Here is a 109,610-nt window from a genome sequence, read left to right as displayed (position 1 = left end):
TTCGTAATCACATATATGATCACATCATATATCTCAACCATTCAACCACATCAACAATTCAATGCCTATCTTAGGGCCTCTAGCCTAAGTATTTCCTACCACATTACATATTAGATACGGGAAACCGAAACCATACCTTAGCCGATTTCCCACGCTCAACCGGAGCACTTCCAAACCACTTGTCCACAAGCACTCAAGGTATCAACACTTCCAAGAACAGATTTTATCACACAAAACCCTCTTCCAAGCTTTTCAAAATCACCAATCAAGCTCCAATATTCACATATACACAACCTAAGCCACAATCATCATATCCATACACAACATCTCAATACCCAAACATCATAGAACAACAATTTACACTAGGGTTGAGAATCTTACCACACCCAAGGTCCAAGGAGACAAGATTAACCTTCTCCTTCAAGAGAGTTGGGTCCTATAACATCAAATAGCCCAAAATCTCAACATTTTTGCTCATGAAACTCGAAATCAAGGCTGGAAATTCGAAGAGCAAAACGTGGCTTACCTCAAGATTGATTGTATGGGTTTTGTAGAGCTCTCCGCGGTGAACGCGTGGCCGCAAACGGTATGGCAATCGGAGCTCTAGATCAAAAGTTATGGTGGTTTGAAGATCAAGTGAGAGATAGAACTTGAGAGAGTGTTCTTCCCTCCATGGCCTCCATTTCAGCGTGTTTAGTGTCTCAAATGAGGAGAGAGAGTGCTGAAATGAGGATTTTAGGGTTTAGTTATGTTGGGCCAAGGGCCCACTTTGGGTCCGGTTGGCCCAGTTTGGCCCGTTCGGTCCAATCTTGGTCCGATTTCTATAAAATTGGTACCGAAATTCTCGTCTCAATCTCCTCTATCATATTAAGCTATAAATATAACATTTTTGGCTTTCTAGAATAAATTCTTATTTATGGGTTAATTAGCCGTTAATTAACCGGGTCTTACAGGTGTTGACCCGTATACGAATGGTGTTGCTGAATGAAATGATGTCAAACCAACAATTAATCATACTTCAAGTAATAACAACAAGGTTTAGAAGTTAGAACTAACAATTATTATTACAACAAATTAGATTTATACCTAGTGTTAGTGGAAGACAGAGAAGAATGCAGAGCTGGCGGTGACAGGAACAGTGGCTGGGGTGGAAGGGTCGAACAGAGCTGGCGCCAGCAGGAAGACACTCGCGACAGCAGGAAGACACTCGCGACAGTAACTAGCGCTGGCGGTGGCTGCGATTTCGACGGCTGAAAGGAAAGCTGGTTGTGCAAACGGAAAGCTGGCGCCACAGGTCTATGCAGGTGAGTGACTTCCACGGACCTTGCGACAGCGGCGGTGGCTGAACGGAGGTTGCGCTAGAAGATCGCGATGGAGACTGAACGTGGTGAGAGCGAGAGGTGAGAATGGAGGGCTGGAGGGGAGGCTCGAGAGTGGGTGTGTGCAGTGTGGGTGTCTGGGTGAAAGAGTACTAGGGTTCCTTTTGGGGGCCAAGTCAAAACGTATTTTTTGGCAAAATTCAAAAACTGGCCGGGTCACGGTTCGATTCGACCGACCGGTTTCTGGCCGGTTTGGCAGTCTAATTTCGGTTTTTGAATTTGACGGTTTTGCCTTTTGTTCGAACCGTGTTTACTAACGGTTCTCGGTTCGATCGACCGGTTAGAACCGATTTTCAAAACATTGGTTTTTATACCGAAATTTTGCTATAAAAGCACAAAAAATCTTTTTTAATGCTGTATTATTTTCTTCTTTCTTTCTTTCTTTCTTCTTTTCTGTTGCTCTTATTTCTTTTTTTAGGAGTATTACTTCTCATATTAGACTTGAATAAACATGTTTATAATGTATTACAATTTTATTTAGTTGAATGAATGTAGGTTCATCATTTTTCTAGTAATTTTACAATATTATATGTTTTTTTCTTTGTTTGATTTTTTTATTTTTTATTCTTGTTAACAGAGCATAACAAAAAGAAACATGAGAATGTAAAACAAAAAATAAAAGATAAATAAGAAAAAAAGAAGGTGATGATGATGAAAAAGATGAAAAAAAGAAGCATCAGAAGATGAGGAGGAGGAAGAGGAAGAGTTTTAAATTATACAGAATTTGTCAGAATAAATAACACCATAATTTTTTAACAATAACACATAAATTTTCTTAGTTTTTATACCGAAATTTTGCTACAAAAATACAAAAATATCTTCTTCTTCTTCTTCTTCTTTCCTTTTCTGTTGCTTTTATTTCTTCTTTTACAATTGTTACTTCTCACATTAGATTTGAATGAACATGTTTGTAATGTATTGAAATCTTATTTAGTTGAATGAATATAAGTTCATCCTCTTCTTTGTAATTTTACAGTATTATGTACTTTTTTTTTCTTCTTTGTTTGATTTTTTCTTGTTTTTATATATTCTTGCTAAGAGGGTAAAACAAGAAGAAATATGAGAAGGTAAAACAAGAAGGGAAAAATGAATAAGAAAAAAAATAAGATGTTGATGTTGAAAAAGATGAAAAAAAGAAGAAGAAGTAGCAGAAGATGAAGAGAAAGAAGAGGAAGGATTTTGAATTATGTAGAATTTATCAGAATAAATAACACCAAAATTTCTTAATAATAACACATAAATTTCTTAGTTTTTATACCGAAATTATTCAACTACAGAATCATAAACTACTAACGAACTACATTAACTAGATTTGAACCACATCTCAACCACTTGATTTGATTCAAATAAAATAATAATCCAATTCACCCTGGTTTAATTGATAGTCTGAACTTAAATTATTCATTGACTTTGAAAACAAAATACCTGTTCAAAACTGATTTCACTGCTTAATTTAAAAAAATTTGTTCCAAATCTTCAAATCAGATAAAGGAGCATTGATCTTAAACGAAGAGAACGAAGAGAACACAGAGGAAGAAGAGAATGCAAAAAACGCAGAGAAGGAAGAAAATGTAGAGAACGCAAAAAATGCAGAAAAAATTCAAAAAAGAAAACGAAATCCTGATGAAAAATAGTTATATATATTCGCGCATTAAATTAAAAGTTTGTTAGAAATAATAGCGCGTGGAAGTAAATTAGATTAAAGTTACTTGATTGGACTTAGTTGGTTAAATGACTTAGATGTAGAGATTAATTATTTATTTATTTATTTAATTTTCATCAAAACTAGTAAAAAAAAGCGTTAGTTACAATTTTTAAATAACATTTTATCTTATTTGAAATCGTTATTTACGAATTTTTTTTACTTTAAATACTTTATATCAATGTATTACATAAAAATATCATCAATGTTCTGAAAATCGGTTCGAACCGGTCAAACCGTGAACCGGACGCTGAAGCGGTTCGGATAATAAGAAAAACCGCAGAATTTGAAAATCGGCGTTGAACCGACGAACCGGTCGGTCGAACCGAACCGGGACCCAGCCGGTTTTTTAACCTTGCAGCAAAACGCCGCCGTTTTGTGTTTTGGGAACCCTAATTCTCTTTTCCCCTTCGCAGCTCCCACTTTCGTCCAGCACTCCAGCTGCTCTGCACTCCATCGTCCCACAGAAGAGTGAAGACAGAGCAACACCCATGACTCCACGAGGCCGCCACGACCCACCACAGTTCAGCATTGGTCAGACTTCAGAGAGAGTGAGACTGTGAGAGACATAGAGAACGCCTGAAGCCCTCAACGCACTCACCTCCGTCGCGCCTTCAGCACCGTCACGCTGTCAGCAGCGTCGCGCCGTCAGCTCCGTGGCGCCGTTGGGTCCGTCGCGCCTTCAGATACCTCACGCAGTCAGCACCGTCCGCCGTCAGCTCCATCGCGCACTCAGCTCCGTCGCGCCCTCAGCCACTTCGCATGTCACCTCCGTCGAGCTCTGCCTCTGAGAAAGCAATAGAGAAGTGTTGAAGCGTTGAAAAAATTAAAGCCTGAAGTCCTTCGAGCTCTGAGAGAAAGCAATAGATTTCCTCATTTCCAGGTAAATTTTAATTTAGTGATTCTGATTCTGATGAACTGAACTCTGATGAACTGAATTCTGATTCTGATACTGATTCTGATGAATTGAACTCTGATGAACTGAACTCTGAGTCTCTGAAACTGTTATGAACTGATATAGTGATATGTGAACTCTGTGAACTCTGATGAAACTGTGATGAAATATGAACTGATTTTGTGACATGATTGTGTGAATTCTGATTTTGTGAAATCTGATTGTGTTAACTTTGATTTTGTGACATGATTTTGTGAAATCTCATTGTGTTAATTCTGATTTTTTGAACCTGAGATGTTGTTTGTATACTCTGATTTTGGAATTTGGATATTGTTTGTTCATTTGTTGTGAACGAGAGTTGAGATTATTAGGTTGGATTGCTGGTAATATTTAGGTATGGAAGAAAGTATCAACCAAGACCTACCTAGGAATAATAATGCTGAAAATAATTCTGCTTCGAATGAACGTTCTCTTCCTCCGCGAGTAACGAAAATCAATCACAAACTTGTAGTGTTCGGGGGAAAACTGATCCTGCTTGGAGATACGTTGCTTTATAGAATATAAATGAAACACCGCATTACCAATGCTTATTTTGTCTGAGTACTTTTGGGAGCGGGGAAATTAATAGAATGAAAAAGCATTTGGCGAACTTGGATTTTGATGATTGATGACAAACTTGGATCATTTTGATACTGCTATGTTATGTTTGATTGGTTGTTTGTTGACTTTTGAACTTTGAATTTGTATTTGAATGAGATTATAACATTTGGTTTATGTTGTACTTTTAATTTGAATGATATTTTAAAGTTTAGATTAGACTATAATTATATTTTCATGTGCTTATTTATATTTTATTTATTATTTTATTATAAAACGATTTTTACGGTTCAACCACGATCAAATCGATTGAACTTATAAACCAATAAACCAATACCTAGAGCGGTTCGATGACCGGTTCGATTTTCAGAACCTTGAATATCATAATATTAACATAAATCGCATTTAACAGTACAATATAAAAAAAAACCGTAAAAAATAGAAATAAAAAAATTAACACATGTGTGCAGCGAATTAAACATAACATATCAAAAGTATTAATAATGAGACTAACGATTACAAAAGAAAATTAGATGAGGCAATCGTTACACTCGTTTTTAATTTTTAAATTTACAAAAAATTAAATAATTTAAAACGTTGCTTTTTATTTTTAGAGTAAACTATTAAAAGGTACTTAAAATTTTGCATTGTTGACAAAACAAATCTCAAAAGATGCTAATGATAAATAAATTCTTGAAAAAATTAAAAGGGCAACAAAAAGAACTAGATATTATATATATATATATATATATATATATATATATATATATATATATATATATATTCTAAAAAATAATTTTAGAGATCAAATTTTGATGCAAATTTTTGTAATCATGATTAAAATATAAGATTTTTTATTTTTAAAATTTATTAATTTTTTGTCAAGTGAATTTTTTCAAAAAAAAAATTATTGTGAATGACCACATTTTTTTGAAAAAAAAAATTAGAGTTCAAATTTTTTTGTGCATCTTCTAAATATTTATTCAAATATTGCTACAAAATTTATATCTAATGAATAAGTCGTTTACTAAATATAAAATTTTATTTGTTACTTACAAAAAATATAATATTTATTGGTTCTTTTTATGGTATTTTCAAATTATTCAGGAGTTATTTTATTGATAACATTTTTCTGGACCATTTTGTCAGATACTAAATCTTTCAAGTACCGAATTAGTAGTTAACATTTATTTTTAATATGACGATAAGATAGGTGTAATACACCAAAATGATAATTTGAGCGTGTAATGCACATGTATGAGATTAATAATGGTTTTACATAAATCATTATACACGATTTAAATCAAATCGTGATTCACGATCTAAGTGAAGAGAGAGAGGAGGGAGAAGACAGAAATTGTCGGCTTATTGATCAATGGTTGAAAGTTATTGAAGAAAATGAGAGTACCGATTTTTTCATGTCAGTAATTTCAAAATAAATCGTTACTCCCATTTTTATTGAGCAAAAAACTTTGTCCTCCATCAAATCGTTACTCACGTATTAAGTGTATTTTTTGTCACTAACTCAAATTGTTAGTATAAATCTAACAGAAAATAAAAAATGCACGCATACGTCATCACTTCTCCTTTTCTGCACTTCTGCAGCACAGACAATCAGACATATTTGTTAGAGAGCACAAAAATTTTGTACATAACACAAAAGTTTTTGTACATAACACGAACTTATTATATAATATAAAAAATTTTGATGCAAATATATTTTATTAGTTAAGTGAATCAATGTTTTAGGTATGTGGTCCTCCAAAAAATTTTATGATGCATACCAAAACTTTCTATGCTATGCATCAAGATTTATGTATTTTTACACCAAAATTTATGTGTTATGCGTATTTTGTTGGTTTGGTTTTCGGCATGTGGTTCTTCAAAATTTTCTGAGTTGGACACCAAAATTTTTATGCTTACACTGAAATATTTGTACTGTACATATTTTGTTGGTCGGACATCAATATTCTGAATATGTGGTCTTTGAAAAACTTGTGCCATATACTAAAATTTATATACTATGCATCAAAATTTATGTGTTATGCAAATTATTTATAAATCTTGATTCGTTCGATATCTATGATTTGGAAGTGAAACCTACTCTTTTTTTGCGAATACCAGTTTTTTATATCCACCAAAAATTTTACTTTTGAACAATTTAAAGGAAAGAAAAAATAAAATATAAATTGAAATAAAGATCATTTAATTAAGAAAGAAAGAAAATATAAAAAAAGTAAATGCTTGAAATAAAGGAAAGTAAACAATTGCCTTGAACTAAGTTGAAAGGCTTTGGAATTAAACTGAGTTAAAAGAAGAAAAAAAAGAACTTTACAAAGAAAAGGTAAACTGCAGGAAGAATTTTAAAAGAGAAAAATATAAAAACATAAATGAAAAGACATGGAAGAAATTTTATAAAAAAATGAACTCGTGGCAGATTTAGAAATTCGTTGGAATGTGAATGTGTAAAAGTACTTTCTGAAGACAAATTTCAATTTCTTGCTTGTTCTGAGCCTCGTTAATTTATAAACCAATTCAACCAATATTGTGCTACCAAATGTCACTCCTAAAGTGTATGAAAAATAATTATTCCGCCAAAGGCAAAACTAAATAACCGTCCCTGTGCATTGCGTTATCAATCTTAACATGTTGTTTATCAACTTCGTTCTTCGACAAGCTACGACAGATCGGAATCCCTTCTATCGACATCTTTTCGAGTTTACATCTTTTAAACTTCGACCAACAACACTTCGATTTATAAACTTTTCGACTATTACATTTTTCGACTAACAACATCAAAATATTCATATTCTAGTTTTCTAAATATATAAAGAGAAGAAGAAGATGAAGACAACGAGAATAATGATGATAATATCGGAGGATGAGAAAAAAAAGAAATTAAACAACAATAACAAAAAAAAAAAGAAGACAACGATAACAATAGTGACGACAACAATAATAGCAACAGTGATGATGATAATAACATTGAAAAAAGAAACAGCACACACAAGAAGAAGAAGAAGAGGAGGATGAAATAACTAGAAAAAGAAGTGTTCTTGTATGGATACCTGGAGGGAGAGCTCAGCCTCTAGGAATCGACGCCGAGTTATTATCTTCGGTGCCGACCTTTGAGCTTTGTGGCAATCCGAGCTTTACTCCAAGAGGATGTCCAATCGCGTAGAGTTTTGAGCAAGAAACAGGGGGGAGTGTACCTGCAAAGGCACTCCGAAACTTAACTCAGTATTGAGAATTCAATGTGTCTTTAGGATAAGAGGTCATACCTTTTGTAGGCGAAGATGTATTAGTCCGTTATGATTCTGCTTTATTATATGTATTAAAGAGCAATAATAACGTGGAACGTTAGGTTGGATGTTTCATTTTTATAAATCAGCCCATTAGGCTGGGTTGTAACGGAAGTGGCCGATTAATGACGTTGAATGCCGATTAATGACTGCGATGCCGAACTGTAACGCCAATTTTCTGGGTAATAATGTGGATAATGCCGAGTTATGAATGATAAAGCCGATTTATGATATTGAATTTGTAATGGCCGGACCACAGCCCCCAAGCTTAGCCTGGGAAAATGTTTAATGAAGCAGGTTGAGCTTTTAATGATGTATGAGTCGGCTGCTTGAACAGTTCGGTGTGTGGTTCTGCCTTGTAGCCCCCAGGTCAAGGTGCTTTATTGAACAGTTACTGAGACTATAGGCATTCATAATTAGGATAGAGAAATAATTAAATGAAGGTATTATTGAGTTTGCGTGTTTCCAAGGTGGGTTTATTGGGTTTGACGTGACTGACTTGATGGGAAGTGGAATCGAGATTTTGGGTTAAAGTGTGTGAATTAAAGTTTAGGAATTCTGAAGGTTTGCATGCTTGCTGTTTTATTTTTTCTCAAGTGTTTTCAACCAAAACATGAGTAAAAGAGGTGAGCCTCTCTTAGTTCTTTTTGGTTTTTCTGCTTAATCATGTTCTCTTCTTCTCCTTCTCTGCTTTTGATTTTTCAATGGGTTATGAGAAAGAAACAAAAGGGGAGGTAGACTGGTCTTATGACTGGGTGAATGATGATGTAAGGGATCGTGTTTCTCTGTTTTTGGATGTTGGTGCTGTGAATGAGATAGATAAGTCTAAGGTTGTTAGGGATAATTCTGGGGTTCGATTGGAGCTGCTCCCCTGTACTGTTGATGATAGGGTTTTTCATAGAGGGGAGGGTTTTGAGCATTTTTTTATGTATAGCTATGTTTTGGAGGAACTAAGGGTGAGAATCCCTTTCAGTGATTTTGAGTGTAAAGTTCTGAAGCAGTTGAACTGTGCGCCCTCACAACTTCACCCCAATGGTTGGGCTTTCCTTCGGGCGTTTGAGATTCTTATAGAATTTTTGGAAGAAAATTCATCAGTGGAGCTATCTTTCTCATTGTTTCAGGCGTAGGGTGTTTGGAAGGGTGGTTGGGTAAATTTGAACAGCTCTCCGGGGTTTGGTGTGTTCAAGTTATACAAATCGTCTTTTAAGAACTTTAAGGAAATGTACCTTAAGGTAAGTAGCTGCGAGGATGACTTTTCGTTCTATGTGGACGAGCATTTGGGGAAAAAATTTCCTCTCTGGTGGTGTTCAGAGCCTCAAAATATTTTAGGACCTGAAGCTATAAGTCCAAAAGATGAGTGCATAATTGAGTTTTTGACTAAGGTTGTTGATCGGAAGGAGTTGATTTCTATTTATGCTCTGCTGCAGTGGGAGGAAAATAAGGCTGCTGTTATAGATTATTTGGGTAAGATTTTGAATTGTGGATATTGTATCATATCTGAGGTTTTTTGAACAGATTTTTGTTTTTCTTGTTTTTCAGGTGGTAAGTACCCAGGTGTATCTGCAGCAAGTTTGAGGTCTCGGGTGAAGAGTAAAGGTTTGAGGAGGTATCCTCGTCGAAGGCGGATAAGGTCGGTGTTGGCGAGGTTGATCAGCCAAGGCCGGGGAGGAGGAAAGTTATTGCTAAGAAGAGAAAGGGTGATGTGGTGGATTTGTTCGACGTTTCTGATGATGAGAAGGATGATGTTCCGATGGAGGAGGTTCATAGGTTTTGTGATAACTAGAAGAAGTTGCATGGTTTTGTTGAGCGGAGTGAGGGATCGTCGCTCTGGGGGAAAGATCATCCTTTCATGATCACTGCTGATGAGGTATGCCAGACCCCGTCCGATGTTAGTTTGGCGGAAGAGGTGGGGGATGTGGCGATTGATCAATATATGCAGGTGATTTCTGTTTTTTGAGGTAAAAAGTTTGTATTTGTGTTTTTGTTTTGTGGAAAAGTAATGTGTTAATGTGTTTTTGAGTACCCGTATGATCGAGGTTACTGCTCAGTTGAAGGGGGTGGAGAAGAACAAGCAAGGAGAAATTCTTGATTCCTTCCTTGAAGGATTTGAGAGGGCTGTTCTTCAGGCGAGATTTCTGGCTCCCGAGGTGGATTTCTCGACAATGGATTCGGGCAAAATAGTGCAGGATGGCGTTATGGTTGAAGATGATGGTACTGCTGAGCAAGGAGATGAAAATGTTTAGTTTGTGTGTTGTTTTTTGCTGATGTTTGTAGACTTATTTTGCTCATGAGTTGAGCTTAATTTTGTGATATTATGTATGCTGCTGTTTTGTGAACAACAAACTCTTGGTATTTCAGGTTGCATGCTGTCTTCTGCATGTTATGGTTATAATATGATATTGTTGTTTGTATGATATGTGGGTGATTTTCTGGTTTGTGAATGTGGCATTAATGCCAAATATAGTAGTGGTACTAATAGTGTAATGCTATTAATTAGATGGAGAAGTATCATGCAGAGGTCTGATTAGGCCGAATTTGTGATGCCGAATCATATAATAAAAATTGTATTGTGTTTTAGTGAGCGGCTATGATTTTGATTTAAAATCGGCTAACATGTATTCGGTTGCGAAAGGTTTGTTCGGCAGTTTGTTAGTCCATTGGAAAGCTTTTTTGTTTTTTAAAGTCTGGAAAAAACATGAGGATTTAGAAGTTAGGTAAGGTAAAAATCTAGAAAGTGCAGCAAGTCTCCCTGTTAACCGTTGGACTTCCTTGATGGTGTGTGGACTTGTCATGTCTAAAATAGCTCGACATTTTTCTGGATTTGCCTCAATACCTTGACTAGTGAGCATGAAGCCGAGGAATTTACCGCTTTGAACACCAAATGCACACTTTTTGGGATTTAATCGCATGTTGTATTTTCTTAGCTGTTCGAAGATTTCTGTGAGGTCATCAAGGTGATTTTTTCCGATCTTTGTTTTGGCGACCATATCGTCGACGTAGACCTCAATGTTTCTGCCGATTTGTTTTGCGAAGATTTTGTCCATTAGACGTTGATATGTTGCACCTGCATTCTTAAGGCCAAATGGCATGACTTTATAACAATAGTTTCCATATTCAGTAATAAAGGCTGTCTTATTTTGATCGGATAGATGCATTTAGATCTGTTTATAACCAGAATATGCATCCATAAAGCTGAGTTTTTCAAAACCAGAGGCATTATCAACTAAACAATCAATAGAGGGCAAATGGTAGGAATTTTTAGGCCATGCTTTGTTGAGATCGGTGAAATCAACACACATGCGCCATTTACCGTTATGTTTTTTAACCATGACGACGTTCGCCAGCCATGTTGTGAATCTGATTTCTCGGATGAAGCCTGCGTTGACGAGCTTCTTGGTTTCTTCTAGGGAAGCCTGTTTTCGGTCGTGGCCGAGATTTCTCTTTTTCTGAGCAATAGGTCAGACAGATGGATCTAATGCTAACTTGTGTGATATGATGGATAGATCGATGCCAGGCATATCAGCTGGGGTCCAAGCAAACAGGTCGGAATTTTGCTGTAAGAATGCTCGGAATGATGATTTTTCTTCTGAGGATAATGTTGAGCCGACGTATGTGAATTTGTCCGTGTTTTCTGTGAAATAGATTTTATCTAGGTCTTCTGTTGGGGTTGGCCTTTCTAGTGTTCCCGCTTTGGGATCAAGGTCGGCTAGCATGTGTTGGTCGTTCATGTTGCCAATATTGTGAACCTGGGCTTTTGTGTTATGGTTAGGTCTTTTGAGACTATTGTTTAGCACTCCCTGGCTTCTCGGACATCGCTGTGAATGGTTGCAATTGTGTTGTCCTGCAAAGGAAACTTAACACAAAGATGAATTGTAGATACTATAGCGCCGAACCTATTTAAGAAAGGTCGGCCAAGTATTAAATTATAGGGACTTGAGCAATCAACAACTAAGTATTGAATGTCTGAAGTTTTTGATGAGGAAAACTTACCGAGTGTGGTTTGTAACCACACAGAGCCCATAACCGGGACTCGCTCACCTGAGAATCCTACCAAGTCACCAGTGGAAGGTTGGATGACGTTATTGCTCAGTTTCATTTTCTGGACTGTTGAGTAAAAGAGAACGTCGGCGCTGCTGCCTGGGTCGAGCAACACCTTTTTAACTAGGAGATCTCCGAGCTGTAGGGAGATTACGACGGGATCATCCAGATTTGCTACACTGTTGTCATGATCGGCTGTCTGGAATGTTATCTGTGGAGATGGCGGCGGCGGCTGCTATTGACTTTGATCGACATTGATGGAAAGTATAGCTCGGTAAGATCTCTTTCTTGCCGAGTTTGTGGCTCCTCCACCTGCAAAACCTCCGGAAATACAGTTAATTGTACGTGTTGGTAGTTCAAGATGGCTATTGTTTGGTCGGTCTCTATCTCGGCCATGTTGTGTAACCGAACTTTGGTCTCCTGAAGGAGGTGCTCGCCACTGCATGTGGCCGCTGATGTATTTGTCTAGGTGACCCTGCCGAGCTAGTCGCTCCAGTAGGTCTTTGGCGATGACGCAGTCGTCGGTATTGTGTCCGTGCTTCTGGTGGAAGGAGCAGTGTTTTGATCGGTCAGTGTCTTTTGAATCTGGGTAACTGCCAGCTTTTCTTGGTGGCTTGATTAATTTCGAATTCAAGATCTCCTTGATGATATCATCGCGTTTGGTGTTGAATTTGGTGTAGGTCTCGTATCATGGAATTAGTTTGAAATTCCTCTTGCTGTCCCGTGTTTTGTCGTCGTCTCTATAGTGAGGCTTTTCTACTTTCCGAGCTTGTTGGAGTTCTTCAATGTTGATCTGTCCTTTAGCTTTTTCACGGAACTCGGCCATAGTTTTTGGTTTGGCCACAACAATAGTTTCCTGGAATTTTTCTGGTCGTAATCCGCTTTTTATGGCATGTAGTTCCACTTCGGGGTGGAGGTCGGGTATACTTATGGCTATCTTTGTGAAAGCGCGTCATGTAATCCTTGAGGCTTTCGTGCTGGCCTTGCTTGACTGTGTTCAGGTAATCAGAGTCATGTAGGTAGATGGCTAATCCAGCGAAGTGTTCCTCAAAGGGCTTTGATATCTCTCGAAATCGAGAAATAGAACCTGCAGGCAAAGAACAAAACCAATCAAGTCCAGGACCGTCTAAGTAAGATGGAAAACAGCGACATAAAACTTTATCAGATGCACCGTTTACTATCATTATGGAGGTGAATTTCTTGATGTATTTCTTCGGATCACCTAACCCATCGTAGGGAGTTAGGGTGGTCGGCAGAGTAAACCTTCGGGGTAGAACGAAGTTCATCACCTCCGCCGTGAATGGTCCAGGGGAGCTTTCCTGATCGTCATTCTCTATGTCTTTCTGAGCTTCCTCGTTATGTTCGGGTTGCTCCTCTTCCTGTCGAGCAGTGTTTGAGACATGTGTTGGCCCTGACTGCTGCTCGGCTTCTTCTGTCCGTTCTTGTTGGTCATTATTGTTTTCGGTTCGAGTGTTATTCAAGTTGGCAATTTGATTTGTCATTCTTTGGTTCTCCTCGGCCACGGCTTGCCGCAACTCGGTCACCATCCGGAGCAATTCGGATGGTGTGGGTGGAGGTTGTTCAGCCATGGCTTCAAACGGGAACCTCGAGGCCGATGATATATGGAGAGGTTTATATTTTCGGCCCACGGTGGGCGCCAATTGTTCTTGTATGGATACCTGGAGGGAGAGCTCAGCCTCTAGGAATCGACGCCGAGTTATTATCTTCGGTGCCGACCTTTGAGCTTTGTGGCAATCCGAGCTTTACTCCAAGAGGATGTCCAATCGCGTAAAGCTTTGAGTAAGAAACAGGGGGGAGTGTACCTGTAAAGGCACTCCGAAGCTTAAGTCAGTATTGAGAATTCAATGTGTCTTTAGGATAAGAGGTCATACCTTTTGTAGGCGAAGATGTATTAGTCCGTTATGATTCTGCTTTATTGTATGTATTAAAGAGCAATAATAACGTGGAACGTTAGGTTGGACGTTTCATTTTTATAAATCAGCCCGTTAGGCTGAGTTGTAACGGAAGTGGCCGATTAATGACTGCGATGCCGAACTGTAACGCCAATTTTCTAGGTAATAATGTAGATAATGCCGAGTTATAAATGATAAAGTCAATTTATGATATTGAATTTGTAATGGCCGAACCAAGAAGTAATAGCATATACATACTTACAAAATTTTTTTTTTCAATAATTTAATTAAAAACTTGATTTAAAAATTATTTAGACGTCCGATTTTATTATTTTGATGAATTTTTCGTATTATTTAAATATTCAAAAAATTTCGCCACTAAAAGATGGTAAGGAAACAACGACTACGAGTCAAAGAACTTTATATCCAAAAAGAAACTTAGTGGACCAAAAGATGCCGAAGATTGTGATTACCACCATCATTTTCTTATGAGTTGAGCATGATTAATCATCATTCTTCAAACAAAACAATGAAAGTCATCGGAGTGTGTGCTCGGCTATTGTAAAAGTTATGTAAGTTAAACAATAAAAAATGTTATCTGAATAACTTTGTTTTTATTTTTTCTCATTTCTCTATTGTATTGCCGTAATTGGCTTTAACTTGCGTAACCTTACTTTTCTTTCATTGTGAATAAGTATCTGAAGAGAGAAACGAGGCAACCATTTATTTTTAAGAAAAATATTATCCCAACAAATTACTTTTGTAATCGAGCTTAAATGAATATATATTTTCTTTCTTCTTTAATTAAAATTTTTAGTTATCAATACTTAAATTATTATATCAATTTGATTATATTTTGAAATAATTTAGTAATATAATATCATCGTATTTTAATGTATAAAAAAATTACATTTCGCAATTTTATTTGTTGAATTATTTAAACAAACCAAATCACTGTACAAATAATTATTAGAGAAAAATCTTATAAGCAGCATTTTGTCAATCATGCTAATATGGAATTGTCTACCATGGGAAAACTTAGAACTGGTTCTTAAAGGGCTTGGAAAGTACATTCCAATTTAGTGACCCTCATTGCACCGTATAAAAAGGTGTAAATTTGTAAAGTTTGGCCTCCAAATTGTTCTAATCACAAAAGGACTGGTTGGGCAGTGTTAGTAATATCGTTTTGATTAAGTTTTTTAAAATAAAGATTAAAGAATTTTTTTTAATATTATGAAAAAATAGTATCTTGGTATTAGTATTAAACGACAAAAACATCCTTTTATCTTTAATTTGTTTAATTGTATTATAAATTAAAATTATTTTTTATAAATTAAAATTGAATTTTTATAAAATATTAAAACTCTATGAAGTTCATTTAAAAAAATTAAAATATTTTTTAACATTAAATTTAAAAATATCAAAATATCCTTTATGTAATAATTTTAAAATTACTAAATATCCTTATATATAGGAATAGTTAATATTATTTGATTTATTAGCAATTATGAATTTTAATTCAATATTAAAAAGGTTAAAACATTTTATAGTTAATTTTTAAAATACCAAAACAACCTTTTAATATTAATTTAAAAAAATAAAATATTCTTTTAGAATAAAGGTTAGTTAATTGTATTAGAAATTATAGATTTAAACTTTTGAAACAACTAATATATATATATATAATTAATTTTTAAATAATATAACAACATTTTAAGGTTAATTTTAAAAAGATTAAAATACCATTAAAGAATTAAGGTTAAATTCTTAACATATCCCATGATAAATAATTTTAAAAGAGTAAATTATTTTTATAGGATTAATTAAGATTGTATGATTGTATTAGAAATTAAAATTTTACATATAAGAAGGACTAAAATATTTTTATACGTGGCTTTTAAAAGACTAAAATAACTTTTTGAATAATTCACATTAATAAACTGGATTTTTTTTTATTGAAAATATGGAGACTCGAACCCGCAACCTCTTAATTGAGTATGGAGAGACTATGCCATTTGAGCTATTGCTTCTTGGCACATTAATAACTGCCATTTGAGCTATTGCTTCTTGGCACGTTAATAAATTGGTTGAGAGTTAAAATTAGGGCAAAATACTATAATAAGCCAACGTCAATCCAAATTTACCTATATGAACCAAAATGAAAATCGATACAGCAATGAGCCAGATCATATTTTTATGTAATTCGAACCAGGCTAGTTCGAACTCTATCTTCAAGTAATTCGAACCAGAGCAGTTCGAATTTCAAAGAAAAATTGAACGTAAATCGAACAAGACTGGTTCGAACTACCTATGCAAGTAATTCGAACCACTCCAGTTCGAATTATGGGGAAATCAGTTCTGCATGTAATTCGAACCACCCTGGTTCAAATTACGCTTAAGCAAGGTTGTTAGTAATTCGAACCACCCTGGTTCGAATTACTAGTGATTCGGCTATATAAGGAGTTCGAATCAGCCTCATTCGAACCATTCTCATCTTCCCCTGCCCCACCAAATCTCAGAGAAAACGACCCAGATTCTCTCCAAGAAAGACCTGAACGGAATACTCTGCTCATGGAGGACGATCCGGCACGGTTATATCGCTTGGACGGAGTCGCCCATATAGCTGGGGTCATCAACGAAGAGGTTAGTACGGAAATAACTTTATTTTACCGGTACATGTGAGTTAGTGGTTTGGCATGCGGGTTAGATGTTGGTTTAGTTGGTGGTTTATTTTAGCGGTTTATGTTAGTGATTTCTGTTAATGGTTTAGGTTAGTGGTTTTTGTTAGTGGTTTATGTTGGTGGTTTATCTCAGTGGTTTATCTTAGTGGTTTATGTTAGTGGTTTATCTTAGTGGTTTATGTATGTGGTTTATGTAAGCGGTTTACGTTAACGGTTTACGTTAGTGGTTTATGTTAGTGGTTTACGTAAGCGGTTTAGTTGTGGTTTTATAATGTTAGATCTTTGATGTCAGTAGGCTATGGTGGTTTCTAATTTAAGTTTCTTATGCAAATGGTTCTCGTTCTTGGATTTTTAAGCGGCTATGCATAGTAAGATTTTTTGGTTTAGGGATTATCGTGTTGATTATGTTTGTCACCGGTAATTAAGTTGGTTCTAATAATGCGGTTCATTTCTTCCGCAGCCTCAGCGATGCATCAGGAGCATGCGGCGGCAACAGGGCATGGTCCTGGATGACAGATACGTTCCGTACCTGCAGATGGCTGGTCTTTACCATCTTGCAAGGCTGAACGATAGATGGTTCCGGTTGGACGAGGCCCTTGTGAGTGCGTTTGTTGAGCGATGGCGTCCGGAGACGCACACTTTTCATATGCCGTTCGGAGAGTGCACTATCACACTGCAGGACGTGGCATACCAGCTGGGTTTGCCAGTGGACGGGCGTTACGTCAGCGGCTGCCTATCAGAGTTCCATGTATACATCGATGGTGGCCGTCCAGCCTGGGTTTGGTTCGAGGAGTTGCTTGGAGTGGTACCTCCTCCTAGCCAGGTTCAGAAGTACGCGGTCAACTGCAGCTGGTTTCAGGAGACGTTTGGTGAGTGCCTGGAGGGAGCTGATGAGGATACTGTGCGTCGTTATGCCCGTGCGTACATCATGATGTTGTTGGGCACGCAGCTTTTTGCGGACAAGTCGGGCAACCGCGTTCACATCAGATGGCTTCCGTTTGTAGCTAGGCTGGAGGAGATGGGGACCTACAGCTGGGGTTCTGCAGCACTGGCATGGTTGTACCGGTGCATGTGCCGTGTGACGAACAGAAATGTTATCAAGCTAGCGAGCCCACTTCAGCTACTTCAGTCATGGATTTTCTGGCGATTTCCTCGGTTTAGGCCTGCAGGATTTGAGACGTTCAGCTGGCCACTGGCCTCGAGGTACTTCCCTAATCTTTGTCTATTTCAATTTACTACACATAACCGCGTGTTCATTCATAATGTATTGGATACCCTAAGTACACATACAAGTAGCGGTAACACATGTGCATGTTGCAGGTGGTCAGGTTACATCCCTTCCAGTAGCGAGAAGGGTCCTAGAGTTCAGACGTGGAGGCTATGGATAGACCGGTTGCAGGATAGAGAGGTCAGTATGTTACTTAATAAGTTTTTTTATTTAACCACAATTTACGAGTTGGCATCACGAGTTGCCCTGACATTGTATCGTTCTGCGTGCAGTTTATCTGGATGCCGTACAGTAGCCCTGACGTACTTCAGGTCGTGCATCCCGAGGTTTTGGAGCCTCGGCATATGGTGCTGTGGCGGTCTGTTACATCGCTTATCTACTTTGCCGTCATAGAGTGGCATCAGGTAGACAGAGTTCTTCCGCAGTTCGGAGGGGTGCAGCCCCGTCCACAGGCCGCCCTGAACATCGACTTTCTGATGTCGAAGGACGGCAGAGGCGGCGATCGATGGTTCCCGTCCCATTTGCAGAAGTGGCATCAGTATTGGGAGGACCGTACGGAGAGCGTGCTGAGATTCGATGTTGTTGCTGACCCTGGTCCGTCGCATCAGTTCTTGGATTGGTGGACTCAGCACGGGAAGAGGTTTTTGTCTTCAGATCCACAGTTGGGCGATCCGAGAGCCGTTGCTATTCCTGTTGAGGCCTCACAGCGGGGAGCTGGGCAAGTACCTGAGATGGATCGGCCTGACGACGTGCCAGATAGGAGGTGGGTTGATAGGAGAGCTCGCGTGGGCACACGTCGTAGCCAGCGTGACTGGGGTTGGCTTGAGCGTGCTATGGAGGCTGGCGACGAGGCCGGCCCCGCTAGGGGTCGACGACGACATCATCCTGGCAGAGGTAGAGGGCGTGCTGCGGTTCATGCCGCTGCACCTGACCCTCAGGACGATGACGATGATCAGCATGGGCCTGAGGGCGGGGATGGTGCAGGGGCGGCCTCAGTTGCTGGTGGTAGTACCCAGGATGGGGTTCACGGAGGTGAGTGGTATGGCTCCGGGATGGGTGACGGGGCTGAGCCTAGTGACGCTGGACTTGGGTCCGGTCCTTTTGGACATTACTTTGTTGGAGTACCCACCGACGACCAGCCTCAGCAGGACGGTACTCCATGGGTTATTCCCGGATCACAGTGGCAGGACTTCCTTGGGGCAGATACGCTCGATCCTGACTTCGGCAGTCCACGGTTTCTGGCGGAGATTTCGGCTATAATGCAGGAGGACGAGCCGGGCAGGAGGCGTCCTCAGACCCCTGCCACGCAGGCACCCTTAGATGTTGATCTGAACGAGCCTGCTACGACTCCTGTTGGTGACCAGTTTGCTTTGGGAGGTACCCCACATTCCGCTTACACCGCTGCATCACAGTTTGTCGCCGGGCCATCTGCCGCACCACTCCATTTTACGCCACCCGCACAGCCTGCCCCGCATGAGGACGCAGATGAGATAGAGGATGAGGAGCCGTTTATCCGCAGAGGTCAGAGGCCACGGGTTTCCCGTCATTGTGGGACAGGCTCCCACTTGTTTAGATGATTTACATTTCATGTATTTTGGACGTTAGGGTTCACTCATGTATTTTAGATGATTTACTTTAGAGCTATTTTTCCTTGTTGTTTGCTCATCTTATTGTACTTAAAAATCTGTTATTTACCTAGTGGATTAGTGACTATGTATTATCATTGAATCATATAACACTGTAGTTATCAACTTTTGCAGTCATGGGATTCCTAACCATATTCAAATTCAGATGCAACTTTTTCATTACTAGAAGGTAAAAGGATAAACAGATAACACAAATCATCTTAAATAACAAGTAACATGAAAAATAAAATCAATGAACACTAACAATAACAAGATCGCTACTACTGCCCCCCGTGTGAGACGGTCCTCCAAGCTGTGGGCAACTCCTGCGGGTGTGTCCGGGTTGGCGACAAAGGCCACACCTCTTTGGCCGATTCGGATCTGCCTCGTCCATGTTCGTCCGTATCCTAGTGGATCTCGGACGACCCTCTCTTGCCCGCCTCTTGGCAGGGTCCGGGATCACGGTTGGCCCGTCGTAAGGTGGCCAGAATCCCTCCGGTATCGGCGGTGTGAATCCCATCTGGTACACACGGAACACTGAACTAATCTGATACACGCTGTGAACATAAGAGGACCAGGTAACCCGTGAGTAGGCGCAGCATGCAAGTGCATGCTGGCACGGGAAATGAAGTGCCTGGAAGTACACGCAGTCACAGGTCCTGGACGCAAGCGATACTCTGTAGGTACCTAATGAGAAAGAGCCCGTCGGAGTGGTCTCGGCTACGGTGAACTCGGAGTTATCCCGGTCATACAAAGTCACCGTGAAGCACCTCGAATTCTTCAAGTTGGCCTCTATACACTTCACCAAGTACTGACTGAATTGCTGTCCGGTTCCCATCTGGGCCTCAGCCTCTCTACCCTTGCGAACAAAGAGTTCCGCAAGCCTTCCATATGTTGCCTTCACCAAAGAGCAAACAGGGAGGTTTCTGACACCCTTTAGGATTGAGTTCACACACTCCGAGATATTCGTCGTCATGTGACCGAATCTCCGTCCCTCGTCACGATGCTGAGTCCATAAGGAATAATCAATCCGGTTCGCCCACTCACACATCGCCGGGTCTTCAGACCGAAGAATATCAAACCAGTAATCAAACTCAACATCGGTCTTGGCATATGCGGCATTCAATAGAAGCCTACGTGCATTCACTAGAAGCCTACGTGCATCCTTGCCCTTGAAGGTAAGGGCAAAATTAGCCGCTACGTGTCGAATGCAGAATGCACGGTATGCAGATGGAGGTAACCAACCCCCGTCCGGAGCCTCAAGCGCAGCCTTTATGCCGTTATGCCTGTCCGATATAACCAGAAGACCGGGCTGCGGTGTCACGTGCTGTCTAAGGTGGGAGAGAAAGAATGACCAAGACTCTGCATTCTCACCTTCTACTAGTGCGAATGCAACGGGTAGAATGTTGGAGTTCCCGTCCTGTGCAATCGCGATGAGCAAAGTAACCCCGTACTTCCCATACAGATGGGTCCCATCAATGCTAACTAAAGGCTTGCAATGGCGAAATGCCTGGATGAGCGGTGGAAACGTCCAGAAAAGTCTGTGAAAAAAAGCTTGAGACTCGTCTACTTGTCCACTAACTCGAACGGGGCTCGTCCGTAGGATTGCAACAGTATCGGGCATCGTCAACTGGACTCCCAAAACCCACCTGGGGAGCTCGTTGTATGACTCATCCCAGTCACCATATACGAGGGCAATTGCCTTCTGCTTCACCATCCAGACCCTCCTATAAGTCGGCCTAAACCCGAAGTGTGCTGCCGTGGCATTTAGGAGCACCTTGATGCTGACGGATGCATCAGCCCTAACCATTGGCATAACGAACGCGGAAATCACATGATAATCCAAGCTCCTGTGGTCACTCGAGATGGAGGTCGCAAGACAAGTGTGAGGTCCATTGTACCGCTTGACCTCCCAAATGCCCTTGCGCTTCCGCAGACTCAGTCGAATCAACCATGTGCACCCATTCCCAAACTCAGAACACTTGCCCACATAACGGCGATGATCAGACTCCACAACCTTGTACTGTACCCCTCGCCGGATGCTGTAAGTCTTCACACTTAACAGGGCCTCGTCTTTATCCTGAAATTGCTGACCAACCTGGAACTCTGTCAAACCAGCAGTCCCTTCAGCATCTCTAGCTCCGAATCCAACAGAGTGCCCTGAAACACCCTCTTGCCTCATGGCATCTAGGTCCAAAGAGGAAAAATGTGGTGGATACTGCTGTGTGCCAGAACTAGAACCACCGACTACCAATGCAGGCTCAGTCGCTCCAACCTCGTCGCCGCTGTCATCCTCAATCATATCCGGCTCGACGTCGTCCTCCTCTACATCACCCAACACTCCGTCACCGACGCCAACCGGTGGAACTCCCTGTAAAGCGTTCGGCAGAATATCAACTGATCCTACCACGTCGCCTACTCCATCATTCAGATCAACAGCAAAAGACGGGGAGGCGACTGGTTCGACCGCTGGCTCGTACACAGGGACGGACGAAGAAGCAACGGCAGGCCTTGAACTCGAACCGGCTGCCGCTGCTTCAGTGGTGGCATTCTGGTTCGAACCCCCTGAGCTGGATACCACATCAACCAACTTTGCCAACAACTCTGGTGTCCTAACCTCGGGAAACTGCCTCCGACATAGAAACATGACTTGCAGGTCCTCATCACTACCAATCGTGAAGCAATCATACTTCACCGTATCCTGCAAGACAGTGATTGGAATGCGATAGAAAAACTTCTTCACTCGCTTCGCACCTTCCAGACCGAGTTTCATCAGCACAGATCTAACAAGATCATCATAGCTCGTCGTTGGTTTCACGACGATACAGAGAGGATCCTTATCTGTGAACTTCACACCGGAGCGAGTTTTTCTCTTAATGGATCCTCTATGGTGAACCAAAACCCCAAAACTCTCCTCACTAGCCATATTACACCCTCTATGAGAGCAACTCACGTTTAGAACCATATATATACTGCACTGTCTACCACTAATTCGAACCGAACTGGTTCGAATTCAATTTGTGTAATTCGAACCAGCCTGGTTCGAATTACTTGATGCAGCTTCTCCCTATATAATTCGAACCAGTGTGGTTCGAATTATGTGATACGTTTTCCTCCCAAGTAATTCGAACCACCCTGGTTCGATTTAGGTGAATGAATTTTCCTCTTCATAATTCGAACCACTCTGGTTCGAATTACTAATGAATTGAGTTCGAACCACACTGGTTCGAATTATATAAATATAAGGTTTGGCTCATTGCAGAAACGAATTTCAGTTTGGCTTATTTAAGTAATTTTCAACTTCCCTTGGTTTATTCTGGTTTTTTGCCCTTAAAATTATGCAGATGTCATCAACACAATTCAGTTACGCGCTTGTCTATATATATATATATATATATCGAATTAATTTGATTTGATTTACGCTATTTACATGTAAACTAAATCAACTTGATTATTTAATTTACTACTAGCACACTAAATATATATAAATCCAATTTAATTGATTTGATTTACTACTATATATATATATATATATATATATATATATATATTAAATTGAATCAGTTTGATTCGATTTATTACCTATACAAATTATTGATATTTATTACTTTTATATCAACTTTAAAACATAAATGTTAATAGAAAAATTTTTCATTTAAATTCAAATAAAATATAAAAAAATCAAAACGAATAAGAATAGAAATTCAATTTTTATGTTTTAGTTCAAATTTTAGAAAATTTATATTTTTATAAACATAAGAATTTAAAAAGGAATAATAAACAATTTTGTAAAATTTTGTTAAAAATCATCTTTTGATTCATTAACATTTAAAAAATTATTACCGGAACTTTTGATGTTAAAAAAGTTAATATAAAGTATAGCCCTCTAAAGTAATATAGGAGTTAAAATTTAAATTTTTTCAGAGTCAGAAATAATAAATAGTTATATATTATAAAATGACCAACTATATTTATACAATATATAATTTAAGAAATAATTAAAATACTATATCAACTAAATTATCATTTAATTTATAAAATTAAATATAAAACTTATCATTTGATGACGTTATGCTCTGAAAATTTTAAATTTGAGTTAGAAGTAATGTGACTAAAGCAATATATTCTATTCTTAATTTCACAAATTAAATGATAATTTAATTGATATAATATTTTAATTATTTCTCAAGTTATATATTATATAAATATAGTTGGTCATTTTATAATGTATAACTATCTGTTTCTTTTGATTCTGAAAAAATTAAGTTTTAACTTCTATGCCACCTTAGAGGGTTATACTTTATAGTAATTTTTCAATATCAAAAGTCTCGGTAATGATTCTTTAGATGCTAATAAGTCAAATGATCATTTTTAGTAAATTTTTAGAAATCGTTTATTGTTCCGTTTTAAAATCATAAGTTTATAAAAATGTAAATTTTCTGAAATTTGAACTAAAACACAAAAGTTGATTTTCTATTTTTATTTGTTTTGATTTTTTAATATTTTATTTAAATTCAAATAATGGTATTTTCTTATTGACATTTATGTTTTAAAGTTAATATAAAAGTAGTAAATATCAATAATCTGTACAGTACAGTTAGTAAATCGAATCAAATTGATTCAATTTATTATATATGTGCTATACAGTAGTGAATCGAATTAACTAGATTTGATTTACATATATTTAGTATACTAGTAATAAATCGAATCAAGTTGATTCGATTTACATGTAAATAGCGTAAATCGAATCAACATAAAATCATTTAGCACATGGATGTAACGAAAATTAAAATAAGACATTAGTGTAATTTTAAGGTTGAAATTATTTATTATTGTAATTCATATTTAGAATATTAAAATATCCTTTAATCATGAGTATGAAAAAGACAAAATTATTCTTATAGGATTAATTAAAATTATTTGATTATATTAAAAATTAAAAGATTTAATCTAATATTAAAAAGATTAAAATATTCTTATACTTGATTTTTGAAAGACTAAAATAATTTTTTAAAATTAATCTTAAGAGACTAAAATACTTTGTTATATATATATTAAAAATTATAAAATTTATGTTTTAAAAAGACTGAAATACATCTATAATTAAATTGTGGACTCATTTTTTTATTGAGTTATTAAAAAATATTAGATCATAATAAATTTTTTTTATATAAGAAAGATAAAGGTTACTAAGGTTCAATGATTCACATGTCCATAAAAGGAAAAATCATCAATGCTTTGAGCACACAAAACTTGTGTAAAGCTTTAATATGTTGTCTACGTTACCAAAAGTTGGGTTCTTAGGATAAAAGCTGGGTTTATTTGATAAAATTGCTAAAATTTTATATTTTTAAGGAGAGCTCTAATTTTATTGCCAATTCCATCACCTATCATAGTCCTATAAGCACCCAAATATACTTTCACTATCTAAGAAAGCTCCATCTACGATTGGTTCAGCTAGGCCCTCAAATTGAACTCTAAACCTTGCTTGTCCTTTGATCCAGTTTCCCTTCAACATCAAATTAGTATCATAATATCAGGAGGAAAACATATTTATCAATATAGTAATAATAAAAAATGAAATCGAAATTCACATGAAGCCTCCTTTGGGTGACCCATCTTATCATTACCATTAATTGTTTTTCCAAGACTAGAATAAATTAGATGGGGGAGGTTCCATCCAGTTCCCCGAACCAGAAGCATTCAATCAGTCATTTTCTTATTGCGGGGTTTCATGTGTGTGAGTTACACACATCCTTCTTTTGTTCAATCTACTCAACACTTCAGATTGTACTTGTTTGCTTTCATATAGGAAATTAGATTATATTTCAAAGCAAGTTTAGTTACAACTTTCTATCAAGCTCGGCTACTTTGAGCTTTCTTCGATATTACTCTTTACCTTTTATTGATAATTTTTTTTTTATAGTAATTCTCTGCAAGGAGCCTTCTATTTTAGAAGGTAATTTTGTTCTTCTCATTACATAATTTTTTTTTTACATAATCACACTTTTATTTAGATACATACTTAAGACCTAGGAGTCTAGTTATTGTAATCCTTGTAATTGATATTTATAATGAGTTACAAAATTGAGTTAATTATTAATTTGGTATTCGAAAGATTTAAGTACGAGCAAAAAGATCTTTACAAGATATTATCGACAAAATATTCCCTGAATAATTTAAAAATGCGATAAAAATAACCAATAAATATTATTTTTTATAAATGATAAAAAAAACTTTTGGATTTAGCAAACAACTTATCCATTTAATCTAAATTTTTGTGCCAATGTTTGAATAAATATTTAGAAGGTACACACAAAAATTTAGAGCAAAATTTAATCTCTAATTTTTTTTATTTTCCAAAAAAAAGTAGTCATTCACAATAAAAATTAAAAAAATTTAGTTGGCATAAAATTACAAAATTGAGAATAAAAATATTTTAGTTTTCTAGTGATATTTGTAAAAAATTAGATCAAAATATGATCTAAAGTCTTTTTCTAAAATATATATTTAATATTTAATTTTTTTATAATATTTTTAAATTTTTGAAAGACTTATTTATCGTTAATATTTTTGGAATTATTTTTGTCAATAATATGAATTTTGAGGTATTATTTTAATAGTTTAGTCGTTCATTAAAATAAATGTTTAAAACTAATAGCGTTTTTATGATAAAATTTTCTATACGCTATAGAGAAAGAGTGGTTATTCATTAATTTATCACTATAAAATAGTTTATTAAAAGAAAAAAATATAATCATAATTATCAGGCAATGTAAAATAAAATTTTATACTTCTCCTTCCCTAAGTCCTTTATTTTTATTTTGGTCATTTTGATTTCTATAAAATTTTCTAAAGCATTCTTAAACCTGAACTTTAAATCATTAGAAGAACAATAAGCTTATTTACCATTTAATTAATTGAATATTGATACTAGATTACTAGCTAACTCCTTAAATTTGTAGTATAAATATACTTCGATTTAAGATCTAATTCAACAGATATTAGACACTTTAGCTATATTATTCAAAGAAAACAATCACTTTGTTTAATTAGTGTTTTGTGGGCCACAATGTCATTGAGAAGAAGGGCAAAAAATAACAAATATTAAAAAAAAAAAATTGAAAGCAATCTGGGGCTGAAGGCTGAACTCTCAGGTTCGGGGCCAACTCCTCACCCTCACCTCATCGGTGTCCACGGCACATGACTACTTGAGTTACTATCATTCAGGTTTTTATTTTTAAAATTATTATTTAAATATTAAAATTAATCAATAAATTAATTACCATACAAATATATATAATTTAATTTATTTTTAATATATATTTTATATTATAATATACATTCTATTTTAGACTTTGAGTGATATATATCTAGTATAGTTGTATTATTTTTTTCTCTTTGTTAACAGAGGTAGAATAATTTTTGTTTGACAAAAAGATAAATAGGTCCTGACCTTAGGGGTGGCAACGGGGCGAGTAGGGGCGGGTTTTTGCTCTACCCGACCCGCCCCGCCCTACAGAAAACCCGCATCAAACCCGCCCCGCCCTACCCGCGGGTTGTAAAATGTTAAACCCTAACCCGCCCCTGCGGGTACCCGCCCCGCTCCTGCGGGTACCCGCCCCGCCCCTATAATTATTAAATCCAACAAATAAAATTAAATTTTAAAATTTATATAACCACCATTTATATACATAGTATAAATTAAAGTAAAAATTTATATATGATATAATATTATTAATCATTTTACTAATTATTTTATATATGTTACGTATATTATATATTAAAAATATATATATTTACATATATATTATATATACCAGGGCGGGTTTAACCTAAACCCGAACCCGCCCCCGCCCCGCCCAAGAACCCGCCCTGTTAAAACCCGCCCCGGTGCGGGGGCGGGTAATTACCCGCCCCGAGCGGGTAGGGGCGGGGTGGGTACCCGCGGGTTCGGGTAGTGTTGCCACCCCTACCTGACCTTTTGCTCCGTGAATATTTTCGTCTCTGACCATTGAAAAATACTTTTAAATTTCTGACATTCACAAAACTTGGACAGATCAGTCTCTGACAGAGGCATTTGGACGGATCAGTCCTTGACGGAGGTATTTAGACGGAAGGACTGATCTGTCCAAATTTTGCGAAGGTCAGAGACTTAAAAATATTTTTCAATGGTCAAAGACAAAAATACCCACAAAACAAAAGGTAAATAATCTATTTATCCTTTTTTCTTGTTCTTTTTCTCGAAGAGTTATAGTTTTACACTTTTACTTTAGCAATCAAATTTGACAATTTACATTGGGTGGAAAGGAGGCCCATATTTGGTGGGTCACCGGTGAACCCGATCCACACCATCATATATATAGTCAATACCTGGAACTAAAGTCTAAGGTTTATTACTTCATTATGTGCATTCTAAACTAGTTGGTTTATTAACTTGAGATTGGTCTAGTAATGTTTGATCTTTTAATCAAAATTCTGGAATTTATGTTGCAAGAATAAACAATTTTCGTTGAAGTTATTATGAGTAGTTTAATAAAGAGACTTATTGTAGTGATAATGTGCCTAAAAGAGGAAAACTCCCTGAATAGACTAACTATTGTAACTCTCTGTAAGACTTGAATTTATGAATTGAACCAATCCTTCAAGTTGCTCACTTGCTCGTAATAGACCGAAAGGACAAAAAAAAAAGGGAGACTGGTTTAAGTTGTTGATTGATTGAGGGTTGGGGTGCATAGTGCATCTTTGGCCTAGGGAATGGAGAAATATCAATTCCCCCTCCTTTCGGTTACTGGATTAGATAGACATAAAATGGTGCTAATGACTTCTCAAAATTCGCTTTTCTTTGTCCTCTTTGGTCTTAGTTTGGATATAACAACTTTTTGCCAATTCTCTTTTCATTTTGCAATTTCAAACAAGATGATAGATGAATGAAACTCTGTAAAAACAAGATCAGATGGTAAAAAGCAGGCAAGTATAAATAAATGTGATCTTTGTGGAAAAGGAGGCGACAATCGTATAGTACAATCTGAGAGGAGGATGGGTCCCATTCAGTAGCATACACATACAGGTAGGTCTACCTCTCTGCACCATAAATCAAAAGAAATATTCAATTGACGCAATGTTTAAAGACTAATGCCAATTTAACGAGTATTTAACTATTTATAATGAATGACAGAGACTACTCATTGAAAGGGGATGTACGGGTAGAGATACAGAAATGAATTGAATAATGAATAGAGTACGTACGTAGGTGAGGTGAGTGAGTCTGAAATAAAAACTAAAAAGGTACAAGTATGTATTATTGCAAGGTTTTACTCTCTTTTTTTTTTTTCCCCCACTTATTCATCTGATCGGTTTCACATGACTGTACCCGCAACCAAGCAAACTGACAAAAACCAATTTAATAAATAAACCAAACCAAACCAAACGAAACAAACTCAGCTATCTCTCCTCACTCTCTTAACTGCAACCTCCATTAACCAAAAGCAAAAACCAAACCATCCTTTGGAAAGATTTTGCTCTCTTATTTTTCGCACCCGTAACACACCCAACCATTCCATTCTCTTCTTTTCTTTTCTTTTTTTCTGAGTCTAAAAAAGCAAGCCCAGACACAGAGAGATAGTGTAGGACTGGCTCTCCCAACCATGGAAGCTTTTAGTTTGCTCAAGTACTGGCGAGGTGGTGGCGCACCCCTTCCACCTCCCTCTTCCGCCACCGCCGCCGCCGCCACTACCACCATTCTCCGTCAGCACCATAATGCAACTGACAGCGACGACGATGACGACGACGACGACGCGGACGGTCCATTCTTTGACTTAGAGTTCGCTGTTCCCGACGAAGTTGATGACCCCGAACATTCTCATGAAGACCCCAACGCCACCATTAATAAGCACTCTGACCAAGAAGAGGAAGATGAAGAAGACGACGACGACGACAACATTGAAGAATGCGAGAGAGAGTTCAAGTTTACGCTGTCTCCTTCAAGCAACGATCGAGGCGATGATCCCAACCTTTCTCTCTCTCCTTCCGACGATCTCTTCTTCAAAGGAAAGCTGGTGCAGGTGGACCCTTCCTCCTCCGAACCAAACTCCAAGCCTGCTCCTCCTCAGTTCACGGCCTCCTTGTTCAAATCCGCCACCAAATTCCGCGTCTTCAGGTTGGGAGGCCTCAACAAGAAACCCAAGGACTCCAACAATGGCGCCTCCTCCGACTCCGTTCCCAGAGAGACAGAGTCACAGCAGCAGAAGAAGCAGCAACCGTCGGAGAGAAAGCACTTCACGGTGAAGTTCAAAGTTGAAGAGGTGAAAATCATGTCTCTTTTCAGCAGAGATAACAGTTCCAGAGGTAACAACAAGAAGCACTCGAACTCGCACTCGCACAACCCGGAGGAGTCACCTTCTTCCTCTTCGGAAGAGAAGCGTTCTTCAAAGGAAGTCATGAACAAGTATCTCAAGATGGTGAAGCCACTCTACATTAGAGTCTCTCGTAGATACGGTGATAAACTTGGCTTCTCCGGCCACCTCAGCTTGAGTTCTGCTGCTGATAAACCTGCTCCGCCGCCGAGAGACACGCCGGAGAAGAAAGGATCTCCGTCTAAGGCGGCAGCGGAATCCGATGCCGGCGAGAACAGAGAAACCAACACGAAAACCGAGAAGCAGGGGAATAATGTGCATGGAGGAGGGCTTAGAGTAGTGTGCAAGCGTTTGGGAAAGAGTCGTTCGGCGTCGTCGGCGGCCGTAGCCGCTGCTCCGGCGGCTTCGGTGTCTTCGAAACGGCGTGATGATTCTCTTTTGCAGCAACAGGACGGGATTCAAGGCGCCATTATGCACTGCAAGAGATCCTTCAACGCTTCAAGAACAGGTGTTTTTCTTTAACAGTGGACCCTTATTTTGTCTCTTTCATACTCTTAAGTCTTAATTAATTAATGCTTGTTGTTAACTTTGAAACAGAAAGCGAGTGTTGTGGTGTGAGGGAGGAAGTGGCAATGGCAATGGCCTCCGCCTTGGAAGCTTCAAGGAAGTCTACAAATGAAGGCAAGGACAAAAGAAGTTGAAAATTACTGTAACCCTCTCATGTCTGTAAAAAAGTTAAAACGTTGCTGTATGCTCAATTACTTTCTTATCTCTATGTTAATTAATTAATTAATTTATTATTAATTACTATTAACTAGTGTAGTTAAGAGAGAAGGATGAGAATGAATGAATGAGGCTCTTTTGCCAATAGTTCAGTGGCTCTCTGTCTTTTTTGTTCCCTTGTTAGTGTAAACTGTAAAGCTCTTCTTTCTGAGAAAGTGAAAGAAGAATCAGATCTTTTCTCTGTGTACCTATGTTTTTCTTTTTTTTATCTTCTTATTGGCCATTTATGTATCATATTCTCTCTAATCTAACATGTCAAGTGGCTTTCTCTTCCCACTAACACCCTAGTGAGTCCGTGGGTACAAAAATTAAATTCCCTTACTTTATTTTAGTATTAGTGCCATGTTACATACTTGTCTACTTGTCTTAATTATCGCAATTTTAAAACCCGATGAATCTAATTATTAATTCTTTTAATCCGGGTGAATCAGAAGAATAAAAAATAAGCAATGCAGTTGAATTCATAAAGTCCTCAACTTTTAATATTATGGGGTATGGAGCAGCATCATAGTCATTAGAGATGATGGAAAATGCGGTCAGAGAAGTGGGAAAGACGGGGACATGAGCAGTGAAAGTAAGATTTTCTTTTCGGCTTAGTGTAAAGATATTTTGACTAAGTACCTAGCAGGGAGTGAGGGGTAAAAATGGAGTTTCGCACGGTGGGATGAAAAACAAAATAGTAAAAAGAAGTGGGGCTTCCAATTCATGTGTTTCTGAAGGGTCGCAGAAGAGAAGCAGGCATGGGAATTGGAGCTGTGTCCATTTAATGAAATTTGGTGCATCAAGTTAGTGTGTGGGCACATATGTACAATATTAATAATAATGATAATATAACATAATAAAATAAAATTGGTATAAATAATGAAATAATATAACGTTGGATGTCTAATTTGTCTCTTTGTGGTAACCATACGAATAGGTAGGAGCTCAAGATACCTCAACTAAGCTAAGCACCTGCCACGTCCTACATAAGAGGGATTTGTAAACCCCATCCTAATGCCCAGTGGGAAATGGCCCTACAACAATTACATTTTTGAGTTCATAAGCTTGTTGGGTTGGTAATTGAGGTCCCTAATTTGGACCCACTTGGGAACCATATCTTTCCCACCGCTTGCACGACATGAAATTCAGCTTTAGGAGGGGACAACACCGTAATCCAATTGGGACATATATTATAATAAATCCACAACTGGTTACTTCATTGAGTTTAATCAAAGTTAACGTTTGAGATTAATTATCTTAGAATAACTGGATAATAAGTGATCTGTATGCCGCCTAAGAGGACAAACGTGCAAGCGTAATTTGACTTTTGAGTTGTTTTGACATTTGACTTTTGAGTTGTTCACAAGTTTGTGATTCTTATTATAATATTAAATAACTAAAAAGAATATAGCTATTTGTTAAAATTATCTATGATGAAAGATTTTGAAATTATTTATAGTAAGAATAAGTTTTTCAATAATATTGTTTAACAATAAATAAAAATACTTGTTAGCCATACCCATAAATAAGCAACATGCAGTAATAAAATAAAAAATATATGTAACTTTTTCTTTTCTTGGTCTAAAACATGTAAGCTTTCGGCCGTACTATTGTTGCAGCTTCACTTTCAGGCCTAATAGCGGAATCAGACCCGGGAACCCGCGATATGTGTTACAGGCCCAGCCCATGCAATCCATCACTGTTAGTTATAGCAAAAAAAAAAAAAAAAGTCCTAACAATTTAATTAACATGATTGGTCTAACTAGCTAGCATTAACCTTAACTAACACTGAAGATGTTGAATCGAATGAGATGTGAAGTTGAGAGTCATAATGCAAGCCATCACTATGTTCTTCCTCTTGTTTACAATCTTCAATACTTGCACACAACCACTCAATTCCGCATAGCTTCTTAGTTTCGTTACACCTGAATAATTGATATTATTACTGGACCTTGCATTCACCATCACATTGAATTCTTGGATATCTCTACCCTTCACTCTCGAACCCACAATTCCCCTTTCACCAACACTTACAACCCCGTAAAGAAATTTCACTGAACTGTTATGGTAACTGAAGTGGCCATAGTTTGGGTTGATGATCATCATAGAAAAAATCATGGTCACGTTAAAGGAAGCATATGATGGTGATGATGATGAAGTGATGCTATAACCAACGTGCATCATCTTAGCTGATTTGATTTCTATCTTGGGTTCTCTAACTCTCAAAACGACGGATGCAAAACATAAACACACGCCAAAGAGGGTCACAAAGCAAGCCAAAGTGTACACCAAACATTTGCTACTTTGTTTCTTTTCTTTATGAAGTGCGAATTTGGTGATTATTTCCTCTGACTGAAACTTACTAGGCAAAACCTGTGCCATCATTTAGAAATTTCTATAAACAAAGGCAAATTATGAGAATGAGGCTGAAAAGTAGTTGGCAGAGTTCTCCGTTCTTATTAGAATTGAAGGGTTTCCTCATGTGTATATATATATATATGAAAAAAAATATATACTATACTACACTTTCACTAACTCCAGCACTTGAATTCCTTCATACATAAGCAAGAAAACATTTCACAATATTCGGGTTTTTCGTCTTCTGTTACATAGATTCTCCACTAATGAATTGCATGACGACGCACAAAGCAAAATTAAAGATCCTTCAATATAATTAACCACGTTGGATTGACGTCATTATTGTGTAAAGCCTCCATTAACTTGAAGAGGCTAAGACTGTGTTTAGAAAGCATTAGAATGAGAAAAGAATTCTATTTCTTTACTTACCAAAAAAAAAAAAGAAAAAGGATTCTATTTCTTTTATGAAATGAATTCTAATTCTATTTCAGATTTAAATTTATAATTTAGAACAAATAATTATATGAAGGAAAGGAATTGTGTGTTCTTTACTATTTTGTCTCTGTGTTTCTTTATTTGTCTTTATTTATTCATTAGGGATAATTTTAACATTTTAATCTATAATAATTATGAAATTGTAAATCAATTTTTTTTTATTTGATTTTAGTTTGAACACTAATGTGAGAATTGAAATTCTCTTAAGAATTGAAAATAACACTTTTATTATATTTCAAACGAAAGAAAAAAAATTCTTTTTTTGTGAGAATTCTATTCTCAAAGTGTTTCAAACACACACTAATAATGCTAAGTAAGCAGCCAACTTTTATGAACCTTCTTATGCTGACAATCGTTTGTTTCGGTATATATTGTTATAACAGGACAACAAATATTGATATTCTTTTAGAACAAAAAGATAATATGTGAAATTATTCGCAGCATATGTTAAATAGTCTTAAACGCTGTTTAATTAACTCTAACACGAAAGTTATATAAATTTGGTTAGTTTATCACCATAGTGTTCTAGATTAAGCAAGCAATCAAAATCAATCATCTGGCTAGTTCTTATCGTTTCGTCGTTTACTACTGTGTTACTCGTCTTTCATTAACTTCGACAAATAATGTCAAAACAAGTTTGTGTCACAATCTCATTCTAGCACATTTTTTCCAGCCTTCGAATAAATTGACCTTTCACCTTCAAATATGTAATCTCGACTTGACAATTTTCATCGATTATATCGACATCAGCCATATTTATCGAACAAGTCGTTTCTTCGATTTCAACAAAGTTTGAAGGTACTTAGTAAGAATCTATATTTACCTTTATTTTTGGTTTCTCAACAAACTTAGGTCGACCATCCTTAATTGCCTTCTGAATCAAATCCCTGAAACGTACACAATTATTAGTATGATGTCTAGGAATTTGATGAAATTTATAGAACTTTTGATTCTTGATTTTTGTTATAGAAGGCATTCGTTTAGGGAGAATGAATTGCTTGTCTTTTAATAACATGTTGAATATTTGATATGCTTTAGTCAAGTCAAAAGAATAACTTCTTTCTCCCAATAAAGAAGATTTGTCTTTTGCTAGATTAAGAGATCGACACACATAGAGAGGTTCATCTTTTAATTCAGCTGCATAAGCAGTTTTATTATTTGACTCCTCTTCACTTATGCATTTTAAAAAAGCAACTTCTTTATTAAGAAAGGATGTTTTCTCGCTTGATTCAAATTCGTCTTTTTTTTATTCAGTTTCTCAATTTGCTAAACCTTGTCAGCTAATTGAGCTAATTCGAGGAACTGCTGATTCACCAGTTTCTTTGGAATAGAAAAGTCGAGACTATTGATAGCCATTTTGACTACTTCCAGTTCCAGAATAGGAGTAAAATATTTGTTCCTCATATTCTTAAAATATATTAAATAGTCGTTGATTGACTCAGACTTTTCTCCCTTGATTGTGAACAGATCAGTCAAAATTACCTTCATTCCTCCTTTAAAGAATTGATCATGAAAGCCTCTTTCTAATTATACCCAAGTATTGAGTTGGGCTGCAAGTTTGAAAATCAAATAAAAGAATCTTTTGTTAAAGAAGAGGGGAAGTATTTCATTTTCAAATATTCATTGCTTGTCAATTCCCCTATTTCTACCATATAACGAATAATATGCTCGACTGTCAACTCTTCACTTTCTCCTGAAAAATTAGTGAGAGATTTTGGAGCTTTTATGCCCTTTGGGCTTTGGCAATTCAGTTTGCAAGACATAGTTAGGAAAAGGAGAAATAAAATAGGGTTGTTTAGTTATTCTTATATTGAGGTCAGCTCGATTCAATCAACAGCTTAAGTAATATTTTGTCCATAAGTCTGGGTATCATTGTTAGCTCTAGCTCCATAACTGCTTTTCAACTTATTTTCTACGTGCTGAAATTCTCAACTTCGACTTCGACTCTACTTATGCTGAACTCTTCTACTTTGACTCTCCTGCTAGCTTTGACAATTTTCGACTTTAACGCTCTTGTACCATCTTTCTTCGACTTCGACTTGCTCGCATCTGCATCTGTTACTAGTTCCGACTCTTCAGATCGATACAATATGTATTCGAAATTCTATAGTCGAAACTCATCTAAGTCGAGGAAACTATCTAGCACCAACAAATTTCGGCAATCGTCGACGTCGGCTCTTCTTTCTTAAGTCTGCACCTTCGAAATACCCTTCAACTTAATTTTCAACTTAATATAATCTATTATCGAGATTTATTTCAGTATCAAAAACTCATTCCAAAAGTCAAACTACTTCTCTTATTAGTTTCACCTAGTTATTTAAACAGACACAATTCTTATATCGACTTTCAAAAGGTCGATATTTACGTGAGTCAAAATATCAATTTTAAGTGCCAACAACTACAATTTAGAAAAGGGGCACTCTATTAAACAGATTGAAATTTGTATAGAAAGATAATATAAATTTTTTTTATAATTATTTTTTATTATTTTATTAATGTTCAAAATGTGAATCCTAGTTTTTTCCATCTCTCTTTCATCCCATAAAAAAAAATCTATAAACTTATATTTTTGCATGCAGAGGAAGAGTTTAGGTTTGAGAGGTGACAGACTTTCCATAAATAATTGATTTTATTTTATTGGTTTAATTATTCTTTTAGTCCCTATAGTTTCACAAAATTTTTAATTAGGTTCCTATATTTTTTTTCCTTTTAATTGAGTCCTTGCACCAATTTTTTTTTTAATTGACTCCCGATACTTTTTTTCCTTTCATTTAAGTCTCTGCACCAATTTTTTTTTAGTTAGGTCCTTATACAATTAAGCAAATTATTACCAAGAGAGACCTAATTGAAAAAAAATTTGATACAAAAATTTAATTAAAAAAAATATAAGAATCTAATTAAAAATTTTGTAAAATTATAAGGACCAACAAAGTAATTAAACCTATCTTATTTTATTTTATTTTATTTTATTTTTACCAAAAATAGAAAAACTCGAACCCGCAACTTTTTAGATGAATATGAAAAAATTATGCCATTTGAGTTATAATTTATTGGCAACTTATTTTATTTTTAACAAAAAGAAGTTGCGCAACGTATCTAGCAAGTTTCTGAGATAATTAGATATTACGTTATTACATTAATTTCAAAGTAATTAACTAGCTCATAAAGAAAATCGACAAAACAAGGCATCACATCACATCATCAACGTCGACTTCAGTTTTATCAAATTTATGTGCATGTACAATTATTTAACTTTCTTCTAAATAAATAAAGGATAAATTATCTATGATATATTTAATAATTATCAAATAAAATATATTATGTCATTATAATTAGTATTAATTTTTAATTTAATTTGAGCTTTAACAATTAATCTAATTAATTATGATAAAATCATTTTAGTTTCATATTTATAAAATCACACAAGTTTTATATTAATCCCATTAACTACAATAGAATTCAGTTAATTCATCCTTATTCAATTAATATCTTATCTATTTTTTTTATTTTAAATTTGTGTTCTACTGTTGATCCTTATATATATATATATATAATGATGAGTTTCAGACAATAGTAATAATGTGAGTGTAGAATATATATAATTTCTTCTACCATTTTTCTTCTTTATTTCTAAACGGTGGTGTTTGGTTATTATATTTTCTTGTTCGTGATTCTATTCTCGGAGTAACTAACTTCATATCTACAAGTACTGAAATTAAAATGAACATAACATCTAATAATTTTAAATTTATCTCTTTCTTAATAATTTTAAATTCCAATGATGATACAAAAGAGTACATATAAATAAAAGCAACCAAAACTACACTTCTTTTTTGACTTAAAATTTTTCTAGTGAAACAAAAAGGTAGAAGTAACAAAAGTCTCTAAATAAGAAAGCTTAGTTATTGTTGAGTTTAATTTGATTTTAGTCAAACAAATGATGATAAACATTGTTGGGTTAAAAGCTCAATATTATTTAATGTGTGTTTTATTATTGTAGGCCCATTACTCATTTCACAGTTAAATAATGTAGCTGATTTATTCCAATTCTCTTGGTGCTTCAAGTTAATGCACAAGTCCAAAGCATTTTAATATAGCACAGTTCAGCAAAATAAAAGGATATGCATTTGATAAAAGAAAAAGGATAGCTAGCAGGACAGCGGGAAGAAAAAAGAAATAAACAACACAAAAAGGACAGCCCCACTACTCCAAGGACATCAGTAAAGCAACATTCAGATCATGGGTGAGCAAAACACAAACTTACAAAAAGTAAAAGCAGCAATGCAACTCCTCGGACAGCAGGGGTAATGGAGCAAAAGAAAAAGGTAGTGCATGCCAAGAAAGAAAGCAAAACCAAGGACAGAAGAGGTGGTGGATGGGTTCCTCAACCAGCAAAATTAGTGGAGCAAAATGAAAAAGAACTGTATGCTAGCAGAGATAGCTCCAACGGGTAGCTGGTACAAGAAATGGAAGAGGAAAAATTGAAGGGCAAGCTGAAGACATATAAGAAGCCTCACTCCAACATTTGAGAGCAAGAAAAAGAGAGAAAATTCAGAGCATCATCTATTCACACTTGAGCTGAATTCTTTTTCTTCTACCAGTGCTTAATTTCTGATTTTCTTTGTTATGGTTATCTTGTGTCATCTTGTGTATTGAGAAAATGCTGAATATATGAGTGAAAAAGCCAAGAGAGAAAAGGCAAGAGTGATGCATGTAAAAGCCACTGAAGTTCTGTGTATTTGAGTTGTTGAACTAGGATTAGTTTCGCTTGCCAAGTTGGGTTATCACTTGGTGAGTTTGAATCTGTGTAGATTCTCCTTCCAAGTTGGGACAACACTTTGGGTTGCTAAGCTTTGGTGAAGAAAGCTTAGAGGTAGATACTAGTTGAATTAGGGAGTAATTCAATAGTATTAGTGAATGTAATCAGTGGATTATAGTGAAAATTCTACCATGGTTTGTGGTGGAGACTGGACGTAGGATTCATTGCACTTAAAATCCGAACCATGATACATGCTGGTCTCTGTCTCTTCTTCCCTTCTCTTTTTTTGTTTCTACACATGAGACAAAACGAAAAAATCTCCTGAAAATTCTGCTTTCGCGAAAATAGAGCTTGAAAAGTTAATTTTAAGCAAACTTGATTCAACCCCCCATTCTCAAGTTTAATCAGAACCATCAATTGGTATCAGGAGCAAGGTCTCAAGGAGTCAAGTTTCACAGCTTGGAGTAAAGATCCATGGCCAACAATATGAGTCCTAACATCATGGCGTTCACTCTCACTGAAGGGCAGTCGAATAATAGACCACCTATTTCAATGGCAGCAACTATTCCTACTGGAAAGAGAGAATGAGAATTTTCGTGCAGTCAATCGACTACAACATTTGGAAGATTATTCTCAACGGACCAGACGTTCCAAATAAACAAAATGCTGATGGAGAAGTTGTGGCGAAGGAAGACAATGAGTGGACAGAGGAAGAAAAGAAGAAGGTTGAACTCAATGCAAAGGTAATCAACCTGATACACCGTGCAATCAGTTTTGAAAAATACAGAAAAGTGTGAAGGTGCAAGACGACCAAAGAGATATGGGACAAGCTCAGACTCACCTATGAAGGCACTAAACAAGTAAGGGAGACTAGAATTGATATGCTGATGAAGGAGTATGAAATGTTCAGCATGAAGGAGGAAGAGAGCATCGATCAAATGTTCGAAAGGTTCTCAATAATCATCAACAATCTGGATGCCATGGGGAAGAGCTATTCCAAAGAAACTTTAGTAAGGAAGATTCTGAGGAGTCTTACTAAAAAATGGGAAGTAGAAAGCGCAGCCATCTCTGAAAGGAATGATTTGATCAAAATCACCTATGATGAGCTAAGAGGCAAGCTGCTGGCCTACAAAACTACTCACATGTCTCAAGACAAAGATACAAAAAGAAAAGTGTAGCATTGAAATCAAGAATGACAGCCAAAGAAGAAGAATCTGATGACAGTTTCTCAGATGAAGAAATGGTGCTCTTTGCAAGAAAAATGAGAAGACTACTAAGATTCAAAAACAAAAACAAAGGAAGTTCTTCATCCAAAGACTTCAAGAAAGATCAAGCCAAGTTCATATGTCACCACTACAAGGAACCAGGTTACTTCAAGTCAGATTGCCCTCAACAAAAGAAAGGCGAAAAATCAAAGAAAGAAAAAAAAAGTGATGATGGCAACATGGAAAGACTTGGAGAACGACACCAGCTCTGAAGACTCAGATCAAGAGGCTCAACTATGCTTGATGGCAGATCACGATGATGAAGATGAGGTAGATCTCTCTGACCTATCTATTGATGAATTACACTACATTATCAAAGACATTACTGTGAACTCTAAGAAACTCTTAGATAAATATGCTAAATGCACGAAAGATAATGAAGCATTGAGAGTTGAAAATGATCTTTTAGTAGAAAAGATAAAGGCAATCGAAGTTTGTGATGAATTTTCTTTAAAAGAAGAAAACAATGCTTTAAGAGGTGAATTAAATAAATTCAAACTCAAGCATACGGTTACCGCCTCCATTGATTTGATTGCTGAAAATAAAAGGCTAAATGAACAAATTAAGAACCTGAATGAAGACTTAGCAAAATTTGCTCAAGGTTTCCAAAACCTTGATAAATTACTTGCTTGTCAAAGATTTGGCAGTGAAAAATCTAGACTTGGATTCAAAGAGGAAAGCAAGGCTATTTTCAAACAAAAAGTTAAAAAATCTGAAACTTCCTCTTCCAAAATTTTCAAACAAAAAATTTTCAGCAAGCCTAAAAAATCAGTAAGCAAGAACCATTGCTACAAGTCCAATAGAACAGGTCATGATCCTTAACAGTGCTTCATCTTTCTAAGGTCTTTCGGTAATGATAGTAAATTATATAAAGTTGTTCATGATTTTAATGCTCTTGGGCAGCCAAGAAGATTTCACATCAAAGGATCCAAATGGATTTGGATACCTAAGGTTAGTTGAAGAACATGCAGGTTTGTCTTACATCCAGAAGAAATTGGACATGTGGTATCTTGATAGTGGATGTTCAAGGCATATGACTGGAAATGATACTTTCTCATTAAACTCAACAAGTATGATGGAGGATTTGTCACTTTCGGAGATAATGGTAAAGGTAAAATAATTGCCATTGGTAAGGTTGGCAAAGATTTTTCTACTTTCATTGATAGTGTCTTTTTAGTAGATGGGTTAAAGCATAATCTATTGAGCATAAGTAAATTGTGTGACCTTGGATATGCTGTAACCTTTAGAAAATCTGATTGTAGGGTCATTAATGAGAAAACATGGGCTGTTTTATTTGTTCCCAAAAGAAGTGAAAATGTTTATGGTCTCACACTAGATGATCTTAAAGTTCAAAATGTGACTTGTTTCTCTTCAATGGAATCTGAAAAATGGATATGGCTTAAGAGATTAGGACATGCTAGCATGTTCTAAATCTCTAAGCTTGTTAAAAGAGGCTTAGTAAGAGGTCTTCCTAATATTAAATTTGATAAGGACATCACTTGTGATGCTTGTCAAATGGGTAAACAAGCAAAAACCTCTTTTAAACCCAAGGAAGATGTCTAAACTAAGAAATCATTGGAGTTCTTGGAGAAAAAAGTTATGGCATGGTTATTGTGGATGACTACACTAGGTTTGGTTGGGTGTTCTTTCTAGCTCATAAATATGAAACATTTTCTGTTTTTGAAAAATTCAGCAAGAAGATTCAAAATGAAAAGAGTTTAAAAATTATTTCAATTAGAAGTGATCATGGCAAAGAATTTAAAAATCAATACTTTGAATCTTTTTGTGATGAAATAGGCATATCACACAACTTCTCATGTCCTAGAACACCACAACAAAATGGTGTTGTGGAAAGAAGAAATAGAAGTTTACAAGAAATGGCTTGGGCTATGTCGTGTGAATATGAAGTTCCCAAATTCTTATAGGCTGAAGCTGTAAATACAACTTGTTATGTTTTAAATCGAACCCTCGTAAGAAAATTTTTGAAGAAAACTCCATATGAACTTTGGAAAGGACATCCTCCCAATCTTAGTTACTTTCATGTGTTTGGCTGCAAGTGTTTCATACTGAATATCAAAGAAAATTTAAGAAAATTTGATCCTAAAATATATAAAGGCATTTTTCTTAGTTATTCCACTAATAGCAAAGCATATAGAGTATATAACAAGAACTCAAAACTGTTGAGGAAACCATGCATGTCACATTCTGTGAGTCTAATTCTGTTCCTAATGTTTGCATTGATGATAGTCTAGGTTTTAAAGCTGAATTGCCTAAGAATACTGAGTCAGTGCCTCAAAATTCAAGTTCTCAAGAAACTGCACCTGCTAGCAGTGAAAATCTAAACTCTGCAGGAGACAATTTGGAATTATCTTCTGTTGCAGCAGAAAATACTGATGCAGAGGCCATTGTTGATCAGGAGTAACCTGAATCCTCAACTCAAACCAGAAGGCCTAGGGAATGGAAAATTCTGAGAAATTATCCTGAAGAATTTATTATAGGTGACCCCTCCAAAAGAATATCAACTAGATCATCTTTGAAAAGAGTTGAATCTAACTCCTTTGCTCTTATATCAAAGATTGAACCTCAAAATATCCAAGAAGCATTTGCTGATCCATCTTAGGTATTAGCCATGGAGGAGGAATTACAGCAGTTTGAGAAGAATCACGTTTGGACCTTAGTGCCTCACTCAAATGAAAACAAAGTCACTGCACCAAATGGATTTTCAGAAACAAATTCGGTGAAGATGGAACCATTGTTCGAAACAAAGCAAGATTGGTTGCTCAAGGATATGATCAAGAGGAAGGGATTGATTTCGATGAATCATTTGCACCTGTAGCTCGAATGGAAGCCATCAGATTGCTCCTTGCATATGCAGCTCATTGTGGCTTCAAGCTATTCCAAATGGACGTGAAGTGTGCATTCCTCAATGGTATAATAGATAGAGAGGTCTATGTGGCTCAACCTCCTGGATTTGAAAACAAAACTTTTCCTAATTATGTTTTCAAACTGGCTAAAGCCTTATATGGTTTAAGACAAGCTCCTAGAGCTTGGTATGAGAGGCTTAGCTCTTTTTTTATTGAAAAATAATTTTCAAAGAGGAGCCACTGACACCACTCTATTTATTAAGAATTATAATGATCATTTTATTCTTGTGCAAGTGTATGTTGATGATATCATTTTTAGTTCAGCTGATAAGGCTTTGTGTGCAGATTTTGCTAAACTAATGACAAGTGAATTTGATATGAGTATGATGGGAGAATTAACCTTCTTCATAGGCTTGCAAATTAAGCAAACTGCAGAAGGCATATTTGTGCATCAAGAAAAATATGCAAAGAAACTTGTCAAGAAATTTGGGCTGGAGTGTGCCAAGCCAATGGGAACCCCTATGCATCCTAACATCAAGCTTGACAAAGATGAACATGTTAGAGACGTTGATGAGACATGTTACAGAGGAATGATTGGTTCTTTGATGTATCTAACCTCCTCAAAGCCTGACATCATACAAAGCGTTGGTGTATGCTCAAGATTCCAATCAAAGCCTAAGGAATCTCATCTCTCAGCTGTCAAGAGGATCATCCGATATGTGCTTGGTACCACTAATTATAGTTTATGGTATCCCAAAACTGATTCTTTTCAATTAGTGGGTTATTGTGATGCAGATTTTTTTAGGGAAAAAATTGATAGAAGAAGTACTAGTGGCATGTGTTGCTTCCTTGGCAAGTCTATCAATGTATGGTCAAGCAAGAAGTAAGCAACAGTGGCACTCTCCACTGCCGAAGCTGAGTATATTGCAGCCTCTTCTTGTTGCTCTCAATTATTATGGTTGATAGTTAGCTGATTATAAGCTGAAAGTATCTAATATTCCATTGTTTTGTGACAACATGAGTGCTATAAATATTTCAAAAAATTCTGTTTTGCACTCAAGAACAAAGCACATTAAAGTTAGATTTCATTCTATAAGAGAACATGTGCAAAATAGAAATTTAGATATTCAGTTTGTAAAATCTGAAGATCAATTGGCTGATATTTTCACTAAACCATTGATAGAAGAGAGGTTCTGCAAATTACGAACTACTCTGGGCATTCTTGATTCATTAAACTTCTCTTAATTTTTCTGCTGTTCTGGTTTAAGCTTTTTGTCTCATAGATCGAGATGAAATTTTTCTGGGCAGATGATGAGTAGAGTTCATTAACTCACTGTGGAGACACCTGGACTTGCAGATGGCTCGTTAGACTTACTGGGCTTGGTGTGTATAGTTGTTCAAAATCATATGGGCCACCATTGATGAAGCGACTTGGGCCCTATGTGAACTTGGATATCTGAAAGTTACCTCTGGTCGCAAAACCTAACATTATACAACATTTCATTTTTTGGGCCTTCTCTGAACTTACAATCTAAATTTTTGTTTGGGCTTTCTTTTTAAATTGGTTTCCATTTATTTTCCCTTTTAATTTATTTTGAACTAAAATCTCTGAAATAAATGTTGCCTCGATTACAGCTGTAACATCAAAAGGTTTTCAAAGTTTTGTTTTTATCTTTTCAAGATGCAACCTTTACACTTCTCCAAGCTTATAAACTCTCCACTACATGCACCCTTTCACACACCTCTCTCTCCACTCCTTCAATCCTTTCTTCACCTTCTGAAGCAAACATGTGTCCTATAAGTATGGCTTGCAAGAAAAGAGAAGTTTGCAGAGGCTCTTATAGTGGTGCTCACTCTTCACGTTCTCATTCCTCTTCTCCTACCTCACTTCACTCACAATCATCTCCTTCTCCAACTAACTCTCCTCCTCCCTCTCCCCCCATCACTACTCTTGAAATGGCTTGCACTAAGACCACTGCTCGCAGTCCTAGCGTGGCTCCTCGCCCTACTCCCACTCCTCCTAATGTCTCTCAGCCCAGGTCATCCCAACCCATTTCTTCCCGGGGTAAGAGACCCCTTCGTGAAGAAGACGAAGCTCATCCCTCCTCCCAGGCTCGCTATACTCGCAGTACAGTCATTGACTTTCCTCTTTGTCCTGTTTCTGAACCTAAACTATCCAATCCTATTGCTTACAAATCCTTCTATGTTGAGTTTCCCAAAGAGCCCTTTGATCGTCGTCATTTTCAATCTCTCATGAACTACCTGTTTTTCTACAAGAGTATTTACAAGCGTACTCTCTGTCCCTTTAAGCTTGTCAATCTAGATAAACATCATAGGAAAGGTCTCAACTTTGCACCTCTATTTGCATGTCAAGGATGGATTCCCATTCTGTCCATTCGTGAGAAAATCTATGCTGATCTGGTGAAACAGTTCTACAGCAACTTGTCCTACAAAAAAGGGAGAATCGCCTCATTTGTTAAAGATCAGGTGATCATTCTTGATAAGTATCACATAAGCAAAGCCCTAGATTATCAGGACAGGGGGATTGATATGTATGCGTCGGGTAAGTGGGATGAAACTCTCAATGTGTCTTACTTTGAAGCCCTGAGTACTGTGTGCATCAATATTCCTCTCCTAGAAGGTACCACTCCTACTAACAAGTCTCTTGGCCCAATCCATGCCCAGATGCATAGAATTGTAAACCATATAATTCTTCCTCAGAGCGGCTCTTTTCAACGAGTCTCATTTTGTGACACACTGGTTCTGTTTGCTCTTCTCTCTAAAATTTCAATTTCTTTTGCTTACTTGCTAGTGCGGCACATGCATGCTTGTGTCAGTACTAAAAACGCTTTACCTTATGCAATGCTTCTTACAAAAATTTTTCAATATTATAATGTTGATTTTGGGGCTGAGATTTCTAAAGAATGTAACTCATATATCAAAGGGGGTGGTGCAGTAAAGAAAACAGCACCCAGGTGCCGCAACACTCATGAAGGCACTGATGTCCCATCTCATGATGAGGATCCACTGATTCCCCCTTCAACCTCCACCACAGTCAAAGTTATGACACGGATCATGAAAAATGTGCTCGAGGAGTTCATCAATCTCACAGACCTTCTCCTCACCCATGGAGCCGAGCGCAAAAGGAATCAAGTCATGGAATAAAATGCACTCAGGAAAACCAAGGGGAGGATTCGGATTCTGAGAGACTTTGTGGAGGACATAGAAGCTGGCATCACAACCACTGACAATGAGGAGGATGATGATGAAGCCTTCACGGATTTAGACTCTGATGCCAAGAACATCCTATCTCATCTATGCCTTTAATTGTTCTTTTTTTTTTACAAACTACTGTTATTTTGTTGGATGACTGTAACACCCTTAAATTTTTTGATACTTATATACTGTCTGCATTAGCTACTGACAAATTTTGTGCAGGTTTTTTTCTTTTCCTCCTTGATGACAAAAGGGGGAGAAAAGAAAAGAAATGTTAGCATTGGCTTAGGTTAAGGACAATGATGCTTGATGCTTATTACTATGATTAACTTTAATTTGCCATGTACTGTGTGTTATAGTTGGTGTTAATTGCTTTGTGTTTAGAGTCACTATTACTGTGATATATTGCTTGAAAAAATTGGTCTTGGCTGTTTTAAGTTTTATCCAGTTGAAGATGTAAGCCATGATTAAGGGGGGAGAGAACTGCTAACATTGAGGGGGAGTACTACACATTTCGGATGGTCATCAAAGGGAAGTGCTCTCAACTCATTTAAATTTTTGTTTAATTTCAATTATCCTCTCTTATCATGTTTGTCATCAAGGGGGAGATTGTTGAGTTTAGTTTGATTTTGGGCAAACAAATGATGACAAATATTGGTTAGGTTAAAAGTCCAATATTGTTTAATGTGTGTTTTATTGTTGCAGGCCCATTACTCATTTCACAGCCAAACAATGTAGCTGGTTTATTCCAATTCCCTTGGTGCTTCAAGCTAATGCACAAGCCCAAAGCATTTTAACATAGCACAGTTCAGCAAAATAAAAGGCTATGCATTTGATAAAAGAAAAAGGGCAGCTGTCTACAACATGAACAAAGCAGGACAGCTGGAAGAAAAAAAAGAAATAAACAACACAACAAGGACAGTCTCACTACTCCAAGAACATCAGTAAAGTAACATTCAGATCATAGGTGAGCAAAACACAAACTTGCAAAGAGTAGAAGCAGCAGTGCAGCTCCTCGGATAACAGGGGTAATGGAGCAAAACAAAAAGGTAGTGCATGCCAAGGAAGAAAGCAAAACCAAGGACAGAAGAAGTGGTGGACGGGTTCCTCAACCAGCAGAGTTAGTGGAGCAAAATGAAAAAGGACTGCATGCCAGCAGAGATAGCTCTAACGGGTAGCTAGTACAAAAAATGGAAGAGGCAAAATTGAAGGACAAGCTGAAGACATATAAGAAGTCTCACTCCAGCATTTGAGAGAAAGAAAAAGAGAGAAAATTCAGAGTATCATCTATTCACACTTGAGCTGAATTCTTTTTCTTCTACCAGTGCTTAATTTCTGATTTTCTTTGTTTTGGCTATCTTGTGTCATCTTGTGTATTGAGAAAAGGCTGAATATGTGAGTGAAAAAGCCAAGAGAGAAAAGGCAAAAGTGATGCATGTAAAAGCCACTGAAGTTCTGTGTATTTGAGTTGTTGAACTAGGATTAGTTCTCCTTGCAAAGTTGGGTTAGTACTTGGTGAGTTTGAATCTGTGTAGATTCCCCTTCCAAGTTGGGACAGCACTTTGGGTTGCTAAGCTTTGGTGAAGAAAGTTTAGAGGTAGATACTAGTTGAATTAAGGAGTAATTCAATAGTATTGATGAATGTAATCAGTGGATTATAGTAAAAATTCTACCATAGTTTGTGGTAGAAACTGGACGTAGGATTCATTGCACTTAGAATCTGAACCAAGATACATGCTGGTCTCTTTCTCTTCTTCTCTTCTCTTTTTTTATTCTGCACATGAGACAAAACAAAAAAATATTCTGTAATTTCTACTTCTTCAAAAATAAAACTTAAAAAGTTAATTTTAAACAAACTTGATTTAACCCCTTCTCTAATTCAATCAGAACCATCAGTTATGATCAAAATCAAAGTGTCTCTAAGATAGAATTTTGGAGCAATTATTACGAGATGGTTTGACAGTCTCTAAAAAGCTGAATTAGTTTTGCCTGAAAAAACAAATTCAGATTTTTGGTTTTTTTTCCCTTAGTTCTTTTTAGTTTTTCAATTTTCTTGTTTTCCCTTTGTACATATTGTTAGATCTCATCAATACATGTGTGGTTTTAAAAAAAATTAGAATTATAAAATAAGAGCTCTCATGTAACTCTTATAATTTAAAAAAAAAATATTATACTTAATTAATTTGATTGTCAAAACTCAAATTAAATTAAGAGTTAATATTAATTATGATGATATAATTAATTTTATCTAATAGCTATTAGATATGAGTAATATTACATATCTAAATTTTTTTATGAATTAAGTTTAACAAAGTTAAATAATAAAATTTAAAATATTGCTATTCATAGCTAATTTTTGTTGATATGAGACCAATTTAATTGTATTTCATTAACAAAAAAAAGACTTAAATATGTAGCATTACTTTATATATGATAAAGGATAATTTATTCCTTATTTGAGAGATGGATATAATTCACTTTAAAATAATAATAAATAAAAAAAGAACGCAATTAGATCAGAGAAACAAAGATTATTATTAATTAATTAACAATGGATCGCCTTAATTTGGTGAGAGGTGAAGTTGAGATTGATAACGCAAGCCATTTCTATGGTGTTTCTTTTCTTGATGATCTTAAGCAATCGAACAGTGCCATTGAATCTTGCATAACTTGTGAGATTCAACGTCCCTGAATGATTCCCAGAAAGCAGTGTTACATTATTAGGAGACCTCACTTGCATGGTAACATTCATTTCTTTGCTTTTTCTTGCCTTCACTGTGTCGCTGTGTACGCGTGCTATGTCACCGATTCTTAAGCCGCCGTAGACCACACTCACCTCGCCATTCTCGTAACTGAAGCCACCGTAGTTGGGATTCGTGATGGTGAGATGGGTGAGGAGGGTGGCGTTGAACAAGGAAGGCAATGAAGAAGTAGGGTTAATTAAACGGATTTGAGTCAACGTAACTGACGTGAGTTTGACCCGTGGGTTTCTGAAACGGACTATGGATGCGAAAACCAACAGAACTGCACAGAGGAACACAAAGGCAGCCAAAACGAACACGAAGCATTTGCTGCTGCTTCTTTGTTGGTGTGTGGCCTTGTAGTACAATGCTGTCTCTTGATCTATTCTTGAATGCTTATTTTTCTGTTGATGATGATGATGAACATCTTGTTGAGCCATTCTATGATTAAAAACAGAGTTGTTGTCGATAGAGTTGTAATGTTGTTTGGGTTCGTTGTTACTTGTCAGTTACAGAAGCTGATCAAGTTGTTGTTTAGGAGTTTCAGGTATTTAGTAATTGAAAGGTGAATAGACTATAAGTCTATAACTATGAAAAAGGCTCTTGCATTGGCTTCTCCCATGTTACGTTATAATTTATAATAAATGAAAGGGTAGTGGAATCACTATATATTTATCACATCGCATTCGTGTATTAATTCATGAGTGCATTCTTTTACCATCTCTTTCAGCTTGAATTTGAATAGCATCGTGGGAAATGCAATTAATAAGGTTGAGTTTCTTTTTATGAGATGATAGTTAAAATGTGGATATATGTTACGCTAAAATATTTAGTATGTCAAATCATCAAATAATTTTTAATTATTATTTTCACATAAATACATTTTCGTATGAGTAGTCTAACTTTAAATTATAGCTGAATTCAAAAATTGAAATTATCTTACAACGATCACAAATATTACTTGTCACTTCTCATCAGTTGTAAGCTGTAAGTTTCATCATCTTAGCTGCATGCTTTTTGTTTCCATTTTATTCTTTCCAGCGAATAGATTAGCTAACTTTTGGAGGCAGCATAACACAAGCTGTTCAACCAAATTGACCGAAGCTCCATATGGCAAGCCTTAGCTTCATGGCGTTATGCTGGGAAGGAATCGTGTTCCTTCACTGCGCCGGCTTCGCTGTCAATTTTATAGTAACCCTGTTTTAAGAAACAAAAAACTAATGAATTTAGTTTTTTGCATTGTAACTTTTTCAGTATAAAACTATTTTATGGGCACGACAACTCGATCTCACAAAAATTGCAATTGCTGTCATCCTAAGAATATATGAAGTAAAAAGATGGCCACAAACTACAACAGCAAATATTCTGCTATCTAAATGTCAATCTTCTGAAAATTATTAATTATTAAACCAGTAATTAAGAATTTTGTATCATGTAGTATCCATAACAGAAAGCACAGACCATTACTCTGGTTGGAGCGTTAGGCGAAGTTGGAGAAAGCTTGAGACTTGACAGGGTCTTTCGCCATCTAAATCAGAGAATTCTTTTTCCAAAATGTTTGAGAGTTTACTTGATTATTTTTCCATATACCTATTTCAATATTTCACCTTTTTTCCAAAACAAAATGGAATTTATGTAGTTCTATCTTGGGTTCTTTAACATATCTTTGATCACGCCTAACATGAACCGATATTTAATCCCCTGACATGAAATTTTAGCTTTGTCCCTATGTTTTTGTAATGCACGGTTCAGCGGAGGTGATACATACATGACGTGTTAAATAGGTGCAAGTAACCAATGAAAATTACTGTAAAAACAATAGTCTACTTATTTCTTTTTTTTTTAATGATTGGTAGGGTATAGGCAATGACCAGATGGAAATACATGCATCAGCTAATTTGTTTCGTTTAATTTATGTTCACCACTGGCGCCACTTTGGCAAAGGAAAAAGCAAACACTATACTAGTCTCATTTACAGTATATTTGTATAACAAAGACGTGAAAGAAATCAAATTTCAACATCAATATTCTAGAAAGATTCTGGAACCCACTCTTAGGAAGATGAGGAGTTTAGTCTCCCCCTTTCGCAGTCCTAACTACATCCACTACGTACTATCATTTTCAAAACTGTCTATATACTATATACTATATTGAATGTATCAGCCAACAATATACCCTCCAAGAAGTGAGAACTTAGATCAGGTAAACCAACCTATTCAGCTTAGCTGTAACACACCGTTGCCAGTGCCCGCGCACAAATCCCATTGGGCAGCCGCCACATGCATCATGCAATGCCGCTATGTACAATGCTAGATGCTTCACAACATGATCTATCTATACACGTGTATATCTTATCGAACCTAATTTTAAAATTGGTGACGAGAAGTTGCTAAAGTGTTGACTCTTGGTAGAGATAGGAAAGGTCCTTCCAAATTCCTTAGAAATGCTCCTTGTGGAATTCAAATTTCGTTGTGCCTTTCTGGTTGAACTCAAAGCAGAGTTTGCTTAGTTCTTTTGCCAACACAGGTGCACCACAATAAAATACCCCTGATATTAACGTGGACACACACGATGTCAGCACACCATGAAAGCAAAATCTAAAAACGTATGCTCGGTGGAGATTGACTGACCTATTCGTCCATTACTGTGCTTTGAACATATTTTAGAGAAGACTTTCTTCCAGTTTGGCCTGGCAAAATGAGTTCGCACCTGATAGTAATTCAAAGAACCAATAAATTGTCAATATTATAATTCTTAAGAAGACAAAATGCATAACAGGGTAAATAAATTGCAGAATTCGAGAGCTCACCCTTGTCCCTGAAACAATATCGACTCCATTTTTTGCATGGTTGAGGGCCTGCACCATGGTGATGAGGGCGGATCTGGCATCGCCTTCCTCGTATACGCTGGTCAAGTAGTTGTGCATCTCGATGACACCCTGAAGTCCATAATTAGATACTTGCACTTTTTGATTTAGCATCAGGGCAAAGGAATACTAAGAACTAATATTTTGAGAAGTAAACAATTAGTACCCTACCCTTTGGTCTAGATCGGCAACTTCATTCATGACCCCTTTAAACCAATCGAAAGAGCCTTGCTCTCTTGTTACCCAGTAGAAATAAGCGTTGGTAGTCTTGAGTGTTTTCTTCCGCTTTGGAGAAATCTTATTTAGAGATGCCGGGTCTGTATTCACAGCACTATGTTCTGAACCTCTACTTGAATCAGACACTGAATCCTGTATGTAGTTGCAATCATCATGGCTATTATTTCCATCATATTACACGTCCATGAAGCCCTTTTTGGTAAGGGTCAGATTGTCAAACTGTTATATATATCTAAGAAGAGGATCTATAATTCTAAAAGAATACTCTATAATGAATATTTTTGAAACTCTGTTCCACAAAGACTCACCGCCAGCTCCTCCATTTTGACAATGCTGTTGAGCAGATCTTTCAAAATGCTGATAAAAGGAGTTGCTCCTATTCCAAGACCGACAAGTAATAGGACATCATATTTTCTATAGTCTTGTGCTGGCGCACCGTAAGGTCCGTCTATCTTCAGCTTGGGTAGACTGTATCAAATATTAAGAACAAGAAACATGGAAGAAATCGAGCATAAATGTTTGTTCTATATAAGTAAGAAGATAAACAAACAGAGTAGGTCAATCATGTTGTCAGGTACCTTTTCTTGGTTGTTTCATCTGCCCTGAGAAGTCCACTTTTCCCTGCTACGGGAGGCTCACAGGCCTCAGAGAATACCCTTTTAAGCTCCTGTGTCCAATCACCCAGTTGCCGAATGTGAACACTCAGATAGTCATCGTCAGGGGCGGAGGTAATAGAAAAGGGATGCCTGTCACACATACATTGTTCAATTCGATGGTCAGAAATTTCATGACGCTTATGGAGTTTACTAGAACTAATGTGGAACAAATGAACAACTAAAATAGCATCTTACCACTCAAAAGGAGAGACAGCGGGACATTGCACAAACATGTACTGTCCGCTCTTGTAACGAAATTGAGGTGGCTTTGACATTTGTAATGTGAGAACATTTCCAGGATAAATGGCAACCTAATATTATCCAAAGTACCAAGAGAAGACCCGTAAGTTGGATTTTTTTTTAATTCAACTGTAGGTTCTAATCTATGATTTTGTCATTTTGGATGCACGCAAGGGCTTGTAAGCAAAACTGGTAAGAAAGTGAAAAAAAAAAAACTAAATTTGTATAAATAAACTCTTATCTGCTCACCTTTTTTAGATGGACTGTGTAGAGGCCAGAACGGAAGAATCTGAGTGTTCTTTCTCCAGCATAAAGTAAAACCGGAACTGCAAGATACATCCATGTCTGAAACAGAAGAATTCATCGAGTAACTAAACAGAAACTAGCAATGCATGGTCCCAAATAATTGAAATCAGATAGGAGAAGTTATATACCGTTTGATGGTACCATTTGGTCACGAGGTAAAGCTTTACACCATGGATGATGAGCAGAACATAGACAATGACAAAGAGGTGGTGTGAATACCAGAAAGCATTGAAGCCAGTGAGTCTATTAAATGGTTTAGGTAGCTTAATAAGATTTCTCCTAAACAGTTTTGTTGCAAGTGTAAACGCTATTGCCATAAAAATCACCATCAGAATTCCAGTCACACCCTCGGGCCCTTTAACAAGGTCTCCGTAACTTGGTTTATGTTTGCCAAATACGCCATGCAAATACTTGTCATAAAGAGCATCTGTCGTATTTACGAGTCTTGGAAAATCACAAGCAAGGTGATCACCAGCATGAAGTATAATACCAATCACTATGCCCGCAGCAATAGTCTGTAAGCATCCATAACCATACATTATATATATATGTACGTACTTCCGATTTTCATTTTCCTAATATGTTATGATGTCTCATGCTAATGTACACATAGTGTATAGTAATGTCATGTTTAAATGAACATAATTCAGAGATGTTGATGTTAATTTGGTGTGTACCTTATGAAAGTTGATGTTATCATCAAAAGGTACAACGTAAGCCAGCTTAGTGGACCTGAGCCAGGTTATAGTGTTTCTGCATACGGGCAAGAGTATCAGTGCCATGTTTAACTTTAGAGTCTCAGCCGCGCCTTTGGCCGTGAGTAGACAGTAACCCATGATATGAAAAGCATCTTTCTGCTTGTACTGAATGAACTTCCACGTGAAGAGCCCAGTCATTGTGGCAATCCACAATGTTAAAACCCAAAGTCTCTTCCAATTTTCTTGCAAATAGTAGAGCAACCTGCGGCTCATCCTACGTATCGGACTTCTCATCCTTAGCCCGTGGAGGTTCTGACTCAAAGCTTGACTTGTGTAGCTTAAGGCTTGGCTGTAGCTTAGGTACGTGTCTTTTTGTAAAAGAAGGGTCTCCAATTGCCATAGCTGTGAATGCCAAGTAGTTTGGGCATGAGGCATTATTATCATTAAAAGGACAATAATTTCCTAATTAGAGGAAGAGAATAATGCAGCATTATTTCCGCATGTGATGATTAATGTTGGTATGGGCTTCCGTAATTCATATAAAATATCATTTAGCAAGAATATAAATACACGAAATCGATGTTCTATATATGACCACAGGGAAAAAATCTTATGTCATCTTGGTTAGCATTAATTTTTAATTTAACTTAAATTTTGACAATTAATTAAATTAATTAAATATAATATATTTTTTTTGTAAATTATAAAAATTACAAAAGAGATTTTATTTTATAATTTTTCTTAAAACTATATATATTAATTAGATCTAACAATACAAAAAAAAAAAAAAAAAACTAAAATGCTAAAAAGAATAAAAAAAAATCAAAAGGTAAAATTTTAAATTTAAAATAAAAAAGTAAATAAAATGTTTATTGAATAAGAGTGAATTCTATAATTATTAATGGAGTTGATATAAGAATGGTATGATTTTATAAGTATGAAGTTCAAGTCATTTTATTATAATTAATTAGTTTGATTGTCAAAATTTAAGTTAAATTTAGAGTTAATATTAATTATTTTGATGACATAATTAATTTCATCCAATAACTATTAAATTTATTATAAAAGATAACTTACTCTTTATTTGAAAAAGAGTTATATATATACACGCATGTGTAATAAACTCATATCGTTATGAAGAGTATATTATCACCTCGATGTAGCCAAGTCTTTCAGGGTCTAACTCTTCCATTATAAGAGCTGCATATTCTTCGGCCTGCTCCTTCAGTCTGGATAACTTATTTGCTGAAGCGCTTAACTCGATTATCTGGAAGGAAATGAGACATAAAAACCGTGTAACATAAGTTTAGTAGTTATTAATAAAAAAACTCACAATGGTGTTACCTATATACGTAGTTTAACCCCTTTTTTTCAGGGTAACTTGGTTTTTTTCATATCTGTACAAATGAAGATAATGGTAGACTTAAGTTTTTCTTTTTCAGGAAAGGTTCACTTATGTTTACTTCATTTAAAAAAAATAATATATTATCATCCAATCAAATTTATTCTTTCGAAACATTGACCAGTAATAAGTATATAAATGTAAAAGATATAAAGCCAAGACTCCTTTAAAATTATCTATTCAAAGCATAGATAAATAAATAAATAGTGATGCATCAATCATTAAAATATTTTGTAAGTCAAGAGATTTGAAATTTAGATAAATTTAATATATTTATTCGTATTAATTTATTCATAAGTTCGCTTTCAGAAAAAAATCAATAAGAAAAATAAGAAATAAGTGCAAAATTTATGGACAGAAATAAATATTATTTTCTTCCACAAGCATTTGAATTATTGGGTTGAGAAAAAAAAATTTTGACGGTACGAGTATGACTCTCAACATTATGTCATTACGTAGATGTTATATCAGGACAATATGTATATCCCTAAAATGACGACTTTGCCCCCACCAACCCCACTGAAAGACGTCCCCATGATAAATTTCAAGAATTTGGTAAAATAAGATAATAATGAAAGTGCAATCTGTATGACCAAAGCTGGAAAAGTAAGACCTAGTTCATTGATTCTGGAATGTGTACCAACTAATAATAGCTAATATTATGCTTTAGAACATGGGAATTGGATAACGTCCCGAGTGGGAATACTCAATATTAGTAATTACTAATTAGTTTTAGAACCTGTATAAATTAAGGTTCACTCAATCCTGTCTACTGACTACCGTTGATTTTTTGAACTAAAGTGGACACCCTTGGAACACGAAGGAAAGCTTATGAAGTAAGCGAAAACAAGCGCTTTTATGCCCAATACCCTGCTCCGATTTTAATTAAATTAGTTAAAGTAAAAAACTTAAATTTTTATAAAAGAATTGGTCCTCAGCAAATATCAATATTTACTGTTCTAGAAGATTTCGAAATACATTGATTTTTTCAGGAGATTAATTTATTTTGTAATGATGTTTTTATGAAATTAACTATCTTATAATAAAATTTATTAAGAATTTATTTATCTAATATGTATATTAAAAATCTTATTCAAAATAAATAAAAAAGTTAATTTATTTGATAGAAATAATTTTTAAAGACTTTAAAAGTAATAAACATTTATTTGAGACTAAAATATCTTATTTAAAATTTGTTAGACTAATTTAAGTGTTTGTTTGTTAAATTATTATCTAATATGAAACTTCATATTTATTCTAATTAGGCATGTTAGATTAAAAAGGGGTCAATAAAAAATTGTAGAAAAGGGGATGAATAAATTTTTTATAAAACACTTCCAATTGATAAAATTTATTCATAAATCTTCATAACAAACTTCTATGTATCTATCTTAGTGGCTGACTATGGCAAACTTGAACTATCTTTATCCTCATTAAAAATATATATATATTATTCTTATTTATTTGACAAAATTATTATTTTTTAATCATATACATTTGCTACTCTTATATTTAATAAATCAATTTTTGTAACGTACAAATTAAACAATTTTATGCTCGAATAAAATACGAGAGAAAATTGATCGACGACCATACCTCCTTCACTTCTTCTTCTGCGATTCTACCGTCTTCATTCTTGTCCACACTGAAAATGAATAAATTTAAATTAGACAATGAATACAGTTATACAGAATGAATGGGAAAAATAAATATAGAGGTAGGCAAGGACAATGATAATAATAAGAAATACATAGTGGCTAGCTGGCTTACATATCTTATATACTACACTAGATAAGAAAGGAATGGAAGAATTTAAATAACTAATTAAACTAACTTTAAGATAATAATAATAAATAATAATTAATCAATCAATGATTACATGTCGAAGAAGAGCTGGAGCCGCGAATCAAAACTTTGATCAGTAATTTGGGACCAGAACTCGAATAGGTCGTCTCTGCTAATCTTTTCAACCTTCAGTCTTCGTCTACGACTCAGAGCATCGAACAGTTCTAGCGCGAACTCCTTGGAATCTTTCATCCCTTCACAAGAGAAGAAGGAAATTGGCATGTCAAGTAGTTACAAGTTCTAACTAACATATAAGCGCGATAAAAATGGACAAATAGCAAGTGGATTAGACGAATAGAAACTACAAAATGCACATGCAAAATGCAATAATGTAAAATTGAGGTTTGAAAAACAGAAACGGACCTATGCATTGCGCAAAATCGGTGCGGTGGAGAAAACCGTCCTTGGCGAGCTTATCAAAATTGCTCCTCACCTCGTTCCAGGCATCCACGCCATTGGATTTACTGCTGATGAATCTGAGTCCACGGAGCGCTCTGCCAGCGCCGGAGCGAGTTCGATCAAGCTGAGCGCGTTGCTTCCTGAGATCTCGAGCGGCCAACGCTGCCTCGCACCCGCCGCCGTGGCTCCATGAAAACCGCCGCAGCTCTTGCGAGAACTGCCTCGCTCTAGCAAACGCCTCGGCCTTCAGCTCCTGAGAGAACTGCCGCAGCCTATTGGAAGGACTCCTCCTTCCCGTCGGCGATCTGACGGAGGATGCCGGAGTCGCGTATCCACTACTTGTGGCTGCGGCGTCGTCGATGTTGAGGACTGTGACCGGCTCGACGCCGCGGAGAACGATGGTGTTATCGTCTTGAAGATCGAGAGTAACCTCAACATACTCATCATCGGCGAAGGAACTGTATTCTGTTCCCGGCGAGGTCCCGCTGCTAACTGTTACTTTCTCTGGAACTGTGTCTGACGCCCATCGGCGTTCGTGCTTCGGAAGGCCACTCATTGATCAGCGCAACAACTAGTAAGTTTTTTAATAATCTTTTTACTCCTTTATACTACTAGCATTTATTTTCTTTTTTATTTTAATACAGAACCAAAAACAAAAAAACAAAAAAAGAAAAAAAGGAATGTAGCTTATGTATGTGAGTTTGCTATATAACGCGATTCGGCGCGCGTTGCTAACGTGCGCGGTTGGTTGAAGGAGTATATACCTATATATATTTGAGGGGGTCAGGGGGATGATGGAGTTTAATTAGGGCCTTAGGTGGAAATTACAGAGGTGAAGGGTATTGAGAATCTATGGGAAAGAGACACGAACGCGTAATGAGTTCGATGTAGATAGAAATTAGCTAGAAAGAGTTATAGATGCATTGTTCATCCAGAAAAGGACAAGCTCAATAAGAATTGCTTTGGTTTAGCAGCTGAATGAATGAAAGGCAATGAGTATAATTAATGAGGAGCTAGTTATATATGTATAGGTTAGGAGGACGTGATGATAATTAATTGGAGTTGGGATGGAGAGCAAAGATTCGTGGTGGGGAACAGCGTTCTTCTTTCTTCTTTTCTTTTTTTTGTGAGAAAAAGGAAAAGGAAATGAGAATAGCGTTAGTTATTAATTAATAAATTATAATCTTATACTATATTAATAGTATATCATTAAACGGGTGCGTGGCTTTATATATATATACGTACTAATTAATGTACATGTACATATAGGAGAAATAGGAATGAAGTGAAACTGGAATGGTAGTGATAGTATGAACGGGAAGACAGAAAGAAAGGAAGGGTTGTGTGGTGGTGGTGGTGTGGTGTGGCGTGGCGTGGCGTAGATAGGTGGCAGATGAGAGAGTGGCGGGGTCAGAAAAGAAATTTGCATGTATATGATGAGTATATGTATATGTTAAATTGTTAATGACTGTGTGGGGGTGGTGGGGCCCACAATTCGAGAGTCACCGATGTCGACGGCAGGGATCACCGAGTAAACTCCACTCACGCCTGTCTCCTTCACTTGTTTTAACTTTTCTTCTCTTCTGCTTGTCCTTTTAAATATTCATATATTATTAAAATTATTATTTTTTATTTTTTCGAATTTAATTTTGTGTACAATATTAGCTCAATCACCTCTATTTTTAATGACAATTTATGCTGCTGATATAAAAGATCATTACTTTTTACAAATGTAATGTTATATAATTAGTTGTATGTTTAAAATCATTTTACTGTATTAAATTAAATTTTATTTTTTATAATATAAAAAAGTATATAAAAATAAAAATAATATATACCACAATATTATTCCTATTATGTAACATTCTTATCTTAACACACACGTCATTCATATTTAACCATTTTCTATTTACACGTGAAATTTGAAAAAGTATATATCGAGCTCATCATGTCCTATATATTTATTAAACCATATCATCCATTTTTTACCAACAACTGCTACATAAAACTTCTTGAAATGATGAAAAATATCCATATTTTTTTATTGTTAAGTATAACCAAAAGCAAATAATTTTGTCAATATACGTAGTTACAGTCACAAAAATGAATAATCGAAAATCAACTTGCACTAAATGATTGGGTTCCCCATTTACCACTGATAGAACGTCATAATATTAAAAGAAGACTAACCAACTTATTAAATAGAGATTAACATAATTCAACTAGCCTAAGTGGTTACATTTCTGATTATATTAGGTTTTCTGTTTCCTAGTTCATCATGCAAAACAATCAAATAAAACTCTTTAATTTCAAGAATAAATATCATGATCTGAGAAGTAATGCTTATTTCATGTTAACAATATTTCGTGGTGTATATTCTCATTGTATAATAATATATAAAAAGACTTTCGTATGAATAATAATACCCTAAACGACTAATATTTGTTTAAAAATTAAGTGCTCTATTAACACAAGATTACGTAATAATTACATTGACTTGGATGTACCTATATAGAGGCCGGTAGTTACCTAATCAAAATCAAATGAAAGGATATTATAATTAAATATATGATATTATTGAAACCAAAACTTCAGCTATAGCGGGCAAGAAAATTCTATTATACTCCACACGTAACACGAAGCATTTCAAGTCTCACATTTTATGTTATATAAGAAAATAGATTAAAGTATATGGAGAAAAATAAACAAAGGGTGGTAAGAATTATATATTGTGTAGAATAAAATATTTATATTTATTTCATGAAGGAAAAAAATAGATAGTGCGGTCAAAGTAGCAATAGCATAAATTTCATGACTACCGATCGATTATATTTAGTGGTTGATACTTCATTTCAAATGAATCATCCATGCTTAACACATGTGAATGGTAACATCATTTTAGTATGAAAATACGAATATGAATGATATATCCGATCCATGTTCATAGCTTGCATTAGCAGCATTTTGTAAGATTAAAGTAGAAAAAAATTAAATAAATAAATAAACGCCTGAGATAAAAAGTCTTGCCTGCGCCCTGCCTTAGTTTATGAGTAATTGCCAATATTTTAGACATGTGGAAAAGGATGGTCCTCACAGAGACTAGAGAGCGCGATGAAAATAAATATACATGTTGTGCTAAAAATATTTCACGCAATATTTAAAAAAGTAATTAGCTGTCTACCTATATATATGCTCGCATAGAATTTAACATGCATTTTATTCTAAGCATATAGTAGTATCCAAATATTAAATTATTTTTATTATTGAATGGATATGTGTGTATATATTAGATGTTGGTAGAACTATAGAAGTCACTCCGATTCGCACGTCATCATAGGAGGAGTGGATAAAGAGGTGGCTCTTCAATAGTAATATGATTATTATCTCAAATATCTACCAACTACAATAAGAAAAATGTGTATAGAATTTGAACCCTGTATCTGTATGCAGTCAAATTCGATTAGTTTGGTCAGTTTATATTAAATAAATTAATAACAAAAGATATAATTAATAAATGAGATATTATTCCACTGTTGATCTTGAATTAAATATGAAACATTCTCCAACCATATAAATTAAATAACATAACTTGTACCATAAGGCATCGCCTCTGTTTCTCTATGGGGAAAAACAAATCAATTCGGGGGCACAAAACCCGTCCCTTCAGATTGAAACAGAAAGGAAAAGTAAAAGTAAACAAGGAAAAAACGAGTAGAAGAAAAAAAACATCACCCACCAACTACTCCATACGCCATAAAATAGTAAAATACAACTAATAATAAACAGAGATAAGAAAGTCCAACCAATATTTTGAGTAGTTTGACACCGTATCCTAGAAACATGAGATTAATTTCCACCACTAGCTAGTTAACGACTTTCACACTGTAACTAATTAAGAGATTTAGATACAAGTGAAAACTTAGTGAAGTTCGAAAGAGAAAAAAAAAAGGTGTTTTGGTATTGTTAGAATGTTGAATAAATCATAGGAATGAATTTGATTCAACGCTTGTTTGGGGGAAGAGCACCATGACTAAGCTAAGGAACTACCAACCTGCTGAATGTTGATTCACATTATTATATTATTGATTTTCTATAGAGATATATAAGTAGATAACATTTTGAATGGTATACTTTTATGATACCACTCATCTTATAAATACTAGTCTTTTTTCTTTAGAATTGTTTTATTTTTTATAAATTTTTTTTATTTATTTTTTGTTTTTTTATTTTATTTTTGGAGTTTATTCAAATATATTTTTTATAATTATTGCTATAAATAATTATATTTTTAATACGGTTAAACAAACTAGAAAAGCACGTGGCCAACAATTCTTATTTGAAATGCCATGAGTTTGATCCTAAGCCAGTAATTTTGTGGTATGCATTTGTGAGTCGAAGATCTGATATTAAGCGAGGATGATATCACTTCCAATCTAATAGCTTAGTTCTCATTGAATATAATTAATGTGACAATTCAAGGAAACAAAAAAGTACCCTAAATTGCATACTCTTCCTGACATGTAAAAGAGGGTCTTTGGTCAATTTATTTGACCGAACTGAGCAAAAGAGTGAATAATAAAAGGAAGTAAATATTTTGGCCGCAAGTCATCAGCTACTCAAAACCTAGAACATGGGCTTTGGTTCCTTGAAGGAGCTCATCAAACCCTATAACATAGGCCACTTATTAGTAAAAATCCATGGCCACATATGATTATGAAACAACGAATTACCAGTATTTATGGTGCGATTTGAATTGATTTAATATATATATATATATTCGATTTGAATAGTAGTTTTATTTGCAATATAATTTAAATTTGATGAAGTTTTTAAATAATTTGATCTAATCCTATCTAATTTCAAGTAATTTGTATTAGATTAGATTTGCAATTTTGTACATAAACAAATAAATATAGGGTTTTTTACTTAAATAAATTGTATGGGAGTCAAAATTACCTGATTCTCCTGAAACAGATTTTGCAACGTGATTACCCTTTTTGTATTATTATATAAATCGTCCTAGGTTGCAAAAGGTTATATAAAACATGAATCATCTCACCCTAGGACGATTAATGCATGGACTTGTGAGGCAAATTAAGAGTAAATCGTGGTAGGGCTTCTTGGGTTAAAAGTAGAGTATAAATCGTCTCAGGGTAGTAGGTTTCACGTGTTCATGGGCTAAATCAAACTGGGCTGCCACGATTTATGTGTTATTGGGACCCTCTTCAGCTTGGGATGATTTATGTGTTAGTTTGTAACACTAACTGGGCTGGGACGATTTATGTCCAAGTTAGTAACCTTGAGGACTCAAGCACGAGTCATCTTTGTTGTTGCTGCGGCGTAAAGGGTTTAGGGAGGTTTGGGAGCCACCATTTTTGACCGGAGAGAAAGTTTGCGGGGAGAAGTGTTTTCGGGTGTGGGACCAGCCGGTGGCGGAGGTGCAACTGGTGGTGAGCAGAGGCGTCTGACCGAGGGTGGTGGCAGTGGGCCGCCGATGGCCAGCTGGTAGAGTTGGGGAATCTCTCCGGCGATGATAATGGCCGCGAACCAAGGAGATATGTACCGCCTGAACGGCATTGCGCATGTTGCCGGATTTATCGATCAAGAGGTAAGTTTTTAAATTTTGTAATGTTTTTAAATTTTGGATGATATAGTATGTTGGATGATATTGTATAGGGTGAATATGCATCTTAGAATATTTTTTTATTAAGACGTTGCCGGATACCATGTATAGTGATTTAGTTAGTTTTTGATTTAGTATCAGACGTTATAAATCAGTGTTCTTAATAAATTATGGAATTCGCTCATGATAGGGTGATGGTTCTGACGGTAGAATCCCATGAAATTTGCTGATTTTACTATTGAGTTCGGACCGGACCGGACTGAACTGGACCAGACCGAACTGGATCGAACCGGACCGGTTCGAGGGAAAAACCAGGCAATCGGATCCTGAGTCGGTCCAATCTGATGATCTGACCGGATGAGGCAACGAACCGGTTGGGTGTGGTCAAACCCGGAGTAAAATGGTTTAAACTGATATCACTCGGTAAGACCGGTTCGATCGAACCGCTTGAGTTTCAAATTTTTTTAAAAATGTTGAAGTTGGATTATTAGTGAAAATATGTATTTAAATTTTAAATTTTAAAATTTTTAATATATTTTATTTTTTAATTATATAGGACTGGGTCAATCGGTTCAACCGGTAAATTTCCGGTTGAACCATTAACCCGGTGACTTGATCGGTTCGATTGTGACTTTTATGGTTCTTACATTATATTGGTAATGTCGATTTGAACATGAATGTTATTATGAACATATCAATTTTGATGGCATCTGTGAGTTGGATATTTGTCTTGGACTAAGTTATTTTCTATGTGTGTGTGTATAAGGACCCGAAATAATGATGTGCTTATGCTTGCGTATTTTCAGCCAACCCGGTGCGTTAGGAGCGTGCATCGGCAACAGAAGATGATACTGCATGATCGTATACTCCCGTACTTAGATCGTGCGAACCTATTACATGTTGCTCGGTTGAATGATTATTGGTTCAAGCTTGATGAGCCGCTGATCAGTGCTTTTGTGGAGAGATGGCGTCCCGAGACACATACATTCCACATGCCATTTGGGGAGTGTACCATAACACTACAAGATGTGGCATACTAGTTTGGCCTTCCAATTGACGGTCATGCAGTGAGTGGGTGCCTCAGCGACTTCGAGCAATTGATGGAGGGTGGCAAGCCTGCATGGGTGTGGTTTGGAGAGTTATTTGGTGAACTCCCACTGGAGGACTGCATCGATGACTTCACAGTTTCTTTTTCTTGGTTCCAGAACAAGTTTAGAGTATTGCCCGCTCATGCGTCAGAGGAGACGGTACAGATCTATGCACGGGGTTACATTATGATGTTGTTGTCCACTGCGCTGTTCACGGATAAGTCTGGTGCCAGGGTACACTTACGGTGGCTCCCGTATGTTGCAGACCTTGATGGAATCGGCAAGTACAGCTGGGCTTCGGCCACCTTGTCTTGGTTGTACAGGTGTCTCTGTAGGGTTGCGAATCGGAATGTAAAGAACCTTGCTGGACCGCTGTCGCTACTACAGTCTTGGATATTTTGGCGTTTCCCGGCATTCAGGCCTAGAGGGTTTGATGCTATTCTCTGGCCGCTTGCTGCGAGGTATATCATTTTGATGCATAATCATTGTCATGCACATGTTTGTATCATATTTTATAAGCTCACTTCTGGTCGCTTTGTATTGGATCAGGTGGGGTCGGTTTCTTCCGTCGTCGGATGAGAAGGGACCATATGTGATTGCTACCCGACACAGATTAGTGAGGAAAAACTTCCACAAATCCGTGTTTTCGCCTTCGACTAAACCGAAAGCCACTGGAAGAATGTTCGAGTTTCCATCTTGGGCAATAGCCATTAGCAGAGTGCCGCCATACTTTCCATACAAATGGGTCCCATCAATGGATATCAGTGGCTTGCAATACTTAAATGCCTCAATGCATGGAGGAAACGTCCAAAATAGTCGATGAAAGAAAATCGTTGACGCATCTACGGTATTACCTATCCTCACTGGCGAAGTACGCAAAAGCGCAATAGTACCCGGCATATACAACTGAACCCCGATGATCCACCGTGGTATGTGGTTGTAAGACTCCTCCCAATCTCCATATATCTGAGCAATTGCCTTCTGCTTGCCCATCCAAACCTTCCTGTAGCTGGGCTTGAACCCAAACTTTGAAGACACCGCATTCTGTAACACCTTAACCGAGACTGATGCATCAGCCATCACCAATGATAAAATCGAGGCACATATGACATGTAATCGAGCTGCCTGTGATCCATTGATATCTCCGTTGCTAGACACGTGTGTGGTCCATTGTACTTTCTAACTTCCCAGTAGCCTTTCCTCTGTCTCATAGTGACACGGATCAGCCAATTACAACCATTCCCGAACTGGACACACTTCCCATGATACTTCAACTGGTCGGACTCAAACACTTTATACTCTACACCCCGCCGAATATTATAACTCTTGATTGTCAGTACAGCTTCCTCTTTTGTTTCAAACCGTTGCCCGACCTCAAATTCGTCCGTGCCAATCACACTAGGCCTTTCTCCGTGAATCACCGGGTGATGCTGATCTACATTTGCGGCCTCGTTCATTGCTTCAAGGTCCAATGTGGTAAAGTGTCGAGGATACTGCTGCGTACCACTGCTACCATGGGTTTGAGCTCCCACGGCAACTGCGGTGTCCTCTTCGCCATCGCTCTCGTCACCAATAATTGGTGGCTCCGAATATGACCCATCATCACCTATAGCCTCCGCAAACGGATCTCTCTCTCTTACATCCATGAATGCGGGTGCACCGTCCACTACAGATTCAGAACCCATTGCAGCTGCAAGCTGGCCGAAGCTACGCCCATCACCCAAGTCATCACCCGAGACAGGCAAATCAGCAGCAAAAGAGGGGGACAAAACAAGTGGAGTCGCCGGTTGCCCTGTTGGAACGGCAGTGGAAGTTTCTTCTATGACGCCAGTGGGTAGATTCGGAGCAGTTCCCCCACTGCTGCCCTCCACGTCAACCATTCTGACAAACAACTCCAGCGCGCCTAAGTCGGGAAATCTTGATTGACTGTGAAATATAACTCGCATGTCGTCATCACCCAACATCGCGTACTTCCCAAACTTAACATAACCTGGCTTCAATGATATCGGAATACGAAAAAATAATTGCTTCACACATTTTTTACCACACTTTCCAGCCTTCTCTAATATACTACTGTGCAAATCCATCAACGTCGTTGACGGAGTTATAAACACACCTATCTGCTTTTTGCTAGAAAAAGTTACACCCTCACTTGTGCTTTCATCTATTTTTCTCCGGTGATGCACTAACAAGAAAATACTCTCCGCCATCTCTCACACCCTCAACATATGTCATGTGTGGCTCGTCTGTTTGAAACTCGTTTATTTATAGAGTTTCTGCCTGCATAAATCGTGCTTGAGTCCTTAGGGTTACTAACTTGGGCATAAATCGTCCCATCCCAGTTAGTGTTACAAACTAACACATAAATCGTCCCAGGCTCAAGAGGGTCCCAATAACACATAAATCGTGGCAGCCCAGTTTGATTTAGCCCATGAACACGTGAAACCTACTACCCTGGGACGATTTATACTCTACTTCTAACCCAAGAAGCCCTGCCACAATTTACTCTTAATTTGCCTCACAAGTTCATGCATTAATCGTCCTAGGGTGAGATGATTCATGTTTTATATAACCCTTTGCAGCCTAGGACGATTTATATAATAATACAAAAAGGGTAATCACGTTGCAGAATCTGTTTCAGGGGAATCAGGTAATTTTGACTCCCATACAATTTATTTAAGTAAAAAACCTATAAATATATATAAGAAACTTTAATATCAAATTTTAAATAATCAATAATGACATAACAATTTAATAAATTTTAATATAATATTTTTAAAAACTAACGATAATATAACAATAAAAATAAAATTATAATTTTATTAAAATAAATAAATATTATTTTTTAAATTTATAAAATATTCACTAAATAATAATAATACATGAATAACATAAAAATGTATAATAAAGTATATATATCATATAAGTAAAATATTAGATATACAAACAAAATAATAATATTATATTATATTATGCGATTTGGATTAAATTTGATCAACTTTGAGAAATAGATTCGAAATTCTATTTAATTTATGTAGTTTATTAAAATTATAATCCAATCAAATTTAAATTAATACAATTTTAATTTATTTTCGATTTAAATTAAATTGGTTAAACACTTTAATTTGGATCAATTTAAATTTAATTTAAACATCTCTGTACGAATTGAATGATACAAAGGATACGATACACGGGACAACTAATTATGGAAACATGAGATTACTAAAGAATTTTTATTTAAATAAATTAAAAAAATATTTTATTTACTGAAATAAATAATTTTAAAAATTATTACAAAAATACATAGGATTATTTATCTCGTTTACAGTGTAAACGAAATAAGTTTGCACGTATCTCGTTTATATTGTAAACGAGATAAGATAGTGCGCGTAAGACGTGTATATCTCGTTTACATTGTATTCTAGTTCTTAACAAGTATCCTAACTATGACTATACATATATGGGATAAGGGTTAAGTACGATTTTGGTCCCTAACGTAGAGGCCAAAAATTTATTTCGTCCCCGACGTTTTTTCGCTACAAAATGGTCTCGAAAGTTTCAGTTTGTTTTAAAATCGTCATTCGAACGAAAATACCCTTCTCCCTTCTTCCCTAAAATCAACCAAATGCAGAACAGAAGCAACACCAATGACCAGAAGCAAAGAACAACAATGGAATCAAAAGAACAACAACAACAAAAGCAGCTACAAGCACAAGAACAACAAAAACCCATAAAATCATCATTATCATCAAAACTCAGAACCTCAGAACCCAGAACTCAGAAAAATAACCAGAACTCAGAACTCAGAAAAACAATGGATAATGGAATCAAAAGAACAATAATAAAAGAATAGAAACTAGAAGAATTGATAATCAGAAGCAGAAGCAGAAAAATCAGAAGAAACCAGAAACCGGCGAGGAGCAGCGACGACCGTCGACAGAGCGAGGAGGAGGAGCAGAAACGACGAGCGGCGCGCGATGTCCACCCTCGCGGATCTGCTGTCGTCGACATCGAGCCAGGAAGAGGAGCAACGGCGAGATCTGGCGGTGAGATCCAGCGAAGACGACGAGGACAGAACGATGAAGAGCAGCAGCGGCGGCGACGAAGAGTAGCGGCGGTGGCGACGAAGAGCAGCGGCGGCAGCGACGAAGAGCAGCGGCGGTGGCGGCAAGGACCCATCCCCTTCCCTTCCCCCTCTTCTTCCCGAACCCCCCCTCACCCACCCTTCTCCCTTCACGTTTTCCCTTTACACGTTTTCTTTCTTTTTTATTTTTTTTAAAATTTTTTTATTAAGGATAATTTGGTAATAAAAATAAAAAATTTGGTAAAAAAGACGATTTTAAAATGAACTGAAACCTTCGAAACCATTTTTTTGTGAAAAAAATGCTGGGGACGAAATAAATTTTCGGCCTCTACATTAGGGACCAAAATCGTACTTAACCTTATGGGATAACATAAACGTGAAGATAACAAAATTAACCGCGAAGTCGGCTGCCCCGGCGTAATGACATATCGCGTTTAGTCTATTGATGTCCGGATCACGTGCATCTGAGCACGCCATCTTCGTCTTATTCAATAATATGGTCAGAAAGGGATAGAAAAGGGGAAAAAGTGGTAGAAAGGTTAGAAATTGGGTCCAGAACCTCGCTGTACACAGCATCTATATATAGGCATTACCGAGTCTTATCTCGTTTACAGTATAAATGTGATAAACTTGCACGTAAACGAGATATGCACGTGTCACACGTACTGTTTTATCTCGTTTATAGTGTAAAACGAGATAAATAATTCTACGTATTTTCGTAATAATTTTTAAAATTATTTATTTCAATAAATAAAATATTTTTTAATTTATTTAAATAAAAATTCCTATTACTAAAGCACCTGATTTTTCATTTGATAAAATTAATAATCTATAAGTGAATACATTTATAGTTGTTTCCAAGTTCCAACAGTAGTTCTTTGTCTTTTTTTTTTAATCTCTAAAAACAAGAGAGGGACGATATATAGTAGTAGTATTTAATTTAATTTGGCTAAAGAAACATATAGCGAGATATTTATTATTATTATTAACCACAATTAAGCTTTGAATTATATAATTTACCTTGTTAATAAATTATAAAAGAAGTTGGACAAAGTCACATTCACGACATTTTCTTCTTACTATTTGAAATTGTGTTTTGTTTTCTTCCTCTCCGAACGAGTTTTTTAAGAACTTAAATTCAACAATATGGGCGTTGCCGGCTGGAAACTACGTTTAAATAAACTTTGATATTGCTTATTGTAACTGTTAGGAGTATTCTGTCCACAAAATTAAAGTAGAAAAAACTAATAACATAGACCTGCAATTAGTTATGGAAGCTTCATTTGATTGAGATCAGGTATAATATCTAAGATGTGGTAACGATGTTATGTTACACTAGGCTTGATTTAGTTTTGAAAATAGAATAAGATGATATATTGAGACCTTAATAAAAGAATTATTTTTTTATTTTATTTAGTGATAAATTAATTAAATATAAAATAAAATAAATTATAAAAAATTTAATTTTTTTTCACACATTAAAAAAATAAAAAATATAATTATAAAAAATTAATAAAAAACGATGTGTTTCATCTTTGTGTTTTTTATAAAAAAATTTAAAATATACTAATTAAATATCTAATAATACAAAAATAATATTTATCTATATCTCACTTGTTAATTAAAATATACTTTTGTATTTTAATATTTTTATTTTAGTATCTTGTACTTGTAAATATAATTAGTGTTAACTCTCAGTTCTGATTATATCAGCTATCATGAAAAAGAGAACTTATTATTAAGTGGGTTTACTTCTAGAAGATCATTACACATAATTATAAGGTTTACAGATGCCAAACGTGTAGCACTAACAAACAACTCTCAAGTCAAATGGCTACCAACTATATAAGATAAATACAATATATGATTTTTTTTTTCTTCTATATATTCATGGATTCCAAAAGTAAATAATCATTGAAACAAAATTAATACATAAAACTTCAAAAAAAAAAAAAAAACATGTTAAGCATCTTAAATAATACCTGCATCGGGTTATTTATATATCTATATAATCTAATAATACAAACTTAAATGCTATATCAAAATATTTACTATACATAAAATTTGAATAATTGAATTACCTTAATATATGTATGATGTATGTACTAAAGTAAAACTTAATTAATGCATCATAGAATTATTGCTCGATCGCTTCTCCGATCAATAATGAACCTTCCTTTTTATTATACGATATAGATGAAACATGATTAATTCATTTTTTGTTAAGGTACGATTGCATTATTTATATATATATTTTTTAATAATAGTTACAACTTAATTTTCTAAACATGTCTCTATCTCTTTTACAAGTGAAAACTACTTTTAGACCCATACATACATTCATGCATCATGCATGGGAGCTTGGCGACTACGAATTCGGTAAAGAAGAATGAAGCATAGGGGACTTTACGGAATCATCATATAAAATATTATTTGGATTCAACGAATTTATATGTTAATATTTATCACGCTGAGAAATAATTGAAATCTGACATATTTAATCCAGCACAATTGACTTGAAATTTTAGGACCCATCATACACATCATCATCACCACAATATAAACAGTTATTACAGTCACCGTCTTACCGGTTATATGGTAATTGCATAATGCCTCTGGTCGCTGCAACTTGCGCATACATAAATTAAAATTAAACAATTCTACTAAGTAGACAATAAAAATTATAAACAATGTGAACAATAGACTGAATTTCAACTTATTAAAGATAAAAAAAAAATACTTCATTCAAATTATTCTACAAAAAATCTTATTCTTATTTCAGAAATTTTAACCATGCATCCATTACATATCTTAATTTATCGCCACACTAACTTCTTCACCAAATTCTCTCAGCGTTGTCGCTGTTTCCCTCACCAGCCACGCTCATCGACGTCGCTCCCTCCTTCATCAGCCAGCCCCAGCGCCATTGCTGCCTCTCTCACAAGTCAGTCTCAGCGACGTTGCTGCGTTACTCACCAGCCACTGTCACCGGCATCGCTCTCTCCCTCACCCGACACTCTCGTCACCGCTGAACTTCTTTTCCCTCTTCTACAAACTCCCGCGCACGTTGCTGCACTCCTGTCCAAGTTGCGCTGCCTTCTTCCACGGGTGCCACAGACAAAGTAAAAGCAGCAGCACCAAGCAAGCCGGAGGTCAACTGCGCCAGTACATTGCCGTCATCACCAACTACAGCAACATCGTTAAGACGGTATATGGATGTTTAGTTTGCCATGTATATGGATGATTGGTTTTCTTTTGTCACGTGTTTTGGAGTTGAATTAGGTTAATTTTTCTTAAATTAATGTTTAGTTGTGCTAAAATCAACCTAATTCTATACGTTTTTTACTTTGACTTGGGATTTAAAAAAAATCGTATAGCTTAGTGTTGAATTAAGTATACAACTAATTTTAAATTGATGATAACAAATATTATTTTATTAAGTTAAATACCCAATTAGTTTTAATCATTTTTTATTAAGTGGTGCAGGCCAAAATTACAATAGCAACAGCCCAATGAGATAGAGCAAATAAAACAAAGATTGTTGGTGGGTTCTCTAACCAACAAAGCCCAAAGTAATAAAGCAAAGAAATCAATTGGGCCAGATGGAAACTCTATTCAACCCAAGTCCAAGTTGATTCCACCAAGTTGAAGCATTCCAAGGCCAATGTTCACAAGTTAACAGAGAGAGAGAGAGCTTCAACCTCCTTGTTCATTTCACCAGAGAAGAAAGAAAGAGAAAGGTAAACCTCAAAAGTTAGTATCTAATCACCCAAATCAAAGCAAGCTAAGCTAAGTCAGAGGATAAGGGTGATTTATTTCCGTTTGCATACAATTTACTTTCTTTACTCTTTCTCCAAACTTCTGTAACTCCAATTTGGAATAAATGGAGAAAGTGTTTTATGATAATCACTGCTGTGAATCAAAAGCTAAAATTATTTCTTGGGGACAAAGCACTATCTCAAGGTTTTGGATTTAGGTTTACCACTGAACAATTTTTTTCCTACTGATCTGAGGTCTTCGGTCAAGAAAAAGAACCTGTTTTGAAATCCCTAATTTGGGGGTTAATTGAAGAAAGTGAGTTGACAAGCATCAGAGGCTCAAGGATCGACGAATTGACTAAGAAGAAATCCAAACAGCAACTTAGCAAGAGGTACAAAAAGAAAATATTTTCATTTTGGAAGATAAAGAGAGAGAACATGGATCTGCGTTTGCACGAAGAGCTTATCTGAGAAGAGTTCAACATTTTTGGACAGTGTTTTCTAAGTTAAAGAAGCATTCCGCCAAGATGAAGAACTTAATCTGAGTTAGCTGAATCTGGTTCAACTTATAGCAACAGAGGCTGTTAATGCATCTATCTCCTTTATATTTTACAGTTTGTATTTTATTTTCAATGTATATCTTTCTGTAATTTATTGAAAGGTAAAAGGCTGAAAGAGAGAATTCAAGAAAAAGCCTATGAGTGAAAAAGGTTGAGTGAAACACTTGAAAGAAAAGTCTAGAGTTATTTCAGATTTCTTTAGGTTGTTTCATATGTCTTGTGTCTTGTGACTGTGAGGTGCCCCTTTCTAAGTTGGGTAATGAAGAGTTAGGTATTAGTATAATCAAGTCAAGTTAGATAAGAACTTGAGAGAGAAAGGATTGAGAGAATCCTAAAAAATTGGTGTATGTAATACTTTAACTATAGTGAAAATTCTACCACTGTTGTGGTGGAGACTGGATGTAGGTTGCAACCAGGATACATGCCTGTGTCATTTCTGTACTCTTTCTCTAAGTTTTGTTTTCTGATATTTATGAGACAAAATGAAATTGTCTCATAAAATTTTTGCTGCACAGTTCAAACAGATTTTAAGTGAAAGTTTGATATTAAAGGCTTAATCCATCAAAGGAAAAGAAGGCCATAGATTCAACCCCCTTCTCTAAGCCTTTTGTAACCTTCACTTAGCTTGACATTTGTTGAATTAATATTTTTTGTGAATCTAGAACTCAGTAATGTGCACGAAAGTTCGATTGAAAGGTTTTTTGGATTTGTTGAATTCATGTTGTTCCCCTATACTTAAATTTTGTTGAACTAGTGGATGCTTGTTCATCTTTTAAACCACTTTATATGACGAATGCTATATTACTTCACTTGCGAAAATAAGATGAATATTTAGTTTACTAAGTATACGTATGGTTGATTTTCTTCAATAAATGAATGTTTGTTTTGGTTACGTACATGGTCTTTTGCTTGATTTACTATGTAGATTGTGAGTTAATTAAATAATTAATTAAAACTTATTTTTAGTTGTGCAAGAATCAACCTAATTCTATATGTTTCTCATGACTTAGGATTTTTTAAAAGAAAAATGTACAACTTAGCTGGGCATTTGTTGAATTGACCTTTTTTGTGAATCTAGAACTCAGGTAGTGTGCAGGGAAGTTCGATTAAGAGATTGTTTGGATTTGTTGAATTTATGTTGTTCCCCTATACTTAAATTTTGTTGAACTAGTGGATTCTTATTCATCTTATAAACCACTTTATATAACGAATGCTATATTACTTTACTTGCTAGAATAAGACGAATGTTTAGTTTACTATGTATAGAGATGGTTGGTTACCTTTTGTCATGTGTTTTGGGAGTTAATACTCAAAATGGCCCCTGAAATTTGACCTCCTATTCAATTCAACCCTCGAATTTTCAATTGACCCAAATTGTACCCTAAAATTTTAACGTGTGCCTCAAGTTAACCATTCCGTCCATTTCCATCACCGGAAAGCTGACCTGGCAGAATTAAACGACTTCGTTTTGTTATTTGTTCCAAAATGACGTCGTTTTACTCTCCCTATTCTTATTCTTTTTCCTCTTCAAGCAACCATGGCTTGGGTACTGCTTTGAACTTCAGAAATCTCAGGTATGGTCTCATTCTTAACTTTAGACTCATCTCTTCTTTTTTTTATTCTCCTTCTGTATAGCTGTTAAATCCATCACTCGCACTCTCTCCTTTTCTCCATGGCTTCTCTCCAACCCATTTTCAGTGATCAAGTAATTATCGTCACCTTCATCTACACACATGAAGAGAAAGAGAAAATACAACCTGAATAATAATAATAATAATAATAATAATAATAATAATTATTATTATTATTATTATTATTATTATTATTATTATTATTATTATTATTATTATTGAAAAGGAAAATACAGAATGAGGGATAAGGTTCCAATGCAACACTACAACCTCAACTCACTCTCTTCCTTCATCGAGAGTCCCCTCCACGTTCTCAAAGCCGTCGACCCCAAAACCACTGTCCCCTCCACCATTGACCACATCGCCGCCCCCACCTCGGACCCCGACGCCCCCACCTTGGACCCCGGCACATACGATTTTGCCGCTACCGTCGTGAGTGCTGCTCCACTTTTTTTCACTTTTTCTCCATTGCATTCACAAATAGAAAATAAGAAAGCTTTTCATGCGATTGAAGTAACTGGTTCAGAGGCTGATTATTCTGACAAAAACAAAATGGATAAGAGAAAGAACAGGAAGATATAGTATAAGGAAGAGGAGGAGAAGAAGGGGGCGATGAACGGTGTACGTCGGTGTAGTGGCCAATGTTGCACGACCAAGGAAGAGGTGGCAACGATTACGAATACGGCGGTGGTGGAAGGATGTTGCAAGAGCTTCTTGTTGGTTTGTTTGGATTTGGCACCATAGAAATTTGACCTCCCTTTCAGTAATGAAGGAACAGGGAATTGGTTTTTTGAAAAACGGCGTTGTTTTTCTTGTGTCACTGCCAGGTGTCAACTAAATTTGTCACGTCATTTTTTCGATGACGAAAATGGATAGAAGGGCCAAATTGAAGCACACATTAAAATTTCATAGTACAATTTGGGTCAATTGAAAATTTGAAGGTTAAATTGAATCAGGGGTCAAATTTCAGGGGCCATTTTGAGTATTAACTCTATGTTAAATTGAAAATTCTAGTCACATACATATAGATGCTCCTTTATTTTTTGAACTTGTGTGATTCTGTTGTTGCAAAATCAGAAAAATTTGAGATAGATCCAATCCAATCAAATAACCATCCACTTAAGAGTAAAAAATAACCATCCGCATATCTAGTGAATTGAACACCCAGCATATTTTAATTGTATCTACTTAAATCTAATCCAATTAAATAACCATCCACGTAAGAATTAAAATAACAATTCGCATACCTAGCGAATTAAACATTCGGCATATTTCAATTGTTAAATACTTAAATCCAACTCTAATCAACTAAACATCCACTTAGGAATAAAAATAACCATTCGAATATCTAGTAAAATGAACATTCGGCATATTATGGGTTGACCATAACTTCTAACAAGCGCATTAAATTTCTCATTCATTAGATACTTAGAATAATAGTGGCATAATATTGATAAATTTATATTTTACGTAAATGACCTAATTAAGTAGGATTTAGCAAGTTAGTAACATGTTTGTGATAATAGGTCCCATGCCCTCAAAGTTTTTTAACAAAGTATTCAATCTTAATCACTTATATTTAAATGCCATAACTCGAACCCAACTTGAATTCAGTCAATGTTAAATTAAATCTAATCCAAACCAAATAACAAGAGAAACATGCGAAGTATGTGCATGTAGCACGAAGCAAACCAAATAAATACCAATAGTATACCAAATAAACATCCACATCAGAAAGAAAATAACCATCCATATATATAGTAAATTGAACATCCGACATACTTGATAAGAAACAATTTAATAAATTGACCAAAAATAATATAGTGGAATCCGTATTCAACACAGACTAGCTATTCCCAAATGCGTTTAACAAAGAGATGAACCCGCCAAATCCTTGCAGTTCATTGTGTCCAACAAATGCATCCGACTCTATATTTCCAGAGGATTCTAAACGATTATCCTGAAAAATCCCTACATAGATAAAAACAAGTCACTATCTTCACAAGAATATCTCAACAAAAGGTCTAAATTTAATTAATGGAAACACATACGGGGCTGAATTCCTCTTCTTCCTCCACACAGATTTTTTGATTGACTAGTTCATGTTAGCTCCAAGCCTTTTACTTTTTGGCCGATCCTTTGTGGTGATCCTTGATGGGCCTTGAATGTCCTCTACGCCCACCATGCATGAACTCTGTGTGGCCATGCTAACGTGGGTATCGTCAATACTTTTGGACCGTACCTTGGCACGGTAATTGATGAGCGAATATTTTATACACTTTTTGGCATAGTTTTCATATAGTTTTTAATATGTTTTGTTTAGTTTTTATTAAGTTTTTATATGTTTTAGTGTTAAATTCACAATTTTGGATTTTGTGTATTTTTGTACAATTTTAGGTAATTTCTGGCTGAAACAGAAGAGTTGGAGCAAAAGTCTGATTCAAAGACAGAAAAAGCACTGCAGATGCTGTCCAAATATGACCTCCTTGCACTCGGAAGAGCTTTTTTGGAGCTACATAAGTCTAAATAGAGCATTCGTAACGGCTATGGAAAGATGACTTTCAAAGCTTTCCAGCAATATATAATAGTTCATACTTTACTTTAGGTTAGAAGGCCCAAAACTGGCGTCCAACGCCAGCCTCCTGCCCCCTTCCAGGCGTCCAGCGCCCAAGGAGCAGATCCTAGCATCCAAATGCCTAGAGAGGATCCCCTAGCCAATGTTTCAAGCCCTAAAGGCCTCCTAGCACGTGGATCTCATCAAAGTTCAGCCCAAACACTCACCAAGTAGGCCCCAAAAGTGGGTTTTAGCATTAAAATGACTATCTTGCCCTTACTAGTCATTGTTTAGTATTTAAGGGATTAGATTTATGTTATTCAAACACTTTTACCATATTTTCGAATTCACCATTGTATTTTCTTTCAGTATGAGTTTCTAAACCTCCTAGGTTGAGGAGAGGAGCCCTGCTGAGTCCTATGAATTAATAAAAGTATTACTGTTTCTTCTTCGATATGTGTGTGATTAATTCTAAGATGTATATTCGTACTTTAACATGGTGAATAGGATGATCAGTGACAATCAGCTCTGTTCATCATACTAAGATGAACGTGCCTGACAAACACCCGCGTCTACTTGGGTTCGTGTGAATACTTCAGTGGAAAGCATGAACCACCAGTTTGATTATACATCTCTCAGACGGCTAATCCACGACTTCGTTGGGGACTCCTTGAGACACCAGTTCAGTCGATTTACGGGGAGATTAAGGTCTCTGTGGTAGAGGCTAGACCCCAAGGATGCAACATTCTCTGATTCGGAAGATCTGACCTTGTTTGTGGCATTTTGAGTATGATCATTAAGGAGAATGGACTGTACGAGCTTCACCCTCAAGTAGAGATGGATCCACACTAATCCTGGGATTCAGATTCGGAGGAGTATTGACGACCTCTCAATAAAAGCGTTAATAACTTACAGCCTGCCATTGAAGAGATCACTCACAAGCAAAGAAGACAGTAATACCAGAGTTAATTCAGAAAGACAAAGTAACTCCAATCCTTTACCTTATTCCTATTACTGATTTTAATTTATACAATATTCCTATTATTCATTGCCCTTGCATCAATCCAACTGAATTCTGAATCTGCCTGACTAAGACCTGCAGGATAACCATAGCTTGCTTCAAACCACAATCCTCGTGGGATCGACCCTGACTCGCTCAGGTATTACTTGGACAACCCAGTGCACTTGCTGGTACAACTGTACGGAGTGTGGGGACTCGTGGACCAGTAATCAGTCAGCTTGGTCCTTGCATCGTCCAGAGCATCATGCAACATGGCTGCTTCCTTGTCACAATTCACAAATTCCTGAGTGACGTTAAAAAAGTGTGCACATATCCCTCTGAATAAGGTATGACACTTATCCGAACGACTCATGTCATGACTATTCTTGATGTAGGTGTGCTTGCGCTTTATGTTCTTGCTCCAACGAGGGAGAACATAGCAGGCAGATACTCTATTCACTTTGTAAGACAAAAACACAACAAAGTAGTGACAATACAGTATATATGAACTCTCGAATATGTTGCACTCATATCGAACCTCATGAGTCAAACGGTCAAAATGAACGTCGTACGTAATATACCGAGTCTTTTCATTAGCTAGTTTTTCCTCTTCCACCTTTACACAAACCAAGTCACCCTCATGTGCAACGGCATGGATGGTGCAATCACCTTTTTTACCGAACTCCATTTGGACATCCCTAAATATGTTGCTGGTGTACTCCTGATGAAATTATCTTTCAATGGCAGAGCTAGATGCACACGGGATAACTCTTCTAGAGTTTATAGTATCATCCTCCAATTTCTTTTGCTCTTTGTTCTCAAGCACATTGTCATACTCGTGGACGAATTGAACCAAGCTAGTCTTCCTATGTAAGAATCTCATGTAGAATGCGTGTATACTCTCACTCCTTTACATACTTTTCATAGCATCCCATAATTCACCATTGAAAAGGATCAGAACCCAAATCTATCAATCGTCGTAAAGGTCTACACAAAACAAATCATCCGTAGCAAAAAAAATGCGAAAAGAACAAATTTTTAGAAAATAATACAAGCACATCACAAACGTAAGCAATAACGAAGCATGATATAATTTTAACTAAGAATCTGATAGCCATGTGTTGTGATGTAGGTTATACTCATCTATGAATTCAGCCCAATCTTCCTCGAATGACTCAACCGAATAAGAATTCCATACAATGTCATTCAATTTAGCATTCAAGTCTCTAAGTGAGCATAACCTCTAAGTTTTGCGGTATCTTCTTCAATATGTGCCAGATGCACAATTAGCGACGTGTATGGTGTAGGGTTTTCCTAATTACACCAAACATGGACTTGCACTGGTCGGTGATGATTTTCTGTGGTGCAGTTTCTATGCACTTCACCTATTGCGTGAACACCCACTCAAAACTTGAAATTTTCTCATTCCCTAATACAGCACAGCCAAGAAGAGTAGACTTACCATCGTGATTGACACTGACAAAGGACGCGAACGGTAATTCATGCATATACAAACAACAACCATAGGTAAGTACATCCAACTATTACAAAACAAAAAAGTCTTTAACAATTCCAACATAAATACTAAATATATATTACCTATTTGTACTGTATATGGTATCAAAAGACACCACATCTCCATAATATTCATACGACGCGCTAAACCTTGCATCTACCCAAAGTACAATCCTAAACTTGTAATCCTCGTCAAAATTATTGTATAAAAAAAGTTTGGATTGATCTCTTTCATTCGCATGAAATAATTCAACATCTCTTTAACATCCGCATTGACATCAGTAGACCAAAGTTTGGATGTAATGTAATTCCGCACATCTTTTTCTGAGAAGTCAAGGTTCGACCACCCACTAACCTTGCTAGCCAATACTTGGTATGTTTTGTTGGATCGTATGCCAACCTCATTGCTATCCTCAATCACACACTTAGCATGCATAGTGAGCTTTCTATACTCGTGGTAGTGCACCGCCTTTTTAGGGAAACATGGATGCGAATTCCTCAATTCTATCTTCAACAACACCCAATCTTGCTTCTCCCTATCGAACTTCACATATATCTTGCTCTGCATCCCATGACTGCAATCATGTTCTTCTGTGTTGGTACTTTTACACGAGACTCGTGAAAACCCTCCTGATTACAATGAATAGATTGGTTAATCGGTTTCTTAAATTTCTTTATCGTCCTGTCAAATGTTGTGGTCCTAATATTACTTACGAGACCGACTTTCTTTCAATAGGTCGCATAAAATTCTTGTGCCAGTTGCAAAGAATCAAACCTCAATCCAACTCTTGGTATTTTCTCCTTGTGGAGGCCACTGTGATCCAGTAACTGTATATCAATTCACAGCAAACATCACTCAATGTCACAGATGATTAATAGTGGATTCTAAAATCTCGTTAATGTTAAATCAACAATAAATTATAATTTGAACCTCATGACCCAGTTCCGTCTCATCACTTTCTAGCTCAGTAACGTCCATAATTTTCATAACCTGCAATCGAACACATACAAAGCCAAACAAAGGAACTAAATGAGATATCATACCATGAAGTAAATATAAAAAAAATAAACAACCAGTTAACGACAAAAAAATTCAAATACACACACAACAAGAGACATCCAATTATATTAAATCATCCAACAAAAAATAACTATCCTAAATTTTTTATTATTAAAACTCTTAAACATTAACATAAAATCAAATTTTTTGTTTATTTTACATGTATAATGGTTTTTTTAAAAGAAAATATTATTATTACTTTTAATCTTTCATCGAAATGGTTATGACTCTCAATTTATACTAACCAACACAACTCCAAAAAAGCAAAGCGTATACAAATAAATTTTTCTTAAAAATGAAATGAGATAATTTAGTCTATAAAGGTTCATAAATAAAATTTATCCTCGATCTTATTTTTATTTTTTACTTAATAACATTAAGCATTTGATCTTCAACCATTATAATCTCTCGTAATATAACAATTATCACATGTCATGTCTTACTCCTATTTTACCATTATCATATGAAATATTTCACTTGATTTTATCAAAGTAAAATAAAAGTGAGATGATTCGTTTCAATAAAGATGTTTACCATCTTTACACACATATATATGATCAATTTATTATTATAAAATATTTGGTTGAATGGAAAATTATTATCATAAGCCATATTATACGGATAAAATATAATAGAATAATTCATTTTCATTAAGAACAAACATTTCATTTGTATAAAAAATAAACATTCGCATGCAAAAAAAATTTTCACCGCATATCTTGTCGGATTATTGACCCTCCACAACGCATAAATTCACAATGTTGCCATTTGAACGAGTAGAATGGTTACTGATGTAAGAGGATGGGGCATTAGAACCTCCTTCGCCCATTGAGGACTCTATCAATGGTCCAAATAGCACGTCTTAAACTCCAAATACGGTAATGATCTTGGGATAGCATCCGTGGTGCCGCTTTCGGTGACCATGAGACAACAACTGCGGCGGCGGCGGTCTTAGTCGTGAATCGGAGCGACGGAAGAAGCACGGAAACGTGAAGGAAACACATAAGGTGCGTTTGTAGCTGCATTTGCACGAGCTACGAGGGGACATTAGCGTTCTGTTGCATTTGAACGGGGCGAGGGAGAACAGCGGCGTTCTGTTGTATCTGAATGGCTGTCTCTGGCGACGACGGCGAGTGATGGACGTGGGTCGGAGAGGAAGTGTGTAGGCTATACCGCAGACGTCGAAAATGAAATTATGGTGGAATTGGAAGTAATCATATGTAGTGTGAATGCATTTAGGTGTTAATTCTAATTTTTAAAATTTTAAAATATGATAATAATTAATTAATTAAGATTCTGAAATTTAATTTTAATTTTACTTTTTTTAATTCGTTGTTTGCGTTATTTATTATATAAATTGTTTTTTTATATGTTTTTAAATTAAAATATATATTTTATATGAATAATTAATTTTTAATATATATATATATATAATATTTTTTAAAATTAAAATACACTGCACATATGTTATTGCTTTTTGAAAATGAAACTAGTGATGACATGGCAGTTTAATTTGTAGCTGACAGTGAACCTTGCATGTAAAAGAGTAGTTGGGGGAATTTGAAGTACTTTACGTATATTAACTTTTTTGGCACACTTAAGCACTACGTATATTAATCTCATAGGTAGCTAAAACAGAAGCACAGAGAGGGGATAAAGAAGCAGTAGTAGAAGGCTAACTTGATTATTAAATACGGAAATGTTTGGTAAATACTCTGAATTTATTTTATTTATTATTTATTAATTGTTGTAATAATTAAAAAATATTAAATAAATAAACTTTTTTTAATTTAATATTATCGTATTAAATATAAAAAAGTTTAAAAATTAATATTTTTATTAAAATTTGATTAATATTTAACTAATAAAAAAATATAATTTTATATTATTAAATATAATTTTACATTATTAAAAATATTATTAATAATTAATTAATGATTATAAATTACAAAAACGTTGGCTTTCTAGTACTCTTCTTAAATATATCTATTTTAGTTATTTCATTTTATTAATGAATGCCACAATTAGCCAATAGGCAACAAAATCTTAATTATATGCGACTTGACCCCAGTTTAATGGTTGATAAAGTCATGTGGCAACTCGCTGTACCTCATAATTCGCGTATTAACGTTGACATAAATACTTTTAGTGGGTTGGTTTGAAAGACAAAAGATCCATAGCATATTCATATTATCTGACTCACATGTTATGTATATTTGATTGTCAAAAGGAAATGGTCATGTCCATGGCATACATCGCATATGGTATTGGAGAAATAATAATTAATTTGAGGTGCAGCAACTTTAAAGAAAGATACGACGTGTTCTAAGTTCTAACTAGCCACATGGAGAATGCTGCTATCTTACAATTCACAAATATATTGTAGAAGACAATGAGCTTACTTAAGTGAAAAAAATATTTTCAAGATCTTTGATAGCGTTTGTTTTGAGGGACTGAGATAGAGATTGAGAGATTGAGAGATTGAAATTTAGTATCGTATTTATTAGTTTAGAGATTGATACTAAAATTTCTATTTGTCTCTAAAATTTTAGTATTTCAGTACCTCTAAAAATAGGGACAGAGGAGACTGAAATTTTTAGAGATGGAGACTGAAATTTTAATAACATTTTATACCTAAAATACTTTCATTTCAATTAATTAATTCTAATTTTACCTTTTGTGTAAATTAAATTAGAGTTTCATTCTTGTTTCAATTCTTGTCTCCTATTTTACACCAAATAGAATATTGAGATTTATTTCAATCCCTGTCTCTTAGTCTTTGTCTCTCAGTCTTAGTTTTTCTGTCTCTATCTCTCCACCAAACGCTACCTTTATGATCTAAGATTCTCTATAAATTATGGCCATTAAATTTTTGAATCAATGGCTCAGATTTAAAATTTTTATTAATAATATAATAATTATATATATATATTTAAATATTTTTATAAATACTTCTATTTTAAAATTACATTTTTATCCCTTTTTTTTATATCTTTTTTCCATCACCCCCTCTTGTTGGTGACGTCACTGAAAGGAGGAGCACGACCGCCACAAGGAGCTGCTTCGAGGAGCTACCGTCGTCGTCATCTTCTCGAACTGCTTCTGCGTGCGCCGTCTTCGCCGTCGTTATCTAGATATTTCAATAGCTGCCGCAGATGTTGAGTTCCGGTGCTTTGTTGGTGGGCTTGCATGGGCCACCCAATAGCGAAGCTCTAGAGAAAGCCTTCTCTGCCTACGGAGAAATTGTTGAATCGAAGGTCCGTTTATTGCAGGCATCATCCATCGGGATCTGAATATCGATTCGGATTTGGATTTGTTACCGCTATCCATCTGATCTGTGATCTTTGCCATGAGGGATGCGATTGATGGCATGAACAGCTCTAACTTTGATGGCCATAACATCACTATCAACGAGACTCAATCCCGTAGAGGTGGCGGAAGTGGTGGAGGTGGCTTCAGAAGCGAAAGCGGCGGTAGTTATAGTGATGGCGGATTTAGCCGCGACGGCGGTGGTAGTGAATACGGAGATGGGGCCGTCATGAAGGTAGATACAACAGAAACGGTGGTAGCAGCGGTGGCTACGAAAAAAAAATGTGAAAAGAAGAAGATGAAAGTATTTATGTAAGTTACTATTTTATTTTATAGTTTTTTTTAAGACCATCAAGAACCTGAATATACTTTTTTCACTCAAGACAAAGCCAGAAAACAAATATCATATAGATACAAGTGTCTAAAATATTGTCGCCAGTATGAATAAGTTTGGTCAAGTTTCTAGGAATATAATAATGTAGATAGATTCCTTTTCTTTTTTAGACTGGAGTAATATATAATTTGATGCCCAGCCCGAATATAAATGGGGTTACTATCAGGTGTACATTGAAAGCCCAAATAAAATTTACAGGTCCGTATCGCACCTCTGAATTCTGCTCTTTCTTTTTCATTTTTTGGTAGAAGTGAGGGGCCTAACCCAAACAAGGAAAACATACTGCACTAAGACCCAGTTTGGGTAACCAACTTAATTAAGCTCATTTTAATAAAATAACTTAAACAATAAATGACTTTATTAAAAGTAACTTATAAATAAGTTATTTTGTGTTTGAATTTTTAACTCTAAAAGTATTTATTTTATAGAAATGTGATGAAAAGTAAAAGTATTATGAGAGAAGTCATTTTTTTTAACTTATCTATAAACTCCTAAATAGCTTCTTAGAAAGTTGTAATTTAATATTGAAAATTGCACCAGACATTAATACTACTACTTTTCATAAGTCAAAAGTTAAAAAAAAGTTACTTCTAGAGTTTTCCAAACGGACCCTAAGAGTCCGTTTGAAAAGTTTTAAAAGTAACATTTTTGAGCTTTTTACTTATGAAAAGTAGTAGTATTAATGTCTGGTGCAATTTTAAAAACTAAATTGCAGCTTTCTAAAAAGCTATTTAAAAAGCTATTTAGAAATTTATAAAAAAGTTAAAAAAAAATGATTTCTCTCATAATACTATTACTTTTTATCATATTTCTATAAAATAAGTACTTTTAGAACTAAAAATTCAAACACAAAATAACTCATTTATAAACTATTTTTAATATAGTAATTTATTATTTAAACTATTTTTTTAAAAAGAGCTTAATTAAATTATTTATCTAAATTGGACATAAGTTACTAGTACATTACGGGGCAAATGAAACCCTGGATCCCGTTCCAAGCTTCCCTTTGCAAGCCAATTGGTGCAATAGCATCACACACTTATACATATATTTATATATTTAAGGATTTGGAAAATATTCACATGATTGACATCTTTATATAAAAATGACATTGTGAATCTTTAAATGGTTAATCAAACATATTAACTCATTTAATAATTTACAATGCTATTTTTATGTAAAATGTCATCATGAGAGTAGGGCTGGCAATTCATATCCTACCCGCGGGTATCCAACCCGGTCCAACCCGTTCGGGTAGGGTAGGCTACCCTACCCGCTGCGGGTAGGGTAGGGTACGGTCCGGGTATGCCTGCGGGTAGGGTAGGGTACGGGTTTAGGGTGTACCCTACCCTACCCTACCCGCACCACATATATAGTGAAGGAAGTAAGAGTTGAACCCACAACCTCTCTTATATAATGACTTATAATAAGTGAACAACCATTAAACTAGTTAGTTAATTTAGTAATTTAGAGCATTAGTTTTTTTATTTTTTATGTTATTAATACGTATAAAATTCGAAATAATTGAATTTTATATTTACTTTGAAAAAATTTGATATTTCTGCGGGTAGGGTAGGGTAGGGTTTAGAATTTTAGGGTGCGGGTAGGGTTAGGGTTGAGAGATTCTCAACTCGCGGGTAAAGTAGGGTAGAGTTTTAATAAAATTTTCAACCCGCGGATAGGGTTAGGGTAGAATCCAAACCCTACCCTACCCTACCCATTGCCAGCCCTACATGAGAGTATCTATCTAAAGATTTTAACTACTACTTGCTAAAATTCGAATTCAAATACAACACGTTAAGAAGTAATATATTTAGCCATTCAACTAAAATTGAAGCCTAAATTGTTGCTTGCCCCTCTTTCTTTGGGTTCTTACAATTTGGATTGGACTGTCATGGTGATTGAAGCCCATTCTGTTCTATAAGGAGTTTAAGAAAAAAAAATCAGCTAGACCAAAAAATAAAAATCATTACGAAAAAAAGTCAAAATAAGCAATTACTTGATAACCATGTTTGTCATTTGTCATGACAATAAAATGTGGCATAAGTGGGATTTACTTTGGTGATTTATAAATTGGATTTATGATTTTTCTTATCATCTTAGTTTTTCACCCTAATAGAAAAATCTATTGCACTTGTCCAAAAAAAAAAAAAAAAACGTCCAAACATTTAATACTCTTGGCTCTATATTACTTAATAGCTAACAAATAATTTATTAAACCCAACATTTATTAAAAGAAGTTTTGACGTGCATAAGTTACTATATTGTAAATAGCTTATTACCATATTGTAAACCACACAATTCTAATCATGCTGAAAAAAATAATACAAGAGCATATTTTAAACCATAAATCTTAACTTATATTACTACCAACTCTTGTTTTAATAAAATTATAGGAAGCGGATCTGGTGTTCCATTGTACTTTTACGGAACTGCAATGTGTCAAGCCTTTTTATCGTAGAGATTTAATTTAAACTATTAGAAGGACCTAGATGTAGGGAGTTGTGGTTATTGTGCAGCACATTAGAGTAAGGAGTATGGAAGACAGTCAACAGACCCAACAATTGAGCTCTGCTGGAGGAGTGTAAATGTCTTCTTTCTCCATTGGTGTTTGGCGGCAAGAGGCAAGGTTAGCCACTAGGGGTGCACAGACCCGGCCCGGCTCGAAGGCCCGGCCCGGTCCCGAACACTTTTGGGGCTAATTTGGTGTGATTTCATCGGGTTTAGGGCCGGGTAAGGGTCTCAAAAATAGACCCGGTCATTATTTCGGGTCGGGTCCGGGTCATAGTTCGGGCCACCCGAAGTCGGCCCGGTGACCCGGTCATCATACACAATTAATATTTTGTGTTATTAGTGATGGATCATGACTATTCTTATGTGGAATTTAAGTATTATAAATCTTAATATTTTGTGTTATTAGTCATTATAAAACTATAAGTTAATGTTTTATGTTTAGAATGCATAAGACTTTAGACTAATGCATAATATTGTGTTATTTGTATTGATTTAAATATTTGGTATTATTAGACAATATTAGTATTGATTGTGGTTATACTTTAGTATTGATTGTGGTTATGCTTTAATTTTGAAGAATGGTTGGTTCTTGTTATATTTTTCTAAGTGAATTTTACCATGTTAAATAATGGTTGGAGTCTTGGAAATTTGGATATTTTTACATGCTAGCTTACAAGAAGGTATCAACGTAATGTAATGTTAACGGCCCGGTTTTCACCCGGTTTTCACCCGGTTTTCACCCGGTTTTTACCCGGTATAATTGTGGCCCGAAAGTGTATTGGTTTCATCGGGTCTAGGGCCGGGTTCGGGTCTAATAAATAGATCCGGTGTATATTTCGGGTCGGGTCTGGGTCACATCGAACCCGGCTTCACCCGGCCCATGTGCACCCCTATTAGCCACAGTTGAGGTTGAGGCCAGTCGAGCTAATGCTGTTGTGGGGCCTTAATTGGGTATAGGCGGTTGGGTTGATTGTGCTAGTGGAGGATGGATCCTGCAGGAAGAGTTGGTTGTTGAATGGACTTGTATAGGTGAATCCATAAGATGAGTTTGGGTCTGTAGGTGAAAAACGTGGGCCTTTGCCAAATGAAAGAAAACTAAAAAAGGACTTGTTAACTGAATGGTAAAATCACTAAAATGTTAAGTTTCTTTGATAATGTAAATTATGATTTAGATTGTGAATGTGTATGCTAAAATGTTGCCAGTACTATTTTTTTGAATGGTTATTTTTATGTACACTTTTAATTATTAACCACCCAATGGTGTAGAACGTAATTTAATCGGAGAAGAATAACTCTATTTCATGCAAATGCCTAAGTCTTTGTTCCTGTGTTTCGACCGACGGAGTTGAATATTATTGATACGGAACATAACCCAGGATAAGATGGAAGATTAAAGAAAGAAATTTTTCTATCTCAATTTGATTTTTTGATACAACAGCTAATGGAATCACTCTACCTCACTTGTTCACACCCAAATTTTTCAAAGAAGCTCAAAGAAAATTTCATTCATAAAATTAAGGAAAAAAAAATGGCTATCAAATTTTAGAAGATTTTTATACCTCTTAAATTTAAATCCCTAACTCATAAGTTCACTAGAATAAAATATGGGTTAAATCATAATTGGGCCTAAAACAAACAAATAACAAAAAATAAAATAAACATAGAATAAATTCTAAGAAAGTGATGTCTCTTTTAATTCATCTTGACTAATGAGAGTCTTCAATGCATCTTGTAAAATAGTAAGACGTGTGACTTTTGATAATCGTTAATCATTATCTTGCCCAATTCTTGATGCATCTCTTGAACACATGATTTAGCCATGTTTGCAAAACCTTCTTTTATTCTTTTAGTTGTTGCTCTTGTAATTGGACCAATTGGCATATGACAGTTCTCAGTTTGTCCCATAGGGCTCGTATCATTCCCTCCCTCCTGAAAAAGATTTATCCTCGAATCTGCATCACAAGCAAAAGGAGATAGGTCAGAAACATTAAAAGTAGCTGATACATTATACTCACCTGGAAGGTCAATCTTGTAAGCATTGTTATTGACCCTTTCGAGCACTTGAAATGGACCATCACCCCTAGGGTCTAACTTGGATTTTCTTTGAGTAGGAAATCTCTCCTTTCTCAAATGAACCCATACCCAGTCACCAGGTTCAAAGATAAGTTGTCTTCGACCTTTATTCACCCGTTGGGCTATCAACTTATTTTTCTGTTCAAGCGATTCACGTGCTTTCAAGTGCATTGCTTTAACCTTTTTAGCTTTACCTTCTGCATCCAAGCTAACAATATCACTCAAAGGCAAAGGTAATAAGTCCAAAACAGTTAAAAGATTTAAACCATAAACAAGTTCAAAAGGAGAAACCCAGTAGAAGAATGAATAGTTCTATTATAAGCAAACTCAATAAAAGGTAAACAATCTTCCCAAGTTTTCAAATTCTTACCAACAACAGCACGTAAAAAGGTCCCTAATATTTTATGTACTACTTCAGTTTGACCATCAGTTTGAGGATGACAAGTAGTAGAGTATAATAATTTTGTGCCTAATTTATCCCATAAAACTTTCCAAAAATGACTAAAAAATTTTACGTCACGATCAGAAACAATAGTTTGGGGGAACACCATGCAAACGCACAACCTCTCTAAAGAACAGATCAGCAATATTTGTTGCATCATCAGTTTTATGGCATGCAATAAAATGATCCATTTTACTAAATCTGTCTACCACAACAAAAATGCTATCTCGACATTTTTTTGTTCGATGCAAACCAAGAACAAAATTCATAGAAATATCAACCCACGGATGCATAGGAACAGGTAAAGGGGCATACAAACCATGTGGTAAAGACTTAGATTTAGCCTGTTTACATGCAACACACTTAGCACAAAATTTTTCAACATCTCTACGCATGCGTGGTGATGAGCGGATAATTTATACCCTTTTTGGCATTGTTTTTACATAGTTTTTAGTATGTTTTAGTTACTTTTTATTATATTTTTATTAGTTTTTATGCAAAAATCATATTTCTGGACTTTACTATGAGTTTGTGTATTTTTATGTAATTTCAAGTATTTTCTGGCTGAAATTGAGGGACCTGAGCAAAAATCTGGTTCAGAGGCTGAAAAAGGACTGCAGATGCTGTTGGATTCTGACCCTCCTGCACTCGAAATGGATTTTCTGAAGCTACAGAAGCCCAATTGGCGCGCTCTCAATTGCGTTGGAAAGTAGACATCTTGGGCTTTCCAGAAATGTATAATAGTCCATACTTTACCCGAGATTTGATGGTCCAAACTGGCATCTAAACGCCCACCAAAGACCTTTTCCTGGAGTAAAACGCCAGAATTGGAGTTAAACACCCAAACTGGCACCCAAGCTGGCGTTTAACTCCAGAAATGGCCTATGCACGTGTAAAGCTCAATGCTCAGCCCAAGCACACACCAAGTGGGCCCTGGAAGTGGATTTCTGCACTATCTGCATTTAGTTACTCATTTTCTGTAAACCTAAGTTATTAGTTTAGTATAAATAGTACTTTTTACTATTGTATTCACATACTTTTACCATACTTGGAAAACTTTATCATCCTTGGACTTGGAGGCTGGCCATACGGCCATGCCTAGACTATTTTCACTTATGTATTTTCTACGATGGAGTTTCTACACCCCATAGATTAAGGTGTGGAGCTCTGCTGTTCTTCATGAATTAATGCAAGTACTATTGTTTCTCTTTCAATTCACGCCTACTTCTTCTCCAAGATATACTCTCGTACTTAATTCAGTTAAGTCAGAATGAAGGGGTGACCCATGACAATCACCCACTATCTTCGTTACTCGCTTAGCCAAGATCCGCGTGCCTGACAACCATAAAGCAGTCTACATGATGTTCAACGTAGTCCTTAGACGACAGCCAGAGTATATTCTCTTGGGTCTCTAATACACGGACCGAGTCCGTGAGATTAGGATCTTCGTGGTATAGGCTAGAACCAATTGGCAGCCATTCCTAAGATCCGGAAAGTCTAAACCTTGTCTGTGGTATTCCGAGTAGGATCTGGGAAGGGATGACTGTGACGAGCTTCAAACTTGCGAATGCTGAGCGGAGTGACAGTGGCAAAAGGACAAGGGTCCTATTCCGACGCTAGCAGGAACCGACAGATGATTAGCCGTGCGGTAGCTGTACTTGGTATTTTTCATCCGAGACGAGAAATCCGACAGTTGATTAGCCGTGCAAAGGCCGTACCTGGTATTTTTTATCCGAGAGGATCATACAGCTTGCCATGGAAGGGAGTACGCATGGTTGGAAGAAGGCAATAGGAAAGCAGAGGTTCAGAAGCAACAAAGCATCTCCAAATGCTTATCTGAAATTCCCACTAATGAATTACATAAGTACCTTTATCTTATTTTCTGTTTTATTTATCTTTTAATTATCAAAACTCATAACCATTTGAATCCGCCTGACTGAGATTTACAAGATGACCATAGCTTGCTTCAAGCCGACAATCTCCGTGGGATCGACCCTTACTCACTTAAGGTATTACTTGGACGACCCAATGCACTTGCTGGTTAGTTGTGCGGAGTTGTGAAAAGTGTGAATCATAATTTCGTGCACCAAGTTTTTGGCGCCGTTGCTGAGGATTGTTCGAGTTTGGACAACTGACGGTTCATCTTGTTGCTTAGATTAGGTAATTTTATTTTATGTTTAAGCTTTTTATTTTTTATTTTCGAAAAATTAAAAAAAAATGTTCCTTTTGGACCGAAGCTTTAGACTACCATTGCATGAATCCTGGAATTCCTATTAAAAATTTTGAATTTCTTTATTTTCTTTTCCAAAATAATTTTCGAAAAATACAAAAAAAATTTAATGAAATAATAAAAACCAAAAAATTTTGTGTTTCTTGTTTGAGTTTCGTGTCAAATTTTAAGTTTGGTGTCAATTGCATGTTTTAATTTTTCTTGAATTTTCGAAAATATATGCATTATGTTCTTCTTTTATTTTCAAGTTGTTCTTGATGATTCTCTTTGTTTAATCTTGTGATTTTCTTGTTTTGTGTCTTTTGTTGTTTTTCATATGCATTTCCGAATTCATAGTGTTTAAACATTAAAAATTTCTAAGTTTGGTATCTTGCATGTCTTTCTTTTCTTGAAAATTTTCAAAAATATGTTCTTGATGTTCATCATGATCTTTAAAGTGTTCTTGTTGTTCATCTTGACATTCAAAGTGTTCTTGCATGCATTAGTTGTTTTGATCTTAAATTCTTATGTCTTGTGTCATTTTGTTATTTTTCTCTCTCCTCATTAAAAATTCAAAAATAAAAAAATAATATCTTTCCCTTATTTTGCTCATAAATTTCGAAATTTTGGGTTGACTTAGTCAAAAATTTTTGAATTTAGTTGTTTCTTGTTAGTCAAGTCAAAATTTCAATTTAAAAATTCTATCTTTTCAAATCTTTTTCAAAAATCAAAACATTTTCATTTTTCTTTCATGTTTTTGAAAATCTCAAAATTAATTTTAAAATCTTTTTCTTAATTTTATTTCATAATTTTCAAAATTAGTGCTAACATTTAATGTTTTGAGTAAAAAATTTTCAAGTTGTTACTTGCCTATTAAGAAAGGATCAATCTTTAAATTCTAGAATCATATCTTTTAGTTTCTTGTTAGTCAAGTAATCAACTTTAATTTCAAAAATTAAATCTTTTTAATTTCCTTTCCAAATATTTTTTCAAAATAAATTTCAATCATATCTTTTTCAAAACTAAATTTCAAAATCTTTTTCTAACTTCTTATCTTTTCAAAATTTATTTTTAAATATTTTTCAATTAACTACTTGACTTTTTGTTTGTTTTACTATTTCTTATCTTTTTCAAAACCACCTAACTACTTTTCTCTCTCTAATTTTCGAAAACCACTAACAACTCTTTCAAAATTCTTTTTTTATTAACTAATTATTTTAAATTCTAATTTTATTTTATTTCTTTTAATAAATTCGAATTCTAATTAATAATTAAAATAAAAACAAAAATATTTTTCTTTTATTTTAAATTAATATTCGAATACTCTCTCTCTCTCTCTCATCTCTTTCTATTTATTTATTTAATTACTAACACTTCTCTTCTTCTTAAAATTTGAACCCTCTCCCTCTCTCTGTGTTCGAATTCTCTTTATTTTCTCTCTACCTCATTCTTCTATTCTTCTACTCACATAAAGGAATCTCTATACTGTGACATAGAGGATTCCTCTTCTTTTCTGTTCTCTTCTCTTTCATATGAGCAGGAACAATGATAAGAACATTCTTGTTGAAGCTGATCCTGAATCTGAAAAGACTCTAAAGAGGAAGCTAAGAGAAGCTAAAGCACAAAACTCTGGAGAGGACCTTACAGAAATTTTTGAAAAAGAAGTAGAGATGGCAGCCGAAAACAATAACAATGGTGGAGATGCAAGGAAGATGCTTGGTGACTTTACTGCACCAACTTCTGACTTCTACGGAAGAAGCATCTCAATTCTTGCAATTGGAGCAAACAACTTTGAGCTTAAGCCTTAATTAATTTCTCTAATGCAGCAGAATTGTAAGTTTCATGGGCTTCCATTGGAAGATCCTCATCAGTTCTTAGCTGAATTCTTGCAAATATGTGACACTGTTAAGACCAATGGGGTTAATCCCGAAGTCTACAGACTTATGCTTTTCCCCTTTGCTGTAAGAGACAGAGCTAGGATATGGTTAGACTCACAACCTAAAGAAAGCCTGAACTCTTGGGAAAAGTTGGTCAATGCTTTCTTGGCCAAGTTCTTTCCACCTCAAAAGTTGAGCAAGCTTAGAGTGGAAGTCCAAACCTTCAGACAGAAGGAAGGTGAATCCCTCTATGAAGCTTGGGAAAGATACAAGCAATTAATCAGAAGGTGTCATTCTGACATGCTTTCAGAATGGAGCATCCTATGTATATTCTATGATGGTCTGTCTGAATTGTCCAAGCTGTCATTGGACCACTCTGCTGGTGGATCTCTTTATCTGAAGAAGACGCCTGCAGAAGCCCAGGAACGCATTGAAGTGGTTGCAAATAACCAGTTCATGTATTCTTCTGAAAGAAATCCTGTGAATAATGGGGTGACTCAGAAGAAAGGAGTTCTTGAGATTGATACTCTAAATGCAATATTGGCTTAGAATAAAATATTGACTCAGCAAGTCAATATGATTTCTCAGAATCTGACTGGAATGCAAGCTACATCCGGCAGTACTAAAGAAGCTTCCTCTGAAGGAGAAGCTTATGACCCTAAGAATCCTGCAATGGAAGAGGTGAATTACATGGGAGAATCCTATGGAAACATCTATAATCCTTCATGGAAAAATCATCCAAATTTCTCATGGAAGGATCAACAGAAGCCTCAACAAGGCTTCAATAATAATAATGGTGGGAGAAATAGGTTTGGCAATAGCAAACCTTTTCCATCATTTTCTGAGCAACAGACAGAGAATTCTAAGAAGAGCCTCTCTGACTTAGCAACCATAGTCTCTGATCTATCTAAGACCACTCTCAGTTTCATGACTGAAACAAGGTCCTCCATTAGAAATTTGGAGGCACAAGTGGGTCAACTGAGTAAAAGAGTGACTGAAACTCTTCCTAGTACTCTCCCAAGCAATACAGAAGAGAATCCAAAGAGAGAGTGCAAGGCCATCAATATACCCAACATGGCCGAACCTATAGAGGAGGAAGAGGCAGTGATTTCTAGTGAGGAAGACCTCAATGGACGTCCACTGACCACTAAGGAGTTCCCTAATGAGGAACCAAAGTAATCTGAGGCTCATACAGAGACCATAGAGATTCCACTGAACTTACTGTTGCAGTTCATGAGCTCTGATGAAGATCCTTCCTCTGAAGAAGATGAAGATATTATTGAAGAGTAAGTTGCTAAGTATCTAGGAGCAATCATAAAGCTGAATGCCAAGTTATTTGGTAATGAGACTTGGGAGGATGAACCTCCATTGCTCATCAATGAACTGAATGCCTTGGTTCAACAAAAATTACCTCAGAAGAAACCGGATTTCGGAAAGTTCTTAATACCCTGTACCATAGGCACCATGACCTTTAAGAAGGCTTTGTGTGACCTGGGGTCAGGAATAAACCTCATGCCACTCTCTGTAATGGAGAAACTGGGGATCTTTGAGGTACAAGCTGCAAGAATCTCACTAGAGATGGCAGACAAATCAATGAAACAGGCTTATGAACTTGTAGAGGATGTCTTAGTGAAGGTTGAAGGCCTGTACATCCCTGCTGACTTCATAATCCTAGACACTGGAAAGGATGAGGATGAATGCATCATCCTTAGAAGACCCTTCCTAGCCACAGCAAGAGCTGTGATTGATGTGGACAGAGGAGAGTTAGTCCTTTAATTGAATGGGGACTAACTTGTGTTTAAGGCCCAAGGATCTTCTTCTGTAACCATGGAGAGGAAGCATGAAAAGCTTCTTTCAATACAGAGTCAAACAGAGCTTCCACACTCAACTTCTAAGTTTGGTGTTGGGAGGCCACCATCAAGCTCTGTGTCTCTGTGAAGCTCTCTAAGAGCTCACTGTCAAGCTATTGACATTAAAGAATCGCTTATTGGGAGGCAACCCAATGTTATTTAATTATATTTATTTATTTATATTCCATTGTCATTTTATGTTTTCTTTAGGTAGATGATCATGTGAAGTCATAAAAATAGCTGCAGAACTAAAGCAAAATAAAAAACAGCATAAAAAATAGCACACCCTAGAGGACAGGCTTACTGGCGTTTAAACGCCAGTAAGGATAGCAGAATGGCGTTTAACGCCCAGTCTGGCAGCATTCTGGACGTTAAACGCCAGAATGGGCAGCACTCTGGGCGTTTAACGCCAGAAAAGGGTGACTGGTGTCTGGCTGACGTTAAACACCAGAATTGGCAGACAGACTGGCGTTTAACGCCAGAAAAGGGTGTCTGGCTGGCGTTAAACACCAGAAAGGGGCAGCAGACTGGCGTTTAACGCCAGGAAAGGTAGCAGAGCTGGCGTTTAACGCCAGAATTAGCACACTGAGGGCATTTGAACACCAGAATGGTACAGGGAGCAGAATTCCTTGACACCTTAGGATACCCCACCTCTTCTTCTCTCCTCTTCACACCTCTCCATAACACTCTTCCCCAAATACCATTCACCTATCAAATTCTAACCTCTTCCCCATATTCTCTTCACCACTCACATCCATCCATCATAAACCCCACATACCTCACCATTCAAATTCAAACCATTTCCCTCCCAAACTCACCCCTTCATACCCGAATTCCCTCTCTCCCTTACCCTATAAATACCCCTCCTTACCACCTTCAATTTCACACATCATAACCACCTAAAATCCCCTTGGCCGAACCATTCACACACCTTTATCTCCTCCATTTCTTCTTCTTCTACTCCTTTCTTTCTTCTTTTGCTCGAGGACTGACAAACCCCAATTTGACGGTTTGTTTTGCATTGAATTCAGAGTATTTTGATAACCTTTTGTCACATTTAGCCTAGGAATTAGCATGATTTTGTTATCTCTCCCATATTCGTGCTTAAGTGTAAAAACATGCTTTCTAAGCCTTATTTTGATGAATTCTAGTTCTTCTTTGATTCCATAAGATGCCTTGAGGTGTTTGCTAGTGATTCCAGGATTGAAGTAGGCTAGGCATGGATCAAAGGAAGCAAGGAAGGAAGCATACAAGTGGAGAGAAGCATAAAAAGTCAAAGAAGCAAAGTTAGCCATGCATGCGCACGCGCACAAGGCGCTCACGCGCACATTGCAGAATCGACCAGGGACGCGCACGCGTACCATGCGCGCACGCGCCGATGATGGCACATGACCTCATTAATGCAACACGTGCCTGGCGATTTGAGAGGGTTTCTGAACCCATTTTTGGCGCCAAATTGCTAAGGGAAAGGAATAAAAGGATGAAGGATTAAGGGGAAGGCATAAGGACATCATAAGGGGAATGATAATCATCATTCCCAACTAACTAATCACTTTTAGCTTAGAGTTTTGGAGAGAGAAGCTCTCACTTCTCTCTAGAATTAGGATTAGGATTAGGTTTAGTTCTTAGATCTAGGTTTTAATCTTTGCTTTCTTCCACCTCTATTTCTCAATATTCTTTGTTGCTACATTCAATCTCCTTCTATTCCTTTGTTGTAATTTCCTTTATGTTGTTCTTATATTTTGTTGTAGATCTAGTATTGTTCCTTCTACTTTCTTCCAATTCAATAAGAGGTAATTCATAATAATTGTTCTTCTTTGCTTTTCTATTGTTGATCTCTTGTTTTTGTAGTTGTAGATTCCTCTAATTCTTGCATTTAATAATGTTTACTCCTCTTGCACTTTATGTGTTTGTTGAAATGTCTCTTTTAGTTTTAGTGTAGATTTTGTTCCTCTTGGCCTAGGTAGAGTAATTAGTGACACTTGAGTTATCTAATTCCTTTGTTGATTGATAATTGGAGAGATTGCTAATTGGTTTGGAGTGCACTAAAGCTAGTCTTTCCTTGGGAGTTGGCTAGGACTTGTGGCTCAAGTCAATTCATCCACTTGACTTTCCTTTAATTAGTAAGGGTTAACTAAGTGGTAGCAATGAACAATTCTCATCACAATTGAGAAGGATAACTAGGATAGGACTTCTAGTTCTCACACCTTGCCAAGAGCCTTTTATAGTTGTTAGTTTATTTTCATTGCCATTTACTTTTCATGCTCCTTATCCAAAACCCCAAAATAACTCATAACCAATAACAAGACACTTCATTGTAATTCCTAGGGAGAACGACCCGAGGTCCAATACTTCGGTTTATAAATTTTAGGGGTTTGTACTAGTGACAAACAACTTTTTGTATGAAAGGATTATTGCTTGGTTTAGAAACTATACTTTACAACGAGATTTTATTAGTGAATTTCTAAACCGTCAAAAATCCATTCATCAAGGACGAGCAACACTTCTAAGTTTACTGTGGGAAAAAGCTCTGTTTTTTATTTTTCCATAACCATTAATGGCACCTAAGACTGGAGAAACCTCTAGAAAGAGGAAAGGGAAGGTAATTGCTTCCACCTCCGAGTCATGGGAGATGGAGAGATTCATCTCAAAGGTCCATCAAGACCACTTCTATGAAGTTGTGGCCAAGAAAAAGGTGATCCCCGAGGTCCCCTTCATGCTTAGAAAGAGTGAATATCTGGAGATCTGACGTGAGATTCGAAGAAGAGGTTGGGAAGCTCTCACCAACCAATCCAATAAGTCAGAATCTTAATGGTTCAAGAGTTCTATGCTAATGCATGGATCACTAAGAACCATGATCAAAGTATGAACCCGAACCCAAAGAATTGGCTCACAATGGTTCGGGGGAATTACTTGGATTTCAGTCCAGAAAATGTGAGGTTGGCATTTAACTTGCCAATGATGAGAGGAGATCCTCATCCTTTCACTAGAAGGGTCAACTTTGATCAAAGGTTGGACCAAGTCCTCATGGACATCTGTATGAAAGGAGCTCAATGGAAGAGAGACTCCAAAGGCAAGCCGGTTCAACTAAGAAGGCTTGACCTCAAACCCGTGGCTAGGGGATGGTTGGAGTTCATCCAACACTCTATCATTCCTACTAGCAACCGGTCTGAAGTTACAATAGACCAGGATATCATGATCTATAGTATCATGAATGGAGAGGAAGTAGAAGTTCATGAGATCATACCTCTAGAACTCTACAAGGTGGCAGACAAGCCCTCAACTTTGGCAAGGTTAGCCTTCCCTCATCTCATCTGTAACCTATGCAATTCAGCTGGAATTGTCATAGAGGAAGACATCCTCATTGATGAGGACAAACCCATCACTAAGAAGAGGATGGAGCAAATAAGAGAGCCCACTCATGGACCTCAACAAGAGCATGAGGAAATTCCTCATCAAGAAATCCCTAAGATGCCTCAAGGGATGCACTTTCCTCCACAAAACTATTGGGAGCAAATCAACACCTCCTTAGGAGAATTGAGTTCCAACATGGGGCAACTAAGGATGGAGCACCAAGAGCACTCCATTATCCTCAATGAAATCAGAGAGGACCAAAAGGCCATGAGGGAGGAGCAACAAAGGCAAGGAAGAGACATAGAGGAGTTCAAGCACTCCATAAGATCTTCAAGAGGAAGAACTAGCCGCCATCACTAAGGTGGACCCATTCTTTAATTTCCTTGTTCTTATTTTTCTGTTTTTCGGTTTTTATGCTTTATGTTTTGTCTATGTTTTGTGTCTTTATTACATGATCATTAGTGTCTAGTGTCTATGTCTTAAAGCTATGAATGTCCTATGAATCCTTCACCTTTCTTAAATAAAAAAATATTTTTAATTGCAAAAGAACAAGAGGTACATGGATTTCGAATTTTATCTTGAAATTAGCTTAATTATTTTGATGTGGTGGCAATACTTTTTGTTTTCTGAATGAATGCTTGAACAGTGCATATTTTTGATATTGTTGTTTATGAATGTTAAAATTGTTGGCTCTTGAAAGAATAATAAAAAAAAGGAGAAATGTTATTGATAATCTGAAAAATCATAAAATTGATTCTTGAAGCAAGAAAAAGCAGTGAAAATCAAAGCTTGCGAAAAAAAATGGCAAAAAAAATAAAAAAAAGAAAGAAAAAGAAAAAGCAAGCAGAAAAAGCCAATAACCCTTTAAACCAAAAGGCAAGGGTAAAAAGGATCCAAAGCTTTGAGCATTAATGGAAAGGAGGGCCCAAAGAAATAAAATCCCGGCCTAAGCGGCTAAATCAAGCTGTCCCTAACCATGTGCTTGTGGCGTGAAGGTGTCAAGTGAAAAGCTTGAGACTGAGCGGTTAAAGTCGTGGTCCAAAGCAAAAAGAGTGTGCTTAAGAGCTCTGGGCACCTCTAACTGGGGACTCTAGCAAAGCTGAGTCACAATCTGAAAAGGTTCACCCAGTTATGTGTCTGTGGCATTTATGTATCCAGGTGGTAATACTGGAAAACAAAATGCTTAGGGTCACGGCCAAGACTCATAAAGTAGTTGTGTTCAAGAATCAACATACTGAACTAGGAGAATCAATAAAACTATCTGAATTCTGAGTTCCTATGGATGCCAATCATTCTGAACTTCAAAGAATAAAATGAGATGCCAAAACTGTTCAGAAGCAAAAAGGCTACAAGTCCCGCTCATCTAATTAAAACTAATCTTCATTGATATTTTTGAGATTTATTGTATTTTCTATTCTTTTTATCCTATTTTGTTTTTAGTTGATTGGGGACAAGCAACAATTTAAGTTTGGTGTTGTGATGAGCGGATAATTTATACCCTTTTTGGCATTGTTTTTACATAGTTTTTAGTATGTTTTAGTTACTTTTTATTATATTTTTATTAGTTTTTATGCAAAAATCACATTTCTGGACTTTATTATGATTTTGTGTGTTTTTCTGTAATTTCAGGTATTTTCTGGCTGAAATTGAAGGACCTGAGCAAAAATCTGATTCAAAGGCTGAAAAAGAACTGCAGATGTTGTTGGATTCTGACCCTCCCGAACTCGAAATGGATTTTTTGGAGCTATAGAAGCCCAAATGGAGCGCTCTTAATTGCGTTGGAAAGTAGACATCTTGGGCTTTCCAGAAATGTATAATAGTCCATACTTTGCTCGAGATTTGATGGCCCAAACTGGCATCTAAACGCCCACCAAAGACCCTTTTCTGGAGTAAAATGCCAGAACTGGCACCAGAACTGGAGTTAAACGCCCAAACTGGCACCCAAGCTGGCGTTTAACTCCAAGAATGGCCTATGCACGTGTAAAGCTTAATGCTCAGCCCAAGCACACACCAAGTGGGCCCCGGAAATAGATTTCTGCACTATCTGCACTTAGTTACTCATTTTCTGTAAACCTAATTTACTAGTTTAGTATAAATAGCACTTTTTACTATTGTATTCGCATACTTTTACCATACTTGGAAAACTTTATCATCCTTGGACTTGGAGGCTGGCCATACAGCCATGCCTAGACTATTTTCACTTATGTATTTTCTACGGTGGAGTTTCTACACCCCATAGATTAAGGTGTGGAGCTCTGCTGTTCTTCATGAATTAATGCAAGTACTATTGTTTCCCTTTCAATTCATGCCTACTTCTTCTCCAAGATATACTCTCGTACTTAATTCAGTTAAGTCAGAATGAAGGGGTGACCCGTGATAATCACCCACTATTTTCGTTACTCGCTTAGCCAAGATCCGCGTGCCTGACAACCACAAAGCGGTCTACATGATGTTCAACATAGTCATTGGACGACAGACGGAGTATATTCTCTTGGGTCTCTAATACACGGACCAAGTCCGTGAGATTAGGAACTTCGTGGTATAGACTAGAACCAATTGGCAGCCATTCCTGAGATCCGGAAAGTCTAAACCTTGTCTGTGGTATTCCGAGTAGGATCTGGGAAGGGATGACTGTGACGAGCTTCAAACTTGCAAATGTTGGGCGCAGTGACAGTGTGCAAAAGGACAAGGGTCCTATTTTGACGCTAGCGGGAACCGACAGATGATTAGCCGTGCGGTAGCTGTACTTGGTATTTTTCATCCGAGACGAGAAATTTGACAGTTGATTAGCCGTGCAGAAGATGTACCTGGTATTTTTCATCCGAGAGGATCATACAGCTTGCCATGGAAGGGAGTACGCATGGTTGGAAGAAGGCAATAGGAAAGCAGAGGTTCAGAAGCAACAAAGCATCTCCAAACGCTTATCTGAAATTCCCACCAATGAATTACATAAGTACCTTTATCTTATTTTCTGTTTTATTTATCTTTTAATTATCAAAACTCATAACCATTTGAATCCGCCTGATTGAGATTTACAAGATGACCATAGCTTGCTTCAAGCCGACAATCTCCATGGGATCGACCCTTACTCACGTAAGGTATTACTTGGACGACCCAGTGCACTTGCTGGTTAGTTGTGCGGAGTTGTGAAAAGTGTGAATCAAAATTTCGTGCACCACGTGGCCAGTAAAAATGTTCAGATAACACGTCCAATGTCTTATGCACACCAAAATGACCCATCAAATCCCCATTATGTGATTCAAGAACAAGTAAGTCCCTCATAGAACAAGCAGGCACACAAATTCTATTACCACGAAACAGAAAACCTTCATGTCTATAAAATTTGTTAAATGTACTATGTTTACAAGAGGCATAAATAGCAGAAAAGTCAGAATTAGTGACATACAGCTCCTTTAAAAACTCAAATCCCAATAACTTAGAGGTAAGTGTAGTAATCAAATCATACCTCCAAGATAAAGCATCAGCAATGACATTATCTTTACCTTGTTTAAAGGCAATCACATAGGGAAATGTTTCAATAAATTCCACCCATTTAGCATGTCTTTTATCAAGCTTACCTTGTCCTTTTAAGTGCTTCAAAGATTCATGATCCGTGTGAATCACAAACTCCTTAGGTAAGAGGTAGTGTTGCCAAACCTCTAAAGCCCGAACCAAAGCATATAATTCTTTGTCATATATGAATATTTACGCTGAGCTAAATTCAACTTTTCACTTAAGAAGGCAATGGCTCATTTTTCCTGCATTAAAACAGCACCTATACCAATGCCAGAAGCATCACATTCAATCTCAAAGGTTTTATCAAAGTTAGGTAAAATAAGAATAGGAGCAGAACACAAACAGTCTTTTAGGGTATGAAATGCAATGTCTTGTTCCCTTTCCCATTTAAATCCAACATCCTTTTTTATAACCTCTGTGAGAGGCGTAGCAATAGCAGAAAATTTTTTACAAATCTTCTATAAAACCCAGCTAACCCATGAAAACTTCGTACCTCAGAAGCATTCTTAGGCGTTGGCCATTCACGAATAACCTTTACCTTTTCCTCATCAACTTCAATTCCACTCGCACTCACAATAAAACCAAGAAATATAACTTGATCAATACAAAAAGTGCACTTTTTAAGATTAGTATATAATTTTTCTTTTCGAAGCACTTCCAAAACATCTGAAACATGTGACAAGTGGTCATCCAAACAAGTGCTATAAATGAGAATATCTTCAAAATAAACAACAACAAATTTACCCAAAAAGTCTCGCAAAGCATGGTTCATTAGACGCATAAAAGTACTAGGGGCATTAGTTAACCCAAAAGGCATTACTAACCACTCATATAACCCATGTTTTGTTTTAAATGCAGTCTTCCATTCATCCCCTGGTTTCATTCTAACTTGATAATACCCACTTTTCAAATCAATTTTAGTGAATATGCATGCAACATATAACTCATCAAGCAAGTCATCTAACCTAGGGATAGGATAACGATACTTTACCGTAATTTTATTGACTGCACGACAATCCACACACATTCGCCAAGTACTATCCTTCTTTGGAACCAACAAAACTGGTACAGCACATGGACTCATACTCTCCCGGATGTGACCTTTGGCTAATAACTCCTCCACTTGCCTTTGAAGCTCCTTTGTCTCTTCAGGATTACTCCTATAGGCTGGTCTATTAGGAATGCTAGCACCAGGAATAAAATCAATTTGGTGCTCAATCTCCCACATAATGGAGGCAAACCACGTGGTATGTCAGTAGGAAAGACATCGACAAATTCCTGCAACTAAGAGACAAAGCTATTTGGCAAATTTGGGTTAAGGTCAGTGTCAGATAATAAAGTGTCCCTAAACCGAACCATAAACAAAGATTTCTTGCCTATTAAAGCACTCTTTAAATCTCTATCTTTTGCAAAAAAATACAATTTGCTCTCAACTTTCTCAATTTTTTTTTGTATTTGTACTACTCTCATGACATGGACTCTTTTCTTTCTTTTCACTCACCTTTGGTCCTTTTGCTATATTCTTTTCTCTCATAGTCTCTTTTCTCTAAGATTTTTCTGTGATCTCACATCCCATGTTCCCCTTGGTATCCTGTTGAAGCTTCAAATGGTCAAGGTAAACCTCCTTAGGTGATAAAGGAGCAAGAGTGATCTTGCGACCATTAAAATCAAAGGAGAATCGATTCGTGTAACCATCATGAAATGCTCGATGGTCGAAATACCAAGGTCGCCCCAATAATAAATGACAAGCTTGCATTGGCACCACATCACACAATGCCTCATCAACATACTTGCCAATAGAGAATGCAATTGTCACCTGTTTGTCAACCTTGATCTCTCCACTGTCATTCAACCACTGCAACGTATATGGTTTAAGATGTCGAACACATGTCAAACCCAATTTCTCCACCATAAGTGTACTAGCCACATTAGTCCAACTCCCGCCATCAATTATTAGACTACACACTTTTCCACCCACCAAGCATCTAGTGTGAAAAAGATTGTGGCGTTGCTCTAGACTATCTTCTTTCACCTGCAAATTCAAAGCATGTCTAACAACAAAAGATTCACCATGGACTGCATACTCAACATCACCATCAGAACAATCCTCCAAAGATGGCATGCTATTATGATCAGAGTCATCACCATGATCAGAATCAGACACAATATCATCTCCTCTAATAACCATCAATCTCCTATTTGGGCAATCACTAGCATAATGACCTATACCATGACACTTGAAGCATTTAATATCTCGATGTCTAGAAGTAGCAGAAGAAGAGTTAGAATTACCTATCTTCTTCGTAGCATCAAGCAATGCATTGGATTCAACACCCTTAGTCTTTGTTGTGTCAGCACTACGAGACTCCCACTTTGGATTAGCATGCGATAATCCTCTTGGTGCTCTTCTTTGTTGTTGCCTTTCCACCTTCATTGCCATACTGACCAAATCCTCCATCTTCACATAATGATGTAACTCCACCACATCAGCAATTGCTCTATTCAAACCACCCACAAATCGTGCCATAGTAACCTCAGTGTCCTATTCTATGTTGGCAGTAATCATAAGCATTTCTATTTCCTTATGGTAGTCTTCAACGGACTTGGAGCCTTGAGTCAGTCGATGTAACTTCTAATGCACTTTCCTGTAGTAGTATGAAGGCACAAATCATTTCTTCATGAGGCGCTTCATAAGATCCCAAGACTCTATAGGGTGATCATCATTCCGCCGTCATGTCTTCACTAGTTCATCCCACCAAAGCAAGGCATAGTCACAGAATGCAACTACTGCCAAACGATCCTTCTTTGCCTCAGAGTAATTATGACAAGCAAAAATTCTTTCCACCTTATGTTCCCACTCCAAATAAACTTCAGGATCATTTCTCCCTTTGAATGGTGGTATTTGCATCTTGATGGTGTTGATATTGCTATCTTGACTTTTATGTCGAGGTGTTATAACCCCATCAGAGTCATCATCAGAAGGTACATGATTCTGACGCCGATTCCGGAAAGGTCCTTGTTTAGTAATCTTGGATAGTGTCTGTGTCACCTCTTGCTTCCATGCTTTCAATTCAGTCATGCGATTAGTTAAGTGTTGAATGACCCTTTGCATCAACTCCATGTCAACTAAAGTATCTTCGGAATGAGCTGCCATAACAATGAACCTGTAACAAAAATGTTATAAAAGGACATCACAATCACTTGCTCACGTGTTTCACTCAAAGATGGACACTCGTGTTTATTCTCAAAATTGGCTTTTACCCTCTATTGAACTTACCACTCTTGCCTTTTACCACTCTTGAATCTCTTTGACTGTTGCACTTTAGAAATCAAATAAAAATAAAAGATAGAGAAAATCTGACGCAACGATAAGAGGAAAAGATGGACAGAATAATAAAAAGGGACAAAGACACAAAAGACAAAAGATAAGAATAATAAAAAATAAAAATAATAAGAATAAGAATAATGATAATAACGTACGTAATGATTTTTTTTTGAGATTGTTGCTTTGTTTTTTTATAAGAACACAACGTTTTTTTTTTTGTGATTTTTTTTTTGCTTGAGTGCTACTGTGTAAACTTCAAAGTATGTACTCTCAAGTATGTACTCTTTTTTTTTGGGTACTCAAGGTGTGTTGGCAAAAGAAAATTTACTAATAATAAGAAACTTCAAAGTGCGTACTCTTTTTTTTTTACTAATAATGAGAAGAATGATAATAAAGTAATAAAAAGGAAGGACGAAAAGAATAATGATGAACACAAATGCAGCAAGGAAAGAAAATAATCCTAGGAAAAGGAATTAAAAGACAATCAACAAGAAAAGAATAAGACGTAAGGATAAAGTGACTATGCGTGGCTGGAATTTTTTTTTTAAATTTATATAGAACACAAAAAGGGTGAACGTAGACTAATGAAAATTAATCTAATACCTGAAATCTGATACCAAATGATACGGAACGTAACCCAGGATAAGATGGAAGATCAAAGAGAGGGACTCCTCTACCTCAATTTGATTTCCTGATGCAACAGCTAAGGGAATCACTCTATCTCACCTGTTCACACCCAAGTTTCTCAAAGAAACTCAGAAAATTTCATTCATAAAATTAAGGAAAAAAATGGCTACCAAATTTTAGAGGGTTTTTATACCTCTTAAATTTAAATCCCTAACTCATAAGTTCACTAGAATAAAATATGGGCCAAATCATAATTGGGCCTAAAACAAACAAATAACAAAAAATAAAATAAACATAGAATAAATTCTAAGAAAGTGATGTCTCTTTTAATTTATCTTGACTAATGAGAGTCTTCAATGCATCTTGTAAAATAGTAAGACTTGTGACTTTTGATAATCGTTAATCATTGTCTTACCCAATTCTTAATGCATCTCCTGAACACATGATTTAGCCATGTTTGCAAAACCTTCTTTTATTCTCTTCATTGTTGCTCTTGTAATTGGATCAATTGGCATATGACAGTTCTCAGTTTGTCCCATAGGGCTCGTATCAATTATAGATGTAATTGGTTTAGCATTTGAATTAAAAATTACACGTTCAATTGTGTAGCAAATATGAATTTATTGTTTGGTTTTGTTTTTTATTTGTAAACATAAACATGGTTGTATGCGTTAAACTTTGGCTTAATCGAAGCCAAAAATTGTGGCGCGTTCGATTGTGATCGTTGGAAAAGTGAAATAAAGAACGTATTTTTTTTGCGAATTTCGTCCTTCATCCTTATGTGACGTATAGTATTGTCTTTTTCTTATGGACTTTTCAGTAGTCGTATATTATATTAAATTTTCAATCATTTTTACTAATACACATTTTTGTATGAAGCATTTTTTTGTTATTTTTTATTTGATTTTGTATAAATTTTATTTTGAGTTCTTGAATTAAAGTGTACTTCGTTTATCGTCCTTAAATTTTTATGATATGAATTATTGAACCCATCAAAAAGACCAAATTAAATAAAAAGTAAAGTACTAAAAAATGAGTACTGAAAAAAAAAGATTAAAAGAGTAATAAATTTCAGGACATAAGTTTAAGTTTTTTTAGGAAAAAATTATAGTGAAAAGAGAGTTTTCACGTGAAAAGAGAGTTTTCACCTGAAAAAATATAGTGTGTAATAGTTTTGGCCTATAATGTACTATAATTCATTTTGATCTTTTATTTGCTAAAAAAGGGAAGATAAAATTTAGGTAACGTTGATACGATACAGATTTGGTTAGTTTCATTTTATAAGTTAGACACCATGCTAATGAGTTTTTGTTTATTAGTTTACGAGTAAGCAAATCGTTGACTCTTCTTTTGGATTCTACAAGCAAGCACAAAGATGGGAAGTAATGGATAGTTTGCGGCCTTTTAGGGCTTACCTGGTTACAGAATCACATATGTTTTCGTACAATGGTTTACTCGAAAATGAAAGTAAAGACTGATGAAGAAGGCATATGTAATAAGAGAGAGTATGGTTAAAATGGTAGTGAGAAGAAAGCTGGAACGTGCGTGATGCATGATGGAATCAAAGTTACTAGCTAGTGGCCACGTCGACTAGTCGATCCGCCACGGGAACCCCTCCCTCGGCTTCCCTGCCCCTGCGAGTAAAACCTTTCTTCGAGGGTGTCATTGCAGTCGGTGAGATGCTTGACCCTAGCCTCCAAAGTGATAACTTGCCTTGCAACGTCTATGTATTTGACCCTCTATTTGTCGACAATGTTATAGTTATAATCGTGAACATAGGTATCTAGGATAGAATAGAGTTGTCTGATGCAAAGGCGGGCAGCGTCCTCCCAACTTATAGCCGAATCGAAAGCAATCCGGCTAGCCACGACCAACGGCTTAGAGGATAGTGGGGGAACGATAGAGACAATGTGACGGTGCATCTGCGTCCATCATGGTATGTTTGCATTAGGCACCTGTAAATGGGGTTCGGTATGTCAAGCTTGTCGCAAGCCTTGTCAAGCCAGGTTCTGATCCCGACGTGTATTAGAGGATCCTTAAGCGGCTTGTTTGGAACAACTGCATGACATGTGTAGATAAGGGGGCACTAGGTCATGCGTTAACGAGAAAAACAAGAAATAACATGTGCTTGGATTTGAGTATGTTGATGATAAAATAGCAATGCACTACTTACGACCCGTAGGTTGTGGGTTGACCATCTCCTCTTGATGGTACCAAGCCTGGAGGGCTCTCAAGGCGTTCTTTTCTTTTTCACGTCGATCATCTGGCTGTATAGGGTCCGGTACCTCGCCGTCGGTAATGCGCTTTTTCCCAACATTCCTGTTCCCTCCTCCGAAGTAGACCAACCATGCGTCCAAAGCCTCTTCTAGAGTGTCATGCTTCTGCCAGCTACAGTACTGGTGTTCATGAGTTTGTTCAAGGAAGTCTTCATGGGAGGTGTATATCCCAGGCACCCATCCCTGGTAGACACAGTAATAATATGGTGAAATTCTATCCTCCATGTTTGAGTAGGTTGTAGTGGTTTGGGTGGTGTGGAGTGGTATATCTGATGTGGTTTATATACGCGTTTGTCGTGGATGAATGAGTTGGTCAAACTACCAAAGTTGACAGGGGACTGAAATGGGTGCAAAGGTGAGTTTGGCATGTACAACTTTGCAGGGGAATCCGATTCCCGTTTCGCCATGTGGGAACGGTTGAATGATTAGACTAAAGGGTATGGAGTTTTAGGAAGTATTCATTGGAGGGCCTTGCACATCAACGAGGAAGGGTTAAGTTGTTTATCACGTGGCCTGATTTTGAATTATAGCATGATTAATAGGAAATGCTGTAGTAAGGATTACGAAGGAGTTGTTGAAGTATGAAATGGCATTACTTTAACATCATGGGGGCAGCAGTTACGTTGTTGCGGTGTGCTCATTAAAGAGAACATATGATCGTGTCTCCTTAGAAGAGTAATTAATGATTGTATTATGGCTTCCGGCTGACATAGTGACATTGAATTTGTAAAGACATTCATTAAGGGGAGAGGTGGTGCGATATGATATATTTTGTAGTAATTAATTGGATATCATAAAAGCGTGAACGTGAGCTTTCCTTTCCTGGTAGTAAGCGACTAAAAATAAGGTAGCTGACATTTAGTTTTCACTGAATTTGAATGGTTAAAATTAACTTTAGCACAAGGTGATTTGTGAATAAGAAAGCCCAAATTAAGTTAGCGGGAATGTAAGCGATATTCCCACTTTATGTACATGTCGGGTGTTTTGTGAAGGAATGGTATTCTCAAGAAATGGAAAGCATGTGGTCAGACCATCAAGGAGATAAGATTGAATGACAACTTTGAGATTGCAGCATAGTAGACTATTCAACTACTCTATATCTCATGTAGAAGGATTGATGGCAGCTACAACTAAAAAAAATTGGCGTTCATAATTTATAAGGGAAATAGTGAAGGAAAATCTTATGAAATTGGTGGATGGATTTGAATATTGGATTATGGACAAGACAATGTGTATGAAAGTGTTACCTGTGGGAGTGTTGGAGCAATTCCAGTGAAGAGTTGCCTTAAGTTGCTGCAGTCGTTAATTAATTGGAATAAATAAAATTAATAGAGTCATTACATAACTTTTGTTATAATAATATTATTAAGATTTATAAATTAAAAAATAATTTAGTATTATAAATTAACAATATACAAAAATAAAATTTAATAATTTGGTAAATAACCAAAATAATAATTACTATATGGTTCAAGCTTAAAGTAAGTACCAAGTACACGCAATGTAAACGAATAACATAGTTAAACTCTACGCCTGAATACACGTTATGTGAAAATGCAAAATGCTTAATTTTTAGAATAATTTTATTAAAAATTTAAACTAAACTAATTGTCCGGCCAAAATTAGTAGTATATAAGAAACAAATGTAATGAATCCAGGTCTAACCGCATAGCAGCAAGCAGATATCAATTCAGTGTTAATTAATTAACAATACTGCTTAAACGAAAATATAGGTAAACAGTATAATCTAAGAACTAATTGCCAATAATTTAATAAATACTTCAATTGATTTGGATTTGTTTTTGCCAATGGCAACAAAAATAGGAATAACTATTTTATTACAAAATTTTCATACGTGTTAGACATAAGACAATAAAAGTTATAAAAGTTGTTTTCTTTATAAGTGGTACTGATAAATAATAATAGAATTTAGTACGATGAATAACATTATGAGTAACAGAAAAGAATAATACAAATAAATATTTGTTTGAAAAATTTTACAAAATTATTAGAGAAAAGTAAAAATAAAAGTTGTAAAATTTGAATTGAATAGAACTAGTACAGTAAAGTCACATTTTGGTTCCAGGGAATATTAGTATGTAGTGTCACTTATTTCTTTTGGCATCTGTGCTTCTGGTTATTTG

At 36.0% G+C, this 109,610-nt stretch overlaps 7 protein-coding genes, 1 non-coding gene and 2 pseudogenes across 8 annotated transcripts; 2 read left to right on the top strand and 8 right to left on the bottom strand.

The window, feature by feature from the left end:
• Positions 1–11,333: 11,333 nt before the first annotated feature.
• LOC148563472 (uncharacterized) lies at positions 11,334–13,502 on the bottom strand (annotated as a pseudogene).
• Positions 13,503–16,988: 3,486 nt separating this feature from the next.
• On the top strand, positions 16,989–19,312 carry LOC148563471 (serine/threonine-protein phosphatase 7 long form homolog). Its single transcript, XM_088487546.1, has 2 exons — positions 16,989–17,915; positions 18,008–19,312. The coding sequence occupies exons 1-2, from the start codon at positions 16,989–16,991 to the stop codon at positions 19,310–19,312; spliced, it is 2,232 nt and encodes a 743-aa protein (XP_088343672.1).
• Positions 19,313–19,610: 298 nt separating this feature from the next.
• LOC148563470 (uncharacterized) lies at positions 19,611–22,334 on the bottom strand. Its single transcript, XM_088486821.1, has one exon. The coding sequence runs from the start codon at positions 22,323–22,325 to the stop codon at positions 19,611–19,613; it is 2,715 nt and encodes a 904-aa protein (XP_088342947.1). The 5' UTR covers positions 22,326–22,334.
• A 6,462-nt stretch (positions 22,335–28,796) lies between these two features.
• LOC107643101 (putative membrane-associated kinase regulator 2) lies at positions 28,797–30,682 on the top strand. The gene is made up of 2 exons (XM_016346665.3): positions 28,797–30,223; positions 30,313–30,682. Exons 1-2 carry the CDS (start codon positions 29,008–29,010, stop codon positions 30,414–30,416), a joined length of 1,320 nt encoding a protein of 439 aa, XP_016202151.1. The 5' UTR covers positions 28,797–29,007; the 3' UTR covers positions 30,417–30,682.
• A 1,580-nt stretch (positions 30,683–32,262) lies between these two features.
• LOC107641722 (Late embryogenesis abundant (LEA) hydroxyproline-rich glycoprotein family) lies at positions 32,263–32,921 on the bottom strand. The gene has a single exon (XM_016345193.3). The coding sequence runs from the start codon at positions 32,863–32,865 to the stop codon at positions 32,263–32,265; it is 603 nt and encodes a 200-aa protein (XP_016200679.1). The 5' UTR covers positions 32,866–32,921.
• Positions 32,922–47,982: 15,061 nt separating this feature from the next.
• Positions 47,983–48,618, bottom strand: LOC107640246 (late embryogenesis abundant protein At1g64065-like). The gene has a single exon (XM_088486820.1). It carries the CDS (start codon positions 48,616–48,618, stop codon positions 47,983–47,985), a length of 636 nt encoding a protein of 211 aa, XP_088342946.1.
• A 1,523-nt stretch (positions 48,619–50,141) lies between these two features.
• On the bottom strand, positions 50,142–58,135 carry LOC107643100 (respiratory burst oxidase homolog protein A). The gene is made up of 14 exons (XM_021123171.2): positions 56,792–58,135; positions 56,463–56,622; positions 56,180–56,228; positions 54,335–54,448; positions 53,161–53,583; positions 52,612–52,998; positions 52,427–52,522; positions 52,133–52,248; positions 51,860–52,027; positions 51,590–51,749; positions 51,216–51,413; positions 50,988–51,116; positions 50,809–50,887; positions 50,142–50,725 (listed from the first exon to the last, which is right to left on the bottom strand). Exons 1-14 carry the CDS (start codon positions 57,381–57,383, stop codon positions 50,616–50,618), a joined length of 2,781 nt encoding a protein of 926 aa, XP_020978830.1. The 5' UTR covers positions 57,384–58,135; the 3' UTR covers positions 50,142–50,615.
• A 6,482-nt stretch (positions 58,136–64,617) lies between these two features.
• Positions 64,618–65,748, bottom strand: LOC107640245 (uncharacterized). Its single transcript, XM_016343782.1, has one exon. It carries the CDS (start codon positions 65,746–65,748, stop codon positions 64,618–64,620), a length of 1,131 nt encoding a protein of 376 aa, XP_016199268.1.
• Positions 65,749–87,531: 21,783 nt separating this feature from the next.
• Positions 87,532–107,873, bottom strand: LOC148563468 (uncharacterized; annotated as a pseudogene).
• On the bottom strand, positions 92,717–92,820 carry LOC148563469 (small nucleolar RNA R71). The gene has a single exon (XR_015885237.1). It is a non-coding gene; the product is annotated as a small nucleolar RNA R71 (small nucleolar RNA).
• Positions 107,874–109,610: the final 1,737 nt, after the last annotated feature.

Source organism: Arachis ipaensis, chromosome B5 (assembly GCF_059453495.1).
Source record: "Arachis ipaensis isolate K30076 ecotype BB chromosome B5, ASM5945349v1, whole genome shotgun sequence".
NCBI lineage: Eukaryota > Viridiplantae > Streptophyta > Magnoliopsida > Fabales > Fabaceae > Arachis > Arachis ipaensis.
Note: the sequence above shows the minus strand (reverse complement) of the source record. Positions and strands in the feature narration are given on the sequence as shown.

Bases quoted from the DNA above. Each gene is read 5' to 3' on its own strand.
- LOC148563471 (XM_088487546.1), top strand. From the start codon at position 16,989: ATGCGGCGGCAACAGGGCATGGTCCTGGATGACAGATACGTTCCGTAC. The intron at 17,916-18,007 runs GTCAGTATGTTA...TTCTGCGTGCAG, and splicing joins ACCGGTTGCAGGATAGAGAG to TTTATCTGGATGCCGTACAG.
- LOC148563470 (XM_088486821.1), bottom strand. From the start codon at position 22,325: ATGGTTCTAAACGTGAGTTGCTCTCATAGAGGGTGTAATATGGCTAGT.
- LOC107643101 (XM_016346665.3), top strand. From the start codon at position 29,008: ATGGAAGCTTTTAGTTTGCTCAAGTACTGGCGAGGTGGTGGCGCACCC. The intron at 30,224-30,312 runs GTGTTTTTCTTT...ACTTTGAAACAG, and splicing joins CTTCAACGCTTCAAGAACAG to AAAGCGAGTGTTGTGGTGTG.
- LOC107641722 (XM_016345193.3), bottom strand. From the start codon at position 32,865: ATGATGGCACAGGTTTTGCCTAGTAAGTTTCAGTCAGAGGAAATAATC.
- LOC107640246 (XM_088486820.1), bottom strand. From the start codon at position 48,618: ATGGCTCAACAAGATGTTCATCATCATCATCAACAGAAAAATAAGCAT.
- LOC107643100 (XM_021123171.2), bottom strand. From the start codon at position 57,383: ATGAGTGGCCTTCCGAAGCACGAACGCCGATGGGCGTCAGACACAGTT. The intron at 53,584-54,334 runs GTGATAATATAC...TGGCATTCACAG, and splicing joins AAAGACTTGGCTACATCGAG to CTATGGCAATTGGAGACCCT. The intron at 52,249-52,426 runs GTGAGCAGATAA...GGATAATATTAG, and splicing joins ACACAGTCCATCTAAAAAAG to GTTGCCATTTATCCTGGAAA.
- LOC107640245 (XM_016343782.1), bottom strand. From the start codon at position 65,748: ATGGCGGAGAGTATTTTCTTGTTAGTGCATCACCGGAGAAAAATAGAT.